General features: G+C 39.0%; 1 protein-coding gene, 1 non-coding gene and 1 pseudogene across 8 annotated transcripts; 2 read left to right on the plus strand and 1 right to left on the minus strand.

The window, feature by feature from the left end:
* Positions 1-6,142: 6,142 nt before the first annotated feature.
* Positions 6,143-6,277, minus strand: LOC121501077. Its single transcript, XR_005990515.1, has one exon. It is a non-coding gene; the product is annotated as a small nucleolar RNA SNORA52 (small nucleolar RNA).
* Positions 6,278-13,799: 7,522 nt separating this feature from the next.
* RDX (radixin) lies at positions 13,800-99,849 on the plus strand. Of its 7 annotated transcripts, none has more exons than XM_041771706.1 (16): positions 14,550-14,837; positions 31,545-31,611; positions 32,275-32,344; positions 39,944-40,027; positions 44,498-44,593; positions 45,110-45,384; positions 50,509-50,592; positions 50,790-50,936; positions 53,254-53,350; positions 53,830-53,993; positions 58,794-58,924; positions 68,490-68,650; positions 69,568-69,660; positions 76,258-76,500; positions 77,402-77,562; positions 99,771-99,849. In XM_041771706.1, the coding sequence occupies exons 3-16, from the start codon at positions 32,333-32,335 to the stop codon at positions 99,835-99,837; spliced, it is 1,815 nt and encodes a 604-aa protein (XP_041627640.1). In that variant the 5' UTR covers positions 14,550-14,837; positions 31,545-31,611; positions 32,275-32,332; the 3' UTR covers positions 99,838-99,849. The 7 variants fall into 7 exon arrangements, with proteins under 7 accessions (XP_041627637.1, XP_041627640.1, XP_041627636.1 ...); XM_041771702.1 differs by lacking the exon at positions 99,771-99,849 and adding an exon at positions 23,435-23,513 and having other exon boundaries at positions 14,552-14,837; positions 77,402-80,065; XM_041771703.1 differs by lacking the exons at positions 14,550-14,837; positions 99,771-99,849 and adding an exon at positions 13,800-13,943 and having other exon boundaries at positions 77,402-80,065.
* Positions 71,662-74,358, plus strand: LOC121500180 (annotated as a pseudogene).
* Positions 99,850-124,291: the final 24,442 nt, after the last annotated feature.

Raw genomic sequence — 124,291 nt, forward strand, 5'->3', positions numbered from 1 at the left:
AATATGGAAAATATTTTTTAAATATTAAGTATATTTCCTACCACTTAGGAATAACAGCTACTGTTTTTGTTTTCAGACTTCTTCATGAATATATAAACATAATTTTTAAAATTGGGATTATAGTGCATGTCATGTTTTGTGTCTTGATTGTAGTATTACATTTACAAGCATTTTTACGTGTAATTATATTTTACATGTAAATGTCAAAAATACAATTTTTCTTGTGTAATAAACATTACATTATAATGGATATGCCATAATTTCTTTAACTTTCCTTGTTTGGGGACATTTAGGTTGTCCTTGTTTGCACTAATCTATATTATGCTGTGTGCTATATATTTGCACTAATATATATTAAACATCTCTGTAAGTGTGTGTGTTAAACCTTTTCTTTATTTTTTTTTTAGTATAAACTCTTAGAAATGAATTAATGATCAAAGACTAATAAGACTATATTAAGGACTCCTGACATGGTGTCAGACTTTTTCAGCAATATTGTACCACCTTACATCTCTATTGGAAATACATAAAATTATGCGAGAGCATTTATCTTACTATATTCTCTAAAGTATTGAACTTACAGAGGTTTTACATTTTACATAATTTTCTCCCCACTGTTAAGGAAATAAGGAAATTCCTTGAAGGAAATTATTATTTTGATATAACATCCTTCTTAAAAGATAGAAGTCAGTTTTTCAAAAAAGTGAAAACCAACACATCACTTTTATGAGACAAGTAGTGTTATTCACACTTATTAACAGGGGCACCTGGGTGGCTCAGTGGTTGAGCATCTGCCTTTGGCTCAGGGTGTGATCCTGGGGTCCTGGGATCAAGTCCCACGTCAGGCTCCCTGCAGGGAGCCTGCTTCTCCCTCTGCCTCTCTCTATGTCTCTCATGAATAAATAAATAAAACCTAAAGAAATTAATTAACATTGCATTACAATTCTTGTCAATCTCACAATATTTCTTTTGCTAACATACAGATTACCTTCTATAAATAATCTCTGATTCTGATACATGAACACATAAAAATTTTGTAAGATTTTTTTTTTTTAAGTAGACTCCACACCCAGCATGGAGCCCAGTACTCCATGATCCTGAGATCAAGACCTGATCTGAAATCAAAAGTCGGAGGCTCAACCAACTGAGCCACCCAGGTAGCCCTGTAAGGCACAGTTTGTGAAATGGTAAATTTTCTTTCTTTTTCATGTAATGTGTTTGGCTTTTGTCTTTTTCACTTAATTATAGGTCTCTAGTAGAAATTGTCATCTGGTAAGAAGTGACGATTACTTAGCTACAAATATCAAGTATAATTTTATAGACTGAATAGTTAAAACTAAAGAGTCATTCTAGGGTGTATAGCCTGTTTAGATCCCTGTCACAAATAGATTTTTAGATAAATCTAAAAAATAGATTCCCTGTTTTTTAATTGTGTTATATCAGGGACAAAGCTAAGACACAGGTCAGGTGCTGGGATCTTTTCATTTTTTGTGAATTCTAACAGAATGCTGAGTCTTCTAGGTCTTTATTTGATGATTCTGACCTTTACCCAAATGATTGATGTGTCCCTGCTGGTCTAGCAGCACTGAATGGTGTAGCCTCAGACAGTCTGTGATGCATTAGGGCCCATGACCCTCAAGATAATTCAGGTAGGGCCAATATCCATAGGTTATGTTATATCAGCTTTTAGTGGGATATTTGGAAAGAAAGATGGTAAAGAAGCAGACAAAAAGTTGTACTATTTGGGACCAAAGATTGAGTGCACATGCTTCGAATTAGGTCCACAGGAGCCTATCAAAGAAAAGACATGATCTAAACTCCGAGTTAAAGGTAAACAATGTGCATATTCATTCGATGTTGCAGTATGGTATGAAAACATGTTGAGATGATGAGAAGTGGTGTTGAAAGTATGTGAGGCAAGTACCTCACGCCCCTGCCTTACATGGTGTCTGGCCCTGCAGGCTTTTAGCCAAAGTATGCTGAATGAGGAGGTGGTTGTTATCTTGGAGTCAAGAAAATGCGGAGAGTAAAACTACCATCAAGGAAAGACTCCTTGGGCTGAGATGTTACTGTCAGAATAGCCCAAGATGACTTTGAGTACGAAAAATGAATTGACAGTAAAGGTGAGCAGTCTGAGTTTTCTTTGAAATTTAAATAAATCGTCCTTGAGACTCTGTCAGCCTGCTTTGTAAGTAACTATACTTTTTGGCCTTCAGACTGACCAAGGAGACTGGGTGGAGTGGGAAGAAGGATGATGCCTTCCTCATCAAAGGAAGCCAATCCCAGGGGCTCCAGCCCGCAAGTAGATGAGGGATCAAGGAATTGGATTGTCTGGATCCAGTTTTTACCAGAATGATGGGCCAGAGAAAGAAGGAACCTTGGACAGTCTGACCTAGTTATGTTTGTATTCCAAGGAAAAATGAGTAAGTGGCATAGCCATCAAACTTTTTAAGGCTGCTTCTAAGTTTGAAATTTCTTAATGATTATTTCAACCCCTTATATGTTTTTCTTCTTTTTGAAAGCTGTGAAATTCCTCAGAAACACTCAGAGTCAGTTTCTGGCATAGAGAGGAAGAAGAGAGGGAGAAACAAAGATATCGTTTTCAGGGCCAAAGACGGAAGAAGGCTCAGCTAGGGAGTGCGGGACCATGCTAGAAGAAAGCTAGGGTCACCCTGGGATTCTCTGGGAGGAGAGCCAGCCTGGCGAGGAGACATGTCCCTGGGCATCTGTACTAGCAGGAGACCCTGGCCACCAAAAGCATTTTGAGTTTCTGGGTAGGAATGATGGGTGGAACTCTACAGTGGAGAAGAAAAAAATAATTAAATTTTCCATCAGACACTAACATGTTGTTTCAGATCATGAGGTTTACTTTCCCGAATGTATCTTCTTAAAATGCCACACTGGAGGCAGCCCTGGTGGCGCAGCGATTTAGCGCCGCCTGCAGCCCAGGGCGTGATCCTGGGGACCTGAGATCGAGTCCCACATTAGGCTCCCTGTGTGGGGCCTGCTTCTCCCTCTGCCTGTTTCTGCCTCTCTCTCTCGCTCTGTGTCTCTCATGAATAAATAAAAAATAAAATATTTTTTAAAAAATCCCACAGTGATTTTACATCTTTCTCATTATTCATGCCTTGCAGCAGGGCAGCATTCTAAGCTCTGGGTGATCTTCTGAGTGTAAATCCTGACCTCACTGATTACCAGTCATGTTAACACTTCCATTTGTTTCCACACACATAAAATTAAAAACAAAAATAAAAAAAGAAAAAGAAGAAATACTACCTTCCGGCCACATTAGTTGGGAGGATTCAGTGACATAACACCTGTAAAGCTCTTAGCAGATCACCTGGCCTAGAGCAGGTGGTGGCTAAATGCTTTTGTTGCTACTAACTCAGTGGTGCCAGTATTTCGGTATTGGGCATTGGGTACTCAGGCACACAGGCTTTGTCGATGACAGGAAACCCAAATTTAGCGTAATGTGGTGGAGACAAGTCTACTTAGATGTCTACTGCATTAGACATCCCTTAAGTGACACTTGAGATCTTTTAGCCTCATCTTTCTCAGACTTTGGCCTTTTCTTTGGGTCTAGCCGCTGCTGCAGTACCAGTTCTGCATGTGCTCTGACTTCACGAAGGTGCCACAGAATGGTGGCGCCCCTCATGACTGTGCCATTCACCGGCTGACTCCTTTGCTGGGGCTTCCCTGTTGTGGGAAGGGTCTTTAAAGGAATAGACATACCCTTCTCTTCCTCTTTCCCTTTCTCTTTTCTTTTTAAAAAGATTTTATTTATTTGAGAGAGAGAGAGAGCCTGAGTAGAGGGTGGGGGGTGAGGAGGGACAGAAGGAGAGGGATAGCAGATTCCCCACTGAGCGTGGACCCCAATGCAGGACTCGATCCCAGGACCCTGAGATCATGACCTGAGTCAAAGTCAGACACCTAACTGACTGAGCCATCCAGGCGCACCTAAGAATGGACATGCCTTCTCTTTGTCTCTACTCCTCTTTCCTGGCTTTGATGCAAATGTGATGGCAGGAGCTAGAGCAGCTTTTTTGCAATGAAGTAGAAGTCATGTGTTGAAGATGGCAGAGCACAGAGACAAGAGCAGCTGGGGTCTCTGGTGAATGGGCAGGCACCACACCTATCTGGATATCATTTTGAGAAAGAAAAGTTTCTGACCTTTTAAAAGACTATTATTTGGGGTTTTCTGTCACTTTCTGCTAAACTTAATCCTAACCATTCAAATAGAAAATTGGCATTCTGTATGAATAACATGAAAGGAAGAAAAAATAGCATCAGTGTTATTTTAGATGCATTACATGGCAGCACTGGATCCAGACGTCAATGTTTTCACCATTACATTTTATCATCTCTTCTAAATTTAGGGTATGTGAGCCAGATGTCCAGTGACCTGGTTGCCTTTGAGATAACAGAATACTGACATTCCAGACTAGCATACAACAAAACACTCTCCATTCAGAAAGCTGAACTGTCAGTACTTCTCATCTACATTAACACTTGATGTTAATTACAGTAGTGTTTACCATGGGTCAGGCTCTGTGCTAAGCTCTCCGATTAGAAAACCCAGGGAATCACACTCTGTGAAGGATGTGTTTGAGAGGGTCAGAGTACTGGCCTGGGATTCCAGGTGGGAAGTTAACCGGCATTTTAGATTAAAACAGAAGCAGAGTTAGGGAGGAGTGGGTGGGCTATAGAACTCTATAAGAGACAGTATTCACAGGAGTTGATTACTGATGGAAATCCAGGGCTGAATGGGTTCAGAATTATTCTCAGGTTTCTAGGATGGAGGTCTGGCTAGGAAATGGCTTCAAAAATTGAGATGGAACACATACAAATGAGGACAAGGAAGAGGGGAGGAGGAGGTTTGATAGAGAAGGTAGAAAAAAAGATGCATTTAGCCTGGGAAGGTTAGATTTGATGTGTCCCTGGGCGCCAAGTGGAGAAGCTAAGCAGGAAATGAATACATGAGCCTGGAGCTCTGAGGACAAGGCTTGGTTAGAGCATGTGATTTATAATTTTTTGTTTGTGACGTTGTGCTTCCCAGTGGCCTGAGTTTCTTGGGGGAGAAATAGTCTTGCTAATCTTGTATTCCCAGAACTTAGAACAGAACCTACAACATACATAGTCAATGCACAATAAGTGTTGGGTCAGTGATTAAGTGACAGTTAAATAAATGAATGGATGAATTTCAATCAGTCAAAAAAGGTACACGTGTTTGTCATCTCAAGTTGAAAACTCCTGTATATATTCCAGTGGAAACATGATTGTACACCTCAGTTCTTTGCAGCGTACCATTATGGTTTTTACTTTAAAGATTTTAAGTTATTTATTTGAGAGAGAAAGAGTACAAACAAAGGGGGAGGGGCAGAGGAAGAGGGAGAAGCAGACTCCTCACTGATGGAGCCCATGGGCCTCCATCCCAGAACATTTGGATCACGACCTGAGCTGAAAGCAGATTCTTAACTGACTGAGCCACCCAAGCACTCCGTTAAATATGTTTTAATAAGCTTCTACAGGTTAGCCTCAGCATTGAGCCATCCTTCAAAGTCATTTCCACCGGAAAAAGAAAAACCTTTCAGATTCCGAAGTACTTTATACCATACATTTCAACCAAAGGTCTTTCAGGTGTTGGGAAAGCCATTCTTTATTTTTTTTTCCTCTGAGGAACTTACCATAACATCCTGCTATGTGTCCTGGAAGCCACCATGTCTAACATGTAGCTGAGAGTAGGTCAGAGCATTGGACAGTCACCAGTCACCACCTCAATGCTTCAGGGCCACCCTGGCTACCCTCTTTTCAAATCAGATCGCAATGCCCAGAGGAGTTTTGAGGAAGGGAACAGAGAGGCACGGTGATCTGAAAATTAGTCCCCATCTGAAAGTACTGCAAGATTCATAACTGGATTAAATCAAGGACCCCAGTGAGTTTGCAAAGGGCCTATACAGTTTGCCCCCTTTCTTCACAATAGTTACGAGGAATAGCTAGGTATTTCCCCAAAACAGCCAATTCTGATTCAGACAGCCTCTCCATCTTTTCTGTAATCATTACATATATATTTTTCTTGAGTAAAAAAGCATTCATACATTCAGTTACTAACTTAGTTTTATTTATTTTTTCTTTTCTTTTCCCAGAGTGTCTAAAAGCACCTCTGGTACAAGCCCACTGAAGCCTTGCTCACTCCTCTAGGTAAGGCTTCTAGAATATTCTGGGCCACAAATGAAACTTGGCAGGCCACAGGCTGACTGGCAGGGATTGGGATGGACCATAGTTTCTAATTTATTTTTTTTTGCTTTTTTTTTTTAATTATTATTATTTATTTATGATAGTCACAGAGAGAGAGAGAGAGGCAGAGACATAGGCAGAGGGAGAAGCAGGCTCCATGCGCCAGGAGCCCGATGTGGGATTCGATCCCGCGTCTCCAGGATCGCGCCCTGGGCCAAAGGCAGGAGCCGAACCGCTGCGCCACCCAGGGATCCCTAGTTTCTAATTTATTAACCCTCCTATTGTGTAAAAGCAATTTATAGTGAAAGTTGCTTTTGAATTGTTTCAAGTAATAGCTATTGTACCCAGTTAGGGCTCTGAAGAGAAAACAGAACCAATAGATAAATATATGAGAAGATTTATTCTAGGAATTGGCTTATGTGGTTATGGAGGCCAGGAAGTCCCATGACCTGTTGTCTGCCAGCTGGAGAACCAGAAAAGCTAGCGGTATAATTTAGTCTGAGTTAAAGGCCTGAGATTCACAGTCCAGTGGTATCACTCCCAGTCCAAGATCAGAGGCCTGAACAATGGGGCCTCTGGCATAAGTCCTGGAGCCTGAAGATGGATATTCCAACTCAAAAAGAAGGAGAATTAGCCCTACCTTCACCTTTTTGTTCCAATTGGACTCCCAGTAGGTTGATACCCACCCATACTAGTGAAGGCAGATCTCATTCAATACACTAAATGAAATGTTAAACCTCTGCCAGAAATACCTTCACAGACATAACCCCTTGAAAATATATTTTTTTAACCAATTACTTGGGTATCCCTTAAACCAGTCAAATTGACACATAAAATTAACCATCACAGATGTATTTCAGGAAATAAGTGGCAAGGTCTCAAAGTAATCAAGCCTGCACAAGAACTCTGTCATTTTAATACAGTAATCATGCCTAGATATTATATACCATTAGTGTTGCCAAAAACAATATTTGAAAAATATCAGTGATTTTCTTTGCACTTAATAAATGCATTGCATTGGTTCTCAGACTTGAGTACACCAAATTGAGAGCAGCAGATTGTAATTAATGTGAAAGTTGGAGTCAGAAAACCTAGATTTTAGTCTCACACTAACTTCTTGCATAGTTACATTCATTCATTCAACAAATATTTATTGAACACCATATAAAGCTCTGGACTTTGTGGTAAGTGCTAGGGCACAAAGGTGAAAAGAAATTGACATTGTATCTACATTTACAGACTTGACTAATAGAGAGGACAGACATCAATTAAAAACAAATCTGTGAATTAACAATACAACTGCCATGAAGTACTACAAAGAAAAGTCACATGGAGATTGTGCCAGGGTAGCAGGGTGGTTAGTACAGGCTTGATTGTGATTGAGATCTGAAGGATAATCAGGTGTCAACTAGATAAATGGGGCAGAGGGAATTATATTTGCAAAGTCCTAGTGGCCCGGATGGGACAGCAGGCATATTCTAGGAATTATACAGTCAGAATTGCTTGAGCTTGGAGGATGAGTGCAAACCAATGGGCAATAATAGGAGGTCAACAAATGGGTCTGGGGGGAGGAGATGGGAAGGAGATGTGAGATAATCATAATTACATTTCAACAAATTAACTCTGGATTCAATATTGAAAAATAATTATAGGGGGACACAAGCTGACATGAGAACGCTATTACAGTTACAACGCTACTATTGCTGGTCCAGAAGAGATAACCATCGTCTGATCTAGTTGGGATGGTAGAGATAGGAAAAATTAGACTGAGGCAAGAGGAAGTCAAAGCAATAGGATTAAGCAATAAGCTGGGTGTGAAGGAGGTAAAGAAGAGGGCAGTGTTACGGCGGGCTCTTATATTTCCGGTTGAGTTAGGGAATAATGAAAGCATACAAGACAAACTGTAGATCCTATTTTCTTCTTCTGCAAAATAAGAGGCAGACTTTTCTTTGAAGTCCAGTCCAGATTTAAAATTGTATAATTGAATTATAGAATTCAATCATTTTTTGAAAATAGAGTACCCTAACTTGAGTGGAAATCTTTTTTTTTTTTTTTTTTTGAGTGGAAATCTTTATAGGTAAATGCTTTAGTTATCTATTTTTACATAGAAAATTACCCAAACCTTAGTAACTTAAGAGAACAGTTACTATCTCAAAGTTCCTGTGGGTCAGGGAATCAGGAGGAGCTGAGCTGGGTGGTTTGAGTGTAGGGTCTTTCAAGTGGTGGCATTCAGATTCTTGGCAGGGGCTGCAGTCACCTGACAGCTTGCCTGGGGTTAGAAGTTTCGTCTGCCTCCACAGTGGCCTACTCACACAGCTGTTAGAGGAATGCCTCAGGTCCTCACAGCTCTTGGCAGGAGACCTCCAGTTCTTACCCCATGGGCATCTCCACAGACTCCTGAGTGTCCTGGTGACATGGCTTCTGGTTGGGGCAAGTGGCCCCAGAGAGAGTCAATGAAGAGGAAGCTGCAGCGCCTTTTATGATCTTGTCTCAGAAGTCATATACCATCAATTCCACTTTTCTATGTTAGAAGCAAGTCGCTAAGTCCAGTCCACACTCACAGAGGAGGGGAATTAGACCCTACCTCTTAAAGGAGGCATATCAAATAATATGCAGATGCATCCTAGAACGACCACAGTAAAGTTTAAGTCTTCTACACTTGACACTTCAAAGACTGCCAGGCACCTTTCCTCAATAGTAAATAACAACTGTTGTATACATTCAACTAAATTAAAATAAAGCTGAAATGTTATAAAACTAGAAAACAGCTGTCTGGAACACTCAGTGCTAAAGTTCTAAGGGTGACTATTCATTTAGATCTCTGTAATGAGACAAGGACAGTCTAATGCACAAAGCTTATTGAGTCATAAACTAATAGATATTTGGGTCAAAAAATATGAAACACTATGAAGTGATTCTCTGTACATAAATACTTTCTGCATAGATCTTAAGATACATGATAAATTCTAGAAATTACATGTTATATATGAGAATCAAATATTTTATGGGTGAATCAGAGTCAGAGTTGAAGAATATTAGAGCTTGAAGAAAGTGTACAGGAGGGTTGGTCTAATCTAGCTCCCTATTTAATAGAAAACTGGGAGTCGATACACATTTTTTTCTTTAAATTGCTTTTTTTCCTGGAGCTCTCACACAGTGGGAGGAAGCCACTTTTGATGGGGTGGCCATTTCACAATACTACTTATTGGAGAGGGGAGTCATTGCTCTTTGAGATCTTCTTCTAGTCCTGAAAATCCCAGCCCTCTTCAGACAAGCTGTTGGAAAGGCACAACAGGTGTCACATTCTCCTTTGTTTCATAGTCTTTGCAAGTAAGTTACAGAAGAGTTCATTGGATCTTCCAGGGTCACTTAGCAACCTGTTTATAGGAATTGGGAATAAAGCCAAAATTATGGGTTCCTTCATTTAGACTCTTTCCACTCTATTGCTTACCTCTGAAATTTTATTGCCTTTTATCACAAACTAAACTGGCTTTTTTAATCATATAAGCAGAGAGGATTAAGTAATAACTTTTACTTTGTCTCTGTTGAAGATTAATATGCTCATATCTGTGAATACATTATGAATTATGTACTTATGTAATTTGATCTTTGATAGGGAGAGAATAAAGGTAGGAGCAGACTTGTGGTTTCTTGAGTCTTCCTTATAGGTACATTACCCATCAAACCTCTGTTGACTGTACTGAAATTTTATAGCTTATATCAGCAATTAAATTTGTATGGCCTACTAGGCATACAAAGCAGATGATAAGGTAGTTTTATTTACTCTGTTTTTACTGAGGGCCATTATACTGGTGAACACACTGTGAATATGTATTTAAGTATGCAGGATAGTGGGAATAGTATGAAATGTCAAGGTCATAATAGAAAATTCTCTTTTGCATTTCTGTCTATAGGTTGTTTTTTTTTAAGATTTTATTTATTTATTCATGAGACACACACACACACACACACACACAGAGGCAGAGACACAGGCAGAGGGAGAAGCAGGCTCCATGCAGGGAGCCCGACGTGAGACTCGATCCCAGGTCCTCAGGATCAGGCACTGTGAAGGTGGCGCTAAACCACTGAGCCACCCGGGCTGCCCTCTCTATAGGTTTTTGATATAGTTGTGATTTTACATCTTTATAGCTTTTAAAAAATAGTGAATACTTTTTTTTATGGTAAATGATGCTTACTCTTTAAATGATTAATGATGATTAATCTAAAGGTAAATGATTAAAGGATTAATTTAATATCTAATATTTAATATTCAAATCCTTGAGTTGAACAAAATTTTCCAAAGACACAGTTGGAAATAAAAGGCCTGTTTTAAGTATGTTACTGCTGTTCATTTATTTAATGAGAATTGATTGATGTCTCATTCACCATAGTTCTTATTTCCAGTTGAACTGGAATAAGTGTACACTTATTTCTAGATTACCCATAGACACTTAAAATCAGCATCCCTGTAACTTGCCTAATTGTCTTGACCTCTCCTTCTTTTATACTCCCTAGTTAATGACCCATTGAAGAGCCTACAATCATATCTCCTTTACTCTGACTCCTCAAAGCCTATCTATAAAATTTTTAAAGGATTCTATTTCCTCTTCATCTTCAGAACCTCCCAGGGTCGTCCTTCATTCTCTCCTCCCTGGACTTTTACAGCAAAACTGTCTGCGGTGACCCTGGTGATCTTACCGAATACTGTGTCATGGAGCCACTCTTCCAGTAATAGACATGGCTGCCAGTTACTTTACTAACACAAAGAGGGTCACATTATTCCCCTTCTTCCTACCTTGTATGAATTTCTACTTTCTTAAGGATGAAGGGCAAACTCTGATCTTCCCAGACAGATCTCAGCATACCTCTCTGGTTATAAACATCCCTATCTCAATATCAACCCTGTCTCGCTATTGAATCTTCAAAGTTGATTGCCTTTCCCCTCACCCCTTCTTAGGGGACCTCTACGCACCCCTTCAATCTCCCCTACTCTGACGGGCTTTCTCTTTTCTAGGCAAAGTTAACTGTACTTCTTTTCTGTTTCACTTGATACTATGTGTTTCTATTATAGCTCATATTGCACAAATGTTTGTTTGCCATTCTCATTACTGAATCCAGAGGGCCTGGTCTTACTCAAACTAGCAAGGGGCCTGGAACTCAAAGTTTATTCTAGGTGGAAAAGCTTCCATTGACAAACCACACTTGTAAAAATGAGGTTTCTTCAAGAAGGAAATTTATGTGCACTATTGAGACAAATGCTTTGTAACTATCAGTGGAATTCCCGAATTCAGAATTAGTCAGTACGTTATGGTGGAGGGCAAAGGGTTGTAGCATAGAAGAGTTAGTAATAGATTGTAATAGATAGCTTCTGTTCTTTTTTTCTTTCTTTCTTTTTTTTTTTTTTTTTTTTTTTAAGATTTATTTATTTGAGAGAGAGAGAGAAGCTCTCATGGCCCTGAGATCGTGACCTGAGCTGAAACCAAGAGTTGCTTAACTGACTATACCACCCTGGTGCCTCTGGTCTTTCTTTTTTACACATATTAGGTAGGTGCTATATAAAATTTTTGTAACTACTGATAATATTATCAGATTATTTTTCTGAAAAATGTAGTTTCTGCAAACGTGTGAACTTTTCCCCTTGAAATCTGAAATGTTGGAATAAAACTGAGAAAGAAAAGTTTCAGTGGAATTGTTCATATTTCATTAAAGATGCATATATTTGACATAAAGAACAAAACAAAAACAATGGTGTGTGTAGATGACATCTACAGTGAAGTTACCTAACCCCTAACCATAAGGTTCTGCTGGCTCAGTTCATCAGTTTTTCACAGAATAGACTCATACTTAGGAAACCGTGATTTTGCTGCTTTCTTGTCACTGATGGTACACACTGTAGTAAAACTAAAATATATTTTCTTTACACATGTACATACAGAAAATACTGAAGAATAGAATGAAGGAAAAAAATGTGTCTATAGAAAAGCACCCAGCTAACACACTGGGTTTCAATCTGACTCATTCTTCTAACACCTCATGCTTTTTTTTTTTTTTTTTTTTTTTGAGAGATGGAGAGTGTGGGCATGAGGTGGAGGGGGTGGGGGCGGGTGTGAGGGGATGGAGGGAGAGGCACAATCTCAAACGACTCTCATGCTGTGCGCAGAGCTGAACCTAGAGCCCAACAACCTGGAGATCGTGACCTGAGCAGAAACCAAGAGTTGGACGCCCAACCCAGTGAGCCATCCCAAGTGACCCTTTGTCGTTGTTGTTGTTTTTTAAACATACATGTGATCATACTGCATGGATGGTTTCATAACTGGTTCCCTCCTTCTAATGCTACAAAAAATATGCCATGATGTTATACACATGACACAAGCATTTAAGGTTGTTACCCAAAATGCTACAGAACATTTATAGCTACTTTTAAGCTATTTAGTTTCCATGTTTAATTTTTGCATCCTATAAATAATATTGTGATCTAGAGTTTATGAATAAAGCTTTTGCTCTATTTCAGATGATTTCATTCAGAAAGAATCCCAGATACGGGATTAGGGCTTACAAGAGGATGAACATTTTTATAGGTTGAATCACAGGTGCCAAATTGCTTTCTAAACACGTAGTTTCAGTTTACACCCCCACTCACCATGTCTGAGAGTACCCTTTTTATCTCACCAGCCTTGAATGTTATCTTTTACTTAAATATTTACTCATATGATAGCCAAATGAAATGCTACATTTTCTGGTCTGTTTGCTGTTGCAGAGTAGAGGATATAAAATCAAGGCTTTGGAGTCAAACAGCCAGGTCTTGGTCATTGCTCTGCCACTTCCTGGCTGTGTTACAAAAATTACTTCTTTGAGGCTATTCACTGATTTAAAAAGTCAATGTTAATATTGACCCCAAATACAGGGTTATTGTACCTAATTATCAAAAGAGATGTGCGTGTAAAAGCCTGTTACCCTAGTGCCCAGCGTATGACAAACAATGGTCAATCTTTTGTTTCTCATTACAAAAGTATGCAAAATACATACTTCTGCTTGATTACCGTACTACCAGGAATTCACCTAATACTTTGACTATCTCCCTGCGTGCAACTTGAGGTGGGAGGCTGAACAATTACCTGGCTAATCCTTGCACCCTGGGGAGAGTCAGGGAGTAATCTTTTAGTTAAGAAAAAGCACACACCTGGTTCCCATCCTTGAGGAATTTGCAACCTAAGACCTTTTAGCTCCAGGGGCTTTTAATCGTTCAGAGAGGTCTCAAAGGGCAATAGGGAAACTCACTAAAGCTCGGAGCTTAGCGAACCGAAGCCTGAGCTTAGTGAAAGTGATCTGGGGAGGGAGTTCCTGGAAAAGCCACTGTCTCAAGGAAGGCAAGTGCTAACGAGGCAGGAAGGATAGGAATTACGTGTTCTAAGGGAAGCGCACTCTGCAGATTCTGTCATCTGGATCTAAAAGTCCGTTCACAAAAGGCGCGCCGCACAGGGCTGCAGGCGGGCCGAGCTGGGCCGACGGGGCTCTGCGCCCCACGGTTCTGACAGGTGCGGTCACGAAGCAGGTGCTGCTTTGGATCCGCAGGAGACACGAGGGAGAGCGTGGGAGCGCGGCGTGGACGCCCCGACACTGACCGGGAGGAAGCTGCCCCGTCCCGGGGAGCGGCCTGGACTTCGGCGGGGCCCGTGCGCCCAACCCTCTCTGATTCCACAGTGATTTAGGTTTGGCTGCTCTCTGGGGGCCCTATTTCCGACTTTTTTTCTTCTTGACCAACTCCTTCCAACTGCTTTTTTTTTTTTTTTTAAGTAGCTGGTCATAACTAAAAAACCATCGAATATGCTTGCCTAAAGGACGCAAATTTGCACTGTCGAGGTTTTTGGTGGAACTATCCGAAAAAGCAAGTTTTTCCAGTTGGGTATAAACGGCTACAATCCTTGAAAGTCCTCTGTGGCAAACAGAAGCGTGTAAGGCGGGGCTCGTCTTCCGGAGCGGCCGAGGAGCAGCGCCGAGCGGGCCCCGCATCCCCCGCGGCGAGGAGTCCCTCCTCGGGGGCGAGTGTTCCGGCGCCGGCGGGAGTTTCGAGTTTCCACTGGGGGGGGGCGGGGGAGGTGGCGACGGGCGCACAGCTAGCTCCGGGCCGGGCGCCCCGCTGCCCTGACGGCCCGCGCCCCTCCCGGGGGGCTCCCCGCGGGGCTCCCGCGCCGCCGCCGGCCCTCGCGCGTCCCCAGCCCGCGCCGCGACCCCCGGCGACGCCGTGTGCGGAGGGGGAGGGGGAGGGGCGGGGGCGGGGCGGCCCTCACGGCGCGGCGGCGGCGGCGGCGGCCCTCACGGCGGCGGCGGCCCTCACGGCGGCGGCGGCGTGGGCGCTCAGGCCGCGGCGCGAGGCCGGCCGGCCGGCAGGGGGAGGCGGGGGGCGCGGGGCAGCCCCGCCTTTCCCCCGAGGAGCCGCCGGGCGGCCATATTGCGGAGCTGTCTGCGGCGGTGGCGGCGCCTCTCGTCTCCGGCGGCCCAGCGTCCCCCCACAGCCTCTCCCCGCCGGCCGCGGCCGCACGCCCGTCGCCGCCGCGCAGCGCCCCGGCCGCGCTCGGGGCGGGAAGCAGCCGCCTGTTCGCAGGGTAAGCCGCGGGCGCCCTCCCTTCCCCGCTGCCTCTCCCCGGCGGCGCCAAGTTGCGGCGGCCCGCGCTGCCCGGGGCCGCGCCGCGAGGGCCTGGCGCGCCTCTCCGTTGGCGCCCCGCGGGCCAGGCCGCCCTCCGGGGCCGGCGGCGGCGGCGGCGGCGGCGCGCCCTGGAGCAGCCGCCGCGCGTGTGGGGCCGGGGTGGGCCCCGCACCCCCAGCCCCGCCGCCTGGGCGCGGCCCGGCCCTCGGGCGCCCTCAACCCCCGGCAGCGCGGGCAGAACTGCGTCTGGAGGGTAGGGCGGGGGGCGTGTTAGACCCCCCGGGCTGCGGTCCGCAAGGAGGGGTGTGGAGCCACTAGACAGCGCGCGCGCGCCCGCCCGCCCGAGTGCCGAAGGCGACGTCGCGATACGGGGCTTGGGGCGCGGAACCGCTCCCGCCCGCGCCCCCACCCGCGCCCCCGCCCCCACCCCCGCGAGGCAGGCCCGCTCGACCTGCCGCCGCCCCCGGGCGGCCCCGTGGGCTCGCTGCCTCGGACCCGCCGCCCGGGGCGACCACCTTACCCCCCCCCCCCCCCCCCGGGGAAGCCCAGACAACTTCGTTTCCGGGCTAACTCCGCGCGAGGGGCGCTCGGTTCCTGGAGTTGAAGTGCAGCGCATCGCTTCCGACGCAGGTACGGCGGGGGTCTCCCGCCCTGCCCAGAGGCTGGCTGGGTGTTTCCTTCTCCCCGCTGAGGAGTGCTGATGAAGGGGATTGGAAACGCGAGGTCAGTTTCACCAGACATCGGTTTAAAAATAGAGTCGAGAATTTGTAGAGGACGTTTTCATGGGTCCCGTGGCACCAAGGCTATTTGATGCAAGTGTAAAAGTCTAAGACAATAAGGGTTTATTTGATAAAGGAATCGTTGGACATCCACATTGCCATCTATTGTTTACAGAGCATACATTTTTTTTTTTTTGGAGCGCTAAATACTCTTTTATAAAATTTCAGATGGAGCTCTGAATGAACAATTGCCCCGTTCATTTGTCTCCGTGGATAAATAATGGCCTAATCCATGTGCCAAAACAACATTATTAGATTTGAGAGGAGATTAATATTCAGGGTTGCACTTTTTTTTTTAATGTTCAGAATTCCATTGCTTTCACCAGTGCGTTTTATCTCTCAGAGACTAATATGACAAAAATGTGACAAATGACAAGAGGTAGTACACTCCTTTCGAAGTTAATGGTATGCCGTAAAGAGGGTTGTACTTTTCTTTGCGTAATCACTTTTTTAGGATGGAACTCAGCAAGCAGTTACTATACTAACGAATGAATAGGTATGCATTGGAATTCTTTAGTTTTATTTAAATGAAGCAAAATTTGATCATCGCATTTAGAAATGTTGAATTCTTGCTCTTGTGGATTATGCATTGTTTTGTCCACTCCTGTTTCCCTACACATGTAAGAGTGTGTAGGAGAGACTCAAATATTTGTGGGAAAAAATATAATTAATTCCGATGTGGGTAAAGTATGTCGAATCTGTCCTTTGTGTTAGACATTGTCTTAACTGGAACTTAAAGTGATTATTGTGTTTCTTGTGGTAGTAAGAAATGACAGCCTGCTCCTCTCCTTTGTGTCTCAGGGAGAGAACAGGGGTTGTTTCTTGTTTATGGCTTTACCATTGCCAACAGCAGAATTTGATTTTATTATTCATTTTTATCTTTTGCAGGTTGTTGAAGTGCAAGTCTTTATATATTTTTATTTTTTTTCCTGTCTTTTAATATAATCTGTGCATAGTCTAATTAGAGTTTGAAATGCGGAATGATGGTGGGAGTCTTGTTTTTTCATCCATTTTTAACTTAATGCATTTTAACTTACACCATTTAAAAATGGCAAATTTTAACCAATATTTCTCATAGACCAAGGCCTAGAAAAGTGTGTCCTGTGAAGATAGTAAAGACCGAGTTGTGCCAGGGGAACATACTTGATAGGGTAAAGCTAATATAATTTTATGCTAGTTCTGTGAATATAGGAACTCAAGGAAATCACCTTTTCTTGGGTGGCTTTGGCTTCCAGCAGATCAAAGCTAGTGGATGCTTCTTTACTCTGATGCTACCCCTGGGACTGGACTCAGTGGGACTGGATTGAATTGGAGTTATTATTGACTCCCCTACTAGGAGGTTATTTTAAGCCTCATAGTGTTGTTGCTGATGGCTAAAGTTCTCTGGGACCTTCCCTTATTTTTGCAGGTAGTGTACGCTCACCTTTTCGGTGATAGAAGTGGTTAGTTGGACCCCAGAGAGTTTCTTAGTTTCTAGCCTCTTTCACAGAATCCTGCCTTTCCTATTCATTTTTGTTCTTGCTATATTTCTTAGTATTAATTTGTATTGAGCATATGTTTCAAACCATTTTTAAAGACTATACAAGTAATACATTTTATGACGAACTAAAATCTAGAGAGATGTAAAGGGAAAATAAAGTCCTCTTCACTCCCCAGAACCCCCTCTCAATCTCTTTCACACTCATGTTTTTCATAGTTGATTGCTCTTAGTACTTCTTTCTTGTGTGTAGAAAAATACCAGTACTTACACAAGAATAAGCATATACTTTTTATCTCATGTTTGCTTTTAAAGTCTATAAAAATACGGTTATTTTGTAACATACGTTGAAAGAGTATTACTGTGTTAAACATTAATGTTTCTCAAATTTCTATCAGTTGAATGAAATCACACAATGTGATTTCCTATACTCTCAAAAGTGTGTTTATGTGCTTGTGCAAATTTTTTTGCTTGATGATTGAAGGTAAAGTTCACTTTTTATTTTCTCCCTAGGGTGTGGCATATAATTTTTAGTGAAAAAAAATGGTATCCTTTAAAAATATGTCTTTGCATTGGAAATTGTTTGAAAAGGAAATATAGTCTATATGATTTGCTTCTTTCCTCATTCCATTTAATACTGAACTCTAGCTTCAGCTTCCTGGAAAAGAGCAGTTCAGTCAGGTACTAGTTGAAGAGAATTTTTTTTCTTTGAATAAGCAGTATGTATAGAAATGCTTGCAGATTTACTAAAAATTCTTAGTTTTATTTAATGATGTTATAAATTTTCAATGCATGTGTTTTTTTTTCCTATTGTAATATACATTAGTTACCCTATAACAGTAGAATTCTAAATTGCATTTTGCAGAAGTTATGTATACAAACAAGGTAATGACCCTTTTTTGTGTTTTGTTTTTACGTCAAGCAATCTAATGTAGATGAGTAGGAATGGTCAAGATATACTGGGTTATTTTTCTACCTAATTTATATACATTTGAAATAAACCATTTTTGAGTTTTAGTCAACTTGATTTGCCTGAGAAAGATACTTTTTGCAGTTAGCCACTTAGATGACAGGTCGACAAACTAGTTGGCAGGACAAATTTGGCCTGCTTTCCTGATTTTGTAAATGAAGTTTTATTGGAACACAGAAATCCCATTTGTTTACATACTGTATATGGCTGCTTTTGTGAGTTGTAATGTCAGAGGTCGTGTATTTTGCAAAACCTAAAGTATTCACTCTCTGGCCCTTTATAGAAAAAAGTTTGCCAACCACTGATACAGAGGCAAAAACATCTTGTTGAAAGAATGTCTTAGCTATGGTATCAAAGAAGGAGGTAGTACACTGTTTTGTCTTTTCCCCCATGATTATAGAATTTATAAAGTTACAAATTTCAGTATCAGTAATTAGAACCAATAGTTTTTTCTGAGTTGTGGGTAGTCTCTGTGGGCTTTCAGGACCTTAAATGTTTCTTTTATTTGTGGAAAGTCGAAGGAAAATAAGATTGGCTGTGGTGAAACTGTGAAGTGAACGATCTTTTTTCAAGGACTTCTATCACGTAAGATACTTTGGACACAATAATAGAAAATTCTCACCCTGGCTTAAATAATGAGAAAATTTATAATCTTACATAATAAAGTCCAGAGGCTCAAGAATAGGTTGGTAATGACATGAAGGACTCCTCTTTACAATTCTCTGCCCTGTGGTCTTCCCCATCAGCTTAATAGTAAGACTGTTTTCCTCTTGTTACAATCTGGCTGCAACAGGACTAGCATGCCATCCACATAACAGTATCCAAAGGAATGAGAAGGACTGTCTCCTTTCCAAAAGCCCCTCAGCAGATGTCTTCTTAGTCTCACAGGCTGGGGTTGGGATGCATTCCATACCTAACTAGTCACTGGTGAGGGTGATGGAATTGGCCTTTCTTATGATTCTGCCCCCACCAGATTGTTTTCCTTATTCCCAGTAGGTTGTATTCCCACCCAAAGTCATGTCCAAGATTGATCTGTCATACATAATCTGGCATGAATATGAGTTCATACCTTCATGGGTACTAAATTTACTTAAATTACAAAATGAAAAGCATTGATTCCTGCTAAAATACTTCTCAGGCAGAGGTTGACAAACTGGCCCATGAACCAATTGCAGCCTATTCCCTGGTTTTATAAATAAAGTTGTTTTTTTTTTTTTTTAAAGATTTCATTTATTTATTCATGAGAGAGAGAGCAAGAGAGAGAGAGAGGCAGAGACACAGAGGAAGGAGCAGGCTCCATGCAGGGAGCCCGATGTGGGACTCGATTCCTGGACTCCAGGATCATGCCCTGGGCCGAAGGCAGGAGCCAAACCGCTGAGCCACCCAGGGATCCCCTATAAAGTTTTATTTGAACACATAGCACAGTTGTTTACATATTATCTGTGGTTGCTTTCATGCTACAACAGAATCACAATGGAGACCATATAGCCTTGTAGAACCTAAGGCATTTATTAATCTGGCCCTTTAGAGAAAAAGTTTGCTGACTTTAAGATAACATACATACATTTATACTTCTACTGTATTCTCTTTGTATTTGATGAGTAAGGTGTGACTGAGAAAGTCACACTAATGTAGAATATAGATGTGCTGTATTGTATACTATAAAGTGTGTTAACTGTTTAAAATGTCTTGTATGTAGAAACAGGAGTTAATATTCAGTGCAGCAGTGTTCTAAGCAGAGTCTTCTGCGATGTGAGTTCTGAGTATGTTTCCTACTTTATTATTTTTTAAATCTACTGTTTCTGTACGTTAACTAATAACCTTTCAATAAATTAACAGAGTAGGTGTTTATAACCAAAAATCTTGGCTAGTGTGTGGAATGATACGGGCACGGGAGTACAACAGAGAGAGACCCTTCGTAAAAGGGGGGAATGGGTATATAGGATATTTCAGCCATGCTTAATTGAACCTGGAGCCATTTGGCTTTTACTGAGTGTGTGGGATGGATTAAACTTTGCTAGCAGAAAACAAAACAAAACAAAACAAAAACCCAAAAAACTTCACTAGCTATTATCAGGACTTCTATTTATTTAAGCCATTTGTAGACTCTAGACTTGGAGAAACTTATAAAATCTTAGTTTGGTATCAAGCAAAGCTGCCATATATACCTGAAGAGCTCGTTACTTTCATCTAATCAACAACCAACATAATAATTATAGTTATTATCTGGCCTTTAATTTGATTGTCAAATTAAATGAGATTATTAAAAGAGTCTTGAATAGAGATGATAGAGGCCTGAACTTGGGAAACCTAGTTAGGAGGATTTTCTTCTTCCCCATGTTCATGTTTGCTTTCTCTTGTAGTGTCTTGCTTGGTCATTTTATAACGTAAATGAGAGGAAAATATTGCCCTTGACGATAATCAACAGAAAAAGTCAAATGAATATTACATGTAAACTTAATTCATCAACAAAATAAACAAGCTTCTGATGCCCTACTCAACAGTAGCCAGGCAGCATTCCAGTTTCTAAAAGGGAGATTTGAATATCTTGAAAATTAGAAGCTTAATGATAGAACTGCCCTATAGCCTTATTGACTGCATGAGAGAGTATTATCCAATTTAAGAGATATTTAAGAAAGATTATTTTATTTTGAAAATAAGCTACTATAGTGTCCTGTGTTTCAAAACCTATAAAACATAGAATTATTTGCAATAATTCAGGTCATTTTAGTTCTTTGCTGCTTTCCTGCTGCAAAAGTAACTTACATGAATCTGATTTTACATTTTTAAACACTATATTAGTTTTTGGTGGTTTCATAAGTATAAAAAGAAGTTGAACTGGATTTAGCATTCTTAGCTTTTAGCATTTTAAATTAATCATTGCAAATGGTAATGTATTATTTGTTTCTCTACTCATGTTGGAAACAATATAGATATGTTGTTTCCTTTAAATTTATAGATTTCTTTTACAAGAGAATCTGAATCCAATGTAAAATTTTGTTTTTAATATTGCAGTTCTGCTTTATATTTAAGTTCTAGAATTTTGCTTTACATTTTCAGTAGCATGTAAAAATTGCTCAAAATGTTGAGTATTTCATTTCCTTGAAAATATCCTTGTACAAAAATCACTTTCTACATAAGCAAGTACTTAATACCTTATTTGGAACTGCATATCAGCCTTACAGGAAATCCATTTACAGAGGTGATTATACCAGTACTTTTTTTTTTCCCCCCTAAGTAGTCTCCACACTGGGTGTGGGCTTGAACTCACAACCCTGAGATCAAGACCTGAGCTGAGATCAAAAGTCAGATGCTTAACCAACTGAGCCACCCAGGCTCCCTGGGATTACAGTGGTATTAAATGTGCACTTACAATATCTTTTGAGGTAGTCTTTTCACCTGAAGATGACGGAAGAATGAATGTTAGTTTCTTCTTGATGGAAAGCTCTGGCAGTTTTTGAGATGAGCTTGCCTAGAATGATGTCAGAAAAGAAGTGGAATAGGAAAGTAGGAAGAGCCCCAAGACTAGGGTTTAAAAGAAACTTTGACTTGTTAATTAGCATTATTACTTTGGGCAAGTCACTTATCTGAATCTTAAATTCCTTATCAAAAGAATGAGGTATTGTGATACCTATCTTGGGCAGAGGGTAGTTATAAAGATTAGGTAAATAGAGGTAAAGTGGCTGAAGAGTAAGTATTTACAGGTACTTTCTTCATTCACTACCCTTGTCCTTGTTGTGGCCTTATTTCTTTATTTGCAAAAAGGAGCTGAAATTTTTTTGTCCTCTTTGCTTCATTTGGGGAGTGACATGGCATTATGTAGCTAAAGGTGCGTTAATATTGCTATTAAATTCGATGTTAACACTGAGCTAAAAACACAATAAACATAGTTCTCTGTATAGTAGAAGTTTTAAGCCTGTGGGTCTATGAACTTGGTTAGGGAAAAAGATGCATCTTTTTTTACACATTTTCTTTCATTATTAATGTTGCCAACTGGTAAGATTAAGCAGTAGCAGAGACCGTTTCCAACAGAAATTGCAGATATTTTCATAATCTGTTACTATTACAGAAATAAACTCATCATTACTTACAAGTTTAATCATTAGATCCCCTGGTAAATATTGTTACTTAAAGATTAATTAAAAAGTGCAGATACTACTATGTCATGGATTTGTGCTTTTTACATTTTGATAATTGCATTCCAATATTATTGGGTTTTCAATGCAATGTTAATGTATTTTATTTTGTGCATTTAAAAATGCTTTTCGGGATCCCTGGGTGGCGCAGCGGTTTGGCACCTGTCTTTGGCCCAGGGCGCGATCCTGGAGACCCGGGATCGAATCCCACATCGGGCTCCCGGTGCATGGAGCCTGCTTCTCCCTCTGCCTGTGTCTCTGCCTCTCTCTCTCTCTCTCTCTCTCTGTGACTATCATAAATAAAAAAAAAAAAAAATTAAAAATGCTTTTCTAGGAAAGGCTTCACAGGCTTCACCAGAGGGGCCCATCCAGGGGTAAAATGATTAAGAACTTTTTTATTGTAGATATTGTTATTGTGTTGGTTTGACTGCCAGGGTTACCTTATTAATTCAGTTTATACTTATCTTTGTTACACTGCTTCCAAATCCCCCAGTAAATTGGCAGGGGAATTCTTTTGTAACTTTTTGGTCTGTGGAGAAACCACAGTTGGTTCAAAGATTGCTTCTGTGTTTCAAAAGGCAGAAAAAAAAATTATAATCAGGGGTTGGGAGAAAAGGATATCTTAAGAGTAAAAGTAGGCATTGTGGTATAAATTATTGAAGCTTCAGTGTTGGCCCAGTATGGACTAGACTTAACACCTGTTTTACCACCTGGCAGGTGGGAAGAATCTTGTGCCACTAACTTAGTAGAGCTCAGCGTTTTAAGTATGAAGTTGTTTTTCCATTGGTAGAAGTAGAGAGGAGTTTGTTTTAGGGCCACCCTCAGTTAAAGGACAAAAAAGAGAATATTTTATATAAATGCTTTGTCTGTGAACATAGTATTTAGAGTATGTAGCCATACAGTTAATTTTCTGGAAATAGGAAATGTGTTTGCTGGCAGCATCTTTTAAAACTACTTTTTGAGTATGTCGCTGCCATGATTGCACTTCATTGCTTCTGGAGGAGTCAGTATGGTAAAGAGGTAGGGTAAGACCACTTTAAGAGATTTAGGAAGAGTAGAGAGGAGGGAGTAAATTCTTTCTCAGTGATTATGTATTATGTCAGTAGATGAGAGGAAAGTTGATTTTTATTATATATCTCTGATTATATAATGGTTAGGTGATTATATATAATTTCCTTTTTTTTTTTTTTTTAGAGAAGAAAGAAAGGAAGACACTGAAAGACTGATTTCAAGATGAATCAGTTAGAGATGAAAACCCAGGACATGTATCTTGGTATCTTAGCTTTATAGGTGACATTCTATTAAATTGTCCATTCTGGTACTAACAAATGTTTCAGGAAAAAACATCCTAATGCAATCATGGAAGGACTAGAAATATATTACTGAGGTTAAATAATAATATCATGATATAAATATTTTTCAATAATAACTAAATTGGGTAAAAACACTGCTGCATCCTAAAAAAAATTTAAGATGGGATTCTTATATATGTCATATTATAAAAGCTTATAAACTGAGATGTAACTGATGAACGGGAATATGTTATTTTATTTTATTTTTAAGATTTTATTCATGAGACACAGAGAGAGAAAGAGAGAGAGAGAGGGGCAGAGACACAGGCAGAGAGAGAAGCAGGCTCCATGCAGGGAGCCTGACGTGGGACTTGATCCCTGGTCTCCAGGATCAGGCCCTGGGCTGAAGGCAGCGCTAAACCGCTGAGCCAACCTGGGCTGCCCAGGACTACGTTTTTAAAATTCTTATCTGATTTTTTAAATTAGGAACTTAACAAAAATAAGACCCTGATTAGTATTAGTGCCTAGTTCTATATATCAAGATGTAATTTGTAAAGGATACTTGTGTTTTACATAGTTAAAACGAGTGGCTCCATAATCATTTATCCTAATGTAAATGTTGACACAGTTTGTCATAATACACAGAACACAGACATACACAGAATAGTCCATCATGCTATCACATAGTTTGCATATTGTGATTTTAATCATTGGCTTTTATAATGAGTACTGCTGAGAATATCTTGCTACAGATTACTTTTGTATTTATTTCTTTGGGGTATATTCCAAAAGCAGAATGTCCATTCAGAAAAAAAGTTTGAGCTTTTGTTAATGTTGACAACAACTTATTTTTTTTTAATTTTTATTTATTTATGATAGAGAGAGAGGCAGAGACACAGGCAGAGGGAGAAGCAGGCTCCATGCACAGAGAGACACAGGCAGAGGGAGAAGCAGGCTCCATGCACTGGGAGCCCGACGTGGGATTTGATCCTGGGTCTCCAGGATCGCGCCCTGGGCCAAAGGCAGGCGCTAAACCGCTGTGCCACCCAGGGATCCTGACAACTTATTTTCTAGAAATAGCCGATTTATGGTGCTACCAGCAGTATTTATCTGCTTATTTAGCAACATTGATTTATCAGTACTGGCATGTATAATTAATAATTATTTTGCTAGTTTAATAAGTATATCATCAGTAATACCTTAAAGCCATTTCAATTTGTGGTTTTAATCAGTAGCACATCGTTAGTTTTGTAAAGAGTTTGTAGAGTGCCTTTTATTTTTTTATTTTTTATTTTATTTTATTTCTTTATTTTTTGTAGAGTGCCTTTTAACCGTTTACTGAGTGGGGGTCTGAGTGATATATATTATTTTTTCCATAGTAACTTTTTGTTATGACTCTTGGATATTTCTCTATTTTATTACTTTTATTTTGCTATTTATTTTGTTCTATGGGTGTAAGGATTTTAAATAAAATATGTTAATCTGTTTTCATCAACATATATATCTTTCCTAGTCAATCTTTTCCTCCAAAATTAGAATTTTTAAAAAAAGTCTCTCTTTTTAAAGAAGATTCACCTACTTAGATTTTATTAAATGTTATGGTGAAATTATAGGTCTGACTTCAGTTTATTAGAATAATTTTATTCTTTCATTTTAAAGAATTCTTATTACAAAAACTATATTTTCACTTTAGAAATTTACAGGTTCATATTAATGCACAAGGACTCCACATTTGGAGTATAGTTATAGTGGTCTTTCCACTTACACTTTTAAAAAAGAAGTGTGACAATATTGTATGTGTGGTTTTATAACCTGCCTTTTCAGCAGTTTGTGAATATTCTGCGTGTCATTTCATATTTTTCCATGACATTCTGATAGGTCGCACTGAGGTCTAACGGAGCCTCCAGGTGTACCATGGTTCATCTAATGAGATGGACACTAATGTCTCTGCTGCATACACTTCTGTAAATAACACTCTAGAATCTTGGTACACATTTGTTATTTGGGTAAATTCCACAAGTGAAATTATTCAGCACTTTTTAATTAATTGATTAATTTTTAGGACTTCATTTTTTAAAGATGTATTTATTCATGGGAGACACAGAAAGAGGCAGAGACGTAGGCAGAAGGAGAAGCAGGCTCCGTGCAGGGAGCCCAATGTGGGACTCAATCCCGGGACTCTGGGATCACGCCCTGAGCCAAAGGCAGCCACTCAACCGCTGAGCCACCCAGGCGTCCCTAGTTAGCGCTTTTTGAATATCAAATAGGGAAAGACAGGTAGGTGTATGGTAGAGTTCTGGACTCGAGGGTAGGCATCAAAGACTGTTGGGCCAAAGATTACTATGTGACTAAGAACAAGATATTTTCATGCAGTTGACTTTGTTTCCTCAACTATAAGGTAGCCTAACTGTAAGGTCACTATAATGTGACCTCGTCTTGTCTCCTTGGATTTTTTGTTAATAGAGAATTAATGTATCAAAGCATGCAACTGTGGAGTCTTCTGTAAGTACAGGGCATTGTTGTTGAGTAATAATATTGTGTTCAGCTGGTAAATAAAGAGGTAGAACCTTAATCTTCTCAGATATTTGTAATTAACTGAAATAAAACAAGGTGGTGACTAACCTGACTTCTAAGAGGGTAACACTGGTCTGAAAACATGCAGTTTAGAAGCCTTTTTTAGAAGTCTACCATATATCCTTATCCCCACTCCCTACAGTTCATATAGATGAGTTGTTGGAGATTTTAAAAGCTTAGTTCATTTGTGTAAAACCTGGTTTTGTATGTGTTGGCATATGATAAATTTATTTTATGTTTGCAGAGCTCTCTTATTAAAACTTGGGCAGCCCCGGTGGCGCAGCGGTTTAGTGCCGCCTGCAGCCTAGGGCGTGATCCTGGAGACCCTGGATCAGAGTCCCATGTCAGGCTCTCTGCATGGTGCCTTCTTCTCCCTCTGCCTGTGTCTCTGCCTCTCTCTCTCTCTCTGTGTCTCTATGAATAAATAAATAAATCTTTTAAAAAAAAATAAACCTAAAACTTTAGTATTGATTTTTTTTCTTGAAAAGTCCTTTTTATAGAGTATAACTTGAAGTAACTCTAGGATTGAAAACTTGGATAAATTAATTTTTAAAGGGAAAGGAAAAAACTTACCTTTATTTCATTCCAGTTTTGGATTAATATGTAACTTCAAAATTTCTGCAAACCTACATACTTGATAGATATTTATGTCCCCAGCTGGCCCTGTTTCTATAATTTGAGTGCTTTAACTTAGTTTATATAGTCTGGGGTATAATTGATGCTCATTTTCTTTCCCTTGTTCTTCCTTACTATTGAGGTTGCCCAGGAAGGACACAGCAGATACATAAGGTTTAGAAAAGAACGTGATTAGCACCTGTGGAAGCTAGTGTCTTCTGACTTCTCTAGTGTGTAGGTTTGGGGTAAGATATGGTAATGGGATACAGAATTGAGAAGTTAATGTAAAAATTGGCTTAGGATAATTAAATTCCTTAAAAATTTTTAAATCTATCTATTTTAGTGATCTCTGCACTCAGTGTGGGGCTTGAACTCACAACCCTGAGATGAAGAGTCGTATGCTCTACCAACTGAGCCAGCCAGGAAGGTCTTAATTTTTTTTTTTTAATTCCTGATATTCTGATATAAGCAAACGTGAAGTACCTCTGTAGGGGTATATTATATACACAACACAGGGCTTTCAAGACTCCCACATTGGGGAGTGGTTGACTTGTGCTTTCTGTCTGTATTAAAGAAATAAGCCTTAATGAACTGAAGATCGAATAGTTTCATAGTGACAAAAAATAAACATAAGGATAAAAGGAAGATTTAAAACAAATATGGGGATCCCTGGGTGGTTCAGCGGTTAAGTGCCTGCCTTCCGCCCAGGGTGTGATCCTGGAGTCCCGGGATCAGGTCCCACGTTGGGCTCCCTGCATGGAGCCTGCTTCTCCCTCTGCCTGTGTCTCTGCCTCTCTCTCTCTCTCTCTCTCTCTCTCTCTGTCTCTCTCTGTGCGTTTGTGTCTCTCATGAATAAATAAATAAAACCTTAAAAAAAAAACATATTAAATAGCATAGGATTAAGTTTTTAAAACAAAGCAAATTCTTCTTTAAAAATTTTTAGAAATAAAAATATATAAATACTGAAATGCTGAACTATTGAGATAAAACATTAAAAACAACTGAAGAGAATTAGTGATTGGAGGAATGTTGTACAGAGAGATAAAGAGATGGAAAATATGAAAAAGTAGATACAGAGTTTAGAGAATAAAAAATGCAGTATGTATGCAGTGAGAATTGCCAAATGAAAAGAGAGAATGAGAGCAACAATGGCTAATAATTTTCCAGAATTTAAGAAAAGCATGAGTCTTCAGAAGAAGGAAGCTTAACCAAAAGCTGAACAAGATAAATAAAAGTAAATCTGAAGGACACCCCAAAAAAATTCCTTGAAGGAAAGCAGAGAGAAAAGGCAGATTATCTCAGAGAAATGAGTCAGATTGACAGTAGACTTCTCATCAGCAGTAACAGATGCCAGAAAAATAATGTCCTCCAAATGCTGAGGGAGTAACAGTCAATTTAGAATTTCACATGCAATTAAATTATTACTTAATGGAAAGAAGAAAGTATTCACTGGAGGAATATAAGTTGTAAACTTACACTCACCTAATAGCATAGCCTAAAAATATAAATTGAAAACTAGCAATTTATAAGAAATTAACATCCACAATCATGCTTGGGAAAATTTAATACATTTTTTTCTCAAATTGCTTAAGTAGACTAAAATGAGCAACAGTTGGGAAACTGTAAACAAAACATTTAATACTTCAACTGGTTTGATCTAAGTAAGTTATCAAATACAAAACATACATTATTGTTATTTATAGCCAGAACAGTTAGAAATGAAATTAAACTGACCAAGTACTAAACATAAGGAAGTCTGAATGAATTCTCTGGCTGTGGTATAGTAAAGTTAGAAATAAATAGGAAGGGACACGTGGGTGGCTCAATGATTGAGCTGCTACTTTCGACTCAGGACCTGATCCTGGAGTCCCACATCAGGCTCCGTGCATGGCGCCTGCTTCTCCTTTCTCTGCCTGTGTCTCTTGTGAATAAGTAAATAAAATCTTAAAAAAAAAAAAGAAAAAAGAAAAAGTGGGGCACCTGGGTGGCTCAATCCATTAAGGATCTGCTTTCAGCTCAGGACATGATCCCAGGGTCCTAAAATTGAGTCCTGTCTTGGACTCCATGCTCAGCAGGGAGTCTGCCTCTCCCTCTCTATCTCTCTCTGTGATCTCTTTCTCTCTAAATAAAATAAATAAATAATAAATAAATAAATAAATAAATAAATAATAAACACTTTGCTCCCAGACTGTAGTAACCATTACATTTGAAAATGAAAAAAAAAAAAAAAAAAAAAAACTCAGTCATGATCAGAGATCAAAACTGGAAAGGGAAACCTCTAGAGCCAATGAAAAAACTGCGTATGAAAACCTGTATGTGAAACCACTAAAAGTAATACTTAGAAAAATGGTGTCGTTATTTAAAATTTAATTTTATTTAAATTTAATTAACATATATAGTATTAGTTTCAGAGGTTGAGTTTAGTGATTCATCAGTTGCATTTTAACACCTAGTGCTCTTCATATCTCTTGTTTCCTTGTTGCCCATCACCCAGTTATCCTGTCACCCCACCTACCTCCTCTCCAGCAACCCTTAGTTTGTTTCCTATAGTTAAGAATCTCTTATGGTTTGTCCCCTCCCAATTCATCTTTTTTTATTTTTCCCTCCTTTGTCCTATGATCTTCTGTTTTGTGTCTTAAATTCCACATGAGTGAAATCATTGTCTTTCTCTGATTGACTTATTTTGCTTAGAAAAATGGTATTTTAAATAGAAGTCCAGACATTAAAAAAAAAAAAAATCCCCAGAAAAGGAGATTTATATTTGTGTTTTTAGGAACTCTCTTATGACTTTGTTCTTTTTCTTGGGCTTGAAAGTACTATTTAAGACAGGCATATGGACCTGAAATGCCTTTAGTACATGTGGGTTTGGAAAGCTCTCATAGTCCATTTGGTAAGTGTTTTAAACATTAAAACAGAGGCAAATCTAGAAAATCTGGTTTAAAAAAAAAATACAGTGGTTACACTATAGAACTAAAATATATTCCAACAGTACAAATAGGAAAAAAATTTCCCAGTGTTTTTATATGAATAGATAGTATGGTTTGGGATAAAAATTTTAGTAATAGTATTATATATTGATTCAAAAAGTGCTTGTATAATCTGTCTCATTTGTGTGAGGATTTTTAAAGAAATTCTATGTTCTGTGAAAAAAATAAAGCAAAAAGTATTTCAATATTTTATAGATCATGTGTTTTTAGTATTTAAGTATACTAATGTTATAAATACATATTTGATTACTTTATATATTCAAATGATAAAGATTATTTTTAAATATTCTCGACAAAATAGGATACTTTATATATGGAGTTGCCTTATACTTGGATGTACTCAGTTTATGACCTTGATGCACATACTAGAAAAGAAAACAAATTGGGAATTACTTAAAGTTTTAATTTTAGGGATTAGAAAATGAGCCACAGAGTAAAGCCAACTAACGAAATGAAAAGTGATGAGGAAAAAGAAATTAACAAAAAAAGAACAAAAAAGAAACAGAAGATCAATGAAACTAAAAGCTGGCTTTTAAACCAATAAACTGGTGATCCCTGGGTGGCTCAGCAGTTTAGTGCCTGCCTTCCGCCAAGGATGCCGCGTGATCCTGGAGTCCCGGGATCGAGTTCCACATTGGGCTCCCCGCATGGAGCCTGCTTCTCCCTCTGCCTGTGTCTCTGCCTTTCTCTCAGTCTGTCTCTCATGAATAAATAAATAAAATCTTAAACTAAGCAAACTTCTGGCAAGATTAACAAGCAAAAGAGAAGGTAAAATTTAATAGTATTAGGAATGAAGAGAGGATCATAACTGCTAATGTAATAGATATAAAAAAATCACGAGGGAATACTATGATAACTTTCTAGAAATATGCACCAAGACTTGTAGAAAATCAGATTTGGGTAGAGATTTAAATGTTTTAGCCATGTTACATCTGAAATAATGTAGACATTGAGTAAGGCAAGTTAACCAAGCAAGTTCAGATACAGATTTGGGAATTACTAACTTATAAATGATGTGAAAAGCAGGTCAGTTTTGAGGATGTTTTAAGACCTGAGGTGATAAGGATCTGAACTAAGGCAGTAGTGGGATGAAAAGAGGATATAGAATGAAAAGATAGGTCTGAAGTACATTTAGGTTGAAAGTAGGTGACTGTGTGGAGGAAGTGTTAACATTTCCTAGGTAAGAGTTAGGGAAGTGAATTTCATAGTTGAATTATTAGATAAAAACTATCTCAGAAGTTCCTTTTAAAGAGAGGTTTATTGACACATAATTGAGCAAAATTTAGGGAAATGACCTTTGATGTTTATTTTTTTATATTTTATTTAAAGTTAATTTGCCAACATATAGTATAACACCTCATCTCATCATGTACCCTCCTTAATGCCCATCGCCCAGTTACCCCATCCCTCCACCGGCCTCCCCTTCTGCAATGGTTTGTTTGTTTCCCAGAATTCGGAGTCTCTCATGATTTGTCTTTTTTTTTTTTTTTTTTTTGACTTGGAAAATTTTCAGGTTTATTGTAGCATATTAAGAAAGCAATTGATACTGTAGTTTTAAAACAAAATTGTGTATTGATTTAGTTGATGCTGGTATAATGGATGAATTTTCTTGGCAGAGATAGTATCAATGGAAGCTGATTTTCAAATAATAATTGAATATACCTCCCTGAAGGTTTTCAAATTGGAATAATATATCATTTTTTTCTGGACAACTAATAATGATTAAAAATGTTAAATCTTTTGGTTGGTTTGTTAGATGTTTTTAAGAACATTTACCCTAAAATAGTATAGCATGACGGTTTTCTTGGATTAGGATTCACTTCTTTTGCTTTACAGGGAGAAGATACAGTTTAACATTGGTCTCAAGGACAACTAAATTTCAGTAAAGGCCACCAACCTGCTGGTGAGTAATATGCAGACTGCTAGTATGTAGTCTGTGGATGTTTAATACACCATAGATAAACTACTCAGTATATTTTTACTGAGATTTTTAAACTTTCAAGAAAATAATTTTCTTTAAAAAGTTATCTTTTTAGAGTTTACATTAGAATTTCCTTTGTCTTTGGCAGTGCAAAAAAAAAAAAAAAAAAAGGTTGAAGGTGTTCTTGAGTTCATCTCTTTAGAATTTGAATCTGTATCTTCCACTTTACTATCCCTCTGTCTCCTAGGCTGGGTGTAGAGGTGAACTGGACGCAGCCAGAGACAGCATTTAGGTCCTTAGCAGTCTTGCTTCCCTGCTATGCATGGTCTCTGAGTAAATCAAAACTTTTGGTTGGTGATCAGTATGCATTGGATTATGTAGTTTGATATGTGTGCTATTTTAAATCACAGCTATAAATATTTTTAGAGAAGGTGAAATGATAGTAAAAGAACATTGAAGATTGGAGTAAGAGAATTCTGTTACTTTATTTTAATTTTTTTTTTAGAGAGCTTTGTGTTAAACTCAGTTTAAAGTGTTTTTTTATTCTTTTTTTGTGTGTTTTTTTATTCTATATAAATTACATTAAAATCAAGACATTATACAAAAGTAATAGATCCATTATGCTTTTTTTTTCTTTAACTGAAGGTGACATCAGAATTCATAAAAGTCAATTTTTAAAGAAGGTGACAAAAAGAGAAGGAAAATGCCGAAACCAGTAAGTGTATTTTACTTTTACCACTTCTTAATAAAATATCAGGAGCATTAAATTTCTTTTGGAACAAGGCAAAATGTTATGGTAGAGTCATTGGGAAGAAAAAGACACTAATAACTGCTGTTGCTTGTTCTTGATTAATGTAGCTTCAACAAAGTACTATGTAAGCCAGTAGAGAAGAGGTATAGCTTACATTGCAGTTAAGATGAAAATTCATGGGTTCTGGACCCAAACTGTCTCAGTCCATATCCTGGCTCTGCTGCTTACCCTCTGTGACTTCAGTTAGGTTACTTTAGACTCTCCAATTCTTAATTTCTTCCTATAGAAAATAGAGATGTAATTAGTTGCTTACTTAGAGGGGTTTGGTGAGAGTTAGAAGAACTTGGTACACATTCAGTGCTTAGTAAATAGTAACTTCTTGTTAGATGGGAGGAATTAATGAAAAGTTGGAAGGATCCATGCATTAATTTTCTCATAATTCTAGCTTTGATTCTAGTGCTACCAATGCTCATATAGTTTTCTATTTTTTTTTTAAATTTAAGGGTGTATATATGATTTTACTTAGTTTTATAATTATATACTTCTTGACTGAGGTTTATTTTTCTTCTCTTGCATAAATGTTTTTACTTCATCTAACAAAATTGGGGTGTTTTTTTTCAATATTTCTTTTGGCCAATTATCTTTTTAAGCAAATCATTGGTTAATAGCTATTGGAGGTTTCTGGCTGGCATGAATATCTCTTTGGAATTACTTTAAAGACTCAACAGGTAGGTAACAAAGTATGAATTTGCATTGTTGGAAGGAGAGAAGAATAAGAAGAAATAAAAGGCATTAATGTCAGACAGGAAGAAGTAAATTTTCCTGTTTGCAGATGACATGATTGTTTATGTAGAAAATCTTCAAGAGGGATCCCTGGGTGGCACAGCGGTTTGGCGCCTACCTTTGGCCCAGGGCGCGATCCTGGAGACCCGGGATCGAATCCCACGACGGGCTCCTGGTGCATGGAGCCTGCTTCTCCCTCTGCCTGTGTCTCTGCCTCTCTTTCTCTCTCACTGTGTGCCTATCATAAATAAATAAAATTAAAAAAAAAAAAAAGAAAATCTTCAAGAATCTAGAAACAAGTACTAGAACTATAACTGATTTAGCGAGATTGTTGGACCCAAGGTTATATTTTTTAAAATCCGTGACCTTTCTAATATACTAGTAGCAAAATTTGAAAAATAAAGTAAAAATGTCTATTTGTAACAGCATCAAAGACAAAAAATACTTAGGAATAAATTTACAGAAGCTATATAAAATCTCTACACTGAAAACTTGTGAGAAATTCAAGACCTAAATATATGGGATAATATTCTGTAATGTTCATAGATATGTCTAGAAAATATTAAGGTGTCACTCCTACCCAAATGTAATGGTAGATTGAATGCAATTACTAGCAGTTTCTTTGGCTAACATTGATGAGCTGATTGTAAAATGTCTATAGAACTTCCAGAATTTATATGGCATAGCTAAAGCAATTTTTATAAAGAAGAAAGTTGGAAAACTTACACTTCTGGATTTTAAGACTTCTTCGTAAGCTAGAAGAATAAGACAATGTGGTATTGGTGAAAGGACAGATAAAATAGAATTGGTGGAACAAAAATATAACTACACATATGCATTCATTAGATTTTTGACAAGATTTTCACACAATTCAATGGGGAAATAAAGTTATTTCTAACAAATAGTGTTGGAACAAAGGGTTATCCGTAGAGAAGAACATGAATATTGACACTTATCTCACAATTTACACACAAAATTAACTTTAAGTGGAGCATAGATAAATACAAAAGCCCAAAATATAAAATTGCTAGAAAACATAAGAAAACATTTGTGACACTGGGATAGGCAAAGTTTCTTAGATAACATATAGAAAGTTTGAACCATTTAAAAAAAAATTGGATTTTATCAGAATTAACTTTTGTTCTTGAAAGACAGCAATAAAAAAATGAAAAGATAAAACAGAATGGGAGAAAGTAATTGCAAGATAAAGTTCTTCTGGAACTCAGTAAGATAACCCAATTTTTTAAAAATGGGCAGAAACTTTTAACAGATACTTCAAAAAACGTATTAATAACTAGCAGACACATGAAAAGATCCTCTATATCTTTCATTACAGAGAAACAAAACTACAGTGAGTTGCCATTTTATAGTCACCTTAAGGGCTAAAATTAAAAGATTGATAATATCAAGTGTTGGTAAGGATGAGAAGCAACCAGAACTGTTGATATTTCTGATAGGAACATGAAACTTTATAATTACTTTGGAAAACTTACTATAATCAAGTGTAAAACATTTATTATTCCTTACAGTAAGGATTCAAAATTGTATATGCAGTTGGATATAAATTATATATTATTAACTAATACAATTCTGGAAGAAAATATGTTGTTAATAGTAATGTACTTTTATCTTGTGAATTTCTTAGGTCAGGATGTAATTAGCCCCCCTTACCTACCCGTCTGCAAAAGAGAAAAGAGTCTCATTTTTCAAAACAGAAAGCTTGGAGAAATTTGATTTCCATGTTTTGTTTGTTTTCCATATTTTACACTGATCCTGTTGGCTCAGCTTCATACTTACTAGATATGTAATCTTGGTCAAGTTTTTAAGTTATAACGTAAAGGTGATTTAATAATAAGTGCTTTAATTACCCTTAATATATCAGAGAATTATTGCTAGGAAGAAATGAAAAAGCTCTAAAAGTTGTATTATAGTGCTTTTTTATTAAACATTATAAGTAATACTTGTATTTTTATTTATGTTAATATCTAATAAGGTTATTGTATTTAAATGAATTACTATCTTAAGTTTCTCGGTTTTAATTTCTAATGTGGTAAATGTAGATAGATAAGCCACAAAAACTTTTGGGGATGCTTGGTAATTTTTTTTTTTAAGATTTTATTTATTTATTCATGAGAGACACACAGAGAGAGGCAGAGACATAGGCAGAGGGAGAAGCAGGCTCCAAACAGGGAGCCCGATGTGGGACTCAATCCCGGGACTCCAAGATCATGCCCTGGGCCAAAGGCAGACGCTAAACCGCTGAGCCACCCAGGGATCCCCTATGCTTCGTAATTTTTAAGTGTGTAAAGAGATGGTGAGACCAAGAAGTTTGAGAACTTCTGGCCTAGAGGATTATTATTATCTCCATAGTTTAAGGTGTTACTGCTCTGTCTGGGTTTCAGCAACAAGAGAGGAAAAAGCAGAGAAGCATGCTTGCTATTTTATGCCGAGGCCCAAAAGTGATCTCTTCTGCTCTTGTTCTGTGGGTGAGAGCTTAGTCACAGAGCAAGAGGCCTTGGGAAATGTTCTCCTATAGCTCAGTAGCCATATATCCAGCTATAATTCTGTTAGTTTTGAAGATAATGAGAGGAGACTTTCCCTACCAGATAGCAAGACTTATTTAAAGATGTTGTAATTAAGACAGCGTGGATTTGACAGAACAGTTAATCAACCAGTGCAATAGAATAGCACAAATTCAGACTCTGTACCTTACAGATATTTGGTCTATGACACAGTAGTCTTTAAGAAGCAAATTAACTAACCAATATGTATCACTTAGATATTTTAAATCTCCATATCATTATTGTTACAGGAATTAAAAAATGAAATTAGACCTCTATCTCAGAGCATGAGCAAAAATCATTGAAGACAAATTTTGAAAAATAGAACTATAGGATGAAATAGAACCTTGGGACACCTGGGTGGCTCAGCGATTGTTTCTCTAATGGATAGATAAATAAAATCTTAAAAAAAAAAAAGAAATATAAGCACATTTTTATGAGTCCACAGTGGAGGAAGATTTCTTAAATTGGCCAAGAAGATTGATACTTGTATGTAAAATGTTGATAAATTCAACATTAAAATTAAGAATGTGTTTACTATAAAGAAGGACATGTCCTAAAGTAGAATGCAAATTACCAACTGGGAGAAATACGATTTTTTTTGTGATTAAAAGTAACAAAGGATTAATATGTAGAATACATAAAGACATCCTACATAGTAAAAAGAAAAAGACAGCCTAATAGATAAATAAGCAATAGATATTAACAGAAATTTCTAAAGATGGGGAGACTAAGCGGTCAATAAATGTATTATGTTAGTTTTATATTATTCTATAACAAATTACCACAATTTAGTAGCTTAGAGCAATACCCATTAATAACTCACAGTTTTGTAGGTTAGAAATATGGGATAATGTGGCTGGGTTCTCTGCTCAGGGTCACACCAGCCTGAAATCAAGGTTTATCCCAGCCACATTCTCAGCTGGAGCTCTGGGTTCTCTTTCAAGCTTATTCCTATTGGCAGAATTCATTTTCTTGTAAAAATGATCCATCCTTCTTTACTGGAGGATGAAGTTCCCATTTTCTTACTAGCTATTGACCAGGAGTTACTCTTAGTTCCTAGAGGCTGGTGTCGGGTCCTTGTCCCATGGCCTCTCCAACTCAGTTGTGGAGAACCTCCTCTATGTCAAATTCCTGTCACACTTTGAGTTTCTCTGACTTCTTCAGTCAGTCAGAGAAAATGCTTTGCTTTTAAAGGACTCCTATGAATAGCTTAGCTTTACTCACATAATCTTCCAGTTTTGCAGTCAACTGATTAGTAACTTTAAGTACATCCACAAAATGTAGCATCATCATGAGACTAACACCAGGAAATGGAGATCATGGAGTCCACCTTAGAATTCTGCGTACTACGCATGCGAAAATATTGTTAGCCTCGTTAGGAATCAGATCTGCATAGTAAGACCATATTGAGATATATATCTATTGACAAAAAAATAGGTAAATTATCGTCCAGCAGTAATCGTATAGCAGTAAAAATGAGTGAATTGCAACTACTCACAGAAAAATCAGTGAATCCTAGAAACAGTGAAAAAGGAAACTACAATGAAGTATAATTTTTGTTTAAACTTTTTATTGAAATAGAATATACATACTGAGAAGAACATATTGCGTGTAGTTGATGAATTTTCTTTTTTTATAATAAATTTATTTTTTATTGGTGTTCAATTTACCAACGTACAGAATAACACCCAGTGCTCATCCTGTCAAGTGCCCCCCTCAGTGCCCGTCACCCATTCACCCCCACCCCCCACCCTCCTCCCCTTCCACCACCCTTAGTTCGTTTCCCAGAGTTAGGAGTCTTTATGTTCAGTCTCCCTTTCTGATATTTCCCACACATTTCTTCTCCCTTCCTTTATATTCCCTTTCACTATTATTTATATTCCCCAAATGAATGAGAACATACAATATTTGTCCTTCTCCGATTGACTTACTTCACTCAGCATAATACCCTCCAGTTCCATCCACGTTGAAGCAAATGGTGGGTATTTGTCGTTTCTAATGGCTGAGTAATATTCCATACATAAACCACATGTGGTTTATGTGGTATACATCAACCACATCTTCTTTATCCATTCATCTTTCGATGGACACCGAGGCTACTTCCACAGTTTGGCTATTGTGGACATTGCTACTATATAAACATCGGGGTGCAGGTGTCCCGGCGTTTCATTGCATCTGATGAATTTTCATAAAGTAAATATACTCATGTAACCATTGCCCACATCATGAAGGAAGACTTGCTTAGCCAGTACTGTACAACTTTAATACAGCTCAAAATCAAGAGAAACTAATTACTTTATGTAGAGATACCTACATTTGTGGTCAAACCATTCTTTTAAAAGAATGACAAATAGAAAATTCCGGTTAGTGCTTACCTGTGGGGGATTGGGGACAGAGAAATTCACAAGAAATACATTGGCATCTATAGAATTATTTGCCATTTCTAGTTAATAAGTTGAATAGTAAATTTATGGGTAAAGGAAAACTTTCTTTACTCAAAATTTCTGGTAATAGATGTTTAAGTTTTTCACTTCAAACAATTCTCTACATCTAGGTAGACACCGGTTATGTATTTTTGCAGTTTAATTCATTCTGACACCAGCTACCCAGATTAGCACAGACACTATAGGTTAGGGGCTCAGTCCCAGAGGACTGCTGTCCGCTTCAGATGGCAATCACAAGTAGTGGGTCCCACGTTACCCACATTTCTCACTTGGCTACACATTGGAGATTCCAATGATCCCCTCCTCAGGTACTATAATTCTCTGTAATAGCTCACACAACTCCAGGAAACACTTTTATTTATTGTTAGTGGTTAATATATAGGGTATTACAAGGATCTGGGTGAAAGATAAAGATGAAGAGGAGGTACATAGGTCAAGGTCCAGAAAGATCCTGAGCACAGGAGCTTCTGTCCTTGTAGAATTTGAGGTCCACCTTTCTCTTTGCATGTGGATGCATTCACCAACTTGGAAGCTCTCTGTGAATTCCTTTGTTTAGGCTTTTTTTTTTTTTTTGAAGTTTCCGTGATGAAGCATGAGGTATTAAATCATTGGCCATTGATGATTAACTCACGTCCCAGCCTCTCCTCCCTGGAGGTTGGAGTGGGTGGCTCTAATTACCTGGTTGATTCTTACCAGTCTCTATCCTGAAGGTGTAAAGGGGTCCATGAGAGTCATTAGGAGTCATTTAGCGTAAATTCAGGGACATATAAATGACCAAATACTCCACTAACTTCTAGCATTCAGGAAATTCCAAAGGTTTTAGGAGCTCTCGGCCAGGAAACAACGAAGACCAAATATATATATCACAGTAGGTTTTTTGTTATTATGCTTTATTGTTTACATATGCTACTTGTGTTTTATGTGTATGAATATTTCCTAATAGATATTATTATAAATAATAGATTTATAAGATTCATGTGATTAGAAAAGGTATTTCAGAGAAAAGCTACATGTGCAGAGGTGTGGTTAAGAATGAGTAAAAAAACGTAAGTCAGATTTAGAGTTCTCATAGTGTGAGTTAAAGTTAAATCGATTTGTACCACATGGTGGTGAATTCTAAGTGATGAAGATGCTATTCTGAAGTTAAAATTATTTTAGTTAAGGCATGTTAAGTTTTTGGTGAGATATCCAGCTAGGAATGTATTTATAGAAAAAATAATTTAAAGTAGAGTCTAACAAATAAAGGTCAGTGGATGCGTACTTTTTATAAATTGAATAGTTTTGCAATTGGAATAAAATTGAGTATCTGAACTTGGTGTTGAAAAATGGAATAGTGGATACCATTCAAAGAATTTGGAGTTATGTCTCAGCGGAAAGACCTACTCTGTTGTTTGATATCCCTGTGCCCTTGGGTAAGTAATGAGAACCCTTCTAGTTTCTGTAGAAATGAACATATTTCCTAGTATTGTTTTAGGGCTTAAATGAGAACATGGAAAGCTAATGTCCTAGTGTCTAGTGTATTCCAAATATCCAATAAATGTTTTTAAAAGAGGACTTTGTAAGGTCTTTTTAAAATAGATTTAAGATTTCCTGTGATTAAAATCAAAGTTTATCATTTTAAAAAAGAAAATCTTAGGTATAATTATGTAGTAGCTCTTTATTGTTTGCATATTATGCTTTATTTTATAAATTATATAAAAATATTGCCTCATGTTTAATGCTTAACAAGTATATTCTTTTGATAGTGATTTTCCCTTCTCTTTTTATTGCAGATCAATGTAAGAGTAACCACCATGGATGCTGAGCTGGAATTTGCCATTCAGCCCAATACGACTGGCAAACAACTTTTTGACCAGGTATCATTTAACCACATGAAGTTCTCAACTTTTGACAACTTAGAGTGGAAGCTTTTACAACTTCTTTGTATGTTTTCTGTAACTTTACTGGTATTGCAATAGTGTGGCACTTAGAATTTTTCGTAGTACCTATTCAGTTAACTTGAACAGCTGTATAGATTGGAGAGATAGGACTTTTAAAAAAAATAATTATTAGCAAGTATTTCCTTAACATCCTTTAAGGAAAGGATTGTAATGAGGATTGAAAGGAATTAAAAGATACTGTACATGGTGGAATGGGTGGAGATCCTAGCCAGAGGGGATGGCAGGGGCAAAGGCCCAAGAATTACAGGCTGTAAGTAGGCATCTGACGGCAGTTTGGTGTCATAGGCTCGTGATAAGCTAACATGGGTGTCATGTTAATGAATTTGGACTACTAGTCCTGTATTTTTTTTTTTTTCACTCTTGAGTACATATTTGAGTCATCTGTGAAGTTTAGGAAAAGAAAAAAAGGCAGTGCTTGGTGACCACCTCCAGAGAGTCTGATTTAATTCTCTGGAGACTACGGGAAATCATTAGTATTTTATGTATTTATGTAAGCTCCCCAGGTGATACAGTATGTGTTGTAAGTGATGTTTTATTGAGAAGGGGAGGATGGAGATTGGTGCCCAGTGGCCAAGTAATTAGGAGTGTGACTTGATGATTATAAGGGGGGGAAGGTGTTGAGGGCATGAGACTCAGGAGAGGATGTTTACATGAACTTTTACATATGGGCAGGAGAGTAGTAGTCTGTGATCAGACCTCCTTGACCTTGGAGAACAGAACAGGAGAGTTTCTAGCATACAGCAATAAGTAACCTAGTAGATATTTTGCTCTTATTAGGTGTCATTCTATCATATATCAATCTAAAATATGATACAAAATTTTAAAATTCCTAGGAAGTTGTTTCTTTTCTTGACAAAGTAGTATACTTAATCTTTCTGATTAGGTAACTGATGATCTTGAAAGTCCTGTTAAGGTCTTTTGTAACATGAAAGGTTTTTTGTAGAGTGAATAAATTCTTAAAATCATAAGCATCTATATATGCCGTACCTTATACATATTTTACATTGTGAACTCTGATCTACTTCTGTTGTTTCTTCTAAGCTTCCTGTTTGTAAATATATCATCAATCTTACTTGAATAAAAATATGAACGGAGTTAGCATTCGTTGTACTTACTTCATAGCAAGTTGAAATGTTATTTATAGTGAGGGAAATGTTTGTGGTAGTCAGCTAATCAGCAAGTGGGCTTCTTTGGTATTGTATACTAAGAAATAAATTACTTGTTTTTTATTAAGTAGAATTACTTTAGTTTAGATATCAGGAGAAAGGAAACCTCATTTATTATAGTGCAGGACTGTGTAGTAGTTTAAAAATGTGGGCTCTGAAGCCACACTGCCTGCAGTGGAGTCCCAGCTGTAGCGTTTGACTTGGGACAAATTACTCTCTGTGCCTTAAGGTTTCATTTGTGCAATTAGGGTGATGATAGCACTCTTCCCTTAGAAGGCTGTGGGAATTAAATGAGAATCCATGTTAATTCTGTATTTGATACACATACACACACACTTCATAGTGTAAATGAAGTTTTAGGTTAAGGAGTATTATCTGTAATGTGCTCTCTCAGCAGTTAATTCTTAGAGTCACTGTTATTTACCCACAACTTCTCTTGAGCTCAAATATAAGGATCTAAAAGCAGGCTTTACTTTGGGTATGGTGGTGATATGGAATGCATTGGCAGATACGAAGGGTTCAGGGTTAGGCCAGGAATAGACTAGAGACGGGTGCTCTCAAATGAGGGTACGTAGCAACATGAGTCCATCAGTAGCAAAGCCCACTTCTGATTATGATGAGCTTGAGGCTAGCAGCTATGTGTAGGGGGCTCTACTTGAGTGCTTGAGGTCCTTTAGTTTGCTCTCTGATTCTTCCTATACTATCATCCTCCAGCTTCTACCTGTGGGATTAGAGTATCATACCCCGAAGAAGCATTCAACATGATCTGTTAGAATGTAAGGAAAAAATACTAAAATGTTTGCTTATATTTTTGTCTTTTTGAAGTTACTTTAAAAATAAATGCTTTCATAATGCATTAGTGTGAGTGTATGTGTATAATTTCTAGGTAAATATACATATATTGTAGTTAAGTACCCAGGTTTTTTTTTTTGTTTTTGTTTTTTACTTATGAAAGTATGTGATTGAAAGTTTCGGAGAACGCTTTGAGAAGTAGTAGGGAAGGTGCTGAAGAGATAGGGCTGAGCTGAGCTCACAGCTGAGCTCTTTTGTTCTTCTTGGTGTTTGATAGTCTCAAGTTAGGTAAGGTTCTATCCTTCATGCCCACAGTGGCAAATCCCACCTTTACTTAGGCATCAGAAATCACACAAAATCTAGAGGCAGAAACTGAGCCGAGCTACTTTGATACACTCCTGTCTTGACCTATGAAAATTCCCTACTCTGCCACCATGAGCTGGAATCCTTTCTGGGGCTCTTCTGTTGGGACAGCCTGTCTTTTGGCAAAGTTAAATTATTTGAGATCTTCTCTGTTATATTAAAGTTTTGGTTGTTTGGCATTGATCGGTTTTTGTATCACTGAGTCCTGATGATATCTCCTATCTTTATTTATTTTGGTGTGTGTAATTTCAGTGAAATTTTTTTAAGAGAAGGAAAGTAAACTGAAGGGTTTGGTGTACTCTCATGAAATCCAAAAGCCTGATATGTCTTTAGATTTTTTGCTTTTTTAAAGATTCATGAGAGACACAGACGCAGAGACATAGGTAGAGTGATAAGCAGGCTCCCTGTGGGGAGCCTGATGCGGCATTCAATCCCAGGACCCCGGGATCACAACCTGAGCCAAAGGCAGATGCTCAACCACTTAGCCACCCAGGTGCCCCTGTTTTTATATTTTTAAAAAATAAGCCAAGAATATTTATCACTTTAAAACTAATGTTGGGGATCCCTGGGTGGCGCAGCGGTTTGGCTCCTGCCTTTGGCCCAGGGTGCGATCCTGGAGACCCGGGATCGAATCCCACATCGGGCTCCCAGTGCATGGAGCCTGCTTCTCCCTCTGCCTGTCTCTCTCTCTCTCTCTCTCTCTCTCTCTCTCTCTCTGTGACTATCATAAATAAATTTAAAAAATAAAAAATAAAAAAAGAAACTTAAAAAAAAAAAAAACTAATGTTGAAGGGCACCTGGGTGGCTCAGTTGGTTAATGATCCAACTCTTGGTTTCAGCTCAGGTTATGATCTCAGAGTCGTGAGATGGAGCCCCATGTCTGGCTCCATGCTCAGAGTGGAGTCTGCTGGAGATCGTCTCCCCTTCTTTCTCCCGCCCCCTCTGCTCCTCACCCTATTCGCAGATTTTCTCATTCTCTTTCTAAAATAGAGAAGATCTTATAAAGAAAAAAATTAATGTTGAATCTTTCTGTAAAGCTTTTAAAATATTAATAAATTCTCACCTCTCTTGGCTTATTTGCCTCATTTTGTTTTAATAGAGACTTTTTTTTAAAATATGCTTTTGCAAGTGTTGGTACATTCCTAGGTGGGTCCTCACTCACCACTTTGGCCATTCCAATGCTTTGAGTGTCTGGCACAGGCCAGTCATGCTTTGAGATGAATAAGGCAGTAATGTCTGTTCTTAGTTTTAAGCAGTGAAGGGAGGGTAAATAGACACACCAGTAATCATACAGTTCTTTATGATAATAGAGGGCCCCCTGCACCCCTTGATACCCCTATAATAGAGTAAATGTTCCAGTAACAGTATAGATAAAATACTATGGGAACATCAAGTGATTAATTTTCTCTATATAGTAGGACAGCTTTATTCACAGAAGGCTTGTTAGTTGAGCTGGGCCTTGAGGAATAAATTATTCACTGGGTGGTAAAAATACAGAAAAAACATTCTAGGCAGAAGAAAAAATGTGAGCAGGGCTGTAGAAAGGTACAGTTGGAGCATGTTCCAAGAATTGTTTGTTGCTCAATAAGGGAAGAACAGAATATCTGATGGTGAGTGAAGGCTAGTAGAAGTGGATATGAAATGACCAGTTGGATAACCTGGGGTATTGGCTTTTAAATGTCCTCAGAGACTCCTATCACCAAAATGATACTATGCTTTGCCTACTTCGTTGTGTAGTTGTAGGAATACATTGAAATAGGATAGTGGGATTATGATAGTTTTGTATCTATTTCCCATATTTCTTGTTAATCTATTGGGGTCATGATGGGAGGTGAGAACAAATAAAAAAAGTGGATCAAATAAGATTGAAATGAGACAAAATATAATATACAAAACCTGAATGTAGGTTTTAAGAAATGTTCTTGTAATTAGTATATTTCCATTTAAGAAAGAACTCTAGCAAATAAATATACCTATAATGCCCATGTAGTTTTGTTATTCTTTTGAAATATATTATTTACTTAGACTGTGAATGTTGAACTGAAATTGAACCTCTTTTTTTAAGGTGGTGAAAACAGTTGGTTTGCGTGAGGTGTGGTTTTTTGGACTGCAGTATGTGGACAGCAAAGGTTATTCTACATGGCTTAAACTAAATAAAAAGGTAAAATAGGTATAAAACTAAGCTAATAATTAAATAACTTTGAAATTATTGTGATCAGGAATTTGTACTAGAGAAGCTCAGAGTCTAATTTCAAGTCTCCTTTTACAATTAGAATTATCTCTGAGTTATTAAAGGTGTTATGTTGTTTAATTCAGTAAGTTACCATTAACTTATGTTTTAGAAAAAAGAAATGTTCACTTTACCTGTTTGAAAACACCTAATAAAGGTTTATTAGACGTAACTGAATACTGTTTTGACTTTGATTTGAATATCTATAGGATAAGCTTTTCAAGGGAAATTTCAGTTTCGTTATAAGACAGGACCTATGAGGTCAAGACATTTGTTAGCGCATAGAATCTTTTTTCTCACATACCTTTTTATAAGTTTAGAGTCTTGCACACTAGAGTCTTACTTATGGATTTAGAATCTTATTTGTGTTTCACATCCTACTTTCTTCAAAAGAGTTTGATGTGAACTTGTGATTTTTGTTGATTATGCTTGAAATCACTGTTCCAGGTGACACAGCAAGATGTTAAAAAAGAGAATCCTTTACAGTTCAAATTTAGAGCTAAATTCTTTCCTGAAGATGTTTCTGAGGAATTAATTCAAGAAATAACCCAGAGACTTTTCTTCTTGCAAGTTAAGGAAGCTATCTTAAATGATGAGATCTATTGTCCACCAGAAACTGCAGTTCTTTTGGCTTCCTATGCTGTCCAAGCCAAATACGGAGATTATAATAAAGAGATTCATAAACCAGGCTACCTGGCTAATGATAGACTCCTACCCCAGCGGTAAGTGAAATATGTTTTTATGTTCTCTGAAGAGTGACATTTCAGAAATTTGTAAATTATAAAATATTTTCTTAAGTTGCTAGCTGGATCAGAGAGAATATACTTTTAAAAGTCATGATCCAGTAGCTACATAGGTTTATATGTGGTGTGCTCACCTAAACCTCCTGCCTCCTCTCCTCATTCCCACAGGATAAGCAGTAAATGGAAGTAGTGGTAATTTGGGCTTGGGGGAGGGTGTGACTGCTGCTGCTTGGTAAAAATTCTCACACAAGCAGATAGGTGCCTCAGCAATACTTTGAGAATAATAAGCGCCAGACTATATCTCTTCTATACAATTTTCTAACTTTTAAAAATGTTTTTGTTTTGTTTTATGTTTATTTAAGTAATCCCTAAACCCTCTGTGGGGCCTGAATTCACAGCCCTGAAGATCAAGAGTCTCATATTCTTCTGACTGAGCCAGCCAGGCACACCCTAAAGGGTGTTTTAAACTCATTTTCTAGACTCCCTAGTCTAGTGCTCTGCTCTCATATTCAGTATATGGCTGCTTCTATAATAGTCATTCTAAAATAGCATGGCATAGGAAAAAAAATCATTAGGCAGAAGACCTAGAATTTGAGTATTAGTTTTATCCTTTACTATATGTAAACTTAGGTGCATAACCAGAAATCTCTGAGCCTCTGTATCTGAATATGTGAAATGGGAATAATAATCCTGCTCTGCCTATCTTATGGTTTATGATTATAGAACATGAATTAAATGTTTTACAGTTTTAACTAGGAAGTGTGGTACAAAAAATACAGTGTCAAGTATTACTTTAAAATATCTCAGTTTATAAGAGTAGCATACTTGGAGATCTTTCTTTTAGAACTCGAAGAGAAGGTGTTACTGCACTTAATCCAAATTCTGAATTTTAAAATCTCTTTAAATGCAAAATTGTGTATTATTCACCTAAAATTTCACTGTTGCACTACTTCCTTATAGTATTTAAACTCTTAGATGATAGTTTCTTTTTCAGAAGTAATATGTATGAAGTAAGAAAACTACTTCATGTCTACTTTTATTTGTTTCCTTTGGTTGTAGCCATTAATGTTTATTTTGTATTAATAAGTTGTATTGTGTTAATATATGCTTTATAAGATATCATTAGGCAAGGTAGCCTTAATATTTGATTATTAAAAGTTACACTGTTGGGGATCCCTGGGTGGTTCAGCGGTTTAGTGCCTGCCTTCAGCCCAGGGCGTGATCCTGGAGTCTGGGGATCGAGTCCCATGTCAGGCTTCCTGCATGGAGCCTGCTTCTCCCTCTGCCTGTGTCTCTGCCTCTCTCTCTCTCTCTCTCTCTCTCTGTATCCCTCGTGAATAAATAAATAAAATCTTTTAAAAAAATGTTACACTGTTTACTGTTACACTGTAATACTATTACAATAACAGTTTTCTCAGAGGGCAAAATAATAGGTACTTTTCACCAAAGAATCAGGAATATGAGATACCTGTTAGCCTACATGTTTCGTTTTGATTATTATTCCAACACCAAATTCTCGGTCTCAGATTTTTTTAAAGCTTTGAATTAAAAGTTGATTAGTGGCACCATAGAATTTCATTTCAGATAAGCATTAGTTTTTACTTTTAGTTGAGGTTTAATTTTTTAATTTATTTTTAGTTTTTATTAAAGTATAATTGGCATAGTGTTACATTAGTTCCAAATGTATAATACAGTGATTCCACAGTTCTATACCAAAATTGAGATATAACTTCTACTTATTAAAAGATACAGATTAGGTTTTAAATCAGTATAGAAGGTAAATATTATATATAATCAAAATTACCCTTAAAATTTCCTAATGATTCATAAAAGAAGAGGCATGTTTTAATCTCAGGTATATCATAGATGGTGGTTCTTTTAATGTTAGATTAGATTGCTGTGTGGTTGAGCACCAGATGAAGTAATTGGCTTAGCTTTAATAGTCATGTGATTTTTTAAAAATATTTTAAATACTGGTATCACACTTAAGCACAATTTAATTTTTTTAAATGTATGTGTGCTATAACCCACTTTGTTTAAAAAGGAGGAAGGTAGCACATGCTCTTCAGGATTTGGTCTTTATTTTATTTTTATTTATTATTTTTTAAAGATTTTATTTATTTATTCCTGAGAGACACAGAGAGAAGTAGAGTCATAGAGGGAGAAGCAGGCTCCCCACAGGGAGCCCGATGTCGAACCAGATCCCCAGACCGGGACGATGCCCTGAGCCAAAGGTAGACGCTCAACTGCTGAGCCACCCAGATGACCCAAGGTTTGGTCTTTAATTTTGAAGGTCCAGTCAGGTGTTCTTCAAGTTGGTAGCCTTTGGAGGGCTATTTCAAGCTATCTAAGCTTACTCATAAGCATATCATAAAATCAGAATACTAATATTTAGAATGGAGGAAATACCTTCACAGTGACTTACTTATTCTGTGTATGAGATTCACTTTTTTTCTCACTGTGTAAGTATGAGGGGGAAATTAGTAATCAGGTTATTTTGTGATCATAAATCGCATACAATTTGATGATCTTGATGGGTGTTTTTAATTCTTGTATAGAAAAGCCCAGATAAGCAATTTCTTCTCCCACAGTACTTTTAAGCTCTCTGGTGATGTAGTTAACCAGCTCTACCAGGGAGTATCACTTTCTCCTTTGAAAAGAGCCTAGATAGAAATAAGTTTTTATGGTTAGGTTTGTGACGTGGGCATCTGGGTAGTTGGTGATACCTTTTTGCCAAGGTATGGGGAAAAGGAATATGTTTTAGAGGAGGAAGATTCTGTTTTGAATCTGTTGTGTTTGAAACATCTGCTGTATAACCGAGGGAGATTACAATACTTATTTGTAGGTGTGGGTCTAGCTCTTGGAGAGCAGCCCGAACGATAGATACAGTTTTGGGAATAATCAGCAAATAGATAATTATCTTATGGGTATGAAGGAGATGGACCTGAAAGTACATACAGAATGAGCAAAAGGCCTCAGACAGATCTTGTTGGAACTTAATTTTTAGGTACAGGGAAAGAGGATTCCGTAAAGCAAATTGAGGAAAAATGGCCAGAGAGTCAAGAATCCTACCAGAGGACTGTTAGTCATGGAAGCCAAGGTACAAGGAAGCTTTAAGGAGAGACTGATCAGCAGCATCAAATAGTAACAAAGAGGTTGAGTATGAGAGAGAATTAATGTGTCTCTTGGGTTTAACAGTAGTGACCTTAGTAAAAGCAGCTTCATTATGGTATTGGTGATTGCAGCCAGACTGTGGTGGATTAGGGGCAGTGGATGTGAGGTTTAGAAATGAAAGATAGTGAATATGGATAGCTCTTGGAAGAAGTTTGGTTGTGAAAAAGAAGAAAAAGCTAGGGAAGGATGAGTTCATAGACCTGTTCTTTAAAAGATGGGAAAGAACTGATTTATTTTAATTCCTTTATTCTCTTTACAAATTTTTGAGTACCTCTTCAGTATTGGCACTGGGCATTTAGTGGTGAGCAACATGGATGTGGTCCTTTCCCCTCTGTAACACAAAGAAGTATATATGATGATATAAACATGTATGCAGGGGACAACAGATATGCGCCCTGTCATAAATGATGGTGGATAGATAGATCGATCCTGAGAAAGGGAGAAGTCCTTTTAAGGCCCAGATAGTAGACAGGTTTAAAGCCAAGTTGGATAGATTAGCCTTAGGCATGAAGGACTCCTTTATGTGGACAGAAGAAAGAATGGGAATTTTTGAATACCAGCAAACAAGTCACGCAGATTTATAGTACAGGCAATTATATAAAATACAAATAAACGAGATTTGAAATGCAGGATATAAAAAGCTATAACATCTATCTTAGTGGCATCCAATTTAATTAACCCATACCTTCAGATTTAGTTAATACCATGATACCAGTAGTAGTCTGTACTGATTATGGTCTCAAGGCTGATTGCATTCCTTTCCCTAAGCAATCGAGGCCAGGCATCAGGAGAAGGTATAAAGACAAGAAAAATGTGGAAACTTAAGTGCCCTAAGGGGGAAGACAAAACTCCCCCAAAAGCCAAGAGCTTAAAAGAGGGTACATTGAAAAAGGAGCAGTGCATAGTAAGAATCTAATGGTGTGTCTAAGACCCCATTAAGGAATCCATTCTACATGGTGAGTAACTTGTGCAAGGGAAGATTATATTCTGAGATTCCTTTATACTGCCAAAAACTCCCGGGTTTCATGTAAAATTTTTATTCAGCTAAACAACAATATTTTAATGCCACAGCTTTTGCTATTAGTAAAGTAGGATCTGAGGATTCACCAGTAAAGAAAATGTATAATTATCACTATATGTTTTAAGGAGAATTGAAATCATTTATAGTGTGTAGAGCAGGTAAATTATATGCATGTTGAATTTGCTGATTTGGTGTTAAAATATCAGTAGTAGAGAAAGTATGTTTGCTTACAATTGCATAAGGAACACTGGAAGAGTAAAAATATAAAAAATTATTTGGAGGACATAGGGTGGTAAAAAGTAAAACTTTCCACTTGTATAATTTTATGTAAGGTATTACTTGTAGAAACTAAGAAAATTAAATTTACCACCAGAAAAGAAAATACATAGAGTAAAAGAAGAAATTAAGGCCCAAGAATTCTGTTTTTACTCTCTTCTCTAATTTTTCTATTTATAATGAGAAAGTCATTTTCCTTTTTTTGGCCCAGTAGTTTTTTTCATTTGAAACAGTAGAATTCCTATAGACTATCTTTATAACTGTCTTAAAAACATGTATTATTTAAAATAATTTCAGGATCCTGAAATTATTATTTTGAGATAATTATAGATTCATATGCAATTGTAAGAAATAAAGGGATTCTGAATATCCTTCTACCAGCTTGCATAACGAATACTATATCACAATCAGGATATTGATAAAATACACCAACCTGATTCAGATTTCATCGATTTTTACGTGCAGTCATTTGTGTATGTGTATATATTTATTAGTTCTTTGCAATTTTATCATGTATATAGATTTTTATGACAGCTGCTACAGTTAAGATACTGAATGATTCTAGACTTTTAAATGAATATTAATTTTGAATCATGGAAACATTTTCATAGATTTTTATTTTTTCCTCATAGTGTTTTGGAACAACACAAACTGACAAAAGAACAGTGGGAAGAAAGAATACAGAACTGGCATGAAGAGCACAGAGGAATGCTGAGGTATTTGGGTGGCTGTGTTTTTCCTCAACTTAAAGTATTTTTATTTCATAATATTTATTAGTACATCAGATTATCCCCAAAGATCATTCGACTTATATGAGTCAATATAAAGCTAAATTTTAATCCAAAGTATTTTTGTAATTTGTTTGGCATTACTTGTACTTCAGTATGTTTTACAGTAAGCTTTATTTCAACAGGGAAGATTCTATGATGGAATACCTGAAGATTGCCCAAGATCTAGAAATGTATGGAGTCAACTATTTTGAAATAAAAAATAAAAAGGGAACTGAATTGTGGCTAGGCGTTGATGCTTTGGGTCTGAATATTTATGAGCATGATGACAAGTGAGTAAATTAGCTACAGTGAACTGGTCATTAATCAGTGATTAATATGGCTTTAATCTTAGGTTGTGTTTGTAAAAGTTCTTTTTTTGGCTTGGTTACTTTTTTTTTCCTCCTACTTAAAAGATTACTTAATGCCATATAGATCTTATGTCTCCATTTTTTGCAACATTTCAGCATTCTACTTCTCAGTGTATTTTTCAGATGGGATGTTGATTCACTTTTATATGATCTCTTGAGTTCTGTCTAGTAAATTAATTAAAATCTGTTCCCTTTATAGGTGAAGAATAATTCCTTAAATGTTATGCATGGCATATAACTTGAAATTAATATATTAATTGAAATTAATAGACATAAGTCAAGAGCAATGAAACAAATTGATATATGATTTATTATATTTTCATAATATCTTTTTTAAGACACTTATAGGAATTGTTTTGAATATTTTCAGACATCAGTAAAGTAGAATTTCACTGTATTAAGCATAGTGAACAGTGTAATTTTGTTTTGAAATTGACCAGGTATTAATTTTTGTATTAATATAGAGTATGTCAGACTCTTAAAATACGTTTAGGAATGATAGCTACAGTTGCTTATTAATACTTTCTTCCTTTGCTATACCACATAAGCATTTAGGTCCATGTCAATAATGCCTTTTTCTAATGCATTTCTCTTTATTCTGGTTGGTTATAGAATTTAGTTTCATTATTACAAATATCTAATAAAATACACATTTCTAACAATATATACTAAGTCCAAAAGAGTATTCTACTAATTTTGCTCTGATAGATATTTTTTATTTATATTACAAAGCAAGTTAAAATGCTAGGTCATTCAGAAGACGATCTTTTGAAATTTTTGAAAAGCAAAAACTTGGAGACTAATTTTTGTGGACCAAATCATTTTCCTTTTCTTTCTTTTAAAAATTATTGAATTAATTTCTCCTGGACTACCCATTATAGATATGATTACAGATAAAGATAGGGAATATGAAAGAGAGGGGATTAGCTCAGAATGGGAGTCACTGAGGTTGGAGATTATGGACAAAGGAGATTTTGGTCTTACTGTACTGATTCATTTTTTAAAAATAATTAAAATCTATTATATTTCCAAAAGATTTTTTAAAAAATCAAAATGGGGTATAACTTTAAAAGCTTAGTTAGGTTCTTTTACCAGCTCTGCTACTAATTGCCTTTGTGACCATGATCAAGTTGTTAACTCTTTGAAATTCATATAACTGCCAAGCTTACTTCAAAAGATTGTTGAGAGAATTATATGAGGAAATTGCTTTAGGATTTTTCAAAGTAACATGTAAATGTGGTACAGCGTTACCTTAAATACTATGTTCCCTCAGCCAGTAGAGGACAGTAGAACACATGGATAGTGAGAAACAAAGTTTTATGTAGAAAAATTATTTGCTGTGCTGCAGTTCATAATCTGCGTAAGAATTAAAAGGACTATAAATAGGTAGAAATTCATACTCTGTTCTTAGAAGACTAACAAGGTACCTTTTGGCCAGCAAGGGTATCATAATCTTTTTGCACACTTGTTATTGGATAACACTGACACATTTGATGGGTAGTCTGAAATAGTAAAATACATTGAAAAGCAGAAACAAAATTCCAATTTGATTCCTTAAATCTTTATGTGCAGTGTGGCAAGATGGGGGTAACTTGTATTTCTTAAAGTTGGAAATCCAGCTCTACCATTTGTCCAAACTTTTGTATGTGTGAATGTCTAAAATTTTTTCTAACGAGATATAATTCACATACCATAAAATTAATCCTTTTAAAGATACTGAGATTCAATGTTTTTAATGTTATTCACAAATACTCATTTAAACAGAGAAGGAAATAATTTTTTTATATTTAGTAATGTGTTCATAATTCATACAAAAGTTATCAAGACTTCCTTTTCCCCCTCTTCTTTTTTTTATTTTTATTTTTTATTTATTTTTTTATTCCTCCCCCTTCCTTCTTAAACATATTTAAACTAATAGTTGTAATAGCTTGAATCTAAGTAGAGCTAGTACAAAACCCTAAGAAGCTCAGTTCTATACGCTAGGTTGCCTAGTGTTTTCTAGGCTATTTTACTTTCGAGGCTCATGACTCATTTATGAATTTTTTGATAGTTATTCTGTCTTGAGTGACTTAATTGATCAAATGTCCCCTTAAGAGATAATGTCAATAGTATATAAGTTAATGCATTTGAAAGTTTTATGCTCTTAAGGAGAGTCATTTGTCTAATTTGACCCCAAAATGTTACAAATTTTGTCTTTTGTTTCCTGCTTTTAATTAAAGAAATGCTCTCATTTTTTAAGGTTAACACCTAAAATTGGTTTTCCCTGGAGTGAAATCAGAAATATTTCATTTAATGACAAAAAATTTGTTATAAAGCCAATCGACAAAAAGGCACCTGTAAGTAAAATTATTTTGTTTTCTGTGTTAACTCTTTTTAAATTTCTGCCACTTTGCTGTGATACCATTTGAAGAGTAGCATTTTTCATTTATTGATTTGCTCCTGAGAAACATTCCCTTTCCATAGTTTTACTTTACTGCTGATAAAATGATGTGTGTTAATAAAAATACAAGGTTTTTATCTTTTTTATAACATGTAAATATTTTAACTGAGATTCAACTATAAGGTATGTGATGTTTATTATAAGGAGGTAATTGAAAATAATCACTATTCCTAAGAAGCAGTTAAAAACACTTGTTTGTTGATAAATTTCACAATTATGTGCAAATATGGCATATTTGCTAGGAGTTGGGAAATTTATGATTTTTAAACTGTGTAATATGACATTAGAATTCATACCACATACTAAAATTTAGTACAGATTATTGTGAGGTACTATCCTTCAGGAAGATTTTAAATTCAGAAACTTTATGTTTAGGATTTTGTTTTTTATGCACCTCGTTTGAGAATCAATAAGCGGATTTTGGCTTTATGTATGGGAAACCATGAACTCTACATGCGAAGAAGGAAGCCTGATACTATTGAAGTGCAGCAGATGAAGGCTCAGGCGAGGGAGGAGAAACATCAAAAGCAGTTGGAAAGGTAAGGAATTTAAGGCTTTGATTCTTAATCAAGTAGGTGGTCTAAAATTTAAGAATGCCTGTTTCTTTGACATACTCTGAGTTTACGTTTTTATATTGTTTTCATTGTACTAAAATTGAATATTAGCCTTATTCTCTTTTAAAATGAGTATATATACTTTTCAAATTAGAAATCTTTGACAGTTATTTCTGAGAAAGTAGCTTTCATGAATTCATAGATGTGTTTGTTTTTTTAACATGCTTGCTTTTCACTGACATTGGTTTGTGTACTGTATACATTTGGAATTTTCCAAGTTTGTTTTGCTTGTGGGTAGGAATTGCTGAGTAAAACTTTTGCTTTATTTTTTAAAAAAGATTTTATGTATTTATTTATTTGAGAGAGAGAGAGAGAGAACACATGCACAAATGGGGGAGGGAGGGACATGCCAACTCTGTGCTGAGTGTGGAGCCTGATGTGGGGCTTAATCTCGTGACCCTGAAATGACCGGAGCTGAAATCAAGAGTTGGACACTCAAACAACTGAGCCACCCAGGCACCCAGCTGGATATTTTGCTTTAAAACAATGTTAATGACACTGCAGAACTCAAGTGAAAAGTCAACTGTACAGAGCAACACCAGTACCCCTGCCAATAACACTGATTTTTCTCTTTAACCAGGTTCACTTAGACTTTTGAAAAAAGATACTATTAAATGTATATTAGAGTTTTGAAAATGGAAAGACGCTGAGTGAAAGCCTATTATTGACCCTGGAACCAGATTACTGGGTCCAGCAGCATAATTCCCAAATTTGATTCTAGATTGATTTGGACTTTTTATTTTATTTGAAAAAATTTAGAGACCAACCTACAGTTAACTTTTATTGAGGAAATCTTTGTAGTGTAGAATAACACAGTCCTCTGAGAAATAGAGTAGATCCTAAATAAAACAGAAGGGCCATAAACATATTTAAACTTATATTTCAAATGTACAGGAAATAACATGATATGAATCCAAGAATTAAGTGGATGCTCTGCTGGATAAAATTTGCTACTAAACACATAATGTTTGTGTTTAATGATGTGGGTTTTTGTCATAGTTGTTTTTTTCTTAAATACTCTGTGTAATTGAGATAGCTCTCCTCAGGTTGTTTGCCTTAGAGGCTGTGCCTTAGTTTACTGCATCACTAGACATTTTTTATATAGGCATGAAACTTTCTAGTAATTCCTACCCCATCATTAAAGATACTATATTGAATTGACTGGGATCACTCATTTTTTACTGCTCTCATGTGGCTTAGGATCATGTTGTGATTCTAGTCTTCCATGCTCGTTAAAGTAGTTCTTTATTGTGCTTTACTTTCTATATATTCATACCCATCATAGCCTTTCTGTCTCTCTCAAAGACAAGTTTTTTTTTCCTTCTTTCTTCTATGCACATTCACACTTATCCTCATTCTCTCTTTCTCCCTTCCCTTTTCATCACGGCCCATCTCTAAGATCTCCTGTTACAAGTTAAAAAAAATCATTCCATACTCATCACTCCATAAAATGTCCAGCTGTTCTGCTTATGTGTAGTGTTGCTGTATTATTTACATTATTAAATATATTTTTCCATTTGTCTTTTTTTTTTTTTTTAAGATTTTATTTGAGAGACAGCACAATCAGAGGGAGAAGCAGACTCCCTGCTGACCAGGGAGCCCCATGCAGGGCTCCATCCCAGGACCAGAGGATCATGACCTGAATCGAAGGCAGACACTTAAATAACTGAGCCACCCAGGCCCCTGATTTGTCCTTTATTTCTCACATGTAGAGGAGAGTGCTGTATGGCTTCTAGTATATGTAGTATGATTAATAAGTACCATTTGGTGATGGTGCTGTATTGAGTTACTCTAAAGCTTAGATGAAAGTGAAAGACTTTTTCTTTTCTCCCACAATAACAATCCCATGGTTTCTGTCTTGAATAAATTTTACAATCTTTCATTAGCAGACATTTATTGACTGCCTTGTACACTGTAGGAATTTAGTAGCTATTTAATTCATTTGAACATCTAAGGATATTTTATATTAGTCTAGCCACATGGGGGTATGGCAGGTCTTTCAGAAATGGCATGCCAAGTTTTCATTTATTCCCTGTTTTATAGTTCAGAAAGAGAAAAATGACAACTGTATATGTGGAAACAGTTTTGGTCAAGCCCATTGGCAGAGCAACCAGCAAAAATACTTGGGGAATGCTCAGAGCTGTACTGCTGGAAGCTCTCAGGCAAGAATAGTAGCTGGTCAGCGAGGGACCTCTTTCCCTACAGTACCTTGGGATGTGTGGCCATACTCTCTGCCCCTTAACTCCCATAACTTTGGGGTTTTGGCATTGAAATTGACATTATATACCAGGTGTTGTGGCCTCTGCAGTCTACGCTCTCAGTTATTTACATCCAAGTTAAATGCTAACTCATTCTGTAATTCCTGAACATGTTTTATAGTAGCTAAAATTGTTACCACATTTAAAAATGGAGACAGTTGGGATGCCTGGGTGGCTCAGCGGTTGAGCCTCTGCCTTTTGCCCAGGGCGTGATCCTTGAATCGAGTCCCACATCGGGCTCTCTGCACGGAGCCTGCTTCTCTCTCTGCCTGTTTCTGCCTCTCTCTCTCTCTGTCTTTCATGAAAAATAAATAAAATCTTAAAACATTTTTTTTTTAAATGGAGACAATTTAGACTCAGATACCCACATACTGATATGTAGCCAATCATAACTGGCTGCCTGTGTCAGTAGGACCCAGCTTCAAGGTTGCAAAGATTTCTGTGAGAAATACTGACAGTGGTATACAGACATTTGGCAAAGTACCTCGTGCTTAATAAATAGTACCTAGTATAATAATTTTTAATATTATTAATGTATAGTCTGAGTAGAAGCTGAATATAAATTAGCTCTTAATTTTCACTTAAGAAAAATGTAATCGAAGGGTACCTGGATGGCTCAGTTGATGAAGTGTCTGCCTTTGGCTCGGGTCTGGGATCAAACCCTGCATCAGGCTCCCTGCTCCGTGTTTGCTTCTCCCTCTGCCTCTGCTGCTCCCCCTGCTTGTGCTCCCTTGCTCTCTCTCAAATTAATAAATAAAATCTTAAAAAAAAAAAATGTAATGGAGTTCATCTGATAGTCTTTAAAAAGTAAGGTATTCTAAATATTTTATTTTCTGCATGTTAGTCCAGAGAATTGATAGTTTATCAATATGCTATTTATGCTCTTAAACTAGAATAACTTGGTCAAATGAGTGTTTCCAAACCGAGACTCTAAATAAAAACTTAAATTTCTCTTAGCTTAATCAAAAGAGGCTTCATGGGGAAAGGGGGGGCTTTACTAAGACTTGAAAGTTAGAAGTGGGCTTCAGACTTAGAGGAGAAACCCTTACAGTTCAGGTTTTGGCTTGGTGTACTAGGAGGTCACCATTAGCTGTCTGTTTTAGCTGTTGCCCCAAAGTTGGAGTCTCTTTCTGTGGTGGGGACAGATAAATATCTAGGAACTGTGGGAAGTTTGAAATTTAGGTGTATAGAGTAAGGGAAAAAAACTTCATTAGTAAAACTTTGCTGATGAGTTTATCAGAGACTGGAAGTTGAGAAATTACAGGGTTTTGTACCTGAAATTCAGAATTGACACCAAATGGCAGTGATGTCCTTTTTGAGAATATTTAGATGTAGTCAGATATATATCAGAGATGAAATAATTGATTTTTTTACACTAAAAAAGAAATTATTCCCATTAAAATAAATATTGATTAAATTTATGAAATAGTATTATCTGGTAGTACTTCATCTAATTCATCTTTATATTTCTGACCTTCACATGAAGTCTGATCCATGGTAGTCTCTCAGTAGTTGTGTGATGAGTGAGTGGGATGTATTTAAGAGAAATAGTCTCATTAGGCCCCTGGCAGATGCAGCAGAGTGAAGGAGGTGGTCTTTCACTCAGGATGATCTGTCTTAAGCAGTATTGGACACCTACTGTCATTCTAATGGAGTTGTCAGAGGAGATAAAACTGATTTACCATTTCTATCTAAGCATAAGTTGGTACTACTTTACGAATGAAAAGTGTGTTAATTCATGTTAATGATTGAAAATTGTTGCCCTCCCAGGTTATTTTACTTAAACTATTAAAAGTAAAATAACCTGTGTGCTATCAAGCTTTTCTTATTTCTCTCAAGGGGAACTGTTCAGTTAACTGTTTTTGTGGTGGCCTGTAACGTGTCAGAATTCATTGAGTATGCAATTGCAGTGATAAATCTCCTAATTTTTCCTCACATACAAGTCTGCATCAAAAACATGCTTTGCACACAGGGATGTATTTGACAATATTACTTTCCTAGCTGTTTTGTAAATTTGTCCCTTGAAAATCTTTCCAAAATGGCTAAATTTTTAATACCTTTTTTTAAAGATTTTATTTATGTGAGAGAGCATGAATACGAATGGGGGGAAAGGTGGAGAAAGAGAAGCCAACTTAGGATCATGACCTAAGCCAAAGGCAGATGCTTAACAGACTGAGCCACCCAGCTACCCCTTTTAACATCCTAGACATTTTCTGTGACCCCACAGAAAGAAATGCATTATATTCCAGTATGTGTGCATGTAACAGAGCAGTCTGATGTTTTTAACTCCATGGGGTTTTTTGTTGTTGTTGTTGTTGTTGTTGCTGTTTTTTTAAGCTCAGCTGAATATAATGAAGACTCTTAAAATATTTATACTTAGTTTCTTCTTGGTGTACTCAAAGTTCTTAGGTTTCATGTAAATATTTCTGCATATTTGTTTATAACAGTAATTCTAATTCCTCTTCAGGGCACAACTAGAGAATGAAAAGAAGAAAAGGGAGATAGCGGAAAAGGAGAAAGAAAGGATAGAACGGGAAAAGGAGGAGCTGATGGAGCGGCTGCGGCAAATTGAAGAACAGACGGTGAAAGCCCAGAAAGGTAGTGGCTTCCTTTTTTGACACTGGATTCACTGCTGTCTTGTCCAGTATTTCCTTACTGCTCATAAACCTCATCTGTCTTGTAGAATAATTACACATAATTATCATTTTAATACATAATGGGATCACATCATAAACGTGTTTAACTGAGGCACATACAGTGCTCATGTGCTGGTTTCTCTTTCACTTAAAAATATAGGTGTTTTCACATACACCCTTATATGTCAGAAATGACTTACGGTTCAGGGTTCCATAAACACATATTTTCAGTACTTGCTAGCATTTAAACAAAAGCCATTCTATTTGATGCTTTATGGATATTTAAGTACTTTAAGGCATCTGAGCACCTTAAGGCATTTTAAGCTAGTCTGACTATAATTAACTTTTGGAACTCAATCTAAATTTTTTTTCAGGATATTAAAAAAATACACAACACATAGATGTGAGCTTGGTTTTGGTAATACCTTGGGAAAAACCCACTTCCTGTGCAGAATGTAACCAAAATGCTATAGTGTATAGAAAGGATACATTAGATTTAGCGAGTAGTTTATATTAAATAACTCTAGAATATGCTACTTTCAAACAACAATTAGTTGGAAGAACAGAAGAAACAAAAAAGGTATTGAGCAAAGTAAGATTTTTTTCCCCATTCATAAGCAGTAGAATTTGGTGGGGGATGTAATATGAAATATATACTATTTATAAAACTAGAATTAACATCTGCTTTCCTGACAACTGGTAGAACCAACCATTAGTTTTTTTATTCTAGGTAGAATAATAACCTTAAAGTTTATTAAATAACCTTATTTAAGATTATTTTCATTCCTTCTATCAGGCTACCATGGTGGGGAGATCCTCTTGAGCAATGGGGAGAATAATTTGCAAATGTGTAACTAGAGGAGGAAGTCACAGAGATTGCTCTTAATCCACAAATTAATTGATTATTCTAATTCCAAGAGAATTGGAAATCATATTTCTAAGAGCAGAAATAGAAAAAAACCTATGCTTTAATCTGCTTGTTAGAAGCTTCACTTCTCAGAGCTAGAAAAGATCTACAAAACTATTTAGTTCAGAGATATTAAACAGACTTGCTTACAGACCATAAGACAAGGGCAGAACTTGTTCTTCTGAATTCCAACTTCATACTCTTTCTACTACTCTAGATGCCTTTTCATCAGTTAAAGTAGACCTTTATGAGGTGACTACCTTGTGCAATATTTTAGGAATACAAATAAGTAGCATGCATGGGAATGAAATCTGTGTGGTTGACAGAAATAAGATGTATTCATAAAAATATAAATAAAGTGAGTTAATGTGCACTACGTGCCATGTGAATACTCTGAGCAATACTTTAGAGGAAGAATGCTGTAAAAATACAATGTGTGTTTTTTAAAAATATGTTTAAAGAAATTTATTATACTGGTGTGATTTTAAAGAAAAAATTGAACAATAGAACTTTTAAATTTGCATATATATTTTTCTAAGAGAATAGGTACTTATTAAACCTTTTGATCTTGTTTATTTAGGATGTATAATAAAAATATTAATGATTTACACGCAGAAAACTGCTCAAGTCAAGAAGCACTAAAGAATATAAGGAAGATAGAACATAAGAAAGAATGTAGAGTATCCCTATCAAGACAATTTCAAATCAGTCATCTTATGGCAAAGGACATCTAATTTGTTTCTTGGGGTTTTTTCCCCCCTAAAATAAAGCTTTCCCAGGCTGTCCTAAAATCTTCATGTTTGTCTTGTAATTTATGCTAAATCCTTACTCAAAATGCAGTAACTCTGCTCATATCTAAGTCATAATATTTAGTAGATAAACCTGTAAGTTTTTGAGAAGAAACTTTTCTATACTTCATTATTGTTATTTTATTTTTAATTTTTAAAGTCATTACTATTGGAAATGAATTTTAAATCATTAAATAGAACCATTCTACCATTTATATTTCCATAATTCAGTTATTTATTTTTTATCATTTTAAACCATCTCTGAAGGTATATTTGAGATACAACAGAGCCAGTCTTGCATTCACTTAACTGTTCAAGTAAATATCAAACAAGAAACCACAAGACGGAGTTGAAATATAGTAATGTCATTCATTTTGCATACATATTAAGCACCTAGTGTTACTAGGTACTGTTGTAGATATTGGAGATATGATACTGAACAGCTAAGTTTCCTGATCTCATATAGCTTACATTTTATTGAGGAAAGACAGAGTAATAAAATTAATAGATAATAAAGATCATTTGTTTTGCGTGTTTGGGAGGAAGTAAGCATGGTAGTGTGATAAAAGGTCTTGTTGGAAAAAAAAAAAAGGTCTTGTTGGGAGTTTGGGGGGCTTGTGCATTTTATGTTTACATTGTTTATGAATAGGATTAAACAGTAGGAATTAAGCTTTAATCTATCGTTATTAAAATACGACCTTCAGCAAATCATTTTAATCTCTCAGTTTTCTTTAGGTTCCTAATTTCTAGAATGGAAGTAAATCTCAAATTTTTTGAAGAATTTTTGGAAAGTTTTTTAGAAAATTAATTATAAAGTATAACATACATATAGTAATGTATCTATCTCTTAGGTACAAAGCTTAATGAATCTTTACCAAGTGAATTTATTCCTGTGACTACCCAGAAGAACAAGATACAGAACATTCAGGGAACCTCCCTTGTGTCCTTTCCCAGTCATTTTTTTTACCCCAAGTGTGACTTAAACCATTCCGCTGTATATCATCATAGAGTTTAGTCTTATTTATTTTTAATAGCTTTGTTGAGATGTGAGTCACAGTACCACACAGTTAATGATTTAAAGTGTACAGTTTAATGCTTAGTATATTCAGAGTTGTGCCATTGAACAATTATATCATCTCAAAAAGAAATCCCATACCCATTAGAAGTCACTTAGATTTTTTTCTGAGTCCTCCCTCCCCCAGTCCTAGGTGACTACTAATCTGCTTTCTAGCTCTGTAGCCTTAAATGTTCTGGTCATTTCGTGTGAATGGAATCATGCAGAATGTAGTCTTTGGTAGCTGTCTTTCATGGAACATAATGTTGTTGAGGTTCACTCATGTTGTAGCTTGTATCAGGTACTCATTCTTTTCTTTGGCTGAATAATATTCCATTCTATGGATAGACTATATTTTACTTTTCATTAGTTAGTGAATATTTTGGTTGTTTCCACCATTTGGCTATTGGGAATATGTTGCTATGAACGTTTGTGTACTGGTTATTGTGTATTTGTATGTTTTTATTTCTTTTGAGTATAAACTTTTTGAGTAGATAACTGGGTCATATGTTAGGTTTATGTTTAAGTTTTTAACAAACTGCCAAACTGGTGTCTAAAATAACTATACCATTTTACAATCCCACTATCAGTGTATGATTTGTATGATCTATATATCCTTACCAACACTGGCTAATGTTAGTCTTTTGGATTATGGTCATCCTAGTGGATGTGAAGTGCTACTATGGTTTTGATGTGCATTTTCTGAGTGGCTAATGATGTTGAGCATCTTTCCATATGTTTGTTGGCCATGTATATATCTTTGGAAAAATGTATTTTCAGTTTTCCTCTCATTTTTCAACTCTGTTGTCTTTTTGTTGTTGAGATGTTAGAGTTTTTTTCTATATTTCGGTAACAGATGTCTTATGACATACCAGACATATGATTTGCAAATATTTTCTCCTATTCTGTGGGTTACATTCACTTTGATGATGGTGTTCTTTGAAGTCTACTGGTTTAAATTTAGATGAAGTCCAGTTTTTTAAAAAATATTTATTTACTTTTAGAAGGAGAGAGGGAGAGGGAGAGGAAGAGAGAATCTCAGACAGACTTTGCAGTGAGCATGGAACCCAGTCTCATGACCCTGAGATCACAACCTGAGCTGAAACCAAGAGTCAGAGGCTTAACAGACTGTACCACCCAAGCGCCCCAGTTTATTTTTCCTTTTTTGTTTGTGCTTTTGGTATCATGGCTAAGAACAGTCTTGCCTTTTTTTTGAACTACATGTAAACGAATTCATGTGCTTGTCTGTTTGGCTTCTTTTTATTGAAAACGTATGCCCTTATCTGTAGTTTGTTCTTTTACATGGCTGTGTAATATTTTATTGTGTATATATACCACATGCTACTGATGATAAACATTAGGGATAGTGCTAGTTTGGAGCTACTATATATAAACTAAGGCTGCTGTAAGCATTCTTAAGCGTGGCACTTAGGTATTAGTTTTGGGGAGGTATTTGCACCCAGTAATGGAATTGCTGTAACACGGCTACAGTTTGTTGTAGATACTGCCACCATTTTCCAAAGTGATTGTTATCAGTGCTCATTCTGGTAGCAGTAGTGAATGAAAGTTAAATTGCTCCATATTTTCATTATTTTGATGACTTGTTACTGTCAGTGTTTCTTTTTGTATTCTTTGTTTAGCCATTCCATTGAGTACAGTTAGTACAGTGCATTTTCTTTATGACTAATAATTTGATTTTAAGCACTTTTGAAAATGCTTATAAGTAATCCATAAAAAGAGAAATTACCAACCCAGGAACCCTTTTCCATGTCTTTTGCCTATTTTTAAAATTGGATTTTCTTTTTTTTTTTTTTTCTTATTGATCTGTAGTTCTTTTCATGTATTGTTAAAATCTCTCCATGGTTTGCCTTTTTTTCTCTCTTAATAGTGTCTTTTAAAGTTGTTCTTTAAGTTCCATTTATCACTCTTTTCTTATGGTTGTGAAGTTATTATTTTTTTACTACCTTCTTGATACTGCTTTACTTTTCACATTTTGGTCCACTATCCATATATAACTGATTTTTGTAGGAGTCAAGGGTTATTTTTTCCCATATATATTTTCAATTGACCCAGACCCATTTATTACTAGGACTGTCTATTGAACTATAACTACATCACCTTTGTCACAAATCCAGAAGACTGTATGTGTATGGGTCTTCTTCTGGACTGTTCTGTTCTATTCACCTATTTGTTAATTTTATCACCAGTGCCACACTGTTCAATTATCAGTTGTATCTAGAACATTTGAAGCTGACAAGTCTCATAAATGAATAATTGGCATACAAGGAAAAGTACATGTCCGTGTACAGTAGGAAGCATGTTTCAAAGACAAGGGCAAGCTATTAGGCTCTGGATTACTTAAATTTTACATTATCTTCAATGACATTGTTAATGGGTACATGTTGCATACTTTTATAAAATCTGAAGTTGAGAAAAGGAAGAAAATAATTATTTGAAAAAGTTATTATAGGGAGCCATTTAGTTGATAACAGGACAAACTACAGCTCCAGTAAAGCTTATTATGTATCTGCTAAGACTGGACTACTCAGTTGGGAGTCCTCAGTCTAGATGTTCTTCATATTTCACAGTATGGACTCTCTTCTGTGGTATTGCAAGGTGATGCACATCCTAGATCGTTCCTGGGTTGGTAATTTCTCTTTTTGCCATATTAATTGTACTTTTCCCTTCCTCCCATCTTCTATTCATAATTCTCTTCTGAATAGAGAGGTTCTGGAGATGGATAGTCTAAAAGATGAGGGTTATTAGCTATTGGGATGTCCTTGCTGCACACTTCTGTGTATTGAGGATGTGGGAACAGTGGCTGAATGTGGTGACAAGTTCCAGAACTCTGATTTATCTTCCACATTGGCATTTATTTCTAGCTTTTCTATGGATTCCCCCCCAGCTTCTACAAGTCTAGCCTTTCAGATTTTCTTTCCTTAACCTTTATTTTAAGTCACTGAAGGAGCTTCACATGTTCTTCCACATTTGCAGCTTTACTGGTTGTTTGGTGGTTATAAACATTTTATCTTTTAGGAGGATGACACTTCAATACATGACTCTACTTGCTCAAGGTTTTGCCAAAATAAATGAGTAAGTAGTGTTATCTGGGTCCCTGTCAATGACCTCCCGAATTTTATCTGTTTCTTTATGAGGGCTATGGATTGTGGACCTAAATGTTGAAAGGAGAATGAAGTTTCTAGAAAATACCATAACCATAAGGAAAATATTGATAACTTGGATTTCCATAATTATAAAGGGGACTCTGGCCCTTGGTATCTTGCAGAGGGTTTATAAGATGCCTGAAGATCTGCTTCTTCAGGATTGTCAGTGTTCCTCTAGGCTTTGTTATCTTTCTTCATGCTTTGCTTATTCTTCAGCTTTCCTAGATAAGCAGTATCTATTATATTTATGTTAATATCCTTACATTGCTAACTGCAATATCTGAATAATCTTTGGGCCCTTACAGTAGTCTCTTTTTCTTTTGTGGGGTCCTAAGGATGTTGGAGGGGGTCATTTGGTCCCATCTTCCTAGTATACTTGGTAATTTTGGTTGCATGCCTAACATTGAATATGAAACATTAGGGAGACTTTGGATGATGTTCTTTTCCTTTAGAGAGGATTTAATTTTGACAGGCAGAATATGAGCAGATCATGGGTGGAATTGAGCAGGGTTTCAGACTTTGCTGGTTTTTCCCTCCCTGCTAGTCTGTAGCCCTTTGTGAGGGTCTTCTGAGGGACTGCTTATTTCCTGGAGTCCTTCTGTCTTAGAGGGCCCTGAACACCAGCCTCTGACTCCTGGCTGCAAGAGAGTGTTGATCTTTGTGCTCAGCTCTTTAGCCTATCATAGCTGTTTTTTGCTTGTCTCCTTAGTTTTCTACCCCCATATGTGTACATTTTAGGAGTTGGCAAACATCTTGAGAGGAAATAGCATGAAGATTTTAGAGCTTACTTTTCTATTTACTCCTTTTAACTGTCTTGGCTTCTCAAGCCTTGGGTGCCTTGAGGTAGTACCTCAGTCTGCATCTCTGTCTTCTCAGCCTTGTTCAGCTACAGGCCTCAGGCTGCTGCACTCTGCTCCACCTCTGTTCCATTCTGCTGGGATTTTTGAATATCTATTTTTTTGTATACAAAATAAATACACACTCAAACCTATATTCTTGTTTATTCTTCTTTCTTACATAAAATGTGTACTGCACATACCCTTTTTTGCACTTTGCTGTTTTCAGCTAATACACTCTTAAACATCATATGCATACACTCCAAGAGATCTTCCTTACTTTGTTTTGCTATGGTGGTGTAATACTCCATTGCTTAGATGTAGTGCAGATATTTTAAAATTGCTTTTATAGTGAGTAATTGGTAATCACACATTCTTAATTCTATGATTTCTAAGAATTAAGACTATGGAACTTCCCTTTGCTTTTTTTTTTTTTTTTAAACAACAGTACTCTTTTCCTAAGGAAGAATGTGATACTTAATAAACTATTATCTTTGACTGGGAAAAGGAAGAAAACTCTATAATCCTTTTGGGATATAGTTCCTTAATGTATTTTTTACTAATTCTTTTGCAGTTATGTAGTTTCTAAGCTTTGCCCTCAGGGGAACATAAGAGATCATTTGGCTTGCAAAATCTTAGACCTGTCAGAAATCAATTTTTTTTTTTTTTTTAAGAAATCAAATTTGTGCTCAAACCTGATGGGGAAGGAGAGCCTTTCACAAATTTTATTAGCTTAAATTTCCTTGATCTACTCCCAAACACCATAACCATCTACATCAATGCAGTACTATTAATGAAAGAAGCAGCTTATTCTTGCAACCTTTAATTTTCTTCCTGAAAGAGCTGATCTTCTAAAAGAAGCCATATTCCTTGATACCCTCTTCCCATATGCCAGACCTCAAAAATTATAGGTCCTAGATTTCTATGAACCAGGGAAGCAAAATACTGATATTTACCTTTTTAAGCTAATCCTTCCCTGCAGGTGTTCTAATGGGATCCAAGGTCTTAGAGGCATGTTTGTTTCATAGAAATACTCTAATATGTGGATTTGTAAACTTTTCTGTAACGGGCCAGATAGTAATACTTCAGGCTTTGCAGGTCACGTGGTCTCTGGTGCAGTGATCAACTCTGCTGTTGCATAGTGAAAGCAGTTGTGTACTGTACATAAACATAGGAGGATATTGAACTAAATGAGGGTATGAGTTCCAGTAAAACTTTATTTACAAAAATAAGGCATTGGGTTAATGGATGATAGTTTTCCAGTCTCTGTTCTCATTTAACTGGGGAGGAAAGAAAGAAGTCATTTCAAAACATTCCTTTCTAGAAGAGACTAGATTTGAAGTTTTGATTTATTTTCAACATTTAAAATAATTTACACTTTTGAATAATTCTTAATAGATCACAAAAGAGCCATAGCCTTGTCTATATTCTTCAAAATGTTACTGCAAAAAACTGACAGAAAATAATGAATATTGGGAAATATTTAATTTAAAATTTAACTTTAAAACCCAAACTTATTTTTTTCCTCTTTCATAGTACAGAAGGAATTTTTGTTCTGAGAGAAAATGCATTGTTTTTATTTTCTTTAGTTTGCTGGTTTAGATGAATGATACAACAATGAGTTTTGTGTGCTTTATATATCAATCAACTAGATGGAAAGAATGGTTCTAAGAAAAGTTTGATAAGTTAGCTTGATGTCCCAGTTTTAGAAGGCAAATTCTAAAATGAACAGTCCTAGAGCTTAGACTTGGCAATATCCAATGTTATATACATTTCATCTGTATAGCCAGATAGCCACATAAAATTTTTACATTATTTTATCAAGAATTTAAACTTTAACCAGTCATTTCTCTTCCTGCCCCTCTCCAAACCTCCCAAGTCTTAACTGCAATTACCTAAATTAATTCTGACCAGGACCAACAAAATTAAGAATGGTGAAAAGAAGTGTGTGTGTTACAATTAGCTTTCAAACCTCACAACATACAGATTTGTAGTTGTTCCTCCTTTGGGGAGTATACAAAGAGGGAGAATCATTATTTATAGGACATTGCACCCTCTTAAACAGACAAATTTCTGTTGTTTTGTGTCCCAAAATGTCCTTGTTTTTAAACAAGAGTTGTCAGAATAATGTTTAAAAGTAGTACTTTTAAACTTACATAAAAATTTTTGGCTTTGTACTGATAATGTTTTTTTCTCACTCATCAAATAAGAAAACACTTAACTTTATGATCTGTATACTGAAAGATTAAAATTCATGTCACTTATCTCCAAATATTATCTTGTCTTCATACCTGAAGAATGAATATGTACCAATAATTCAAAAAATTTTAATAATTGATAGGATTCACATCAAAATTTCTGTTTTAAATCAGTATCGTTTTCAGTCTTAATGTCTTCAGTTTCCTTATCTGATACTTAGTAAAGTAAAAAAATTTCATAAGTTTTAAAGTGTATTGTTTTATAGAGTTTTGAAATAGATGGCAAGTTGTGTAGGTCAAAACTTTGGAGATATTATTTTTTTTAAAACTAAAGATGTACTTCTAGCCTATGCTATACATTGAATTACAAAGAATTTTCATTTCTTCAAATTTTTTGTATAGTACTTTAAAAAAATTATTAGGCTTTTGCCAAGTTAAAACAAAGTATATATATTTATTTGCAGATGTTCTAATTTTAGATTAGATTCTTCATTACCATTTTGGCTTTTTTCGATAATGAGGATAATTGGAATTAACCGCTGTTTGGTGGGGGGGTGGGCGGTGTACATATATTTGACAGAACTAGAAGAACAGACTCGGAAAGCTCTAGAACTGGACCAGGAACGAAAACGAGCAAAGGAAGAAGCAGAAAGGCTTGAAAAGGAACGTCGAGCTGCTGAAGAAGCCAAGTCTGCTATCGCAAAACAAGCTGCCGATCAGATGAAGAATCAGGAACAACTGGTCAGGAACCTGTCTTAGTTCTGTTTCAGAAAAAAGAACAATTGAGACAAAAGCATGATGAAACAAACCTTGTAAAATTCAGTATATTAACATCTGGAAGGCAAACCAAAGCTACAAAGTGTGGAAATAAACCTAAAAGTTTTATTTCGGCCTTAAAAAAAAAAAAATCACCTAAAAATAAAGACATTAAAATATAAATGGAGCCTCTTGCTAACAAAAGATTTCAGATTGACTTAAACTTTGCATAAGCCAGTAATGTGGTTTGTTTTTTTGTTTGGTTTTTTTTTTTTTTTTTTTAGATAAATTGACACTATGTTCTCATTCCTTCTTAGAAGATAACTGTAGGCCATAATTTATTGAATGTTTTTGTTTGTTTATTGAACTTGCAAGTATTGAGTAGGCATGACATTTAAAAGATCCTGGAATTAAGTATTAGCTCAGACATTTTACTTGCTACATGTCCTTGAGTCTTTGAGCTTCAGATCCTTCCCTTTGAAAAAGGGAGTAAAGGCACCAAATAGGATTGTTGGGGAATCCAGTGAGACTATTTGATAACATGCTCTTTAAACTAGAAAGCATTATATACATTGCATTTTTTTTCTTTTGTAGGCTTTAGCAAGTACTTTAATGATCATAGTTAAAAAATAGCACCTGAGTTGCACATTTAAGTTCCTGCTATGAAACCGGAAGACCTACTTGTCTATTAAATAATAAAACTGCTCTCACTTTGCTTACTAGTTCATAAGACGTACTATAAATATTTATGATCTTAAATATTACCCTTTTTAAAATAAAAGACTGTCTAAAAGAGAAACATATAAAACAGCCCAAGGATGTACATTAAAGCTTTGTTGACAGAGTGTTAATTTTAGAAATGTATTTTTTTTAAGTATTGGTAATCATATTCTTTATTTTAGGCAGCAGAACTTGCTGAATTCACTGCCAAGATTGCACTTCTAGAAGAAGCCAAGAAGAAAAAGGAAGAGGAAGCTACTGAGTGGCAGCACAAGGTAATCATTTGTTTCTTCACTCAGTATCATTTATGGAATATCTGTTTTTGTACCCAGTAGTATGCTGAGTTTATAGAGATAAATATAAGATATGGTCACAATTTAGAGGGAAAAGATAACTGTGTATATGAATGTGTGTATTGTAATAAATTACCAATCTGTTGATGCAAGCTAAATACTTTGGGAACACAGAAGAGGTGATTAATTTCTTTGGATTAAGGCAGGTGTTGGGGAAACCTTTCTAAATTTAAGCTGGATCTTGAATAGTAAATTGAATTTTGGAGTCGAAAAGATTAAAAGTGGTTAGAGACTGCAAAGTTCATCTTTCCAGAGGGAACTGAATGTGAATAGAATGTACATGGCAGACCTGAACCTAAACTTTGGAGTATAGGTTCAGAAATCCTGAGAGATGTAGCCAGAAGATTATAGAGGAAATTAAGTTGTAAAGGGCTTTAAATAAATTGCAAGATGATAGGGAGTGTCTGTAGACATTGGGCTTTGAAGATTTGGAAACAGGACTATAACATGATCAAGTATGGCTTTATAAAAATAATGTAGCAATCAATGTGGAGGATGGATTGTTCTAATGGGTAGATTACCTGAGAAAGAAGAGGAACAGGATTGTTGAGAGACATCTTGTGGTAGACTCAAGGGCATGACCACCAAATAATGGACATGAAGTCTTCAAGGGATGCAGTGAAGATGATACATACTGAAATTTCTTTCTTTCTTTCTTTCTTTTTTTTTTTTTTTTAAGATTTTATTTATTTGAGAGAGAGAAAACAGAGGGAGAGAGCACAAACGGGGTGGGGGTGGGGGTTGCAGAGGGAGAGGGAGAAGCAGACTCCCCTGAGCAGAGAGCCTGGCTCAGGACCCAATCCCAGGACCCCAGGATCATGATCTGAGCCGAAGGCAGATGCTTTACCAACTAAGCCCCCCAGGCACCCCAGGAGTTTGTACTTTTTAGACCCTTCCACCATTTGCTCACTCCTGATCCTCCCTGACACTCTCCACTTCTGGTAACCAGGAATTTGTTCTTTGTATCCATGAGCTCTGTTTTAAAATTTTTTTTACACTTACATATAAATGAGATTATATGCTATTTGTCTTTGTCCTACTTCACTTTGCATAATGCCCTCAAGTTCCATCCATGTTGACATAGACAGCAAGTTTCTTTTTATGGCTGAATAATATTCACGTGTATATGTAAACCACACTCTTTACCCAGTCATCCTTTGATGAACAGTAGGGTTGCTCTATGTTGGCTGTTATAAATAAGGCTGCAGTGAACATGGTGGTATATATTGTTTCAACTTAGTGTTTTCATTTTTGGGGAATAAATACCTAGAAGTGGAGTTGCTAGATCATATAGTAGTTCTATTTTTAATTTTTTGAAGAACCTCTGTAGTGTGTTCCATAGTGGCTGCACCAATTTACATACTCACTAATAGTGCACACAGGTTCTCTTTTCTCCATGTCCTTGACAATACTTGCTATTTCTTTTTGATAATAGCCATTTTGAGTGGTGTGAGGTGGTAGCTCATTGTGGTTTTGATTTGTATTTCCATGTTGATTAGTGATGTTGAGCACCTGTTCCATGTGTCTGTTGGCCATCTGTATCTTTTATGGAAAGATATCTTTAGATCCTCTGCCCATTTTTAAATTGGATTGTTTTTTAACTGTTGTATGAGTTTCTTATATACTTGGATATGTGATTTGTAAATATTTTCTCCCATTCAGTAGGTTGCCTTTTCATTTTTTTAATAGTTCGCTGTGCAGAAGCTTTTTAGTTTCATGTAGTCCCACTTGCTTATTATTGCTTTTTAACTTTACTTTTGGTGTCCAATCCAGAAAATAATTGTCAAGACCAATGTCAAGGAGCTTGCTACATATGTTCTCTTCTAGGAGTTTTATCGTTTTAGATCTTATGTTCAGATTCATGATCATTTTGGGTTGATAATCTGTATGGTGTGTAAAATAGTGGTCTAGGGGGGAGGAGGGAAAGCGGCGAGTAAGATGGAAGATGAGGAGGTCGCTGAGAGCTGGGAGGAGGCGGCAGACAGCGGGCAGGAAATCCAAATCTCCTCCCAAAGTGCCCATTGTGATTCAGGACGATAGCCTTCCCACGGGGCCCCCTCCACAGATCCGCATCCTCAAGAGACCCACCAGCAACGGTGTGGTCAGCAGCCCCAACTCCACCAGCAGGCCAGCCCTTCCTGTCAAGTCCCTAGCTCAGCGGGAGGCGGAGTATGCCGAGGCCCGGAAGCAGATCCTGGGCAGCGCCAGCCCTGAGGAGGAGCAAGAGAAACCCATCCTCGACCGGTCAACCAGGATCTCCCAACCTGAGGACAGCAGGCAGCCCAATAATGTGATCAGACAGCCTTTGGGTCCAGATGGGTCACAGGGCTTCAAACAGCGCAGATAAATGCGTGCGGGAAAGGATGCCGCCACCGCTGCCGCCATCACCGCCTCTTGGGTCGTCCGCCACGGGTCGCACTGCCGTGGCAGACAGCTGGACTTGAGCAGAGGGAACGACCTGACTTACTTGCACTGTGACCCCCTTTGCTCCGCCCACTGTGACCTTGAACCCCATGCACTGTGACCTCCCTCCTTCCCCCCCCTTCCCACTGTGATTGGCACGTCTATAAGGGCTGTCCCAAGTCAATGGAAAGGGAAAGGGTGGGGGTTAGGGGAGGGTTGGGGGGACCCAAGAAGGACTCAGAGTAGAGAGTCAGACAGTGTCACTCGGCCACTTGGGGTAAAGCCAGTGCCAGCAATAACAGTTTATCATGCTCATTAATTTGGGATTTCAAAATATGGATGAGAACTCCCGTCCACCCACCCGCAAGTGCATGTCTTCATCACTTAAAAGCAAGTTCCATTTGAAAATGTCCTTTCTTTTTTTTTTTCTCCTTCCTACTTTTGTTTGTTTATACAAATAATCTGATTTGCAAGAAAAAGTGCATGGGAGGGGTTTTAGCAGTTTAATGAATTTTTAATTGAGAAAGGGTAGTTTGGTAGTCTACTTAAAAATGTTTCTGGGAAATTCACCAGAAACATTAACCAATAGGACTTTGGTGAGCTTAGCTTCTGTATTCCTACTGCCGCCCAGAAAAGGGGCAGGGCTCTGCAGCCCCCAGGACAGATGAGCACCCCATGCCTATACCTCCCTCCCCCAGCTAAGTCCCAGGGCATCTTCGCCCTACCTGGAGACTGAGCTAGCTCTATAGGCTCAGAGAGCCTGGGGAGGATGCCAACCCCACCTCTAGTATTTTGGGAGATAGGGAAAGTGAACAGACTTCCCCTTCCCATACCCCTCAGGGTGGTTCCCTGCCAGCCAGGCTTGCTCCTTCTAGAAGAGAGCAGGGAGTGAGATGCACTCCGGGCTCGGAAGTAAGGAATGTGAGACTTGCTCAGTGTTTTGCTGTTAGCCCGAGGAGAACCAGGAGAAAGTGGTTCCAGGACTCTGAACCTCCTGCCCAGTGTGCTTGGAAGGTGGATAGATCTTCCCACTCCAGCAAGGCTTGAACTCTCAAGAGTCTGTGGAGCACCATCTCTGTTGATGGCACCATGCCTAGTATATTTCCTTTGTGAAATCACTACCTTGGGAGCAGACCATTCTGAATACATGTGGGAAAAGGCAAGCTGTGCATTGCAAAGATTGGTGGTGACAGACCATAGACCCAGGCCACCCCTCACCCATTTCTCCAGAGCAAGGCTCTGGAATGACGGCAGTTTCCCCTCTGTCCCTAGAGCCTAGAGATTTGCTTTGGCTCTTTAAGGTGGGAGAGGCTAAGAGGGCAGCTGCCTAGAGCAGCTGTGTGTGTGTTTGTATAACTGGGTCCTCTCAGGCTTTCTGGTCTCTTCCATTGCACTGCGCCTTATCCCTCAGCCAGCCAGGTAGCCTCCCCACTCAGCGGATGAATTTTGGAGTGGGTGATAGGACATTTTGTGATTAGGGCAGCTTGCGGTGGCCAAGGTGGCAAGCTAGGTTTTGCAGGCTCACTCCACCTTTGGTTTACCTGGCTCTCAGCCTTGCCCTGTGGGAATGTAGGTCAGGCCCAGTAAGCCATGTCCCACTGCATCTCCCGCTGAGGAGGAAGGGCCAGCTGCCCGTTGAATCAGCAGCTAGTCCACAGCATAGCCTTATAACCATGAGCAGCCAGGAAATGGTGCATGAGCAGAGCTGGAACAGAGCTTCAGTCACAAAGAGGCCACAGGCTGTTGGGTTGTACCCACAGGCTGTTGTAAGAGGGATGATCCCCCAGAAGTGGCCAAGGAAGAAGATTGGCTGCTGTCTTTATAGTTCCACTGCCCTGACCAAGTTTCCTCCTTCTAGATGTACAGTGTCTAGCCTTCATGTAATAGTAGTTTCTGGCCCAAGATGAGACTGTCCTTTCAGTTGGAGAAGGGTACAGAGGTAGGCCAGGTGGGATGGCCAGGAATACTGATTGCTCAGCCATCGGGACCACCTGCTCTTGCCCCCCTCTCCCCTAGTGGGAGCCGAAGGGAAGGCTGGCTGATGGGTGTCTGTGGATTGAGGATGTAGTAGGGACTGGTGTTCCCACCTCCCTCTGGCCAAAGATGGGGCTTTGCCCACTGTACCTGCCACCACCCATCAACAGTTGTACTCTTGGCTTCCCAGATGGAGAGGTGGCAGGCAAAATTTTAAAGAGAAAGAAATGAAAACGAGATGTGTTGGGGGGAGGTGGGAGGGTTGATGGGAGAATGGTTTGGATTTTGTGTGTGGGGTTTTTTGTTTTTTGTTTTTTGTTTTGTTTTGTTTTCTTTTTTCTTTTTTTTTTCTTTTTTTTTTTTTTGATTGTAACTTTCCTTAAGTGCTTCTTCTTCTTTTTTTTTTTTTTTGTTTTTTTCTTTTAAGTAAGCTGCAGGCTTTGGCTTGGAAAACCCCAGGGGAGGTGGGGGTGGGGCAGAAACCTGAGGCTGCTGCCTGTTTATCTGCCTTCATGGTACTGTCCCCCTTTCCCCCAGCTCCTCCCTGACCCCATGAGCCAGGCCTCAGACCTTCCAGCTAACCGCTTCCCATGAGCCACTACTCTGATGTCAGCCTATAACCAAAGGAGCTGGGGGTCCAGGCCTGGTGACCAACCCTTCTCAGCCCACTCAATCAGGGTGCTCCCCACCTGCAGGCAGGAGGCAACACCCTATCTGCTACCATCAGCCCCTTCCAGAGCCCACTGCCCCGCCCTGCCCTGTCCAGCCCAGCCATACCCTGCTCTGCCCCATGTGGGGATGCTCTGCTCAGGGATGGGCGGGCAGGGCTGCCCCAGCCTCCCTGGTAAGCAGAGGCTCTGGAAACGTCCGGGGTCCTGTTTTCTGCTCGTGTGATCCCAGGGGTGCATGTGGGCCCCTTGGGTGTCTGAACAGAAGGGCATGGGAGGGAGGGCCGCACCCCTGCAGTCCTGCTCTGCTGGTCTAGCAGGCAGCTGCCTACCCCACCCCACCCCGCACCGCGGGCTCCTGAGTCGGCAGATTAAGCATTTTATAAATTGTATTTTAAATACATGTTTTAAACTTGTCAAAAAAAAAAAATAGTGGTCTACTTTTATTCTTTAGCATGTGTCTGCTGAGTTTCCCCAATACCTGGTTATTGAAGAGACTGTCCTTTCCTCATTGTATATTTTTGGCTGCTTCACTGTAAATTAATTGATCATATTTGTGTGAGTTTATTTCTGGGCAGACTACATTCAAAATTGACCCAAAATCTTTTATAGCTAATTTGGCAGGACAGTGTCCAGATTAGGACTTTGCATTGTATATGTTTGTTCTAAGTCTCTTTTAAAATAGGACAGTCCTTTTTATGATACCAAATTATTGCAAGGACCTGCAGACTGTCCCTTCTCCTTTATTTTTGTTTAGTTGCTTCCTCGTGGTGTTACCTTCTCCTTTTATTATCATTAGTATTCCTTGTAAACCGGAAGATAGACCTAAAAATTTAAAGGATTGAAGTTAAAAGTTTTTGGCTACAATGCCTTAGAAGTGAGACTGCCATATAATTTATCACCCAAATCAGAACATATTTTAGAGTGAAAGGTGTTGTTATTACTATAATTATGGACCACAGTGTAAAACAGGACTTTTCTAGGCAAACCAACAATATACCACCCAAATAATTGGTAATGTTGGCTATTTCCTGTTGTATTATCTCAGGAGACACTTATTAACGGGTTAACCTAGCATAAATGATTTTAATTGATGACTGGATTAGAGTAATGATGGTCCAATTCCTCATGACTGGGTGACATGTTCCCCCTTGTGGCTAAAACATGATCTCTTAGATGTGGCATTCATTGGCATTATATTAGTACCATTTCTCATCAACCATTTGCATAACAATTTTAGCAACATTTGATCATTCTTGCCAGAATTAACAATTTTATTAGGTTTTGCAAAGTGACGTATTTTAGTTCTGTCACTCCTACCTGCTGGCATTCCTCTATAAAAATAGAGCTTTCATCAGTAGGGCTTATTTTCATTGCTCTGAAATATAGTTTCTTTTAGGGAAGAAGGATAACTTGATTCTTTTAAGTACCAATTTTAAGGGAACTTGCTGATAAACTTATTTTTAATGTTCAGGCTTTTGCAGCCCAGGAAGACTTGGAAAAGACCAAAGAAGAACTCAAAACTGTGATGTCTGCACCTCCTCCACCTCCACCACCACCAGTCATTCCTCCAACAGAAAATGAACATGATGAGCATGATGAGAATAATGCTGAGGCCAGTGCTGAATTGTCAAATGACGGGGTGATGAACCATCGAAGTGAAGAGGAACGTGTAACAGAAACTCAAAAAAATGAGCGCGTTAAGAAGCAACTCCAGGTATTTAAAATTTGTTGTTGTATGTGCATTTATAAAATATAGCTAGCATTCCTCCCATTTATTAAGACAAACTTATTAAAAAGGAACACTTTTTTTTTTTTAAACCTTTACCACTAGCTGTCCTTGTGGTTGGTTTATGAGTAGTTGGCTTACAGTCACCTTGTTTCACTTCTTACATTGTAGCAAGTGTTTGTTAGCCTTGGGTGATTAAGCCTTCAGTTACAACTGGGAATCAATGTTAAAAGGTAGTAGGTATTTTAATGCTCTTTAAAAGACAAATTAATTTAGTTTTTAACCAGTGAAGTTTACATTAAAAACAATATAATTTATAGACTATCTGTATGACATTATGTAATCTGAACTATTTGTTCACATTTTATAGTGACAAAAGGTCACTATATTAAAAGCACATAGAGCAAAATAGGAAATTTTTAACTTGATTAGACCTTTTTTCCAGAAAAGTTCTCTAATTTTTTAATTGGTGAAATCTTCAAATATTAATAAACAGAAGAAAATGATGTGATAGTTTTAATAAATACACTAAGACTTTGGAGAAAGTTTCTCTCATGGCATAGATTTTAGATCTTAACATTCTGTAATGTCGCCATTGAGCCTTTTTTTGGTAAATCCTTTCAAGTGTTGTATGACAAAGTTGAGGAAATGTGGAATGTCATGGTTGACGAGTATAGAAATGAAAGGCAATGGGTCTTCCACCTTTGCCACCACCTCTGCTGTGGCTACAATTAAAACAAAGTTACACACTTTAAAGAAAAAGATGTGACAATGGGAATTTTAGTATATGAAAATACAAGATTTGTGGTGTGTGTGTGTGTGTGTGTTCATAAGCTTTTTAAAATCTAAGAAAAAAAATCCTAGTCATTTTTTTCTTTTTTAAACATAGGCACTAAGTTCAGAATTAGCCCAAGCTAGAGATGAAACCAAGAAAACACAAAATGATGTTCTTCATGCTGAGAATGTTAAAGCCGGCCGTGATAAGTACAAGACTCTTCGGCAGATTCGACAAGGCAACACCAAGCAGCGGATTGATGAGTTTGAAGCCATGTGAGAGCTGTTATTTTGCATACATGTTCTTCATAAGCTGAACCACCAACAGAGAAAAGCAGGCCTTTGCAGATGTGATGGAACGCATCCCACCTTGCCAAAGCACTTACACCAGTTGACTGTGGTGGCTAAAGACGTACTTGAGGGAAGCACTTCAACATTAAGGCAGTGTGATGTCATGCTTGATTTTCTTTTCCTTTTGGGCCAGGGAGTGGAGGACAGCGTTCCATCGCCTCCTGTCACATTTTCAGTTTCCATTGTTTTTTTTTTCTGTTGGAGATTAACACTAATGATCATGTCTGACAAATGTGTATGCGTGATTTCAGTACTTTGTACAGTTCAAAGGATGATGGTGACTTAATGAGTGTTCAGGTAGAGTGCTCTGTTTCTTTTGCCCCTTCCAAATTTTGCCTGTGTGTATTTCCACATTCTGTCTTGCTCCTGTCTCATTCGGCGTGCCCTTCTCCTAACTTGCCATGCCAATAGCCATAATTCTGCCATCATACAGATCATTGGCAGTGGTTAAAATGAGGGTAGGTGACAGGGTAGATCATGTGATAACTGTGTAGAAGATGGCTATGAATCATGAAAAGGATTTAGAATATTTAACAGTGAAGCATGCAGCTGGTGGTTAATATTTTTAAATCCCAATTTAACTATTGGGTATTTGGTATTTGCTTACTTAATTACAGTCCTCCTTGATAGCTGAATTGATTGGCGTTCATCTCCTGTCATCCTTTGGTTTTCTTTGCCTCCCGTTCACAAAGGTGTAGACAGCAGGTAGTAGTTCCCTAGGAGAATTTATGGAAGAAATACTACCTGCAAATAGTAATTGTCTCTGAAAGGTTAAAAAGTCTGTTTTTCATAGACTGATTTAGACAGATGTTTAATTTAAAATTAAAATTAATTTAAATTAAAAATTCGTTTGTTGATAATTTATTATAATCATGAAAAAACAAAAAGCAAAACAACCCAAACCCTGAACCTTTCTGGAAGGGCACCATATAAAAACATTAGTCCCAAAGAAGGGCAGTAATACATACTACCTCACTACTACACCTGTGATGACTGGTTGTTCCAACCCAGTGGAGTGTGTAAAGCTCTGCATTTTATAATACATACCAATACTTTCAATCATGCAAGGAGTATTTCTGAGATTTCCTTTTCCTGCAGAATATCTTAGAATGCTTAATTTTTTACTGCCTTTTTGTTGAGATGAATTGTGGGACTCTGATTTACACTAAAATTGTAAGCTCTTGCTGGTATACTATCTTCCTGGAGGGGTGTTGTATGTCAGAGGAAATTTTGTGTGTGTGTGTGTGTGTGTGTGTGTGTGTGTGTGTATGTAAGAGAGTGTGAGTGAGTGAGTGAGTGAGAGGGAGAGAGAGATTTGCTCTTGTAGCATATGAATGTCTGTACCTTCATTTCTTGATATAACTGTACATAATCATTTTAGCAGATTCGGTTTCTAAATCATTGTGCTTATTTTTTTCATTCTCTAAAAATAGTTAAATTTGGTTTGTTAATCCTATTTTAGAAATTACAATTTTAGGTTATGTTGAGTTCAATTATGTCTTAAGAAATCTTTCCAGTTTGAAAGATGTTCTGATATTCACATGTTCTAATATTTTGTTTATTGTAAAACATCTAGACTTGGACATAAAGAAAGCCTTGTTTTCTCTGTGTGGTTCAGCTACTTTTCATTTGGTATTATGCACTCAAATTTACATTTATCTATTAAAATTGCCATTTGTTAAGCATTTTTCATGCACAGTAGATTGAAGTTGTGTCCGAAAATATCTCTTGTGCTTTTTTGATTTTGCTGACTATAAAAGGATTAATCTGGGCAGACATATGAAAAGGAAAAGTTGCATTTAATATATTTTTTGGACTTTGTAGGACAAAAGATAGCTGGTTAATAACCTTGAAGTGACTGTTGTATGGTGGTTGTGCACATGCTTCAAAATACTGCAGAGGAGAGTATTTCTCCTTGCAGCACATCAGAGGAATAGTTGAACTCTGCTCTTCATGCGTTAAAGCATAAATGTTCACTTTTCCAAAGCATCAAAGCCATTGCCATAGTAAGTGAAAACTTGGACTTCCATTGGATTTTCTACATTTTCTACATTTTGATTGTGTGCACTACCATTGCTACATCAGTTTGATATCAGTGTTGAAAAACTACCAGTTATATTTGCTGTTTATAATCTATTTGTAGATTAGGATTAAAATGGATTTAATCCATTTTTAAAGCTGTGTGAATTTTTCTAAACAGGAACAACTATTTGCAATATGGGTTTTCATAGTGATTAAATCAGTTATAACTCTTATTAGCAGCTGAGAGCACATGTTCATATAGCAATGTAAAATATATTAATGAGTATTTGGTAAATTCCAACAGGCTTTTACCATTAGCATAATTTTGTGTTGTACAATTAAGTTACAATTACATCTATAATTTTGGATAACATTCATTGGTTAACAATAAAGTGACAAAAGCTCATGCCTTCAAGGTCCACTGTTGTTATTTAACATGGATTTTTTTGCATATTTCTGAAAATTATCATTTTAATTAGACCCATGAATCATCACATCTTAAAAATGAGAAATGGATAGCGAAAATTTTCAAAATCCTCACAGATTTGTCTCCCCCCAAATTATGCCTCTTTTGGTATAAAAGTAATAGTGATTGTTAATTTTGTGAAAAATTAAATTGTTAAATTGACTCTTGATAACAGAAAATTATTTAGGATTTCCAGTCATTGCTTTAAGTGTATATTGTTTATAGTTTCTTTTTCCTAAGGAAAATATAGTTTCATTATCATTGATTATTCTTGCTATTAAAATGCTAATATTCTTTAAAAAACTATATACTAAGTGCATTTATTTAGATACATATTTTAAACAGACATTATAGTGCAGTTATCATAAATATAGAAGGTTATAGTCTTTTTAAAAGCTTCTTCCTAATTTTTAACATAAATATTATTCCTAAATAAGTCATAAATCTGTTCTAAAAGAAAAAGATGGGTTTCTACTCAGTTTATAGTAATATTTAACTGTCACTTTATTTTTTTCTCAAAGCCAGGTAGTGATTTTTTTATTCCAAGAAAAGGAAGGTAGAATTTTATAAGATTGCTTTATATGTAATTAGAGTTTTTCTTTAAGAACTAGAATTACCACTTACAAAGTTATCGTAGACTATATTGAAACTGTCACTTCTGAGATCATTAGAGAGGAATTTCAATATTAGTGTTAGGATTAAAAATAATAAATGCCACTACTTTCTGTCTCAATTTTTATTACCTTGTTGATTAGTGATGTTTGTAGAAATGAAGCTAAAATCTTTTTAGATCCAGAAGCATCCTATTCTATGTATGCATGAGAAAAAGTTTTTTTTTTAATCTAAAGCTTAAAACTTAAGTTTTAAGTATAAATTATAGCCTTTATCATTAATTTGCTGAACTGATTGATTAGTAAACCAAAGTTTAGTTATCCTGAAGGGAAATCATCTGAGTAGGGAGTTATACTGGTAGACACCTTCCTCTTTTTCTTTTTTTTTTTTTTAAGATTTTATTTATTCATGAGAGACACAAAGAGAGAGAGAGGCAGAGACACAGGCAGAGGGCAAAGCAGGCTCCATGCAGGGAGCCTGACATGGGACTGGATCCCTGGTCTCCAGGATCACACTCTGGGCTGAAGGCGGTGCTAAACCGCTGAGCCACACAGGCTGCCCGATCCCTTCCTCTTTTAAGTTTGTTCTAAATGAGCAGAACTTCAGCATTTTCTTACTTCATTTTTGTAATTAGAAAATAATCTATCAAATACTTTATTGTGGTTTATTAAGTAAAAGGTCAGCATTCTAGTACATTTCAAAAGTTCAATGGATTCTGCAGATGTTCTGATAACATGAAATGTCAAGGTAATCCTCACATTCTACATTGGTGGTGAGGAAACCTTGGTTCACACAGTGTTTCACATAGTAAAGCTTATCACAGTCCCATCCTTGACTTTTCCAATTAAATTACCTTAACTCCCATTTTTCCTCGTGGACCTCCTTCTTAGTACATCCATCTTTTAAGATTTTAAGAGCTGCCATTTTCCTTCCAGAAAGATCCTGACTCCTCAGTATTTTGACTTCCCTTAAGCTCAGTGATCCAAGGGTTATCTGATTTCACATTACATACACTGCTTTAGGAGTTGACCACAGAATTTTAAGGTTAAAAATCATGACTAAGATAATAACCCAGTGGTACATCTTTTAAATTCAGGTTTATGTTTGGCTCTGGGGTTCTCCAGATTATAATTTAAAGATCTTCATTTAGCCACTATATTGTTATATGCTATAGTCTAGTATATGGCAACAGGAGTAGAATGATGGTGACCCTTTGTTTTGGCCTCTCTTAAAATGTGGAACTTTTTTACTAATTTATCTTAGATCATTTGCATTAATCTGATAAAATACTAGATTTCTTTTAAGATGGCAGCACCACTTTGTTGATTCATGTTATTTGTATGCCCAGATTCCTCCGTGCTTACATCTAGTCAGTTGCTTCCATCCATGTAATTTATTATTTTTATTACTTGGTTCCAGTTGCTCACTTTTATTTAATGATCACTTAATAAATTAAGATTAACTTTGATATTTATGCATGTCATTTAGTTTACTCCTAAAAGTAATAATCCTGGTTTTTGTCACTGTTGACTAAGTCTAAAGAGCCCACGTTTGTCTTACTAGTGGTGATACAGCATCAGAATCTTTGAGATTTATATGATGATCCTTGGAAAAGTTTCTTTTGATAAAACATGGATTATGTGAAATTCTTCTTTGTGTTATAACATATGCTATTATATCCCTTTTAACTTTTTGCAAGTTAAAATGTCTTATGTGTTAGACCTAGAAAAATGCATGTATGTTTTAGACTTAGAAGGCAACACCTTCTCCCTCCTTTTCCTTTGGTTTATACTAAAACGTCTATGTAATTCAGGTTGAGCACTGGAATCCTTTATACCATTACTCCATTTATGAAATTATTTACTTTAAAATTTTAGCTATTTTGGATAGAGTTCTGTAATGAAAGAAAGTACTACAACATAAGATCAGAAAAAGAAATTAATAAGGATGAGAATAAGAATTTATAATATAGCTTCTCAAGTTTGCTTATTCTCTGACAGATTACTTAATTTTTATTGTATAGGTCAAATTTTAAACACTGTATTTAAAGATATCCCTTAATGCCTGGGTGGCTCCGTGGTTGAGCGTCTGCCTTCCACCCAGGGCCTGATCCTGGAGACCCGGGATCAAGTCCCACGTCGGACTCCCTCCATGGAGCCCGCTTCTCCCTCTGCCTGTGTCTCTCTGCCTCTCTCTCTCCCATTGTGTCTCTCATGAATAAATAAATAAAATATTAAGAAAATAAATAAAGATATCCCTTAAAAAGTGCCTAATTACAGAAGTTTTTCTAACTTAAGATTCATTTTATATTGACAAACCAATCAAGCATAGTAATTAATAATATCTATATTAAACGTTGAGAAGTTTTGTGGAGTCAGTTTTCAGTTGAATCTTCGTTTTTTATTTATTTTATTTTTTTAAAAAGATTTTATTTATTTATTCATGGAGACAGAGAGAGGCAGAGACACAGGCAGAGGGAGAAGCAGGCAGGCACCATACAGAGAGCCCGACGAGGGACTTGATCCAGAATCTCCAGGATCACGCCCTGGGCTGCAGGCAGCGCTAAACCACTGCACCACCGGGGCTGCCCTGAATCTTTATTTTTTAAATTTGTTAAAAATATATATGACATAAAATTTATCATTTTAGCTACTTTCAAGTAGTGTACCATTTAGTGACATTAATTACATGCATGTTTCACAACTTTTGCCACTATTCATCTCCAGAACTTTTACATCATGCCAAACAGAATCCTTAAACCACTCATTTCCCGTTCCTCCATCTTCCTAGTCCCCGGTTACCACTGTCCTACTTCCTGTCTCCGAATTTGACTACTCTAGGTGACTCACAATATTTGTCCTTTGTGTCTGATCCCTTTCACTTAGCATAATGTTTTCAAGGCTTACCCATGTTATCATATGTATCAGAATTTCACTCTTTCTAAAGGCTGGATAATATTCCATTATATATATATGCCACATTTTTTTTTAATCCATCAGTCAGTGGACATTTGGGTTGTTTCCACAGTTTGACTTGTAAATAGTGCTGTGTACTTTTGTATACAAATACCTGTTCAGACCCCTATGTTCAGTTCTTTGGAGTACATATTCAGAAGTAAAGTCGCTGATCTTATGTTTAATTTTTTGAGGAATTGCCATACTATCTGTATAGCAACTGTGCCATTTTACATTCCCATCAGCAGTGCATAAGGGTTCAGTTTCTCCACATCCTCACCAACAACTGTTATTTTTTGTTTTTCTGTTTTTAAGAATGGCCATCCTAATGAGTAAAGTGGTATCTCATTGCAGTTTTGATCATTTCTCTGTGATGCGTTTTTCTGTGATGCTGAACATCTGTTCATGTGCTTATTGACCATTTTTTGTGGAAGTGCTTGTTCATGTTTTGTCCACTTTCAAATTTTTTTTTGTTCTTGAGTTATAGTTCTTTATTCTGGATATTAATCCCTTGTCAGATATATGAGTTATAAATAATCCATGGCCAGATACAAAAGTTGCAAATATTCTCTCCCATCCTGTCGGTTGTCTTTTTACACTATTGATAGTGTCCTTTTTTGCACAAAAGATTTTAATTTTAATGAAGTCAACTTATATTTTCTTTTGTTGCCTGTGCCTTTTGTGTTCATGTTGTTCTTTTAAAAAGATTTTATTTATTTATACATGAGAGACACAGAGAGGCAGAGACATAGGCAGAGGGAGAAGCAGGCTCCCTATATGGAGCCCGATGCAGGACTCGTTCCCAGGACCCCGGGATCACGACCTGAGCTGAAGGCAGACACTCTACCACTGAGCTACCCAGTTGCCCCTCAGGTTCATGTTTTTAAAGAGAAAGCATTTTTTGATAAAGCTATTCTTGAAAAGAGGCAAGGCAGAGAATGATTATGTTCAGTGGTTAGGGTCTGTAAAGAGTAGGCTGTCTTAACTGGGATAGAAAATGTGATTTCACTGTGCACCGATAACAGGATGGTGAAGCTAGGGTGGGCTGGGCCAGGAATTTAAGGAGTCTTGAATCCTGTGCTGAGGTGGTTTAGTTTTGTTTGAAGACATCTGGTGCTTTTGGGGAATGCAGTTACTAAGGAAACAATAACTAAATTTTGCCCCAGAGGAGAATTCATGCTGCTGTGCAAGGTATACTAGAGAGTGCAGAATATAAGGAAAGCTTGATAGAAGAACGTCATGTACAGGAATTGGCTGGAAGAAAGGTTAGAGTCTAGAAATACCTAGATGTAATTTGCTCTCATATTTACTGTGTGTAATTAATACTTTTTCTTCTGCTTGTTTTCCAAATGATCTCTTTGGGGGTAGTTAAGACCTCTGTTTTTATTCTTTTATCTGTGACCTTTTGGAGAGAGGTTCTTCAGTGGCACCAGAAGAGAACCAGAAATGAAAGACGTTCAAGAACAAATGGATTGGATTCTGAGTTCTAATTCCAGGTCTTACACTCTCTTGGACTCCGGTTTTGTGTTATTTTTAAATATTTATTTATTATTTTAGAGAGAGAGTATGCACGCGTGTGTGTGGCAGTGGGGGCAGAGGGAGAAAGGAGAGTCTTAAGTAGACTCCGTGCTGATCACAGAGCCCAATGACGGTCTGACTCTCACGACTCTGAGGTCACACCTGAGCCCAAACCAAGAGACGCTTAACTTAGGCATCACCCAGGTATCCCTGTACTCCAGTTTTTATGAGCAATTTCAGAGTTCTGAATTAGATGGTCTGATTCAGCATATTTCTCTGGAAATCTGATTTAGACACTTAGATTCCAGATGCACTGTCTTCCACAAAGTGTAATGCCTGATCAAGGGTTAATATCCACGTACTTTGAATCATGAATACTTGTTTGTGGTTGAAAACTATTAATGCAGAGTGTGCTTACAATAATAATTGCATCAGTGTCATTTCTGCTCCCAGTTGGCCCTGATAATGTAGTGACTGGAAGAAACTTAAACGATTTTTTAAAATAGGTTTTAAGTGGTTAGAAAAATAATTTCTTTCAGCTCATTATGAAGGGGTTATATTACTTACAGAAACAACTAAGTGAAGATTGTCTCAACATACACATGCAATTATTCACTGGCTGTGGCAGCTTCGAACAACTTACTGTGGAAATTTCTGTAGGTTTTTAAAAGTTAAGATTTGATTATGCCTCATCAATGTGGCTTTTGCTAGAAGTATGACTTGATTCATCTGTTTATGCCCAAATGATACATTAGGGTTTTTCTTCCTTTTTGTTTTTGCTTATTTTCCCCAGATAATTCCTAGTACGATATACTTGTTAATTTTTAGGCCATAAAACTTTTGAATGTAAGTAAATACAGTCTTTTGGTAATCTAAGTTACAAGTGGATGGTTTTCCTCCTCCACTAACTTTAAAATATAATACCTTAACCATTGGTATGTGGGTTAAATGTAGAATATTACAGCTTCTTAATTTGTGTGTTTTAAAAGTACTTTCTACCAGAAGACAAAATCTTTCAGTGTGTGCAAAAGAAAATCATAATTCAGCAGTCTGTTTACTTTTTAAGTAGTATTTGCAAATGTGGTATCAAGCACTGTTTATAATGAACCGTGGAATGAGAACCCAGAACCTAATCATCTGTATACTTTATTTATAATCTTGTTTAATGTGCTGGGCCGCATTACATTCCAGTATAAGTTGATGCTTTAAGGATGTTTATAATGAATTTAGGAGACACAGACTGTATTAAAGGCTATGCATCAAAATGTATAGAAAATATATTCATTGGAAAAGTGGTTTTGCATCTTTAGTGGGTATTATTGGCATTAACATTTTTGGGGTGTTCTCAAGCATTAGGAATACTGGAAGCGAATCTGTCTTCTAGATTACTGGTCTGATGTCTTCAGGTAAGAAGATGTTCTCTACCACCTTTTATTTTTGAACCATTGTTCTCTAGTTCTTAGACATGAAAAATTTAAAAGATTTTTCAGTTTAATGATGTTATGAAAGAAATGGTGAGGGAGGGGAGACAGAGAGGCATGGTAAGACTATTACAGGAATTGGCTGGAAGAACAAAAGTGGTAAGACTATTACATGTATACTTACGCATTCATAGTGCCATTCCTTCCGCCAGGGGTTTGCAGAGGCATTGCTGTTTTGGGGGGATGGCTGAGACCCTTTGTGTTGTGGAAATTATAGTTAAGTCAGAGTTAAGACATAGACCCAAAGTGAGATGTAGAAAGTAAAATATTAAATACCAGAAGAGAAAGGTGCAATAAAATGTGCAGAAGTTAGTTGGGAGTTAAGTTAGAGGTTGTTTAGTAGGTGCTAGTTAGCAGATGAGAAGCATGATATCGACTTGAGTGATCTGGCTGGGAAATGTTTTCTTCATTTGTAAGATTATAGCAGCTTGGGAAGCATCAAACGTTATAAATTCATTACAAAGCAGGCCAGCTAATATTGTACATTTGTTAACTTCGTACTCTGCCACTGAGGAGCTGCATATTATGTAATATCCAACGATACTGCCCTTGGATAGTGTGTGTCTGATATTCTTATAGTAACAGTTTATTGAATATAAGCAACCTTATTAATAATGGTTCATATTAGAATAGACAGTATTGACACACACACACATATATATGTTTACATATGTGTATATATAAAACATAATATTAATGAAAGTAATCATAACCGTATTATCTACTGTATTTAACTTACCATTAAGTTTAGCATTTTTTACTACAAATTTTTCTTTTACCTTAAGTAAATACCTTAAGTAAATATTAGGATATATATTATCTCAAGCAGTACAGGTAGAATTTCCATCTGAAACCCTGGTTAATTGTGTTGATTTTTGTAAATTTATAATGATAATACCTTGTATCATAGGAAAGCACCAGAAAACTGGGGTATTTCAGGATTTTTTGGTTATTTTTCTTTGGAGGCTTTTATTAAAGCATTAAAATGGTCAAGTTACTGTCAATTCCCTTTTTTATTAAAAGAGCACTCAGAAAAGTAGATATTAAGTCACAAATATTTTTAGGAATATTGTTTTTCATTGGCTTCCAGTGTTACCAAATCATGTGTGGAATTGCCAAATTCTAAGGGTACTTTATATTTTAGGTGCTGCTTAGCTACTTTGTGACCAATGTCTTACTTTAAAAAGTTAAATCATTTGAATTTTAAAAAATAAATGATACATGAAACATGGAACAAATCAGTAGATAGAGGAGGATAGCAATGAAAAATGAGCCTTCTTTCTTGTCCTCTAACTCTCCAGCCTCTCGCAGAGGTCACTGTTTCCACCTATTCCTCCTGCCTGAGGAGATCTGGACGTTACACACATATGTCTTATGTACTTACTTTCGTTCGTGTACATCCGAACTTTCTGTACACATGGTTGTGTACTTCTTTCACTGCTTGCTGGAAATCATCACCTGTCAATACAAAAATACCATAGCATTTAACTGTACAGATGCTCCTTAACTGCTGATGAACAGTTTTTTACCAATCCTTGGCTGTTTATAAACGATACTGTAGTGTATTGCACAAACACTGCTTGTGTTTTATTATAAGAAATTGTGTTACAGTCTAGGGAATGAGGTAAGTTGACTTTTTTTTTTTTTTTAGGTATTCCAAAATTACAGGTAATTATTTTTTACTTAAATGTTGTAGGTGTGCTTTTTACATATAACAAGTTTGAATAGCAATATGTGCTTATGGAAGCACCTTTAATAGGAAGAGAGATACTTCTCTCTATTAATTCAATTTCTGTGTATCAGGTTTACTTAAAAGGTGACATGGCCATAATGGTTTTAACATTTCACCTTTGGGGCCCCAAGTGAGAAATATCTGCCAATAAAACTTCTGACTTCTTCAAATTCTGTAGTCAGAAAATGTTACTTAAAAAAAATCAGTAGGGTAGGGTTTTCTAAATGTACATTGGTGGCTTTTTGGTTCTTAATTTCCTTCTATGGCCATCATATCCTCAGTGGTTTGAGTTTGTATTCGCCTACTTTTGTTAAAACAGCGAATGATAAGCTTAGGTCATTGAAAGACACTTAATGATAGAAGGTACTTTACCACGACACCAGACAGCAAAAGTATTATAGAAATTAGATTCTGCAAGGTTTTCTTTCTTTCTTTTTTTTTTTTTTTAGGAGGGAAATTAACTTAGTGTTTTTTGAACATCTTCTAAGCTACAATGTATGTGTGGTCTTCTCATACTTAGTTCACTGTGCTAATGTGGTCTTTCTGAAGTTAAAATGTCCTTTGATTTTAGAGCTTTCTTTTGAGATCAAATATTGCACTTGTGCCTATAAACTTTGACCATTGACCATAAATCATTTTCTTAAGTGATTTTCTTGGGTCATAAATAATTGGGAGTGGGATGTATACACCCTAGATTTGTTTCAGAAGTGCTAATGATACTTCATGTTAATCAGATAGAAGAAACATTGATCTTAGTGGTTTGTGGTCTCTCTCCCCCTTTTTCCATTAGATTCACACTAAATTCTAGGCCAACTTATCAGGAAGGCCTGGAAGTCTGTAATGTTCACCATTTTCCATCACTCTTTCTCCCTCCCACTGCTTGCTCCTGCCTCCATACTCCTTAGGAGAGCAAATCCATTCTTTCAGTGAATCAGGCCCAAACCCTGACCATATATATCACTCTTCTCTCATATCCACATCCAGCCCAACCACAAACCTGTTGGTCCAACATTAAAAATATATAATATATCCAGAATATGAGCATTTCATCCATCCTTCACAGCTGTTGCCCTGTTGCATACACCAGGGTTGCTAGAGCCTTGTGATGAGTTTTCTTGATTCCTCTCTTGGTATTCTAGTCTATTAAGACAGCAGCCTTAAGAAGGTAAGTCAGATCCTACCATTTCTCAAAATCCTCGAGGCTTTCCATCTAAGAATAAAAGCCATAATCTTCTCAGTGGCTTTCAGAGCCCAAGATCTGGTCCCTTGTTGCTCTTGGACCTCATTTGTTGATTTCTCCTTCTCTCACTAGATTAATGTCAGCTGGCTTCTTTCTTAATCTTTAGCCAGAGCTCCTATTACCTCAGCTTAGTATGCCTTCCCCCCCCCCCGCCCCCAGATACCTTTATAATTTATTTCTTTGTGATGTCTGGGATTTTGCTTAAATGTCCCCTCACTGTGGTCTTCCCTTACCACTTTATTTAAAATTGCATCGTTCCCAGTATTCCCTACACATTTCTTTCCATTTTTTTTTCCTCTGTAGCACTTGCCATCTCACATACTGTGTGTTTATATTTGTATACAGATCTCCCTTGACTTATGATGGGGTTACATTTGTTAAGCTGTAAGTTGAAAATATCCTAGGTAGAAAATGCATCTAATACACCTAATCTCCCAAACATCATAGTTTAGTTTAGCTGACCTCAGATGGGCTCACAACATTTACATTAGCCTATAGTTGGGCAAAATTGTCTAACACAAAGCCTATTTTATAATACAGTGTTGACAGTCTCATGTAATTGGTTGAATACTACACTGAAAGTAAAAATAGGATAGTTGTCTCGGTACAAAATGGTTGTCAGCATATGAGTTATTGACTTTCATGATCACTCCGGGCTGACCTGGAACTCTGCCGCTGCCTAGCATCAGGTGACAGGATGGTACTGCATATTACTAGCCTACAGAATTGAAATTTTGAAGCATGGTTTTTACCCAATGTATATCACTTTCATATCATTATAAAGTTGTAAGTCAGGGACTGTCTGCATAATTTATTGTCTGCCTTCTCCCACTGGAATGTAAGCTTACATGGAATGTAAGGCAGGAATTTTGTGCAATGATATGCGCTCAGTGCCTAGAGCAGTGACTGGCACATGGTAGGTGCTCTCTATGAACTGTGAAGTGAATAGGATAAAGTATGAAAGCTCAGAAGGAAGGCATCTAATCTTTCTGGAAAGGTCCAGGGAAGACTTCCTGGAAGGAGATGATCCGTAAGCCAAGTCTTTAAAAATGAATTATTCTTAAATGGGTGGGGGAGAGGGAATAGGAAGACTAGATAGAAGGAGCTACATATACAAACCCATGAAGGCACAGAAAAAGTGATTGTGGTGGAATTAATTGTCAGTTTATATTATAAAGGTTGAAGTTTGAGATTCAGAAGGTAGGGTCATGAAACACTAGAAAATCATGAGAGGAAGTAGATGTGTGTGTGCCTTTGACATTTCTTTTGGGACAATTTAAGTTTGGAATGCTGATGGAATGTCAGTTGAAATTTCCCAAGGGTAAAGTGTAAGAAGGGGGAGACTGGGTTTAGTATAGAACCTTGGTGAGAATACAATGTTTAGTGCCAAAGCAAGAGATGGGAGAGAGAACTGCAGAAACACTCCAGAGCAGGGGTTTGGGTGGCACATTTGACCACCAGTGTCTTAGGAAAAAGGTCTGTTACAGTATTTAAAGTGTACACTGGTTTTGGCAACAGGAAGATAATTGAAAAGAGCACTTTCCCTAGAATTAGAATAGTTTTTTTTTTCACTTAACTGTACAGTGTCTTCTGGAACATACTCCCACAAATGTACGCATACAGCAGGAAAATGCTCCTCCTGGTGGTTTCTCTGTCAACTACAGACATCTGAAGCTGACACCAGTGTGCATCCTGGCAAATGGCCATCTGTGTCCTTGTTCACCTTTGGGGGATGGATGTTCCATGTGGCCCTTGAATGATTGAACCTACTCAATTTCACTCATTAAACATTTGTTAAATACTTGTAGATTTTGAGGATTTGCAGATAATTTCAAAAATTCATAGACTAGAGAAGGAAACAGAAGAGTTAAACAATGTGACAATGAGACAAGTAAACAAGAGAACACATACAAAGATTAGCAGCCAGCCTCTTGCTGACATCTGTAGGCAGGCCAAGGCTCTGGTGATGGTCAGCAGTTAATTCAGGAACAAGTACCATTCTCTGCCCCACCCCACCCCCACTTCCTTTTAAGGCTGAGGGAACATCTCCGTCGATGTCCAGTGGTGGTCTCAATGCTGTTTGCAGGGGTTCCAGGGAAAAAATCACACCTTCAGAATAATTTCTAAAGCTAAAACGAGGGGGCATCAGCTAGCTGTATGGGTGGAAGCTGGTCTGGGAGAAAAAAAGAGCTCCAGAGCCCAGTAGGGGGCAGTGCTGAGTAGTGGTAGGACTGCCCTGTGGTATGGGTCAGGCCAATTCTAACTTGGGCTGATTCTAGAGACCTCAGGGAAGGTGAAAATGAATTTTGTGTATGTTCTGGAGCTGCCAAGGAACTTTTGGTGGGAGGAGTCCTTGAATTTACTCATCCAAATATTTTAGTACCTAGTACCTGCCAGGCACTGTCTACATACTGGTCATTGAAAATATGAGTCACTAAGATTAGATCCTACTTTCTACAGGAGGACATGAAACAGAGTAATTAACAGGTTGTAAATTAGATTGAATCGTGAAATTGCCACTATCCAACATCTTTGACCTATAAAAGCAACATATTTACATCAATACTATGAAAGAACAGTGGACTGAGTAGGGGCAAATATGAGGATGATAACTGGGGGTAAGAAGGTCAGAAAAAGTCTCTGTAAGAAGTGGCTTGTAAGGTGCCCCCTGAAAGAAGAGAAGGCCAGCTGCTTCTCTTCTTTTATTTAAATAAGGATGATAAACGCAAATGTGGGAGGGATCAAAGGAGTGCCCAGGGCCTTGTGGGGATGATGTATCCCCTGAAACCTTGTGCTCTGAGTAGCCCAGCAACATCTCATGTGGGAGGCCCACTGTTGCTGTGCCTTCTGGTTTTCCAAGATAAGCTAGAAAGTAGCTTTGTAAAAAAAAAAAAAAAAAAAAAAAAAAAAAAAAAAGAGTATACAAAGAATAATGCTTAAGATAAGCTGAAATATAATTTTTATGTGAAATCTAAATTTTATATGTCAGGTACTTCAAAAAGTTTAGAAAATGTTTTGTAAACCGAGCAATGTATCTGCTTGCTGGAAGTGGCCACTGGACACTATTATCTTTGTTGTAAAGCATACCAGGTAGAAGGAACAGCATATGCAAAGACAAGAATCAAGAGAAGGTTTGACTTGTTGAAGGAACAGAAAGGAGGGCCGTATGTCTCCAGAGCTGAGTGAGCCCAGAGAGGGGAGTATTGTACGGGGTGAGATGGGACAGGAGCTGGGTCCCAAGGAGCTCACAGAGGTCTGTGGGCAGGCATGCAGGTGTGGATTTGGTGTGCACACAACCAGCACATACCCTGGGGCTGCCCAGGGTGGCATCTGCTGAGAGGAAAGGATCCCTTCCCCAATCCACACAAAGATGTCCTAAATGCCACAGGTATCCTTGAAGATTGGTGCTCCTTTTTACTACAAAACACTGACTACTTTCCCAGTTGAGATGTGTTTACATGACAGCACCCTTTGGTGGGTTTTCTTGTCCACACAACTCCAAGTGGATGCATCCAGTGATTAAAGGCCTAAGAATTATGCTTTAAATATGGAGTTGAATATGGAGTAACAGTGACCTAAAGATCAGACCCCATGACGTTGAAGACCAGACTTACTTGCTTAGCTGTTTTTGGTTTTGTTTTTTAAAGATTTAATTCATTTATCCATGAGAGACACAGAGAGACAGAGAGGCAGAGACACAGGCAGAGGGAGAAGCAGGGATCCTGATGTGGGACTCGATTCCAGGTCCAGGATCACGCCCTGGACTGAAGGTGGCACTAAACCGCTGAGCTACCTGGGCTGCCCCTTGCTCAGCTGTTTTGTGTGGGCTGGTAACACCAACCTGCCAAGAGTTCAGTGCTCTCATTTCCAAGATAAGGTGACTGTCACTTAAAGTTGAAATACATGATGTACTCTTGTAGAGGTGAGAACTCATCCTTTTCTTTTTACTGAGTGTTAAAGCCTTGGAAATGAAAAGAAAGGTGGATGCTCAAGGGATCTCAGACATCCAGAGGAAAGTGAATCTCAGAAGTGAAAATGAATAGGGATAGAAATGGGCTTTCTCAGCCATGCAATGGGGGTTGGATAAAATTTTCAGGAGCTCAGTGAGCAGGTCCTTAGTGATAAGAGCTAAACTTAGTCTGGAAAAGATTCAAGAGTTTGAGGATCAGAGGGAAGAAGGCTCTTGCGAGGAGACTTGCATTCCAGGGAAGAGAAGAAGGCAGCCGCAGTGTAAAGCCCAGAAAGTGAAGTCCATCATTCAAGACAGCCTGACAGGTGAGGTTAACACCCAAGTGAACGTCTGCAGGAGGAGATGGCTAAGTTAGCTTTCAGAACTCAGTGTGATAGTGTTTCATTAAAATCATCAGTCACTTTTTTGTCATTTATTAGAATATTTGAAGAGAGAAAGCATAATTAACATTTTCCAGATGCTCTATGTGGGTTATTTGATTTGCTTTGTAGATGAAAGTGGGTCTGATTTAACTTTCCTTATGATTCTTTGAGCTATTAGATTTTTGCCTGCAGAATTAAAATGAAAATTGTATTTTTAAAAGAAATCACTGTGATTGCTTATATTTTGCTTTCAGATTGGTAGACTCTAATTATCGAATAAAGGCAGAAGTTGGCAAACTCTTTCTGTACAGGTCCAGGTATTAAATATTTTTTACTTTATAGGCCAAATAGTTCCTGTCACAATGGCACAACTCTGCTATTGTAATACAGAAAGAGCTAAAGCCATGGTAAATGAATGAGGAATACTGCCTTCGAATAAAACTTTATATGTGGGGCATGTGGGTGCCTTAGTCCCTTGAGCTTAAGACTCTCGAGTTAAGCTCAGGTCATGACCTCAGGGTCCTGAGATGGAGCCCCACATCGGGCTCTGTGCTCAGTGTGGAGTCTGCTCCTCCCTCTGTTCATATGTGCTCTGTCTCCCTCTCTAAATAAATAAATCTTTATTTAAAAAGAACTTTATACATGGACACTGTAATCTGAATGTTACTTAATTTTTATGTATTATGAAATATTTTTCTTTTGATTAAAAAAATGTATATTAAAATCATGATCTCTTCAAAAACAGATAAGGGAGCTGGATGTGGTCCATGAGCCATGGTTTACTGACCCCTGAAATTAAAGGATTTGAAAGTCAGTCCTGTTTTCCAAAGGCCAGTGGTGTGATTTTCCTGTCTAGAATTTTATTTGATTATAGAAGGGTCTTATTTTGCTGGAATTTTTTTTTTTTTTTTTTTTTTTTTTTTTTTTTTTTTTTACACATTTGAAAAACTTTCAGCAGTAGTTCTCATGAGCATGCATCAGAATCACCTGGAAAGTTTGTTTAAAACGCTGATTTGCAGGGGCCCCTCCCCAAATGCCTGATTCAGTGAATCTCCATGGGGCCCAGGAACTTGCATTTTTAGCAGATGAGGCTGATGCTGCTGTTCTGGGACTCCTCATGAGAAGCACTGACCGAGGGAAGATGTGCCCAACACTGTGGGAATCATGTGGTTGCATTTATTCAGTGTCCCTAGAATGACTATTGAGTTTTCCACCTAGATGGTTTCTTTAAGACCTTCACAATTCTGATGGTTTAAAGACCAAAGATAATGGTACCAAATCTGTAACTTCCTGTTGTATTTTCCTCCATTAATATCTGTTTTAAACCCTTAAAAACAAACAAACAAAAAAAATAAATAAACCCTTAATAACTAGAGAAGGTCTTACCAGAGTGTTAGGGAAAGAAAGGTTTCTTGGAGCTATATAAAGGAATATATATATATATATACACACACACACATACATACATACATATATATTCTTATATATTACTTATATATTAATATATATTACTTATATATACATATATATTCTTATTATATATTACTAAATTATTATTAAAACGCATTATAATATTATACAGATGACCCCTTGTATGACATGGGAGCTCAGGGTACCAGCCCCCTGCTCAGCTGGAAATCCATTTGTAACTTCTGACTCCCCCAGAACTTAACTACTAGTAGTCTACTGTTGAGTGGAAGCTTTACCAGTAACAGTTGTTTAACACATATTTTATATGTATTACATACTGTATTCTTACAATAAAATCAGCTAGAGAAAAGAAACTGCTATTAAGAAAATCATAAGGAAGGAAAATACATTTACAGTACTGGACTGTATAAAAAAAATCCACATGTAAGTAGACCTGCATGGTTCAAACCACTATTGTTCAAGGGTCAGTGTGTGTATATATATATGTGTATGTATATGTGTATATTATATATATTACAATGCTTCACAGAATTTCTTTATATTTTGGTTATTAATCTTCTGACACTTAAATGTTTTACAGTTATCTCCTTCTAAGTTGTACCTCATCTTTTCATCTTTTTATTTTTTTGATGGAGAAACTTTTAAATTTTATTGTAGCTTAATTTATACATCTTTTTTCTTAGAATTTTGTGGCAGGTTTTTTTTTGATGTGTATCTTATTTAAGAAATTCTTACTTTCCTGGAGGTCATGAAGGTATTCTGCATTTTTTTCTAAGAGTTTTGTATTTTTAAGTTTTCTTCTACATGATTGGTTATTTTTACACTTGAGTCTTTAGTCCAGCTAGAAGTAACTTTGGGTATGGTATAAAGTGTGGATCCATTTTTTTCTAGCTGGATAACCAGTTGTGTAATACTTTATTTGACAATCCATCCCTCTCCTACTGAGGCAGATGCCCAACTGCTGAGCCACCTGGGCTGCCCTGTTCCAAAGGTCTTAATAATAGCCTTAGCTAGTAACATGTCTTAATATCTGGCAGAGCTTTATTTTTTCTCCACCTTGTTTTAATAATAAATTCCTGACTAGTGGGCAGCCCGGGTGGCCCAGCGGTTTAGCACCGCCTTCAGCCCAGGGCCTGATCCTGGAGACCCGGGATAGAGTCCCACGTCGGGCTCCCTGCATGGAGCCTGCTTCTACCTTTGCCTGTGTCTCTCATGAATAAATAAATAAATAAATCTTAAAAAAAAAATCCTGACTAGTTTTTGGGCCTTTGTTCTACTACATAAATTTTATTGTATTTTAAGTAGTCTCTACATGCTGCCTGGGATACGAACTCACAACCCTGAGATCAAGAATCGCATGCCCTACCTAGCCAGACCCCCCTTCTACAACACACATTTTAGAAGTCATCTTTTTTTTTTCTTTAAATATTTATCTCAGAGAGAGAGAGGGGGTGCACAAGAGTGGGGTGGGTCAAAGGGAGAGGCAGACTCACCTGCTGAGCAGGGCTCGACCCTGGGATCACGACCTGAGCCAAAGGCAGACACTTACCGACTGAGCCACCCCAGGGCCCCAGAAATCATTTAAATTGGGGGCACCGGGGTGGCATAGTCGGTTAAACATCCAACTCTTGGTTTCAGCTCAGGCAGGTCCTGACCTCAGGGTTGTGAGATGCAGCCCCAGGTTGGGCTCTGTGTGAGCCCAGACTGTTTAAGACTCTCTCCTCCTTCTGCCGCTCCCCACTGCACCACTCTCTCTTTAAAATAAATAAATCTTTTTTAAAAAGATCAGTAAAATTGTATGGGAAAAAAACTTCTGTTTGGAAATGGATTAATAGTAATTGATATTAATTAGATTCATTTGGGAAGAGGATACATCTGCACGATATTAAATATCCCTAATTAGGAAGACGTAATAGTTTTCCATTTATTGAGGTTTTCCGTAATGCCTTTCAGCGAAGTGTAAATTTTTGCATTAAGATTCTCTGTGCCTTTTGTTGGATTTACTATTAAGCATCTTCATTTTTATTATCTTCTAAGAGTTACATTTTAAAACTACTTGTGGCTGGCCTATCGAAATGAAACTGATTTTTGTTTGCTGACTCTATATTCAGGAGCCTTGCTTATTCTTGTTTCTAATAATGACAGTTCTCAATCTGGCTTCTCAAGCCATATAACCTTTCTTTCTTTGAGCTGACTTGACTGAAATTTTCAGTACAGTGTTGGGCGTAAGTGACATCTCATTTCTGATTTAAGAGGAATGCTTCTAACATTCCTAATGTTTGCCACTCCATGTTTGCTCTAGGTTTTTGTTGCATGCCCTTTATTGGGTTGATAAAACTTCCTTTTATATACATATGCCTATTTTGCTATAGTTTCTTTTTAAATAAAGATAAGGTTTAAAAATTTATCAAGTGCAATTTCTGTGTATATCGAGATAATATGTTCATATGCTTTAAAAAGGTTTTTTTAAACATACTGAATTAGATAGATTTTCTAGTGTTTTTACGTTTGTGTTCCTGGGGTAGCTTGATCTATCTCGTAAGTCCTAACCTGTGACAGCGCTCTACAGATTGTGAATATCCTGCCCCTCCATAGGTAGGGACTCCCTTCCGCCCCCTCATGGGTTGCTAGCTTCAACCAAGTTATTTTAATCTCATGGTGCCACCTGGCGGCAAACTTTGAAATTTCTGACTTGATATCTTCCTGTTTCTTTTAGGGAAATAGATGCATATAGTTTCTTCTGTTAATACTGACACCCGTCATTTAATTCCATTTTCTTCCTTGTCCCGTATATTTATCACATTTACTCCCCCATCCTCCTTTTCATTTGCTTTCCCAAACTTCTTCAGTGTACTCGTGTGAGTCATTCTTTTTTTCCTTCCTTAGTTTTCTTCTTTTCCTTCCTGTTTTTCCTTTCGTTCCTTTATGAGTGTCAGTCGTATCTCAATTATGGTTAATCATGGTAAAAGTAATGCTTATGACTAAGGGGAAAAAATATAGCACATTTAAAAAAAATAAAACCTGATACAATAAAGTTCCAGCTCTCAAATTTCAAGTACTACTTAGTCATCTAATTAATTCTGCCCAGTTTAACATCAAGCTCAAGTATTACAAGAAAAATCTAAAAAATGTTTAAAAACTGTTAATAAGTTTCATTGTTTCTGTGTTCCTTTATTACTAGCTTTGACAAATTTGGGGTTTCTACTGTATTTTACTACAAAGCCTTGGTTTTTCATTATGGGTTCAAGTGCCTGGAATCTGCACTACTATTGATCCCTGTGGGAAACAGCCCAGCGCAGATGCCCTTCTGGCACATAACTGATCTATAAGAGCCGACCACTAACAACATCTCCAACTGCTTGAGCCACAGCGTAGAAAGTACCGTAGGCACAATTGTGCCCAGAGAACTTGCGCGTGGATAAGCTTGGCTGGCCTGGTGGTTTCTTTGTAGAGTTCATTGCAAGCTCGTTTTTAGTGTCTATGAGGGCTATTCCTGAGAATGGCAGGAGGGTCAGCTGAAGAAGACAGACCAGAGACAGTGGGGCTGAAACTGGTCTCTCTGACCACCACTGGGCCACAGGGCTGTGAGAGAGATCCTTTGCCTTAGCCCACCCCAGTCTTTTAGCAGGTAGGTGTAGCCTCTTGAAAATTCACTTAATCACAGACATCACTGGGGCGCCTGGGTAGCTCACGCAGTTAAGCAACTAACTCTTGGTTTTGTCTCAGGTCGTGATCTCAGGGTCATGAGATCAAGCCCCACATAGGGCTCTGTGCTCAGCATGGAGTCTGCTTGGGACTTTCCCCTTCCCCCCCTCCTCTCTTTCTCTCTCAAATAAATAAATCATAAAAAAAAAAAAAAAAAAGGATAGCCACTATTGATTTCAAAGGAGGCACCACCAAGTATTTGGGGCCTGTAAATGGTTGGTGCCCAAAGGACATTTTAGTAGTGCCTAGATTAATCACAAGAGAACCTTAAATATAAAATCTGATCAGCATGATTCTAATGCTTAAAAATCTTTGGTGTGTATGACTTTGAGATCCATCATTCTTCCTGTGAAACCGATTGGTTTGTGTGGAGTGGCTACAACCATTAGAATTCGAGCATCCATTTTAAAAGGAAGTGATCAAGGTATTCTTGTTTCCACATTGTAATAGTGAAGATTCAAGACTGGATTGAAAAGACAAACAGTTAATACTTAAGGGAGAAGATTGCTTTGGCACTTTGCCCCGCAGGCCCTCCCGGATCCAGAGTGACCAGAGTGCTCCTGTTGTTCTGTGCTGTTTTCACTTCCTTCTGTGTTCTTTTGCTAAGTGCTTCCTAACCCCTTCATGTCTCTTTTGAAAGGTGGGGACCCAAACTGTATGCCTTGTTCCAGATGCGCTCTTGCCAAAGCAGTATAAAGCAAATGTAACAGTTACCCTCGCTAGGTAAGTACCACTGGTGGCCAAGGCCGCCCACCTGTCCCTGATACCTGCCACCTCTCCCCTGCCGGGTAGAACCCAAATCTGTGCGTCCACTGCCCAGAGCCTTTATTCTAGCTGCATGAATCCCCAGTCAGAGGAGCCCACCCACAGCAAGCCCTCCCATTACAACATCTAGCTCCACCCCCTTCCCGGTTCTTTCTCTGTTTACCTCTCGTGGGCTTTCTGCCAATCAAGAACATCTTCCTCCAATTTAATAATTTTGACGTCAGATAAATGAGATTTTATCTGTAATCCATGTGAACGGATGGGACATGCTACTTTAGACTGTTCTTTTTTGTGATGTGGAGTATTATAGGGCAAGTTCACACAGATAACACTGCTGCTGGGAGGCTTTTTCTTATCTAAAAAAAAAAAATTCAGGGCAGCCTGGGTGGCTCAGTGGTTTAGCGCTGCCTTCAGCCCAAGGTGTGATCCTGGAGACCCGGGATCCCACATCAGATTCCCTGCATGGAGCCTGCTTCTTCCTCTGCCTATGTCTCTGCCTCTTTCTGTGTCTCTCATGAATAAATAAATAAAATCTTTAAAAAATGAAATAAAATAAAAAATTCAGATGTACTTAAAAATGAAGATTATACATTTATATATTTATACATATACATATGTATATACATATGTATATACATTTATATATACATTATATATAATGTATATGTATATACACATTATATATATAAATGTATATATACATGTATATATGTATATATATACATTATATATAAAGCATATATACATTTTATGTATAAATATATACATTTATATATATATAAATAAAGCTAGAATTGGCTCATTAAGCCAGATTAGTGTTATGCATTGATAACACTTGGAAATATTTTAAAATCAATTTGGAAATATTTTGGAATCATTGACCACGATTACCTTGAAGCAGGCTGTTTTAAAATTCTCTAATTTCTTTAGCAGAGACTGTTCTGACTCATCCCATTTATAAATAAAACCATGGCAGTAAAGTTTACCTTGTCCATCTTGAATGATACATTTGAGTTCCCCAAAATTGCTGATTAATCCCCCTCAAGTTCTATAAACCCATCTCTAGCTGTATGAGAATATTGAGGTAATACTTTAAGGTGTAGAATGAATGTCTCTAATAACAATATTATCTTTTAGATTTTTTTAAGTGACATAAAAAAGGATCATATATGTTCAGCCCAGGGTAGGGATTTTTAGAAATGATTTGCTTCTTTAGCCTTGAATTTTGGATTTCCTTGAGATGAGTTTCATATCCTGTGAGCGTCTCTAACATTCCGTGACATCACCAAAATATTACCACTGTGTCAGAGTCCATGTGAAAGGGCTGGTGACACATCTGTCATTGTTCTGAAAGTGGTGTGGCTGACTGTAAAATGGGAGAATCTGATTATTCTTATTCCTGGGATCTCAGCTGGAATCCTTACTTCAGACATGTTCTTAACATTCTTTACATAGCTACAAACAATACTCTTTTTAGCTACTTGCCTTTACACCATTTCTTCCAATGCAGGACTTGACATAACTCTTTCTATTTTGTTTGCTGATGGGTAAAAGCCCCCGCACTGAAATGTATCTGATGTTTTGTAATTTTTTCCTCATTGGTTGTCATTTGTTAATGTTTTTGCTTTTTAGAGTGAACTCTTTCAATGAGTTTAACTCTGTGCTCTTGTCATCAGAAGTAGGAAAAGAAAGTTTCTGCATGACTCACCAGAAAAGTCAAGATCAAATGACAGAGATTTTTGAATTATCCAGAGATGAATTGATAAAAGGATCCAAGGAGTTGGCAGTGGCCACATACTTCAGCTTGAAATGTCACATAGCTGGCAGCCTTGGAAGAGCCAATGGGCCCCCCTATGGCTGATTACAATGCTATTGACCCAAGAGGAAGGACAGGGACTTCCAAATGGTTTTTCTGGTCTTCCTCCCACCATCCTTAGGATTTCTGGGGCAGAAGTCTCATCCAGTCTTCCTTGTGGCTCACCTATGGGATTATGGTGATGAGGAATTAGAGGGACATCCATAACCATGGACAAGTGAGAGCTGGCTGGTTTCTGCAGGGATAGAGGCCCTACAGCCTCACATTCCAGGGACACAAATTGCCCATCATCCCCAAAGGCCTCTGATGGTTTGGGGTATTCAGACTCCCAGGCCTCTGGCTCTCATCCTTGAGGCCCTGTCTTTCCCTGAGGTGCAGGGTTGATTTGAGCCCAGGACACTGGGTTAGAACAGATATGAAGACCCTCCCACTGGACCCTCAAATGGGAAGTGGCCCGGGGTGGGGAAGGCAGTGCTGCTGTAGGTGAGGTGAGCTCACCCCTCAGGCACACCTGCCTGCCAGGCTGCTCAGCTGGCTCTCATGATGCCTGTCAAAAAGGTTTAGGGAACTGTGATATGAAAGGGAGTGTGTTTCTGCCACGGTCCCAGATCCATCTCACAATTCTGGATCTGATTGTTGCCAGGTCCTCTGTTAGATCCACTGTGGGATCATGACAGTGGCTGGGCCGAGGTCCGAGTGGAGGCTGGGCAGCCCCTCTGCTGTGGTACAGCCTGTATTCCCTGAGTGTCCTGAGCGCTCCGGCCCCACTTCATGAGTCAGCAGTGCACTCCACCGTGCATGGTTCTGCGTTACCTGTGAAATGTGGGAAGATGTCTGGGGCCCTCTTTAGCCAGTAGGATCATATTTCAGTTTAGTTGTCTTCCTTCTTGCCTCACTCTCCTGTCCGCTGTCTTCATGCAGGTCCCTGGCGTCTGATACACAGCGAGCTGTAGGATGAGGACATGCCAAGACATGCCTGCCATCCCGAATGTGTACATTCCCCCAAATCTGGACTCTTAGCCGGAACCAGATGGACGAGCATCACTTCCACCTGGGCTCTGGCTGATGGTTCTCTTCACGTCTCAGTTTCCTGTTGGTTTTCCCTCTTTTGCTGTTCTGTCTCTCTCTCCAACCTCCCCCTCCCCCCATGGCCTCTCCTGGGGACAGACCTTAGGAAGGTGGGCTGGGATTGGGACTTGCCCTGCTGCTCCTGCAGCCCCAGGCCTGCGCCCACTGCAACCTGTCCCAAGGCACTGCCCTCTACAGAGATGCCTGAGGGCATTTGCTTCTGAGAACCCACTTTTTTTCTGCATGACTAGCTTGTAAAGAAGGAGGGATACATGGAGACAATTTCCAAGAATTGCTCACTTTTTCAGAAAATGTATGTGACCTAGTTTTGGCTTTGAACTGAGAGCAAACTTAGTGGCGTACAGGTCTGTTTACTTGTGCACATGTGTGGAATCTGGAGAACTCAGTGCAACATTCCCTTTCCTGTCTGGGCTGTTTGTATAATTGTACATAAATGTAGCAATAAATACATTCTAATAAATACATTCTAACATCAGCCAGGGGGGCATTCCTTTCCTCCTGCCCCTGCATCCTCCTATCTGGTTCTCATCCTCTGATTTCACAGAGCATTAGTTTGGAGTTGGCCAGTGTTTGGAGAAGGAAGCTTGGGGAGTATGGTGGTGGAGCTGGGATGTGAAGCAGCATTATTAATTCACTAAGTGGCACTCTTCCTGGTGCTCTGGGGTGGCTCGAATGTCCAAGGCCTGGACCTCTGAGGATCGGGTGGCAGCTTGCGTGGTGAGCGGCTTTAACAGTCCCTCCAAGAATGTGCTGCTCTACAGTCAGAAGGCAGACACCTGTAAGCACAGAGTTACCTCATAAAGATTTTCAGAAAAAACATGCAAAATATGCCACATGATTTGCACTTTGTCCATCTGTCTCTGATAGTTTTCTTTCTTTCTTTTTTTTTTTTTTTGATGTTTTTCAAGGACACTAGCCAAGTTTTAGAAAGTGTCCTCTTAAAGGGGACACGTAAGTAAATAACCTGTTTATCTTGCAGAGATAATGCTGTTTGTCAGATCAAGGAGGATTTGCTCCCACACTGGTCTCATAATTTATTTGAAATCTTTGGTTATCAGGCATTTTTACAACTTAAAAGAGAAATCACATACATTGCTATGGTTTCTCATCAGATTGCTGTTTCTCAGGCTCCTCCTTGATTTCTAAGTGGAAATCCACGTAAAATGAATATGTAAGAATGTAACATCTTCAGCCCCTGGGGCGCAGTGGAAGCTGCGTGTCCTGGGCCAGCATGTGGAAAACCACTTGTCATGTTAGAACTACATAGACTGAGTGCCTGAGGAAATCACGAGGTGGAGCCCTCTGAGCCCCTGATCAGATAACCATCCGGACGGTCGTGCCAGGCTGTCTTTCACCTTTCCATGGACCCTGCGGCTCGGGATCCCTGGGTGAAGAGGGCACAGTGAGGGTACCCCCGTGGGAGAACTCGGCACAGACCTCATCTACACACAGACACAGTGTAGCCACGACAGGTGATGGGGGTGGGTGTTAAAAAGATATGTGACAAATGATCAGTTGCCTCTGGTGAGAGTGTGACAACACATAAACCTCGTTAGAATGTGGTGTAGTCACGAGTTCCTCATCCTTTGATGGAGCTATGGAGGCTGGGGATCCCCCCACCCCCTCTGCCCCGAGGTCTCAGGCCTGGGCAGGCAGGCTCTGCCTCTGCTGGGGGGTCAGGGCCTGGCTGCATTCCTCCAGCCTCCTATGCCCCATTCATCTGCCAGAAAATGAGCTGTTTGCACTGTATAATTTCTGAGATCCTTTCTGTTCCCTGAGGCTCTCCTCCCGCCAGGGAAGGGAGGCATACCTCTACTGCTCCAGGGCCAGGTCGTGGGGAGGGTGAAAAACGGGCAATGGAGAGGCAGGAGAGAGGAAGGTGACACACTTTCAGATGCTAACAAGCTCAGTGAGGTGACTCCAAGTCAAGCCCCCTGGCAAACCACTTCCAAGGAGCCACGGGACTGGCTCTCACGTCGGGCCTGGGCATCCCACAGGCTGGGTTTCTTCTCAGGCTCTTTTGCAGAGGGCAGGAGATGGCAGCTGACACCTGCCATTGGGCCAGACCGGTGGGAAGGGGAAGGCTCAGACCAAGAAGCCACTTTCTGGCGGGGGACACGGCCCACACCCCCCAGAGAGGATGGCGCCATGAAGTGCTCCTCTTGGGCCTTGGCAAGTGCTGGACTTGGTCGGTCCTCACAGCGGGGGTAGCAACCCAAAGGGAGAAAAGCTGGCCACTTCAGTCACCAATCGTCCACAACACGATGAGTTGAGGCACAGGCTGGTGGGGGCCGCCTCCCTCCCTCGCATCGGGCACCACACTCCTGCGCTCGGTGCCCGCCTCCCGTTCAGGCAGGTGGGATGAGCTGCTTGACTGGTGGGTTTGGAGCCCAGCGAGGGGGGCTCCCAGGGCTTGCCTCCCCTCCCCGCGGTGGGAGCTGGCTCTCTGCAGGGAGCTCAGCTGCCTCTGCGCCTCTGGCCCTCGTTTCCAAGGCAGGCCGGTACCCGCGTGAGGGCAAAGCGTGTCCAGCGGTGGCCCAGCAGCCACCGCCCAAGCCCGCGCTCTGCAGCACCAGCTGCATCTGTGAGAAAGGGGACCTGCCGGCCTCCAGCTGCTGATTCTCTCACTTTCATTTTCCACGAATTACAGCCCTTTTCACTTTATCACGCATCCTGATCACCTGGAGGATTTGTTAGAACACAGATGCTGGGCTCTGCTCCCCGAGTTTCTGCTCCCCGGGTAGGCGGGTAGCGGGTAGGCGGGTAGGCGTGGGGATGGAGAGTTTGCGTCTCTAGTACATCCCCAGGTACACAGCCCAGCTGTGCCTGGCTGTGGGCGGGGGTGGGGGGGTGGGGGGGTGGGGCGCTGTATTTAGAGACAGAGCACTGGGCTGGGAGAAAGCTCTGTTAAGGGCCCCCTCCATCTCCGGGACCAAATGTTCTCCTGGCCTCTGAGTCAGCGGGGCGTCCTTGACTAAACCGGAGCCGACAAACCTTCTCTGGTCACTGTGAGTAACTCCAAAAATCAATATCCTCTTTTCGCCGGCGGCCTTGGGGAGGAACAAATGGTTATAAATTACACTCATTTCTGTTCTAAGTAGAACATGCGATGAATCAATGCCAGCCATAAATCAGCCCCGAAATGCCAGGGTGGAAACAGCATCTGGGAGCCTCTTGCAGCTCTCCTTTGATAAAAGCGTGTAGGGCTCTGTGCAGAGGCACTTACGGGCCCGCAGTAATGACGAAGCTCGTGCATTTGGAGAACCTTTCCCTGAGCTGTGACACCCCCCGCATTAGCATATCAGTGGACAGTCTGAAGAGCCTTCAAAAAACTGCATGTACCAGTGGGATGAACGCAGGACCAGAAAGAAAACATTTGTCCCCCAAAGTCTCGCTGGCTTTTCTCAGCCACTAGGCCCCCCCACCCCCTTCAGGTAAGTGCTCTCTCGGACCCCGCCGGGGGAGAGAGGCTTTCACCCTTCGCTACTCCCGGGGATGCACTCATTCAGCATGTCTTCTTTAGGGGCTGGCTTCTCCCACTTAAAAACTCAGAGTTCTTAAAAATCACTGTCCGCCATCTGCCCTGCTGACTTGGGCCCTGTCCAGCCTGGTCCTGCCCTGGCCCACCCCTTTCTGTGGGTGCGGCTGGGCCAGGCCCCCGCACGGACCCCGGCAGCGCCCACACCTCCAAGGCTCATCCTGGTTCTGGTGTCTTTGGGCTGTTTTGTTCCCCATAATTCCGCGGGGACCCATCGGCCCTGTCCCCACACAGAACACGCGGTCCTTCAGGCGCCACCACAGGGGGCAGGACCTGGGGGCCCAGGAGTGACACCCGTCTCTGCTCGCCTTTCCCTGGTCAGAAGTAGTGCCACCTCCCCACGGCCGGGCCGGGCCACTCACCCTGGCCGCGACTGTCCGCAGCAGCAGTCCTCGGCCTCGACGGGCTCTCACCCAGGGGTGTCTGCGCACCCCCTGCCCCCGGGGCACTGACTGCGTGAGGACATGTGGGTGTGTAAGGCCCTGGCACCTAGGGGCGGGGGCCCACGGCAGGACGCCCCCCGGGAAGTGTCCGGGGGCCCGATGGGGACCCTGCCCGGGGCGGCCCTTGTGCCAGGGCTCGCGTCCCCTCCCCGAGACCGCCACCCCGTGCGGCCGCGGCCCCAGGACTATGGGCAGGCTGGCCTGCGGGGCCCAGGGACACAGAAGGAATGACAGGCAGAAGCGAGCAGGTGGTGGAGGGGTGGCGGGAGCAGGGGCCCGAGCTGGCCTGGACCCTCGTCCCCGGCCCTCGGGCGAGGCCTGGTGCCTCACCTCGCCTTTGGCGCCCTCACGCTCCTGGGCGGGGGCTAGCCCGAGGTGCGCCACCAGCCTTAGCAAGCGCGGGACCCCTCTCGGCCGGGTGCTCCCAGCCGGCTGGCCCTACCGACTGAAATGAGCCTCCCTTGAAGTCCAACTCCACCATCTTCTCCCGTGTGACTTGGGGCAGCTGCTTTCACCTCTCTGGACTGAAGTCTATACACCTGTAAAGGAATGGATTGATTTTTATCACCCATATTTTTCTCCCCAGATGAAGTCTGTAGCTGCTCAGAAACCCGTTTTTGGTTCCTTTTGGCTTAAATGAACTGAGCGCTGGTGGTTGTGTACTGTTCCCTGGGGGCTGCCTGCTCTCCTCGCCCTGGGCAGCTTGTTCTAGAAAGTACCCCAGGTAGAGCAGAAGAGACCTGGTCTGAGCTCTGACGAATGCCTGCGCCCGGCAATGAGGAAGAAGGTTCCCTGAGAGCATACCCGCTCTGACTTACTCCGTCCACAGCATGTAGGACCATCGCTGTGTGCGGGGCCAGGGAGGGTGCAAGTGACAAGTGGATTGGACGCTGCAGCCCGTCCTCCAGGGGAGCTGCTTACCCCGCGAGCCTCAGGGCTGCGTCTCATCCCACCGTCTGTCCTCGCTCCGGCTCTGGCCTCGTCCTGAGGCAGCCAGGAGGTCGAGGGGTGCTTTGAGAGGGACAAGGAGAGGCCCAGGGTATATGGAGGGTCATGAGACCGATGGCTTATACCCAAATCATCAAGAGTTGACTGTGGGGTATGTCCTGAGTCTGCATCTAGGATGACTAACATCTGAGGGTACAAGCTGCCTTTTTCTCCGGGTGGCCGCCATGGGTGGTGGAGCTGATGACCTCCCTGTGCCCTACTATCTACCACCTTGATGTGTGTGGCCCCCAGGCCCTGGATGCCTCCCTTTCCTTGCTCTGTTGGGGGATGTTGCTGAGCTCTGGGTAGCACAGTCCAGGTCCTGACGGGGCCCATTGTCCTCTCTGGGGATACCCTTCTGATTCATACGTCAGACACTAGGGTATGGAGCCATGGCCCCCTTCCTCGACAAGCCCTGAGGCTCTCCCACCCAGTCTCCTCTGGGCCTTCTGCTTCTTGCCCACGCACTCACCGTTGCCTCCTGCCGGGATGAGGTAGCAGGGGCTCCTGAGGAGCTGCTGGCTGTGAAGTAGCTCATGGCCTGAAAGCAGAGTTAGGACCCACAGCCCTGAGCCCCAGAGTGCGTGCAGGTGTGCATAGCACGGAGCCTGGCTACCACCTCAGCTGTGCTCACTCAGCCAGATCTAGACACATTTTAAGGTAATGCCTGGAATGTGGCAACAGGAAATTTGTCCGTTGGTTCATCATGTCTGTACTGAGCTTCAAATAGATCAAGTCTCTGCCTTAATGGAGTCTACATTCCGGTACAGGGAGATGAACAGTGAACAAACTGCATGTTTAGTCAGACGGTGAGAATTAGTCTGGAGAATGGGGCAGGTCACAGGGAATGCAATTTTTAGAACACCTATTATTGAAACAGAGTTGACCTACAATTTTCTATTCATTTCTAGTGTATAACAGAGAGACTCCACAGTTCTAGACATTATGCAGTGCTCAACAGCATAAGCGTAGTTGCCATCGGTCACTATAAAGCACTGTTAGGGTATTGCTGACTGTATTCCGAAGGCAGTCCTTTATATCACTGTGACTAATTTATTTTATAACTGGAAGTATGTACCTCTTAATCCCCTTCACCTATTTGCTGGTCCCACCATAAAACCCCCAACCTGGCAATCATGGTCTGTTCTGTGTTTATTTGTGTTGGTTTGTTATTTAGATCCCACATATCCCCAGATTCTCAACAAAGGCAAGAATTTCGCCCTCTTTATGGCTGAGCAATGTTCCATGGTATATATCCCAATGCTTCTTAACCATCTATTGATAGTCACAGGTTGCTTCCCTAATTGGCTAAGGTAAATAATGATGCAATAAACATATAGGATGTACATGATTTTTGAATTAGTGTTTTTGTTATATTTGGTAAATACACAGTAGTAAAATTGCTGGATGGCATGAGATTTCTACTTTTAATTTTTGGAGGAACCTCCATACTGCTTTCCATGGTGTCTCCACCACTTGATGTTCTTATCCACTGTGCAAGAGGATTCCATTTTTTCCACAGTCTGACCAACACTTGTTAATTTCACATTTTTTGATACCAACCATTCTCATGGGGGGCACAAGGGGAAAAGTGATGTCAAGTACTTTTCAATTCCATTTCTCTAATGATTAGTGATGTTGAGGATCCTTTCAAGTGCCTGTTGGCCATCTGCATGTCTTCTTTAGAAAAATGTCAATTCGGGTCCTCTGCCTGATTTTCCATTGGATCATTAATGGCTGGCTGGTTGGTATTGAATCATATCAGTTCTTGATAGATATTTTGGATATTAGGCCCTCATGGGATCTATCATTTGTATCTCCCATTCAGTAGGTTGCCTTTTCATTCAGTTGGTTTCCTTCAATGTGCAAAAGCTTTTCATTTTGGTATAGTCCCTATCATTTATTTTTGCTTCAGTGTTCTTTAATTTTTATTTTGCCTGAGGAGGCATGTCTAGGAAAATGTTCCTGGGCTGACATCCAAGAGATCACTGCCTATGCCTTCTAGAAGTTTTATGGTTTCAGGTCTGACATTTAGGTCTTTAATCCATGGTGGATTTATTGTTGTGCCTGGTGTCAGATGTTTTCTTCTTTTGCAGGTAGCCCAACTCCATTTATTGAAGAGCCTGTCTTTCCCAGTTGTATGTCCTCACCTGCTTTGTCATAGATTGACCATGAGTGTGGATTTATTTTCGGGCTGCGGTTCTGTTCCATTGACATATGCATCTTTTTGTGCTAATACCATACTGTTTTGACTCTGTTAGCTTTGCAGTAAACCTTGAAATCTGAGACTGTGACACGTCCAGCTTTGTTCTTTCTCCAGGTTGCTTTGGCTCTTTGGGGTCTCTTGCAGTTCCACAGACATTTTAGGATTGCTTATTTTGTAAGGAATGCTAATGGTATTCTGATACAGATGACTTGGAATCTGTAGGTTGCTTTTGGTAGGATGGACTTTGAACAATATTGGTCCTTTCCACGAGCATGGAATAGCTTTCCATTTGATAGTGTCTTCTTCGTTTTCCTTCCTGTGTGTTTTGTAGATTTCTGAGCACAGGTCTTGCACCTCCTTGGTCGAGTTAATGCCTAGGTATTTTGTTCTCTTTGATGCGATGGACCTGGAATCGTTTCCTTCATTTGTCTTTCTTCTACTCGGTGATTAGTGTATAGAAACCCAAGAGATTTCTGTGTGTGAATCCTGCATCCTACCATTTTCTTGAATTCACATCATCTAATGGTTCTTTTGGAGGAGTCCTTAGAGTTTTCTACATATAGTATCATGTCATTTGCAAGGGACAGTTCTACTTCTTCCTCAGCAATCTGCGTGCCTTTTATTTCTTCTCTTTGTGGGATTGCTGTGGCTAGGACTTGCAATACTATCTTGGATCAAAGTGGTGAAAGTGAACATTGTCTTCTCAGTTTTGGTATTGGGTATGGAACACGTGGCTTTTATTAAACTGAGGTATGTTCCTTCAAAACCCACTTTTTTTGAGTTTTCATGATCAACTCATATGGAGTGTTGACATTGCTTTCTTGCATCGATTGAGATATTCACCTTTTCATTATCCTTCATTTTAATAAAATGTGGTATATTGTTTATTTTCTAATATCATCCTTGTATTTCTTGGAATAAATATGAATTGCTTGTGTTGAATGATTATTTTAATATATTTCTGAATGTAGTTTGCTACTATTTTGTGGTTCATGTATGTTTATCTGGCTTATTTGCCTGTAGTTTCTTTTATTGTAATGACTGTGGTTTTGGTCTTGGGTAATTTTTTTTAAGGATGTGTTTGGAATCCTTGTAAAAAAATTGTTTGGAATAACCTGAGAATAGAAAATAATGCTGCTTGAATTTTTCATTGCATTTGCTTTTTAACCCATAGGTCCCTGGACTTTTATTTGTTGAGTTTTTTGATCACCTGTTCAGTTTCATTACTAATTTTTCTGTTCATATTTTCCATTTTTTGAAGATTTTATTTTTGTAATTTGTTTCCTTTTTGTTACTGAATATCTTAGCATATTTTTTTAAGTAGTCTCTTCTAATGGTTTCTGTTTCTGTGGTGTCAAGTATTACTTTTGCTCTTTCATTTCTGAATTTATTGATTTTGATACTTTTTCTTCAAGAATCTGGCTTAAAGTTTATCAATTTATTTACCTTTTTGAATAACCAGCTTTGGTTTCATTGATTTTTTTCCTCCCTTTTGTTTCTTTAATATCTCCTTTCATTTATTTCAACTTTGATCTTTATTATTTTAGTTTTTCTACTAATGTTATGATTTACTCTTTTTCTAGTTCATTTAGTTGTAATACTAATTTTTTGTGATTTTTGTTTCTTGATGTGTACTTGTATTGCTTTAAATTTCTCTCTTAGAACTTTTGATGTGAAAAAAAGAACTTTTGATGTGAATGCATAATTTTGGACCATTGTGTTTTCATTTTCATTTTTTTTAAATTTGTTTTTATGTGTTTTTGATTTCCTGATGAATTTTTGGTTGTCCTATTGGTTGGTTAATAGCTTGTTATTTGCCTTTGACATGCTTGGGTTTTTTTTTTTTCCATTGGATATTCTTTTCTTCTTCAATGAAGATTAATTGACCATATAATTTTGGGTTTATTTCTGGGTTTTCTCCTCTGTTCCATTGACCTCATGGGCCTCTTTTAGTGCCAGTATCATATTGTTTCGATTACACAGCTTTGTAATATTACTGGAAGTCTGGAATTGTGATACTTCCAGCTCCGTTATTCTTTTTCAAAATTACTTTGGCCATTTGGAGTCTTTTTCAGTTCCATATAAATTTTAGGATTGTGAGTTCTACTTCTATGAAAAAAGCTTATTGGTATTTTCTTAGGGATTACATTAAACATGTACATTGCTTTGGGTAGTATAGATATTTTGACAATACTTGTTATTCCAAGCCATGAGCATGAAATGTCTTTTCATTTGTTTGTGTCATCTTCAATTTCCTTCATCAGTGTTTATAGTTTTCAGAATAGGTCTTTTACCTCCTTGGCTTAGTCCTAGATATTTTATTATTTTTGGTGCAATTGTAAATGGCATTGTTTTCTTAATTTCTCTTTGGGTTGCTTCATTATTAGCATATAGACAATTAACAGGTTTCTGCACATTGATTTTTGTATCCTGTGACTTTACTGATTTATCAGTTCTAATAGCTTTTTGGTGGTATTTAGGGTTTTCTATATTTGCATCATGTCCTCTGCAAATAGTGGCAGTTTTACTTCTTCCTTAACCAATTTGGATGCCTTCTATTTTTTTTTTTCTTGTGTGATTTTTGTGGCTAGGATGTTCAGTACTAGGTTGAAAGTGGTGACAGTGGACATCCTCGTCTTGTTTTGGACCTTTGGGGGAAAGCTCTGTTTTTTTTCCCCCATTGAATATAATGTGAGCTGTGGGTTTTTCCTGTGTTGAGATATATTCCCTCTAAACCAACTTTCCTGAGGACTTTTATCATGAGTGGATGTCGTACTTTGTCAAATGCTTTTTCTGCATCTATTAATATGATCATGTAGTTTTTATCCTTTGTCTTATTGATGTGATATAACACATTGGTTGCTTTGCAAATATTGAACCACCCTTGCATCCTAGGAATAAATCCCACTTGATCTTGGTGAATGATTTCTTTTAATGCATTGGTGGACTCAGTTTGTTAGACTTTTGTTGGGGACTTTTGCATCTATGGAGATGTTAGTTTGCTGTTTTCTTTCTCTCTCTTTTTTGGTGGTATTTTGATCTAGTTTTGGTACCAGGATGATGCAAGTCTCATAGAATGAACTTGGAATTTTTCCTTCTATATTTCAGAATAGTTTGAGAAGAATAGGTATTAATTCTTCTTTGAATATCTGGTAGAATTCACCTATGAAGATGTCTGGTCCTGGACTGTTATTTACTAGGGGTTGTTTTATTACTGATTCAGTCTTCTTGCTGGCAATCTGTCCAAATTTTCTATTTCTTCTTGTTTCAGTTTTGGTAGGTTCTATGTCTCTAGGAATTTATTCATTTCTTCTTCGTTCTAACTTGTTGGCATATAGGTTTTCATAATCTCTGAAAAATTGTGTATATTTCTGTGGTTTTGGCTATTTCCACTTTCATTTATGAATTTGTTTGAGTCCTTTCTCTCTCTTTTGATGAGTCAGGCTAGTAGTTTATAAATTTGGTTGATCTTTTCCAAGAACAAGCTCCTGGTTTCATTGATCTGTTCTATTGTTTAGTTTTTATATCATTTATTTGTGCTCTAGTCTTTATCATTTCTCTTCTTCTGTTAGTTTTAGGTTTTGTTTATTGTTCTTTTTCTAGCTTTTTTAGGTGTAATATTGAGTTATTTCCTGCTTCTTGAGGAAGGTCTATATTGCTACCAACTTCTCTCTTAGAATTATTTTTACTGTGTCCCAAAGGTCTTGGATCATTGTGTTTTCATTTTTGTTTCTTTCCACATACTCTTTAAATTTCTTCTTTAGGGATCCCTGGGTGGCGCAGCGGTTTGGCGCCTGCCTTTGGCCCAGGGCGCGATCCTGGAGACCTGGGATCAAATCCCACGTCGGGCTCCCAGTGTATGGAGCCTGCTTCTCCCTTTGCCTATGTCTCTGCCTCTCTCTCTCTCTCTCTGTGTGTGACTATCATAAGTAAATAAAAATTAAAAAAAAATAAAACTTATAAAAAATAAATAAATTTCTTCTTTAATTTCTTGATCTATTTGTTATTGAGTGGCATGTTATTTAAACTCCACGTATTTGTGGTCTTTCTAGAATTTTTTTCTTGTGGTTGACTTCTAGTTTCATAGCATTGTGGTAGGAAAGGATGCATGGTATGACTTTGATCTTTTTGAATTTTGTTGAGGCTTGTTTTATGGCCTAATATGTGATCTATTCTGGAGAATGTTACGTGTGCACTTGACAAGAATGTGTATTCCACTGTTTGAGGATGGAATGTTCTGAATAAATCCATTAAATCCATCTGGTCCAACGTGTCATTCAACGCCACTCTTTCCTTGTTGATTTTCTGTTTGGATAATCTGTCCATTGATGTAAGTGGGGTGTTAAAGTCCCCTACTATTACTGAATTACTATTGATTAGTCCTTTATGTTTGTTATTAACTATCTCATATATTTGGGTGCTCCGATGTTGCATGCATAAATGTTTTAATTGTTATATCTTCTTATTGGATTGTCCTCTTTATTATTACATCGTGTCCAGGTCTCTGTATAGTCTGTTTTAAGGTCTATTTTATCTGATAAAATTGTTGCTACTCTGGGTTCCTCTTGAAATGCATTTGCATGATAAATGTTTCTCCATCCCCTCACTTTCAATCTGCAAGTGTCTTTAGGTCTGAGATGAGCATATGGACAGGTCTTGTTTTTTAATCCCCACCATCATTTTGTATCTTTTGATTGGGACATGTAGTCCATTTACATTCAAAGTAATTACTGATATGTATTTATTGTCCTTTGGCTACAAGTTTTGGCATTTTCTTGTATTTTTACTCTAATCCTTTTCTTGCTCTTTTTTGATTTGCTAGTTTTCTTTAATGATATTCTTGGATTCCTTTCTCTTTATTTTTGGCATATCTATTAGTGGTTTGTAATTTGTGGTTATCGCTAGGCTTGTATATATCATCTGCATATAGCAGTCTATATGAAGTTGAGGGTTACTTAACTTTGAACGCATTCTTTATTCCCACCCCTCATCCCCAACACTATCGGTATATAGTGTCGTATTTTACATCCTTTTATTTTGTGAATCCCTTGACTTATTTCTTACAAAAATACTTATTTTTACTGCTTTTGTGTTTCCTACTTTTCATACCATCACTTAGTCTTTCCTTTCCACTCAAATAATTCCCTTTAATATTCGTTACAGGGCTGGTTTAGTGGTCACAAACTCTTTCCATTTTTGTCTAGGAAACTCTTCGTCTCCCCTTCTATTCTGAGTGACACTCTTTCCGAATAGAGTTTTCTTGGCTGCAGATTTTTCCCTTTCAGCACAGATACTGTTTGCTAACTGATTTTCTTCCTGAATGTTCTATCCATCAATGTAAGTGGGCTGTAAGTTCCCTACTTTTATTGTATTACTGTCAACTTCTCCCTTTTTGTCTGTTAATATTTCTTTATGCATTCATTTGCTTTAATACTGAGTGAATTTATAATTGCTGTATACTATTGTTGGATTATTCCTCTGTAATGCTCTTTGTCTCTTGTTCCACTTTTTATTTAAAAGTCTGTTTTGTCTGATATAAGTATTTCTACCCCAGACTTTTTTCTCCCTTTCATTTACATGGAAGATGCTGACTTTCAATCTGTTTGTTTCTTTAGGTCCGAAGTGAGTTTCTTATAGGCATGATATAGATGAGTCTTTTAAAAATCCATTCTGTCACTCTTTCTTTTGATTGGAGCATTTAAATAAATACATCTAAAGTTATTGCTCTGAGCTTTGCTGGGGGGGAGACAGTGGGAGGGGGGGAGTTGGGGATGGAGTAACTGGGTGATGGACATTAAGGAGGGCACGTGATGTAATGAACACTGGGTCTTATATTAGACTGATGAATAATTAAACTCTACCTTCAAAACAAATGATACATAATATGTTAACTAAATTTACATAAAATTTTAAAATGTTATTACTGATAGGCATTTACTTATTGCCATTTTGTTAATTGTTTTCTAGTTGTTTTTGCTACTCTTCTGTCCCTATTTCTCTTGCTGTCTTGTGATTTATGAGTTTTGTTAGTGTTATGCTTGAGTTTCTTTTTATATTTTGTATATATTTTTACAGGTTTTTGGTTTGGGGCCACCATGAGGTTCATATATAACATCCTAAGTATGTAGCATTGTATATGGAATTGATAATTACTAAAGTTCAAAAACATTCTAGAACTCCAAACTAAACAATTCAAAAACATTCAGAACTCCATTTTATTCCCAATTCTCTCCAATTCAAAAACATTCAGAACTCCACTTTATTCACCTCTACATTTTATGTGTATGTTGTCATGTTTTACATATTTTTATTTTGTAGGTCCCTTAACTAATTTTTTAGATATAATTGAGTTTACTACTTTTGTCTTTTAGCTTCCAACCTAGCTTCAAAAGTGATTGATCTACTCCCTTTACTATATATTTTTTACTCATGAAGTTTTTCTTTTATAATTTTTAAAATAATTATGGTCTTTCCTTTCCACTTAAAGAAGTCCCTTTAACAGTTTTTGTAAAGCTGGTTTAGTGGTGATAAATTTCTTCAATTTTTTGTTTGGGAAACTCTATCTCTTCTTCAATTCTGAATAGTAACCTTGCTTGTATAATTCTTTTGGTTGTAGGTTTTTTCCTTTAGCTGCATTGGATATATCACACCATTCCTTTCTGCCTGTGCATCTGCTGCTGGAAAATCAGTTGATAGGGTATTAGTTGGCAGGGTTTCTGTTATACATAACCAGTTGCTTTTCTCTTGCTTTTAAAATTCTCTCTTCATCTTTAATCTTTGACAGGTTAATGATTATATGTTGTAGCATAAACCTCTCTGCATTCATGTTTTTTGGGTCCCTCTGTGCTTCATGAACCTAGATGTTGTTTCCTTTTCCACATTAGGGAAATTTCCAGCTCTTGTTTCTTCAAATAAATTTTCAACCCTCTTCTTTCTCATTTTCTTTTCTTTCTGGAACCCCCCAAACATGCATATTCTCTTGATATTTTCCATAATATCCATTAATTTATCATTTTAAAAATTCTCTTTTTCAGGGCACTTGGGTGGCTCAGTCGATTAAGCATCTGCCTTTGGCTCAGGTCATGATCTTGGGGTCCTGGGATTGAGTCCCATGTTGGACTCTCTGCTCAGAGGGAAGTCTGTTTCTCCCTTTCCCCACTGCTCTCTCTCTCTCTCACTCTCTTGCTCTCTCTCTCCCTCTCACTCTTTCTCTCAAATTAAATCTTTAGAAAGAATTATTATTTTCTTTTTGTTGTACCACATGGGTGCTTTCCATTACCCTGTCTTCCAGATCAGATTCTTTCTTCAACATTCTCTAATATGTTGATATTTGGTTTCTTTTGCTTTTTTTAAAATAATAAATTTATTTTTTTATTTGTGTTCAATTTGCCAACCTACAGAATAACACCCAGTGCTCATTTTCATTTCAGTCATTCTTCGATTGGTTTATTTTTCATTTCAGTTATTCAATTCTGATTGTCTCTTGTTTCCATTTTCTATCTCTTTATTGAAGCTGTCCCTGAGTTCATCCACTCTTGTCTCCAGTTGGGTGAGCATCCCTATTATTTTTTAAGATGTTATTTATTTATTCATGAGAGACACACAGAGAGAAGCAGAGACATAGGCAGAGGAAGAAGCAGGCTCCCTGCTGGGAACCCGATGCAGGACTCCATCCCAGGACCGCAGGATCACAACCTGGACCAAAGGCAGATGATGAAGCACTGAGCCATTCTGGGCGTCCCAGGTGAGCATCTTTATGACCATTTCTTTGAACCCTTTATTAGATAGGTTGCTTTTCTCTATTTCATTCCTTTTCCTGAGGTTCTTTCTTATTTTATTTGAAGCCTATTCCTTTTTCTTCTTACTTTCCTTGACTTTTTGTGTTTGTTCCTGTGAATTATGTGCATGCAACAGCTACTACTGTTAAATCTGATGGAACGATCTTGTGCATGGGTATCTCATTTGCAGATTTTGTATGTTTGGTGATTTTGGCTAGCTTGGCTGGAGCTGTGGTTGGCATCGCTTGGGGGTCCTGGGGCACTCTGTGCTGGGGCCTATGTGGTGTGATGGCTGGAGCAGACAAGGCAGTGGGCTAGCGCGGTGTCTTGGCTCTCCACACATGGAGTTCCTGGTTGGACAGCTGAAGCTATTTGAGCATGTTTTGGGGGTAGTCTTATGGCTCTCTGCACAGGGTGTCCTGGTAGGAAATGTGAAACCTGAGTGGGTGCAACCTGGGTAGTCCCAGGGCTATCTGCACAGAGGGTTCCCTTCTAAGATATGGGAAGCTGAAGTGGGTGCAGGTCAGGGAGGCCCTGAGGTCCTGTGTGCAGGGGACACCCCTGTGGGGTGGCTGGAGTTGATATGGGTGCAGGCTGGGGTTCCCTGGCAGGGTGGCTATAGCCAAGGTAGGTGTGGGTTAGGGGATCCCGGTATATCCCACACATATGGAATCCTGGCCAGATTGCTGAAACCCGCTGAGTGCCAGCTTGAGGAGGGTGGGGGTGTCCTGGAATGCTCTGCGAGTCCTCTGGAGCTGAACTAGCGTGGGCCTGGGGTGCTCCAGGTTGCTTTGCCCCCGGGTCACTTGGGCGAGACGGCGGTACCGGAGTTGGCGTCCGTCCCCCGTGTATCAGTCCGGGGCTGCGCTGGGGGGTTGGCTGCGGCTGCTGTGCCTCGACCCTGGGCCTCGGTGAGGCGGCAGGTCAGCCGTGGTGCCCCCACCTGCTCCCGCGCCGGCGGGGGAAGGGCTGAGCGCAGGGGCGCCCGCCAGGCCCGGCCCACGAGGGCCCCGCAGCTTCCGCCGCCGGCAGTTCCAGGCCTGCATCCTTTCTCTTCTACTGGTTTTTTTAACTGCATCCTTTTTTTTTTTTCTGTGCCCCAGGGCATCTGGGGCCCGGGGCTGGCCGGGCGGCAGGCTGGGGGCTGGAGCCCGCTGGTGCCGCCGTCGCGGTGCAGGGGCTGCCAGCGGGGTGGGGGGGTAAGGGTGGGGTGGGGTGGGGTGGGGGTAGGGGTGGGGGGGGTGGGGAGGCGTCCTGAAGCCGCAGCTCCTTTTCCAGCTTCGCCCCGGGGTTGCCGCGAGCTGCAACCCTCCGCTTGACCAGCAGAAAGAGCCCCCGCAGGGCAGAGCGCGCCTCCTCCGGGGACAGTGAGCCCAGCAGCGGGGGCCGGCAGGGTCGTGTGGGCAGAGCTTCCCGGGGGGCGCGCACCCCGACCTGGGCCGACGGGGGTGCTGGTTGCCCCTGCAGGTTAGCAGAGGTGGCCGAGGGGCCCCAGGTGGGAGCCAAGCGGCCGCTGCCTGGGCCCTGTCCGCGGGCCGCCGCCAGCACCTCCAGAGCCTGGCTGCTCCGTCCCCGATGCGCACGTACCTTCGCAGCCCCCCAGAGCTTCTGGCTGGACCCCGGTGTTCCCTGCACCACCCCCTTGGCCAGGCGGCATTTCCTGCTACCCGCCTGGGAGCTGGCATCACAAGTCTGTGTATCAGGATCTTCCGGAGCCGGCTGCCACCGTCCCCTTTCCCCGGCCCCATGACCACCGCCACCTGGTGAGCCTGTGTCACCAGGCAACCTCCGGCTGGGGAAGGGGAAGAGCAGAGCTGAGAATCCTGAACTTTCTGGATGACTGGGAAGCGGGGAGGGTGGGAGGGCAGCATGTGAAGGGCCCCGGGGCTGGTGGAGCCTCGCTGTACTGCCCCCGGGCCACTGGTGGCCTCCAGTCCCGCTCGGGCTGGTCCCGTGCTGCCCACCACCGGGGTGCCCATGGGCCAGGACCGGAGCTTGGACTAGCAGACCCTGCACTTGCTCTGCGTCTCCCCTGACGGATTCGGGATTCACAGCATTTTGATGCGCGCTGTATTCACGACGTGCAGGGTGCTCTGTCCCGGCCTCGCCATTGGGTCACGTACATAGCAAAGCCCTAGGTCTCCCGGAGGGGGCTGGACGGCCTTTCATGTGGTTCAAATTGGCTTGGCCATCCCCCCGAATCTTCCACCTGCACATCTGCAAGTCACTCAAATGAATGAATAGTAAGTACAGGTTTGGAAAGTAGAGTGGGGAGAGGAGAGCTCAAGGTGAGGGGCGGAAAAGCCTGTGGCCTGGGACCCGTGTCAGGGGCCGGCGGGGGCCGCGGGGCTGCAGGGGGCTGGGCCGGGCTGACAACTTCTGTATTGTACTTCCTGAGCTTTGAGCTTTCTGTCCCTCATTGAGCTGTCCTGGGGAACAGAAGGGCATCTGCTGGGTCACCTAATTAAGCTTGTCTGGCTCTAATCTCCTGCTGAATTTGTGCAATAGATGGCCTGGGAACTGCAGATGGCAGCTCCTTCGCATGAAAGCTGTTGTGTTTGCAGTGGGCCTGGTAGGAGTCTCCAAGCACACCCAGGAAGGGCTCTGTGCATGAGTGGACACGCTGCCTGTTACTCCCCAGGACCAGAGGGGGCGCTAAGGAGGGACCCAGGAGTCCAGGCTCCAGTCCTGGCCCAGAGGAAGAATGTCGTTGGCTTCCCAGGCCCTGAGCAGGGAGCCCTGGGCAGCTGGTTGGTCTGTGGCCTGGGCTGGCACCACCAGACAAACCTCAGGACGGCCAATCTCGGGCAATCTTTCCCTCCAACCTGAGTGACGACTGGGGCTGTGACAGCAGAGCAGTGAATGCGAGGGGGTCTCCTAAAGTGCAGACACAAGCTCATGTCCCCCTTTTCCTAGCCTCCCCTGCCCTCGCTGAGGTCCTGGCACGGAGGTCACTCCTAAATGTTTGCACAATAACCACGGAGGATGGTGCAACCATGGAGGATGACCACGGGCACCCCCAATGCTGTCTTGCAGCACAGTGAACAGAAAAGGGAATTTGAGAAGAAGAGGGATTTCTCTTTGAGCAAGTGCTTTATTTATTTATTTTTTAATTTTATTGCTTTATTCATGAGAGACACAGAGACACAGGCAGAGGGAGAAGCAGGCCCCTTGCAGGGAGCCTGATGTGGGACTCGATCCCAGACTGGGATCACACCCTGGGCCGAAGGCAGACGCTTAGTGCTGAGCCACCCAGGTGTCCCTGAGCAAGTGCTTTGTCCTTTCTTAGTCTTCTCATTTCTAAGAAGTGGCAATGTCTGCTGCAAAGGACTGTGGTTTGACCAAACTGTGGTGCTGGGCCCTCAAATGTGAGTGGTCTCCCCACCAGCCCTCTCCAAATTTGAGGGGAGCAGTTAGTTATAAACTAGGAGCAAATGCCCAAAGGGGGAAAAATCACCCAATTTGATGAGACGTTTTCCCAGATCTGTGCCTGGTCCAGCTGAGCCACCATCCGAAGCACATGCTGCTCTGTCCAGATTGGCCCTGGGGTTCCCATCGAGAGGGACTGATGTCCCCTTCCACTCAGGTCAGGGGGGCAGGGGTGCAGACGGCAGCATCTTCAGGGACCTGGGGTGGGGGAGCGGTAATGCCATCCCTGACCTACTGGGCTGTGAGCTTCCAGAAGCTTTGCCCTCTATGTTCTCCTTATTTTTGTTATTCCATTACTTTCCTATTAGGATCTATAGAAGAGTCTTTAGGAGGCCTCGCAGTGGGGGGTAGCACGGAAATAGGGTGCCAAGAACTCTTTCAACGGGTTACAGTGCCATTCCTGAAGTAGACGCCACCACTGGGATCGTCCCAGGACCCTGTGGGAGTCGGAACTCTGGCACAGCAGAGCTGTATGCAGCGCAGCTGCGCAGGGCCAAGTGCTCGAAGGTGAACATCAGGAAACGGCTGTGTTTACACACCCAGCATTTACGAGTCGCGAGGTGGACTCACGCGTGGACCTGCTGTGCACGGGGTCTAGCTCAGCACTCACAAGCCAGCAGGTGAGGCTGCCCAGCTCTGCACAGGGTGCGGGTGGCAGGACTCCGTCTCCAGGGGCCACGGGGGTGGGGGGTGCTGGTGGGGGGTTGCACATAGGAATGCAGTTCTTCAAAGGTTGCTTTAAAGCTCTTAGAGCCGAGCAGCACCCGGGTGGCTCAGTCGGTTGAGCACTGGACTCTTGATTTTTGGCTCAGGTCATGAACTCACGGTCGTGGGATTGAGTACCACACTGGGCTCCCTGCTGGGTGTGGGGCCTGCTTAGTATTCTGTCTCCCTCTGCCCCTCCCCTGCTTGCATGTGTGCGTGTGCTTGCTCTCTCTAAAAATAAATCTTTAAACCAGTATCTGTGGCTGAGGTACAAATGCTGGTTAAGTACATATGTCCTGCTAATGAGAGACCCAGGGATAGGGATTTTGCTGCTGTTTCCATCTCCTTTTCCCCAGCATTACCTGACTCATCAGGTTGTATGAATCCTTTTTCTGTAGACAAAGGAGCGAGGTGGGGAAGGACTAAGCTACTAGCACTAGTCCACAGGGTAGCTTCCTTGGATGCTCAGTCCCACCTCTGCTGCCTACAGACTACGGAGTTGGAATGTGCTGCGTTCTCTGCCAACTGCAGCTGAAGGGCGTAGTTAAATCTACTGACGGAGGGGAGATAAATTACCTAAATCCAGGTCCTAGGCCAAGAGCTTAAGGTGGGGGGTGGGGGGTGGGGGCTGGAGGAAGGAAACACCTGACAGATGGTGATTTTAGTAAAACAAAACCCAAGAAGCAAAATGAAAAACTGAAAAACAATGAAGGAAAAAAACCCCTCTGATCTGGAGATAAAAGTTTCTTAGACATGGACACAGAACATGAATTTGCTACATCATGAAGATCAGTAGCCCATTTTGGATTTATGACTACGTATGAAATAAGAGTATTTTCAATTCCCAGTTGGGTATAAAATAAGGGAAGCGAACCTACTTAGATGAGGCATTAGTAGGATTGTAGGCTTGATTCATGCCAAGAGGGGTGCAGGAAACGAGACCCATACAATGGAGACCTCATTGGGCCACCAGATGACACAGAAAGACTTCAGGGGCTTAGGTTAATCACTGGTGGGAAATTGGTAAGGAATGACTAGTTGTCTTTGGCCCTTAATTCCAATTTTCATATGAATTCATTTGGCTCCAACACACTGGTAAGGAACATGTGCGCATCCGTGAAGACTCCTGTTCTGAACCACTGAAGGCAGGCGAGCCCCGGGCCTGGAGGAAGGGGCCCTCGATTACTTAGCATCTGTGCTGCTGCAGGAGGTCCATTTCCTCATGAAACAAAAACAAACCACCATAAAAAAAAAGTTTTTAATTTTTTTTTCTTAGTGGTGGAATCACATCACTGTTTCGATATGGATTTCCAATAAGTCTAAAGTACTGCTTTTTGGAGTCGTAAAAATTCCATCACAGAAACACACAGAACAGAGGATAAAGAGAATCACATCAGCATGCCAGATGGTTGTTCTAAACGTTCTTTACCTTATTTTCCTGTAAGAGAAGTTTGAGGGGCCAAATTGGAGATTCTATCAGCACAGGACTATGGTTTGGGGGTGAAGGGGACAACCACCTCATGGGAAAAGAGGAGATCAGTGATCTGGTTCACTTGCAGGCTTGGTTCAGGTCTCTGAGGAGATCAGTGTGTTTGTGGGTATTTTGTATTAGCTAGAAATGCATAATTTCAAAAAAACCCAAGAAAATCTAAAATATACACTCTATAAAAACAAGCCATTGCCTTTCAAGGTTTTTTGTTGTTGTTGTTGTTGTTTGTTTTCCCCTTGAGACATAAGCTGCTTTAAGTAAGAGAGAGGTCAAATGCTTTAATGGACAACAATTTTTCATCTGAAATCTCATACACACAACTGGCAGATTTGGTACATGGTTTAAAAGTGAAGTTTTACAAATTTTATCAAACTAAATTAAAAGATGCACAGACTGTTCAAAAATTGTTTAATTGCCAAATGGTCAAAACTTTAAACTGTTTTTTAATCTTAAGACTAGGGACCATAGGGAAAAAGCTACTCCTAACACATCTCGGTGTTACTGTAACAAAGTAAAAAGCAGGTTAACAGATGGCATTGGGGGGGCGGGGGAAACCAAAACCCTTTTAAACAGTAAACACTGTTAAAAGCTAGAGCTGTATTCCATTTGTAAAAGAAAGGATATCTAAAGTGTATGGTGATGTTCAAAACTATTTAATGTTCTTGTGGAAATAATGTTAACACAATTTATAAAGCACTGTGAATGAACACGCTCAGCAGTGTGTAGTTCCAATGAATTTAAAATCACACATGATCATGTTAAGAATATCATTCACCAAGGATCGTCCTAAGGCATCTAAAAAGATCTATACTAAAGGTCTGGACAGAGAAAGCCGGGATATGCTTGGTTTCTTATAAAGAATCACAAATACAGCAAATGCACGTTATAGCTACAATTATACTAGTCACAATTTTTA

This window comes from Vulpes lagopus, chromosome 10, assembly GCF_018345385.1.
Source record: "Vulpes lagopus strain Blue_001 chromosome 10, ASM1834538v1, whole genome shotgun sequence".
In the NCBI taxonomy this organism is placed as follows: Eukaryota; Metazoa; Chordata; class Mammalia; order Carnivora; family Canidae; genus Vulpes; species Vulpes lagopus.

What these genes read in the sequence shown, in the direction of transcription:
- RDX (XM_041771706.1), top strand. An exon ending in GACGGTGAAAGCCCAGAAAG is followed by an intron (nt 58,925 to 68,489) that starts GTAGTGGCTTCC and finishes TATATTTGACAG; the next exon opens with AACTAGAAGAACAGACTCGG. An exon ending in TGAAGAATCAGGAACAACTG is followed by an intron (nt 68,651 to 69,567) that starts GTCAGGAACCTG and finishes TCTTTATTTTAG; the next exon opens with GCAGCAGAACTTGCTGAATT.